Source organism: Bombina bombina, chromosome 1 (assembly GCF_027579735.1).
Source record: "Bombina bombina isolate aBomBom1 chromosome 1, aBomBom1.pri, whole genome shotgun sequence".
Taxonomy (NCBI): domain Eukaryota; kingdom Metazoa; phylum Chordata; class Amphibia; order Anura; family Bombinatoridae; genus Bombina; species Bombina bombina.
In genome coordinates, this window is record NC_069499.1 from 856745489 (window position 1) to 856889667 (window position 144179).

Sequence of the window (144179 nt, forward strand, 5' to 3'; positions counted from 1 at the left end):
CCTATCAAAATAAAAAAGCCCCCCCAAAATAAAAAAAACCCTAGCCTACAATAAACTACCAATGGCCCTTAAAAGGGCCTTTTGTGGGGCATTGCCCCAAAGATAACAGCTTTTTTACATTGCAAAAAAATACAAACACCCCCCCAACAGTTAAACTTACCACCCAACCAACCCCCCCCCAAATAAAAAAACCTATCTAAAATAACCTAAGCTCCCCATTGCCCAGTTCTTGAAGTCCTGCTTGAAGGATCCATCCAGCCAGAGAAGTCATCATCCAGGCGGCAAGAAGTCTTCATCCGGATGGCCTCTTCCATCTTCATCCAGCCAGAGAAGTCCTCATCCAGGCGGCAAGAAGTATTCATCCAGACGGCATCTTCTATCTTCATCCATCCAGCGCAGAGCAGGTCCATCCTGAAGATATCCGGCATGGAGCATCCTCTTCATACGGTCACCGCCGTAAACTGGAACTTTAATTCAAGTGACGTTATCCAAGATGGCATCCCTTGCATTCCTTTTGGCTGAAAGATTTCAATCAGCCAATAGGATTAGAGCTGCTAAAATCCTATTGGCTGTTCCAATCAGTCAATAGGATTGAGCTCTCATTCTGTTGGATGATTGGAACAGCCAATAGGATGAGAGCTCAATCCTATTGGCTGATTGGAACAGTCAATAGGATTTTAGCAGCTCTAATCCTATTGGCTGATTGAAATCTTTCAGCCAATAGGAATGCAAGGGATGCCATCTTGGATGGCGTCACTTGCATTGAAGTTCCAGTTTACAGCGGCAACTGTATGAAGAGGATGCTCCATGCCGGATGTCTTCAGGATGGACCCGCTCCGCGCCGGATGAATAGATAGAAGATGCCGTCTGGATGAAGTCTTCTTGCCGCCTGGATGAGGCCTTCTCCGGCTGGATGAAGATGGAAGAGGCTGCCCGGATGAAGACTTCTTGCCGCCTGGATAATGACTTCTCTGGCTGGATGGATCCTTCAAACGGACTTCAAGAACTGTAAGTGGATCGTCGTGGGTTAGTGTTAGGTTTTTTGGGTGGGTTTTATTTTTAGATTAGGGTCTGGGCATGTAAAAGAGCTAAATGCCCTTTTAAGGGCAATGCCCATACAAATGCCCTTTTCAGGGCAATGGTGAGCTTAGGTTATTTTAGGTGGGGTTGGTTGGTTGGATGGTGGGTTTAACTGTTGGGGGGGTGTTTGTATTTTTTTGCAATGTAAAAGAATTGTTATCTTTGGGGCAATAACCCACAAACGGCCCTTTTAAGGGCCATTGGCCATTGGTAGTTTATTGTAAGCTAGGCTTTTTTATTTTGGGGGGGGCTTTTTTATTTTGATAGGGCTATTAGATTAGGTGTAATTCTATTTTATTTTTGATCATTTGGTTTTTTATTTTTCATAATTTAGTGTTTGTTTTTTTTCTGTAATTTAGTACTTTTAATAATGTTTAATAGTATATTTAAATCATTTTAGTAGGGTTAGGTTTCTTTAATATGTAATTTATTTTATTTAATTGGTCTTTTAATTTAATTGTAGTATAATAGTTAGGGTAGGTTAATGAATAGTTTTAAAATAGTTTATTTTAATTCTACAGGTAAGTTTTAATTTATATTAAGATAGGAATGTTGTAATTTTAATTTAAAGTTAGGGGGTTGTTAGGTTTAGGGGTTAATAGCTTAATTTAGTTTTTGGTGATGTGGAGGGCTGACGGTTTAGGGGTTAATAGGTTTAGTTAGTGATGGTGATGTGGGAGGCCAGAGGTTTAGGGGTTAATAAGTTTATTTAGTGGCGGCGGTGTTGGGGAGCGGTGGAATAGGGATTAATACATTTTATGAAGGTTGCAGCGATGTCGGGCAGCAGATTAGGGGTGTTTAGACTCTGGGTTTATGTTAGGTGTAAACGTTACTTGTTTTCTACCATAGAAATAAATGGGTTATATTTCTTTGTCTTGCAGCATCGAACATAAGCGTTCACTGTTTTTAGACTCCCATTGATTTCTATGGCATCCGTGGCCTCCAGGGTGGCGGATTGAAAACTAGGTACGCTGGGTTGGAAAGATGCAAGCGTACCTGTTAAAAGTTTAATAACTGGGAAAAAGTGTCAGATAGAGCTGAATGTGTATTCAGAACATCTGTAATGACGTAAGCATCGATCTGCGTCGGATTGAGATCGCCGGTTCATATGTTACATCACGAATTTCAACATTTGCCGGTCTGTAGGCTTTGATAACTAGGTGAGATCAATCTCGCAACAATTACGATGCAGAATTCCGGCGTATTTGCGGTTGACAGCTTGATAGATAGGCCCCTATGTCACCTGGGAGTTTATTTTGGCAGAATTATGTAAACAGTATTTACAAAGTTTGTTACCAATAATATTCTATAAGGAATGTTTTTACAGCAACACTAATGGGTAGATGGGTGCGCTAGAGAAGCGGAAGGCTATGCAGGACAGCAGATGAGTGCTGGAAATACTGTAATATTACAACAAATCACTATAAGGTTTGGGCCTAACATGGTGTTTAGGAACCAGCACCAGACTGTTATCTAAAAAAGTTATAATATGGAGCAGTGGGCAGCACAGGAGCTACAGGACATGGTGTAACATACAGTGCTTTTTCACAAGTTAGAGATAAAGCAAAAAGTGGCAGGAGGGCAAGTGGGCAGTCAGGGAACACAGGGCAGCATTGGAGCTGTGGAATATTGGGTTATATAAAGTAAATGTTCACAGCTTGGAATAAGTGGACACAAGGGTGAGACAGTCAGGGCACCTACGGTAGTTTCTACTTTAGGAAAGTTCTATTCTGTGAAAAGCACAATTGGGATAAAAGAGGCTGCTCCCAGATGGTAAATTGCAATAGAACAAGCGACTGAGCTGTTGTTCATTCCTAAAAGTGCTTCTCTTTCTATATGTACACCTAGGGCAGTACAGGGATTATGACAGTTGGTGGTAGTACATTTTGACAACTTGGGACCACAGTATAAGTGGACAAAGAAGGGAAGTGGGCAGTTCATGCACCCAGGGCAGACATGGCACAGGGTGGTACAGTATATACTGCAGTGCTTTGTCATAACTTGGAGCAGTGGCACAATAGGTAGTCCAGGTACCCAAGGAAGCAATTTTTTTTTAATTAATTTATGTAAGATTAAAAAAGGTTATGACAGCTGCAGTGCTTACACTTCAACTCTAGACACACTGGACTTTTAAACTGTCACACTGCTAGGTAAGATATAGATAGGTCTGTCACACAAAGCTGTGTATAAGAAATTATTACAGCCCAGCTCTGCAGACACAGTGGGCATACTGTAGTATTATTGCTGCGATTTAGTGTAGCAGAAAAAAAAGTTTGACCATTTTAAATATACTTTGGTTATCTCTTTTCTTCTCTGTGTTCCCCAGCCCTTACCCCAAGATTCTATTTTCAATCATTTACTTCCACCCTTCTTCCCTGTATTCCTAATTATGTCTTCATCTCTCTGTAACATATATTGTCTATCTTTTTATTCTTTGGATTTCCTCTCCCGTCCCCTTTACTAAAGTAACAGTAAAATGCAGGCAGGAATGCAATTTATTAGTGACATTTGGCAAACCAAACAAGCATGAAGTGTTTTAAAACTGATTGACAGGGGCATTTTATCAGGTTTTTAAGCTGTACCCTAATGGCCAAGAACAAAATTGAAACTTACATGCTTATTAGCTGACACAGGAATCAGTCAACTGAGAGGGACATTGTTGGATCATTGTTGGATAGTATATTTCCTAGCCACACAAAAAATGTTTAATGAACGAATAAATCATTAATTAAATCAATAATTTTTGTTTTTAAAATGCAATAATCTGTGAGTTAATTTTTTTTTATTTTTGTTTTTTTGTTTTGTTTAAGGGAGCACTCATTTATTATTATTGAACTAATTTAACAAATACCAAAAATGTGTTGTTTGCAGATTAATAGTGATTAACTACCCTAATTAATTGCACGGTATAGGAATATTAAAACAAATATAAGATTAAGTAGAAGAGTAGTTGATGTAAAATTTCAACAATGTACTTGCATAATCTGGGCACTGGATACAGTGTTTGGAAAATGCTAAACACAAATTTAAGGGAAGCATTTGTAGTAATAAGGGCAGTAAGCAATAAAAGGTACGTCAGCTGGAGACTGGATAATAGCATGTTAAGCTAAAAAGATGCAGGGAAGCAGAAATAAAATTATATAGATACATGGAGTGCTGTAAGGTTGCAGAAAACTCGTAATGAACAGGGATTCAGGCAGCGTAAGGTTAAACTTGTAGAAAATAAACTCAGTCTGGTATTCAAGAAGGGTCAGACACAAGAGTATAGATAGCAAAAAAAAAGTAAAGCAGTTATCAAAAATTAGGCCATAGCAAGCAGGTCAATTGGCAACAAGTGGTTATGCACAAGCAACAACACATCAAACAGCACCTACAGTATGGTCAGTTGTGAAATCAAAGAACAATCTTAAAGGGACAGTAAAGTAAAAAAAAAATCTTTCATGATTTAAATAGGGCGTGTAATTTTAAACAACTTTCCAATTTACTTTTGTTACCAATTTTGCCTTGTTCTCTTTGTATTCTTAGTTGAAAGCTAAATATAGGAGGTTCATGCGCTAATTTCTTAGACCTTGAAGACTGCCTCTAATCTGAAAGCATTTTGACAGTTTTTCACCACTAGAGGGCGTTAGTTCATGTGTTTAATATAGATAACATTGAGCTCAGGCACGGGAAGCTCCTAGGAGTCAGCACTGATTGGCTAAAAATGCATGTCTGTCAAAAGAACTGAAATAAGGGGGAAGTTTGCAAAGGCATAGATACAAGGTAATCACAGAGGTAAAACGTATATATTATTATAACTGTGTTGGTTATGCGATATTGGGGAATGGGTAATAATGGGATTATCTACCTTTTTAAACAACAAAAATTCTGATGTTTACTGTCCATTTTAAAATCTGTTTTGAAGTTATAACCAGAGAAAGGGGCAATGAGACTTAAATGGACAGTGTGAGACTTAAATGGAAATCTCCTTTTACACTTTTTTCTTACGGATAGCAATTGAGTACACTATAGAAATGGCTTAAAAGTTTGGAGTTCCTCCATTTCTTTCTACCCCTCATAATGGATGTTTCTGATGTTGCTGTTATGAAAATACAATTGTTATCTTACTATTGACATAGAGGAGTATTTTAAGTAAAAACAACAATACTTTTTTCATCAAATAAGCATTTAGTATGACTGCATTTCTTCTCAAATAACTACTTAATGAGGAAAAGTTTGGTAAATCCTATTTTTCTAAGTGAAACACACTCTGCTTCCATGCAATACAATTCATTGTCTGATATTATTGATGTGCATAGAGGCCCTCAGATTACCTTTACAGAAAGAGCCAATTAACCCCTTCACACCGTAAGGACGTTCTATGCCATCCTAACAGCGCTGGGCTTTAACGCTGAAGGAAGGCATGGCACGTTCTACCTTAGAAGGCATTCTGGGAGGTGTGCCTAGAAAGATAGGCAGCCCCCCATGATCCTATCCCAGCCTTGAAATCATGTGATTGCATTGGCGATTGCGTGATTTCATTTTTACAGAAAGGCCTCTAGTTATCAAGCCGTCAACCGCAAATACACTGGAATTCCGCAGCCTATTTGTGGAGAGGCTGATTCGCCTTAGTTATCAACCCCTACTGCCCGGCAAAAGTAGAATCTAGTGACGTAAGCTTCGATCCGCTGGACTCAGTCCGACACAGATTGATGCTTACGTCACTACAGATGTTCCGAACGCAAGTTTGGCACAATCTGACTACTTTTGGTAGTTATCAAACTACTAGCAGGTACGCTCGCCACTATTCCGGGCCAGCGTACCTGGATTTCAATCCGCCGCCTCCAGGAGTCAATGGGAGTCTGACCATAGCGAAAGCTATTCCTATGGGAAGTGTCTGCACCTAACACCCTAACATGTACCCCGAGTCTAAACACCCCTAATCTGCCCCCCCTACACCGCCGCAACTAAATACATTTATTACACCCTAAACCGCCACTCCCGGACCCCGCCGCCACCTACATTATACATATTAACCACTAATCTGCCGCCCCCTTTACCGCCGCCACCTAGATAAACTAGATAACCTTTATCCTGCGGATCCCGGACCCCGTCGCAACTAAATAAATTGTTTAACCCCTAAACCTCCACTCCCGGACCCCGCCGCCTCCTATATTAAACTTATTAACCCCTATCCTGCCCCCCCTATACCGCCGCCACCTATATTAAAATTATTAACCCCTAAACCAAAGTCTAACACTAACCCTAACCCCCCCTAACTTAAATATTATTTTAATAAATCTAAATTAAAATTACTATTATTAACTAAATTATTCCTATTTGAAACTAAATACTAACCTATAAAATAAACCCTAAAGCCTAGATTTAGAGTTTGGCGGTAGCCGTGAAAACCAGCGTTAGAGGCTCCTAACGCTGGTTTTAGGCTACCGCCGGTATTTGGAGTCAGTCAGGAAAGGGTCTAACGCTCACTTTTCAGCCGCAACTTTTCCATACCGCAGATCCCCTTACGTCATTTGCGTATCCTATCTTTTCAATGGGATCTTTCTAACTCCGGTATTTAGAGTCGTGTCTGAAGTGAGTGTTAGAATTCTAACGACAAAACTCCAGCCGCTGAAAAAAGTCAGTAGTTAAGAGCTTTCTGGGCTAACGCAGGTTTATAAAGCTCTTAACTACTGTGCTCTAAAGTACACTAACACCCATAAACTACCTATGTACCCCTAAACCGAGGTCCCCCCACATCGCCGCCACTCGATTAATTTTTTTTAACCCCTAAACTGCTGACCGCCACCTACGTTATACTTATGTACCCCTAATCTGCTGCCCCTAACACCGCCGACCCCTATATTATATTTATTAACCCCTAACCTGCCCCCCACAACGTCGCCTCCACCTGCCTACACTTATTAACCCCTAATCTGCCGAGCTGACCGCACCGCTATTATAATAAAGTTATTAACCCCTAATCCGCCTCACTAACCCTATAATAAATAGTATTAACCCCTAATCTGCCCTCCCTAACATCGCCGACACCTAACTTCAAACATTAACTCCTAATCTGCCGACTGGAGCTCACCGCTATTCTAATAAATGTATTAACCCCTAAAGCTAAGTCTAACCCTAACACTAACACCCCCCTAAATTAAATATAATTTAAATCTAACGAAATTAATTAACTCTTATTAAATAAATTATTCCTATTTAAAGCTAAATACTTACCTGTAAAATAAATCCTAATATAGCTACAACATAAATTATAATTATATTATAGCTATTTTAGGATTTATAACAACAAACAAGACAGATGCGCCAACATGGCCCAATATTGTAGGTTCCAAAGGTAGATGATTATTGCTAAATAATTGCACTCACATGTGGTGAAGCACCTCACTTGGTGCAAGTTACACAGTCTCGGATCTATAACAGTCACCCAGCAGACCGACCTCCCGATTTGTTGCAGGGTCTGTGTAAGATAGAGAGCACAAAATAGCCTATATGGCCTAGTACTGTTTGACTGAAGTAGTATCACACCAAATAGTTGTATAAAAATTAAACTCACATTTGATGAAGCATCTCCAATGATGCTATAGAGACAGGCTGGGATCAATTCAGTCACCCAACAGACTTATTACCATGGCATACAGCATTCAAAGGTCCTCTTGGTGGTCTATAGGTCAGTCTTATCCTCAGATAATAACCAATTCAAAGGCAGCAAGTGTTTTAGTATAAGTAAAATCACTTTAATAAAATATATAAAAGAATTGCGACGCGTTTCTCCGTCTCAGACTGTTTCCTCAGGCATAATAAAATAGTTTACAAACACTTGCTATATATACCTAACCAAACCAATTAACATAATTGATAACACTTGTTGTGGGAGTAGTCTATGACATCATCAGCACCCTAGTTACTGATATATTATGTCAACAAATATGAACACAATTATATATGTTAAATCATAACTTTCAATACTTAGATTAAATCAAACCATGTACATCCAGACTTGCAGTGCATAGGTTAATCACAAAGTTGATTTAAACAGCATAAATAACATTAGATTATAACAATTATTTATAATTTTTCTTTAGATCCAATGAAGCTTATATTAAAAATCATTTAGTCAAAGGTGATTACTGTTTCTGTGCCATATCTAAACTGGGTGTATCAGACATCTTGATGAACTATGTTCTATTATTTATTTAGACAAAACGAAATGGATGGCGCTTGTCTTGCAGAATGATAAGTTTCTGATAATAGATAGAAATGGACTTGATGTGCAAGTTAAAATCTGTTGCAATAATGTGCAATATACTCACTCCTTAAGTAACGTGACTCCTGCTTCTATGGTATATCCCTCTGTAATATGTCCCTCTCCAAAGGCAACAACAAGGAGGTTTTCAACACGGGGCTGGAAAAGGATTGGAACCTCATCAGCAGTAAAGTGAAACTTTAAATTGAAGAAACAAGTAGTAACTTACTTATCCAAAATAGCAAGTCCGGCTCGTCACAGCGAAATAATTGCGAAATATGTAAGATAAAAAATGGTTTATTGTAGCTCTACGCGTTTCAACGCTTAAGCGTCTTTTTCAAGAGCAATAAAAGACGATAAAAACAAGTAACAGTTTGTATGATGCTGTGACAATGTAGCCGGCTTTTATACAAATATATCGATGTTCCAATTTCCTGTCTGTGGCAGGAAATTGGACTCACATAATAGAAACAGAAATAAAAGTACAAATTCCTACTAGATGTTTAGGCCCAACCTTATTTTTTAAAAATTGTTAAATCTTTTTATGTCGCTCATTTAACTTTGAAATATTAACTTTATATTAGGTTCGGCATAAACATGAACAATAAAAGTGACCAATCAGTGAATTACTTTGCATTTTTATCCAATGAGAAGACAGAGTTAGATTAAGTCCCCATTCGAGTATTCCTTGCGTTTCAGTTCCCTTTAAGGTCCGCTTTAAATTCACGTGATACTTTTAGCCAATCCCATGTTGTTAGAAGATTTTCCGTTGATCTATGACGTCGTGTGGGCTCGCTAGTCACGTGTTATTTCTGACCAATCTGTGAGGACGTTTTTCCTTTGTGGCTTTAACCAAATGTTCCGTTATAGGGATTTACGATCATACATTCTATGAATAGAAAATAGAATAGCGGCAGTATCCATTCTGAACACCAATACAATTGAATGTTATCTAGTTGGTTTATGACAATTTTATATATAATTTGATAACATGAGAAATATGTGCAAAGATGTTTTGCGCTGTGCGGACTTTAATGCATGTAAATGCATGTAAATGAAGATTTAATTCTAGTCACTAAATGATACTTTCCAAAGTTTTCTTTCTATAAAGAAGACCTTTGCGGTAGCCTTAAATTACATATAGCTCAGTAACATAGCCATTTATGCAATGGTATATACAATATAAATACTTTGCAAACACATTAAAGACCGTATTATCAATTTGAATCATATGAAAAAGGAATTTAAAAAGTTTCTCTTTATATTATAAAACCCTTTGAGAAAATTTAGAGAGGGCAGCATTTGTTCGTTAAACTCGTATATGGATAAGAATAGTGACTTTATATTTAACGGTTTACCATAACCTTATAGCTTAGCTACGTTAAGGGATAAATAAAAAGTGAAGTTATGTGTGCTGGTTAAAGGTATTTCATATTTTGTGTTATCTAATTTAAATATGAATACATTTGTAAAATAGTTGCAATTTTTAGGTTTACCTTAATTTTTGTGTTATCTAATTTAAATATAATGTGAAAAAATGTGCAAAATATAATTTTGTACAATACTAGTTGCAATACTAATTGCGAAAATAATTGTCTTCCTAACTTGTGTGAATTGAAAAATAGGTGAAATGAAATAAAAACAAAGGAAAGAAAATAAAAATAAAAATAATAATAAAATAAATGTGTGCACTCAATAAAGTAATATTATATGTAACAAATAAATAACTAATTAACTTAACAGTAGTAAATAATTACTTCATATATTAGAACCCTGTGTTTAAAGAATTCTCTATCACTAATGGAATTAGTTTAAATAAAAGCTGCTATTCGAATATCTTTGTTGAGCCCCCAATGATTGTAAGTTCTTAGTGTGTGAATCCACCATAGTTCCCTCCTGTTTAACTCATCTTCCAAATTCCCTCCTCTCCAGTGAGTGGTTACCTTTTCTATCCCTATCCATGAAAAATTCTTAAGATCCAATTTGGTGCAAGTGTTGCAATGTAAAGGGACACCATGATCTTCATGTCTCTTCTCTATTTTGTTAAGGTGTTCTAAGATACGGGTCTTGAGAAATCTGGTTGTTTGTCCTAAATATTGGATCTGACAGTTGCATTGTAATAAATAGATCACGTTCTGAGTCTTGCATGTAATAAAATGTTTAATTATATAGGTCTTTCCCGTTACAGAGGAAGTAAAAGTTTTGTGAGTTCTTTTTGTGTAATTGCATCCTTTACATTTTCCACATGTATAGAAACCTTGTAAGTTAGATATACTTAAAGGTGGTTTGGGGGCCATGCCTTTAATTAAAGAAGGGGCCAACTTTTGTTTAAAATTACTACCTCTTCTATATGTGATCTGGGGTTTGTTGGGTATAATATTACTTAAAAATTCGTCATTCTGTGAAATGTGCCAGTGTTTTTTGATTATTTTGTTGATTTGATGATGCCCTGAATTAAATGTTGTGACAAATCTGGGGAAAGAAGATTGTTGATTTATTGTAGTTTTATTTTTTGCCAAAATTAAATTGCGATCCTGATTTTTAATTAGTTGTCTATCTACCTCAAGACTACTTGAAGAGTAGCCTTTTTGCAAAAATCTCTTTTTAAGTAATAATGATTGTTCCTCGTAATCTTCTATTTTATCACAATTTCTCCTGATGCGTTGGAATTGTCCTCTGGGAATAGCCTTTAACCATGATGGGTGGTGTTGACTATCATGCTGAATGTATGTGTTTGCATCGCATTCCTTAAAGTGTGTTTTCGTGTGTATATGTCCATCAACCGTTGTGATGGACAAATCCAAAAAAATAGCTTTGGTGTTATTTATTTCTTTAATGTGTTTGCAAAGTATTTATATTGTATATACCATTGCATAAATGGCTATGTTACTGAGCTATATGTAATTTAAGGCTACCGCAAAGGTCTTCTTTATAGAAAGAAAACTTTGGAAAGTATCATTTAGTGACTAGAATTAAATCTTCATTTACATGCATTTACATGCATTAAAGTCCGCACAGCGCAAAACATCTTTGCACATATTTCTCATGTTATCAAATTATATATAAAATTGTCATAAACCAACTAGATAACATTCAATTGTATTGGTGTTCAGAATGGATACTGCCGCTATTCTATTTTCTATTCATAGAATGTATGATCGTAAATCCCTATAACGGAACATTTGGTTAAAGCCACAAAGGAAAAACGTCCTCACAGATTGGTCAGAAATAACACGTGACTAGCGAGCCCACACGATGTCATAGATCAACGGAAAATCTTCTAACAACATGGGATTGGCTAAAAGTATCACGTGAATTTAAAGTGGACCTTAAAGGGAACTGAAACGCAAGGAATACTCGAATGGGGACTTAATCTAACTCTGTCTTCTCATTGGATAAAACTGCAAAGTAATTCACTGATTGGTCACTTTTATTGTTCATGTTTATGCCGAACCTAATATAAAGTTAATATTTCAAAGTTAAATGAGCGACATAAAAAGATTTAACAATTTTTAAAAAATAAGGTTGGGCCTAAACATCTAGTAGGAATTTGTACTTTTATTTCTGTTTCTATTATGTGAGTCCAATTTCCTGCCACAGACAGGAAATTGGAACATCGATATATTTGTATAAAAGCCGGCTACATTGTCACAGCATCATACAAACTGTTACTTGTTTTTATCGTCTTTTATTGCTCTTGAAAAAGACGCTTAAGCGTTGAAACGCGTAGAGCTACAATAAACCATTTTTTATCTTACATATTTCGCAATTATTTCGCTGTGACGAGCCGGACTTGCTATTTTGGATAAGTAAGTTACTACTTGTTTCTTCAATTTAAAGTTTCACTTTACTGCTGATGAGGTTCCAATCCTTTTCCAGCCCGGTGTTGAAAACCTCCTTGTTGTTGCCTTTGGAGAGGGACATATTACAGAGGGATATACCATAGAAGCAGGACTCACGTTACTTAAGGAGTGAGTATATTGCACATTATTGCAACAGATTTTAACTTGCACATCAAGTCCATTTCTATCTATTATCAGAAACTTATCATTCTGCAAGACCAGCGCCATCCATTTCGTTTTGTCTATTGCTTATACAGTCCTTGGGGAGAGACTGAGGAAGGGCAGCGGTCACTTTATTTAACAAGGAGAGTATTGTTTTTAGAACATTGTGTTGAGCATATTCTTTGTTAACATCTATTTGTTTGCTACACACATCTTTGCACAGTTGTTCTATTATTTATTTGACTGTTTGTTTTTTGGTGCACCATCTCTAGCTGTCATAGCCCCAGTATGTTAACGATTTAAAAGTCAATACGTTTTTCTTAGGAATGTGTGTTATACTCTAAATTGTCCAGCTTTTCGTTATAATGTTGAGCTGGTTTGCGATCTATATTTGTTGGAAACAAAGAGGATCACTTACTTTGTTTTGTTTCTTCCGCCAACTAAAAATCCTAAGTGGCGTGTATGAAGCGCTAGTGCGCATGTCGTTGTTGTTGCCAGGGTTACCATAGCCCTATTTGGCTTTACGTAATGCATATGATAGCGCTGTAGCTGATAGGATAGTATAATCCTATCAGTGAAGTGAGTTATTAGATTGATCTGTAAGGGGGCGTCAGGGGGAGTTATCACTGTTATTACTCGATATTCCATTCATATGGTCATATTATTCTTAATGTCAGCATACAGCCATAATAGTGTCTATAATCAACGTGATATAAAATTATAGCAATCAAAGATTGAGCTACAATAAAGAGTCTACATATAAGAGTTAGACTGCTTTCAGCATATACCACCATATAAATATGGGAAACATTAGACATCAGTTAGAATATAATCCTATAGGTGTATATAGTATAGTGTATAAGTGAATGATATATATTATTATTTTTATATATATTTTTCTGTAGAGTGATCAAAAGTGCTTATTAATAGTGTAGCTATATTCTAACCTTAAATTCTTAGGGGATAATAATATTGTGACTCAAGATATGAATGTCTAATGATGTCCTTTCATATACTGAATCTATATATATATATTATGTGTTATACAAGTGACATGTATCTAATATTGTCTTTATTCTTAAAGATATATTGCATATATTATTTTCTTTAATGTTTGTGATCTTTTTAGGAATCTCAAACGTGTGTGCTGTAAGTGACAATAGTAACTTTAACATAATGTCACCAATAAAGAATGAGTGAAGTGTATAGGAATATATCCACATATATATACATATATATATATATACACATATCTAGATATACACACATATATACATGCATATATAACCTGAAATTTTATAAAATATAACCAGGTAGATTTAACTATTTGTAAAAGTGAGTGACAGAAAATTCTTGAGATGTAATTACTATGCTCCATGTGATTATTATCATGTGATGTAGATGTAAGTGTATATATTTTTATAAAGTGCTTGTTAATGGTGTAGCTGTATTCTATTCATTGATGGATCTAACATTAAATTCTTAAGGTATAATAATATTGTAATTTGGTATATGAGTGTCTAGTAAAGTCCTTCTTTGTAATAATATACTTTGTAGTGTCATTATTCTTAAAGCTATATTATATATATTATTATCTTTAATGTTTGTGATCCTTGTCGGAATCTCAAACAAGTATGCTCTAAATGACTGTAGTACCTTTAATACAATGTTGCTAATATAAAATGAGTGGAGTATATATGAATATATCTAGATGACCTAAAATATTATATAATGTAACCAGATGAATGTTAAATACATATAAAGGTGAGTGAAAGAAAAATCTTAAAATATGGTTGTTATGCTCCATGTGAATGTTATCTTGTGGTATACATATAGGTGAATATATGAAGATGTCATTTGATGTACTAAAAACTACCTAATCCGTAGAGGATTATTGTTGCCTCATTAATATAGTCTTGAGATGGGCTTAATAAATATTTATAGATCAAAAGCTGCTAGATCTACGCACTCATTCAGACCCTCTGGAACTAAAGTATGTAACTTGTGAATCCAAAATGTTTCTCTACGACGTAAGGTGAGCATAGGATTATGACTATTACGTGGTACTTGCTCTATGGGTAAAATATGGACCGATTTTGAGCCTCCTTTATGTGCATAAGCACAATGCCTTGATAGGCTATGTTTGAGGAATTTTCTTTTGATGTTATATTTGTGTTCACTCCATCTCTTCTTTATGGTTCGGGAGGTGCGTCCAACATATTGGACCCCACAAGTACAACCAATTAAGTATATTACGTATGTTGATTCACATGAGAGTCTCTTGGTGATCTTAAATTGTTCACCCGTTTGGTAGGAACAGAAAGTATTAGTTCCATTTGTCACCACTTTGCACATGTTGCATCTTGGCTTAAAACATTTGAAGACTCCATTCTTGGGCATAAATTTGCCCAAAAAAGTCCTATCAGGACCTGTGACTTGATTCTGTTGTAGTATTTTGTTTCTCACTATCTTGCTAGGGGCCAATTTGTTTTTAAGTGTAGGGGCTCTCCTATAGACTATTCTAGGTTTCACAGAGATAGAATCTTTAAGATAAGGGTCATCACATATGATCGGCCAGTGTTCATAATGATATTATTAATTTCTCTGTATTGGCTACTATAGCCTGTAATAAAAAGTGGTGTTTTACATGGATCATTATTTCCTTCTCTATTATTTTTGTCCTTCATTTTAGTTTTTGACAGATATTTATTTCTGTCATCATGGAGGGCTCTTAAGTATCCTTTCTGTACTAAATCAGAGGGATATCCCTTTTCCAAGAATCTATCTTTAAGAATCACAGACTGTTTTTTGTAACTTTCTATTGTGCTACAATTCCGTCAAATTCGTCTGAACTGCCCATAGGGGACGTTCTTTTTCCAGCAGTGGTAGTGGTTACTACCATAATTTAAGAAGCTGTTACAATCTACCTTTTTAAAAAAGGTTTCTGACATGATGTCACCAGTAACAGAGAAATATAACAGTAAGTCCAAATATTCAATCATATTAGACTGAATATTACTAGTAAATTCCAAATCAAATTCATTGGAATTTAAAGAGTTGGTATACATTAATGCCTCCTCATATGAGCCTTTAAACAAAAAGATTAAATCATCTATATAACGGCCATAGAACACCAGACTCGCACCCATAGGAGATCCATATACATGGGTCTCCTCAAATTTGCCCATATACAAATTGGCAAAAACTGGGTGCGAATCTGGTGCCCATGGCCGTCCCCTTCACTTGGAGATAATACATCCCCTGATAGAGAAAATAGTTGTGATGTAAAATAAATTGAATTAACTCAGTAATGAATTGTTGCTGTTTGATCGGCATATAGATGTCAGATGCTAGGTATGACTGGATCGCTCTTAGTCCTTTGTCATGTGGGATGTTGGAGTATAATGAGCTAACGTCGCTCGTTATCCACCAAAGGTTCTGGTCAGTCTTGAAAAAAAAATTACAAGAAGTTTAAACTAATTACACCTAATCCAAGCCCCCTTATAAAATAATAAAGCCCCCAAAATAAAAAAAATGCCCTAACCTAATTCGAGGGTGCCATCTTGGATGACGTCATTTAAAGGACTAGGCATTCGTCGTTAGTCCGTCGGCCAGGAAGGATGCTCCGCACCGGAGGTCTTGAAGATGGAGCCTCTCCTCGTCGGATGGATGAAGATAGAAGATGCCGCTTTTATGAAGATGTCTGCCGGTCCGGATGTCCTCTTCTGCCCGGATAGGATGAAGACTTCTGCCGGTCTGGATGTCCTCTTCTGCCCCATCGGATGAAGACTTCGGCCCGGCTGGGTGAACACGGCTCAAGGTAGGATGATCTTCAGGGGGTTAATGTTAGGTTTATTTAAGGAAGGTTTGGGTGGGTTAGTGTAGGGGTATGTGGGTGGTGGGTTTTAATGTTGGGGGGGGTTGTATTTTTTTTTTACAGGTAAAAGAGCTGATTACTTTGGGTCAATGCCCCGCAAAAAGCCCTTTTGAGGGCTGGTAAAAGAGCTGGTTACTTGGTAATTTAGAATAGGGTAGGGCATTTTTTTATTTTGAGGGGCTTTATTATTTTATTAGGGGGCTTAGATTAGGTGTAATTAGTTTAAACTTCTTGTAATTCTTTTTTATTTTCTGTAATTTAGTGTTTGTTTTTTTGTACTATAGTTTAGTTTATTTAATTGTATTTAATTTTAGGTCATTGTAGGTAATTTATTTAATTTATTTAATGATAGTGTAGTGTTAGGTTTAATTGTAACTTAGGTTAGGATTTATTTTACAGGTAATTTTGTAAGTATTTTAACTAGGTAGCTATTAAATAGTTATTAAAAACCAAATACAGGGTGCGCTAATGAAAGCTGCTAATATAGAGGATAAAATAAAACTAATAAATGCAGAGTTAGTGTTAAAAAACGAATGATGTTAATACCATAAAATATATTTTAATATATATAGATAAACCCTAATACATATAAACTAACATTTGAAATACATGATGTGTAAAATATAAAAAGAAAAAATGAAAATAAAACCACCGGTGGAAAAAAATCAGGGGAACGAAATGAAAGTCCGTGGTAGGCTTTAAAAATGTATCCAAATAAACAAAGTTCATTGGTTAAAAATGCAAATGAAAGATGTATAAAAATCAAATGAGAGCATGGAAAGCAGCTGAGTCAGTCTGTGTGGCTGTATCAATGTAACTTTGCATCAATGTAACATTCGAAATTAAAGTTCAGTGGGTGGCTGAAAGGACAATCTGCATCAAAATGGAAAAGTCAGTACCATAAATGATTCGTCTTACAAGTTAGACTCACCCAGAATACGAAGCTATTTTCTGTTATGCTTCTCCGTGTACAAGTGTGGTAGGTCCGATATGAACACGTTAGACCCTTGATAGATAGGAAATTACCTTTCAGGTGAACAGTATCGCTCCAGCGTGTACTGTGGTTTGCCGGATTGTGCAGCGTGTAACATAGTAGATAAGGTTGAAAAAAGACTGAAGTCCATCGAGTTCAACCTATACAAATCTAAAATACTTACAAAAAGCTCCAGTTAAGCTTAAATAACCCCATTAAAATGTGACCCATTTAATACTAGCAATCATATCCATGAATTTTGTTTATATACAGAAATTTATCCAGACTATTTTTAAATGTATCTATGGTATTGGCATTCACTACCTCCTTTGGTAATGAGTTCCACAATTTTATTGCTCTTACAGTGAAAAAACGTTTCCGTTGCAGGAGATTAAATCTCCTTTCCTCCAACCTTAAATTATGACCTCTTGTCAGAACCAATTTTCTTGGAATAAAAAGAGCTTCTGCCATCTCTGTATATGGGCCTTGAATATATTTATATAAAGTAATCATGTCACCTCTCAAGCGCCTTTTTTCTAAAGAGAACAGACCCAGTTTGGCTAGCCTCTCCTCATAGGTTAATTTCTCCAATCCCCTTATTAGCTTTGTGGCCCTTCTCTGAACTTTTTCTAGTTCTGCAATATCTTTTTTAGCAATCGGTCCCCAGAACTGCACTCCAAACTCAAGGTGAGGTCTTACCAGGGATTTATATAATGACAGAATTATGCTTTCCTCCCTTGAATCAATGCCTCTTTTAATACATGCTAGTATCTTATTAGCCTTTGAAGCCGCTGCCCTGCATTGTGCACTCATCTTTAGCTTGTTATCTATTACTACTCCCAAATCCCTTTCCTCCTGTGTTTGGCTAAGTCTTGTCCCATTTAAAAAATACATAGCCTGCTTATTTTTACTTCCAAAATGTAGAACCTTACATTTTTCCGTATTAAATCTCATTTTCCATTCACTTGCCCATAGTTCTAATTTTAGCAAATCCCTTTGCAAAGAGAGTTCATCCTGCTCTGACCTAATGACCTTACTTAACTTAGTATCATCTGCAAAAATAGAGATGTCGCTATTTAATCCTTGCTCCAAGTCATTTATAAAAATATTAAAAAGAACAGGGCCCAGTACTGATCCCTGGGGGACGCCACTGATTACCTTTGTCCAATCTGAGTATGATCCATTTACTGCTACTCGTTGCTCCCTATCTTTTATCCAGTTATTTATCCATGAGCTAACATTTTCAGCTATTCCCAGTCCCTTAATTTTGTGCATTAATCTCTCATGTGGCACTGTATCAAATGCCTTTGCAAAATCTAAGTATATCACATCAACTGATTCCCCTTTATCTATATTTTTACTTACTTCCTCGTAGAATCTAATTAGATTAGTTTGACATGATCTATTTCTCCTAAAGCCATGCTGATTAGAACTCATAATCTTGTTTACACGAATATGCTCATCAATATAATCCCTTATAATCCCTTCAAATATCTTCCCCACTATTGATGTCAGACTTACTGGTCTATAGCTTCCTGGATCATCCCTGCTTCCCTTTTTGAAGAGTGGCACCACATCAGCTTTACGCCAATCCTGGGGTACCATGCCTGAGGATAATGAGTCTTGAAAAATTAAGAGTAAAGGTTTGTCTATAACAGTGCTAAGTTCACTTAACACCCTTGGGTGTATTCCATCTGGGCCTGGAGTGCGGGGTCACGTGATGGTTTGTTCCAATCAGATGCACGGATTACCGGGTGGTCTGTAGATCAGCGTGTAAGTGTTGTCTGCAGATTCTAAGAGTCACAGTTAGCCAGGCTTGATGTTGTGAGATGGGAAACAATGTTACATTGCAGTTGGGATTGTTTTTGTGGAGTTCAAAATGGAAAACAACAGAGCGCTCTGTATGTTAAGTTAGACTTGGTAGTAAAAACAATCACAGTGTTGCGGATCAACGCGTTTCAGCTGGTGTAGCCTTTTTCAAGATGAATTCAGACTGCTTGCTGCTCTCCTTTTATTGAGGATAATTGTTTAGGACTCCTCCTTGTTAGGTGCTCAGTTTTTTTCTTAAAGGGAAGTATCCTTTCCATGATTCAAATAGTCTCTCATAAAATAGCGGACTCTCATTTTTAAAGGGAGCATAATGTGTATACACACATGTATGAATTACATGTGTAAAAATGTGAATGAAAAGGTGAATAAAAAATCACATCCTATTATGATGAATTATGTGTAAAATAAACTTAAATGTTGTTTCAAACAGTATTTGGGGGAGACCTCACGACCCCTAAAAGATAGAATTCGTGAACATCTCTTAAACATTGAACACGGATTCACAGGGCATCTACTATCTAGACATTTTAAAGAATGTCATAATCAAAACACAATGGGTCTAAAATACTGGGGTATAAGAAAAATCACTAACAATTGGAGAGGTGGTGACCTCAATAAAAAGTTGCTACGTGCCGAAGCTGAATTGATATTTCAATTCAAAACTTTAGAACCATTTGGTTTAAATGCAGAACTGGATTTAAATTCTGTAATGCATTAATAAATCGTATGCAATTAAAAATAAATAATAACTTCCTCACATATTACATTTAGTCCCAAATTAAACAATACAACTTAGGGTTCAAAATCAATATGAATTTTCACTTTTATTCTATTTATTTATTATTGATTATCTATTCATCTATCATCAACTTTATATTCTTTTAATAGACAATAAGATAATACAAATACTATATAACATCTATAAATAGTCAATAAGTCTAACTAAGTTAGGAATCTATACACTATTAAGGGCAACTATTTTCAACTATATAATTTTTCCCCAATCATAATATTTATTAAACACAAGATTAAAATGACACCACTAGTTCGTATAATACCGTATTTACACACTTTTTCACATATTGAATATAAAATAATAATTTTTCTATATATTAGATTTCTTTCACCCTTATTCATCAAATTACACTGATAAGATTCATTTTCACAATTTATCCAAACCTGACAAATTTATTAAATTTGTTAAATTTGGTATATGGACATAAATTTATGATATTATTTATCCACAACACAATTAAGACCCTTTTTCACTATATAGATCACTGTAAGATAAAACATATGTTTTTTTCCCTAGATATGAATTAGATAAGGAATTTTATTTCATTTAAGTTTATTTTACACATAATTCATCATAATAGGATGTGATTTTTTATTCACCTTTTCATTCACATTTTTACACATGTAATTCATACATGTGTGTATACACATTATGCTCCCTTTAAAAATGAGAGTCCGCTATTTTATGAGAGACTATTTGAATCATGGAAAGGATACTTCCCTTTAAGAAAAAAACTGAGCACCTAACAAGGAGGAGTCCTAAACAATTATCCTCAATAAAAGGAGAGCAGCAAGCAGTCTGAATTCATCTTGAAAAAGGCTACACCAGCTGAAACGCGTTGATCCGCAACACTGTGATTGTTTTTACTACCAAGTCTAACTTAACATACAGAGCGCTCTGTTGTTTTCCATTTTGAACTCCACAAAAACAATCCCAACTGCAATGTAACATTGTTTCCCATCTCACAACATCAAGCCTGGCTAACTGTGACTCTTAGAATCTGCAGACATCACTTACACGCTGATCTACAGACCACCCGGTAATCCGTGCATCTGATTGGAACAAACCATCACGTGACCCCGCACACGCTGCACAATCCGGCAAACCACAGTACACGCTGGAGCGATACTGTTCACCTGAAAGGTAATTTCCTATCTATCAAGGGTCTAACGTGTTCATATCGGACCTACCACACTTGTACACGGAGAAGCATAACAGAAAATAGCTTCGTATTCTGGGTGAGTCTAACTTGTAAGACGAATCATTTATGGTACTGACTTTTCCATTTTGATGCAGATTGTCCTTTCAGCCACCCACGGAACTTTAATTTCGAATGTTACATTGATGCAAAGTTACATTGATACAGCCACACAGACTGACTCAGCTGCTTTCCATGCTCTCATTTGATTTTTATACATCTTTCATTTGCATTTTTAACCAATGAACTTTGTTTATTTGGATACATTTTTAAAGCCTACCACGGACTTTCATTTCGTTCCCCTGATTTTTTTCCACCGGTGGTTTTATTTTCATTTTTTCTTTTTATATTTTACACATCATGTATTTCAAATGTTAGTTTATATGTATTAGGGTTTATCTATATATATTAAAATATATTTTATGGTATTAACATCATTCGTTTTTTAACACTAACTCTGCATTTATTAGTTTTATTTTATCCTCTATATTAGCAGCTTTCATTAGCGCACCCTGTATTTGGTTTTTAATAGTTATTGTTCAGAGGTATTTTGGAACTAACCTCTTTTTTTCAGGGTAGCCATTTTTGTGCTAATTTACAGACCTCCTTTTTTCCTCATTAGCTATTAAATAGTTAATAACTATTTAATAACTATTGTACCTAGTTAAAATAAATACAAAGTTGCCTGTAAAATAAATATAAATCCTAAAATAGCTACAATATAATTATTAGTTATATTGTAGCTATCTTAGGGTTTAATTTACAGGTAAGTATTTAGTTTTAAATAGGAATAATTTAGTTAATAATAGTAATTATTATTTAGATTTATTAAAATAATATTAAAGTTAGGGGGGTGTTAGTGTTAGTGTTAGACTTAGGTTTAGGGGTTAATAAGTTTAATATAGGTGGCGGCGGGGTCCGGGAGCAGCGGTTTAGGGGTTAATGAGTTTAATGTAGATTGCCGCGGTGTAGTGGGAGCAGGATAGGGGTTAATAACTTTAATATAGGTGGTGGTGGGCTCCGGGTGCGGCGGTTTAGGGGTTAAAAAATTATTTGCGGCGGGGTCAGGGATCCACAGGATAGGGGTTAATAACTGGAATATAGGTGGCGGCGGTGTAGTGGGGGGCAGGATAGGGGTTAATAGGTATGATGTAGGTGGCGGCAGGGTCCGGGAGCGGCGGTTTAGGGGTTAATACATTTATTATGGCTGTGGCGGGGTCCAGGAGCGGCGGTTTAGGGGGTAATAAGTTTATTTAGTTGTGGGGGGCTCCGGGAGCGGCGGTTTAGGGGGTAAAACAGTGTAGTTTAGTGTGGGTGCTTAGTGACAAGCTATCAAAAAAGCTGCGAAGAAGCCGATGAGCGGCGAGATCGATGACTGTTAGTTAACAACAGTCCGCTGCTCATCGCTCCGTACTTGGTGCGCGGCTTCTTGACAGCTTTTTTGATAACTTTGGCGAACGTATTCAGGTCCGCGGCGGCAATGGTAGGTGAGCTTAGGCGAGCGTATTGGGACGGCGAATGCAGGAAAGTAGACGGCTTCATATCTAGAGGCCAAAGTGTTGACATTGGAACCTAGTTCCGATGTTAACACTTTAGTGCCGACTCAAAGGGGTTAAAGAGATTTAAAGTACTCTTTCAGTTTAATGGACACAAATTAAAGGCTATTTTAGCCACAGTGAGACTTTATAAATATATATATATATATATATATATATATTTTTTTTTTTTTTCATCTACAAATATCTCTTTTTCTAATCTGGAAGATCAGGGGGTATAACACTTACAGACTCAACAGTACACCTCACACTAAGTTAACTTGAGAGTATAGGTAGCTAAATTAACTGTTTTTTTTAAATATTATTGCATTCTTCGGAATTAATCAATCTGCTGAAAAGTATGGATGACTTGACACCAACTGACATTTTAGTCACCATGGACGTGGTAAGTTTATATACTGTGATCCCCTATGCCCATGGTATTGACATGGTAAAACGTATTCTTATAAACAACCACATGTACACGGGCCCTCCTATTGAATTTATTGTACATCTGTTGGAGTTCTGCCTGGAGAAAAACTACTTTCGCTTTGAGGATAAATATTTCTTACAGACCATGGGCACAGCGATGTGGTCGAATATGGCCCCATCCTATGCCAATATTTACATGGCGATGTATGAGGAGGACAACGTATTCTCCAGGCAGAATCCCATCAGATTATACAGACGGTACATAGATGATGTCTTTTTGGTCTGGAGTGGCACATCAGAGAGTCTTGTTGAATGGGTTAATGGATTGAATTCCCTTGACTCAACCATCAGATTTAAAATGGAACACAGCAGGGATAAAATCCATTTTTTGGATTTGGAAATCTTTAAGGTCAAAACCACAAATGGATACAGGTTAGAAACCACTTTGTTTAAGAAACCGACCGACAAAAATTCCATTCTCCACTATCATAGCTTTCACCCCAAATTCCAAAAAGAAGGTGTCAGTTCCTCTCAACTCCTGCGGGTGGTCCGCAACAACACGGATGACTCCCGTAAGGAAAAACAGCTTGTGGAAATGTCTGAAAAATTCTTGGAGAGGGGCTATCCACCGACGCTGATAGAACAACAATGCTGCAAAGCACTGGATATAACTCAGGACTTGGCTACTACTAAAAGAATTAGGAATGAACAACCTAAACGACTGAACTTTATAACTACCTACAGCCCAGGATCTAGGCTGACGCAGGATGTGATCAACAAGAATTGGCTAATGTTGTCTAAGGACACAAGCCTTCCCTTCAAGGATATGCCGGAACCAAGGGTGGTATACAAACGGGCAAGTAATCTGAGGGACCTGCTGGTGATAAGTGATCCTACACACTACTACGAAAAACAGACGTGGCTGAACAGAGGAAAACCAGGTTGCTACAAATGTGGCACATGCAACAACCTCCTAGCAGGGACCACCTTCCAACATCCTCACCACAACAAGAGGTATAAAATTAAATACAGACTAACCTGCTCCACGGATTTTGTGATTTACGCTATCATCTGTCCATGTTCCAAATACTACATTGGTAAAACTGTGACACCGTTCAAGGAACGTCTGGCTAATCATAAGACGGCGATCCGTCAGGCCATTGACAAGGGACGGTCAGAACAGCCGGTGGCACGCCACTTTGCGGAAGCGGGCCACAGTGTTGCTTCACTACGAGCAATTCTAATTGACCATGTCCCTCGCCTTAGGCGAGGTGGGGACAGAGGACGAGCATTGCTGAAACTAGAGGCTCGGTGGATTTTCACCTTGGACACAGTAACACCCCGAGGACTGAATGCCAACATAGACTTTGGTTGTTGTTACAAGTAATTTTTTGGACACTATGGGAGTCATCCTGTTGTAACATGTTTCTACCTACTCCTCTTGAGTATGATGCCAATACAATGATAATATTTTGAGCTCCTTTGGCTTATATATACTTGCTACATCCCACATGTCCTGATACCATATTGGGAATAGAGGGCTGTGATATATGTTGAATCATTGGTTTTTGTAGCTTAATAAGCCTTTTTCTATTAATATGTGGTTAATTACCCTAGTACCAGTAAAATAGATATCTGTTTCTATTTAATAATTGTTTGCACTATTGCTCTTACAGGGCTTTTATTTATGGCCCGTATTTGTGTTCATCACTATGTCACTGTATATTTGTGCCCATCAGGTGTTTGGCGGTTGTTGCAACGTCTCGCACGCATCACCATGACAACCGGAGGTATTTGTTTACCCGGTGTTTGCCATGGATACCTGTGACACAGTCATTTCCACGCAACGCGGTATGACGTGATGACGTCATGACGCGCGTGCTGGGAATCAGCTGTTTTCGGATGTCCAGGTGAGTTTGATATGCGCGGGAGGGAGCGACACACCTCTGCATGCTGATTGGCCATCACTGTGTGTGGGGTAGGTATTTAGGGGTGGTGTTTGTAGGTTCACATTATCCGGTCTGTATACCATTGAGAAAGGCTCACGACAGAGCCGAAACGTCTGGTTTCTCTTCTGTTGAATAAATCGGATTTTTTGAAAAATTTCCTGTGTGCCGGCTGTTCTTGGATCACATTCAACAACGGAGGCCGTCCGTTGGACCCAGTTCTTTCATACTGTGTGTATTTGCCCTGCCGAGCACCTGGTTGCTGCTTATTTGGCGAGTGCCGTTTCCGACAAACGATTTGTATCTACATTTTCTGAAACGTGCACCCACTAATTCATTATCTTTACTGACATTTGCTGATTTACTTGTGAATTATACTCAGGACCCACTCAGTTACTGGTAACAGGGGACTTTCTACCTCTTTGCTGTACTGGCATGGAAACATCAGTCACTACACAGGAGGCGCTCGTGAGTGAAGACCCATATGGACACATAGAAGATTTTGCCTTCACTGAGGCTGATGCAGCTCGCATCCGCTGTGAGGCGGACCTGCAGGAGTTAGAGGAAACCAAAGGTGAGACACCTAACAATATTTACCATAAGCTTCTACACCTTGAAAAGAAAGAAATAGATTTTCACTTGCATGCAGTATACATATCAAAATACCATAAATTAAAATTTATACCTAGAGGTTTTAGGGTAAAAAATATCCCCACTTTAGGTAGAAATAATATCGATTTTTGTAGAAGATGGTGTGGCATCTTAAACAAGTGTTCCCATGACCTTATGCTGCTGGTGATAGAGGAAGTTTCTAAGCATAAATCGAATATTAGAAAAGAAATTGATACTGTAAAAGACTCTCTGCTGACCATTCTCACATCTGACACCACTACTGACTGGATTACTGAACTTAAAACCCAAATAGACAAGTACAAACAAGATCTCTTAACCTTTAAAAATAAAAAATTTGTGACAGTTGAAAACGACTATAGGGAGAAGAAAGTGTACAGTTGGTTGTTTGGGAGGGATAATTTGTGGACTGGACGTAGGAGACAGCCCTTTAACAAAAAAAGGACGAATTAACCTCACTACAGTGGACAGTAGTGGGGGGGGGGACTCATCAGAAGGTGAGAATCAGACCCCTAGTGCCAGCTCACAAAGTGGAGTAACTACACGCTCTGCCCAGAAGCCCCCTTTAGCCGTTGGCCCAGAGGTAGACACCTCAGGAGGGGGAGGGGCAAGACGAAAAAACCAACAACGTCAGAAGAAAAAAACACAATAGTTTACAATTTAAGCAAACGTCCCCTTACCCGTGACGAACTAAAAGTATTGAATAAAGGATTATCCTTTATACCTACCCCACGCTGTGATTTATTTGACCTGCTGGTCGATATGGGGAGATTTCAAAGACAATTAAAACTTAAGGATTTTTTTAAAGATTCTGAGGAATATACCCCGAAACCTTTCAAGACAAAAAGCACATTTGAACCCAGTAACACCCATTCATCAATTAAAACATTTCACCACATCTGCACCACCTCACTTATAGAATCACATAAAAACCTACCCATGTCTAGGGATAATATAACAGGTGGAGAGAGGCGGGCCATCAAATCCTTGTCTACTGACAGGGATATAGTTATGAGGCCTGCGGACAAGGGTGGTGCCACTGTGATACTTGACTACTCACAATACAGGGGCGAGGCGTACAAACAACTACAAGATACTGATACATATCGTCCACTCCAATCCAATCCAACATTACTGTTCAAAAAACAAATTGACTCATTCCTAGGACTGGCCCTTCAGGCAGGTGTCATTAATGATGATGTATTAGGATTCCTCACGGTAGAGCATCCGATTTGTCCAATCCTCTACCTATTACCGAAGATTCATAAATTGCTAGAGGATCCTCCTGGCAGACCGATTGTTTCTGCCAGGGGATCACTCATGCAACCATTGGCAGAGTTTATTGACTTTTACCTCCAACCTGTAGTACAGAATACACCAGCACATTTGAAAGATTCTTCGGAATTAATCAATCTGCTGAAAAGTATGGATGACTTGACACCAACTGACATCTTAGTCACCATGGACGTGGTATGTTTATATACTGTGATCCCCCATGCCCATGGTATTGACATGGTAAAACGTATTCTTATAAACAACCACATGTACACGGGCCCTCCTATTGAATTTATTGTACATCTGTTGGAGTTCTGCCTGGAGAAAAACTACTTTCGCTTTGAGGATAAATATTTCTTACAGACCATGGGCACAGCGATGGGGTCGAATATGGCCCCATCCTATGCCAATATTTACATGGCGATGTATGAGGAGGACAACGTATTCTCCAGGCAGAATCCCATCAGATTATACAGACGGTACATAGATGATGTCTTTTTGGTCTGGAGTGGCACATCAGAGAGTCTTGTTGAATGGGTTAATGGATTGAATTCCCTTGACTCAACCATCAGATTTAAAATGGAACACAGCAGGGATAAAATCCATTTTTTGGATTTGGAAATCTTTAAGGTCAAAACCACAAATGGATACAGGTTAGAAACCACTTTGTTTAAGAAACCGACCGACAAAAATTCCATTCTCCACTATCATAGCTTTCACCCCAAATTCCAAAAAGAAGGTGTCAGTTCCTCTCAACTCCTGCGGGTGGTCCGCAACAACACGGATGACTCCCGTAAGGAAAAACAGCTTGTGGAAATGTCTGAAAAATTCTTGGAGAGGGGCTATCCACCGACGCTGATAGAACAACAATGCTGCAAAGCACTGGATATAACTCAGGACTTGGCTACTACTAAAAGAATTAGGAATGAACAACCTAAACGACTGAACTTTATAACTACCTACACCCCAGGATCTAGGCTGACGCAGGATGTGATCAACAAGAATTAGCTAATGTTGTCTAAGGACACAAGCCTTCCCTTCAAGGATATGCAGGAACCAAGGGTGGTATACAAACGGGCAAGTAATCTGAGGGACCTGCTGGTGATAAATGACCCTACACACTGCTATGAAAAACAGACGTGGCTGAACAGAGGAAAACCAGGTTGCCACAAATGTGGCAGTTGCGTCACATGCAACAACCTCCTAGCAGGGACCACCTTCCAACATCCTCACAACAACAAGAGGTATAAAATTAAATACAGACTAACCTGCTCCACGGAATTTGTGATTTACGCTATCATCTGTCCATGTTCCAAATACTACATTGGTAAAACTGTGACACCGTTCAAGGAACATCTGGCTAATCATAAGACGGCGATCCGTCAGGCCATTGACAAGGGACAGTCAGAACAGCCGGTGGCACGCCACTTTGCGGAAGCGGGCCACAGTGTTGCTTCACTACGAGCAATTCTAATTGACCATGTCCCTCGCCTTAGGCGAGGTGGGGACAGAGGACGAGCATTGCTGAAACTAGAGGCTCGTGGATTTTCACCTTGGACACAGTAACACCCTGAGGACTGAATGCCAACATAGACTTTGGTTGTTGTTACAAGTAATTTTTTGGACACTATGGGAGTCATCCTGTTGTAACATGTTTCTACCTACTCCTCTTGAGTATGATGCCAATACAATGATAATATTTTGAGCTCCTTTGGCTTATATATACTTGCTACATCCCACATGCCCTGATACCATATTGGGTATAGAAGGCTGTGATATATGTTGAATCATTGGTTTTTGTAGCTTAATAAGCCTTTTTCTATTAATATGTGGTTAATTACCCTAGTACCAGTAAAATAGATATCTGTTTCTATTTAATAATTGTTTGCACTATTGCTCTTACAGGGCTTTTATTTATGGCCCGTATTTGTGTTCATCACTATGTCACTGTATATTTGTGCCCATCAGGTGTTTGGCGGTTGTTGCAACGTCTCGCACGCATCACCATGACAACCGGAGGTATTTGTTTACCTGGTGTTTGCCATGGATACCTGTGACACCATTTCCACGCAACGCGGTATGACGTGATGACGTGATGACGCGCGTGCTAGGAATCAGCTGTTTTCGGATGTCCAGGTGAGTTTGATATGCGCGGGAGGGAGCGACACACCTCTGCATGCTGATTGGCCATCACTGTGTGTGGGGTAGGTATTTAGGGGTGTTGTTTGTAGGTTCACATTATCCGGTCTGTATACCATTGAGAAAGGCTCACGACAGAGCCGAAACGTCTGGTTTCTCTTCTGTTGAATAAATTGGATTTTTTGAAAAATTTCCTGTGTGCCGGCTGTTCTTGGATCACATTCAACAACGGAGGCCGTCCGTTGGACCCAGTTCTTTCATACTGTATATATATATATATATATATATATATATATTTTTTTTTTTTTTTTTTTCTTCATCTACAAATATCTCTTTTTCTAATCTGGAAGATCAGGGGGTATAACACTTACAGACTCAACAGTACACCTCACACTAAGTTAACTTGAGAGTATAGGTAGCTAAATTAACTGTTTTTTTTTTATATTATTGCATTTATTTATAAAATCTAATATAACAGTTTTAAACACTTTTTAAAATAAAAATAAAAAAATATAACAGTGGTAGTGAAGACTGTTGTCTTATTTGTCCTACAACCTTTATTGATCAAATCCATTTCAAACTGCAAATGCTTTGGGACATTTTCATCTCCTGAAGAGCTTTTTATCATCATATTTCATTTTCTTCAATCACACTACACCTCAAATGCTTGAAGGAATGTTTTTTTTGTAGGCCCTATAAGGTAGAGACAAATCTTCCATAATTAAAAGTAATGACCTGAAAAATGAAAGCTATTAAATCACCCCTAAGGTGATCTAGATGATCTAGTATACACAAATTCCACATACAGTATGTAATGTCACATGAGTTTTAGACATCTCAAACTTTTTTTTCATTTTTAGTTGCATTTGTATGAAAACAAATTAAACAACTAGCAAATAAATGACAAATAAACTAAATGTTTTCATAAATTATGCAAAAAGGCGCTATATTTAGAGTAGCGAATTACAGTTTTAGGGACTTAAGTGATTGTTCCAGTGGCCTATCAGTGTCGAGCTTGGCTATATAACCTGGTCAATTAAGATTCTAAGGGGATGACTAAAAAAACATATTTGCAAGTGACACTCAGAAAGCTAGAAGTTGATTCCATATTTTGTTTTACACTAAGAGGCAAAGATTAAAAGATATAAAGACAGACAGAGATAGAGACTAAGGGCCCGATGATCGTAACCTCACTATTTGAGGGATATGAGTTCTCATTATATTGTAAATATATAATCATAACGATCGTCTGCGTTCTCTCGAAGGACAGTTTTGTGTGTGGCCCAGCAGTAAAACAGTTAACAAGAGAACCATACCTTGCAGTGAGCTTTATGTTGTTTTTTGCTAATTGAAGGGTGTGGTTACCTTATTAAGGGCTAGATTACAAGTGGAGAGGTATTTAGCATTTTCGCTACATCGTAAGCTCCGCTTGGATTTTAATTTGTGTGCTAGTTAGGTTGCGCTGGTATTACAAGAGGAAAGTAAACTTTTTTTCTCCAGTGTTTACCCGACTTGCACAAAAAGTTGTAAATCACAAATTGTGCAAACCCCATAATATATTTGCAATAGTTTACCTGACATGAAAATATTAATATTTCATATTCCAATGTTATTTATGTAATGGAATATATTCTATTTATTCATAAATAAATATTTCTACATATATCTGATGTTTATTTAAACACATATAGTATATAGTTATACCTATATAGATAATTATATATAGGTATAGATATATATACATATTCTGGAATGTGTAGAACATTGGAATGTGAAATATTTACAGTAAATACAAAGTTAAAAAGTTTATTAAATATGAATATTGCATAAATATGCTTTTACATGTTTTCATCTACTTAACGGGATAAGGCTCTAATGCATATCTATCTATCTATCTATCTATCTATCTATCTATCTATCTATCTATCTATTTATCTATATATAATATTTATGTAACAAAGTAACATAGTAGATGAGGTTGAAAAAGACTGAAGTCCATTGAGTTTAACCTATACTAATCTAATATACTTACAAAAAAAGCTCCAGTTGATCTTAAATTAATCCCACTAAAAGGTGACCCATTTAATACAAGCAATCATATCCATGAATTTTCTTCCTAGCCAGAAACGTATCCAAATAATTTTTAAATGTATATAGGGTATTGGCATTCACTACCTCCTTTAGTAATGAGTTCCACAATTTTATTGCTCTCACAGTGAAAAAATGTTTCCGTTGCAGCAGATTAAATCTGTTTTCCTCCAATCTTAAATTGTGACCTCTTGTCACAAACAATTTTCTTGGAATAAACAGAGCTTCTGCTAACTCTGTATATGGCCCTTGAATATATTTATATAAAGCAATCATGTCACCTCTCAAGCGCCATTTTTCTAAAGAAAACAGGCCCAGTTTGGCTAACTTCTCCTCATAGCTTAAAGTGAATGTGAAGTTTGATGAATCAGTGCCCGGTTTTTAAAAACCCTATTTGCAAACAGGGGCACTTTCATTTATCAAACTTTACATTACACTTGTTTTATTAAAATACTTACCTTTTAATCTTGAAAGCCACTCCAGCGCTTCCCCTGCCCGTCGCAAGCCTCTTCATATGTCAAAAATGACAAATCTGGCTTCCTCCAATCACAGCATTGCCTCAGGCTATGATTCCCCTGGGGGGGGGGGGAAGCCGTGATTGGAAGATGCCATATTCGTCATTGCTGACATATGAAGTGACGAGCGGCAGGAGGGAGAATCGCTGGAGCGGCTTTCAAGACTAAAAGGTAAGTATTTTAACTAAACAAGTGAAATGTAAAGTTTGATGAATGAAAGTGACCCTGTTTTTAATAGGATTTTTAAAAACCAGGCACCGATTCATCAAACTTGACATTCACTTTAAATTCTCTATTCCCCTTTATTAGCTTTGTGGCCTTTCTCTGAACTTTTTCTAGTTCTGCAATATCTTTTTAGGCTATTGGTCCCCAGAACTGAACTCCATATTCAAGGTGAGGTCTTACCAGGGATTTATATAGTGACAGAATTATGCTTTCCTCTCTTGAATCAATGCCTCTTTTAATACATGCTAGTATCTTATTAGCCTTTGTAGCCGCTGCCCTGCATTGTGCACCCATCTTTAGCTTGTTATCTATCACTACTCCCAAATCCCTTTCCTCCTCTCTTTGGCTAAGTCTTGTCCCATTTAAAAAATACACTGCCTCCCTATTTTTACTTCCAAAATGTAGAACCTTGCATTTTCCTGTATTAAATCAAATTTTCCATTTACCTGCCCATACTTCTAATTTTTGCAGATCCCTTTGTAACGAAAGTTCATCCTGCTCTGACCTAATGACCTTACTTAACTTAGTATCATCTGCAAAAATAGAGATGTCGCTATTTAATCCTTCCTCCAAATCATTAATAAAAATATTAAAAAGAACAGGTCCAAGTATATTAATAGAGGAAGAAAGAAAGCAGCGCGGCTCCAAAGCGGTCTCCAGGAACAGCAGCGAACCCAAACCAAACATAGGCTGAGCACAGGGACTTCGTAAGCGGCTGGAGTTGAAGAGGTGCTCACCGAAGAAAGGAAAGTCAATCCAGCGAATCACAAAGAAAGAAGGAGGCGGCACACTTGGTAAATGTAAACAAAAACTGAGCTTTATTCCATATTTTCAGTCGCTGCACACGAACTACCAACAGGAGACTGAAGAAGGGGGCGTGTCCTTACGTGTTTCGTGCTGTGCCGCACTTAGTCATAGGATAATAGAAAACACGGAAGGGAACTGCACTCTCATACTGGACCGGGTACACATCCCATGACTCTGCAACATGCTCAGCCCTGGGTGCCACTGGCACTCACAGGAAGCTGTGCTGTCCCCAGAGTCACAGGCAGTTAACCCCAGACAGGTCTGGGTGCAAGAACCATAGGGAAAATTGCAAAACAAATTAATACAACACACAGAGAAAACCCAGCACTCACTTACAAGCTCTCAGCTAAGATTTAAAAGCAAAAATGGAAAGGTTAGTTACCGCATCTGGCCAAATGGGACAAGCCCAGGTACCTCGTCAAGGTCCTTTCGAATACCTGGAACCCTAAAACAGCCACACAATGCAAGCTCTCAAATCCAAACAAACTGGGAAAAAGGGAAGGGTGCACAGGCATATGTAATCACCCTAGACATATACAAAACACGGAAGGGAACTGCACTCTCATACCGGACCGGGTACACATCCCATGAGCCTGCAACATGCTCAGCCCTGGGTGCCACTGGCACTCACAGGAAGCTGTGCTGTCCCCAGAGTCACAGGCAGTTAACCCCAGACAGGTCTGGGTGCAAGAACCATAGGGAAAATTACAAAACAAATTAATACAACACACAGAGAAAACCCAGCACTCACTTACAAGCTCTCAGCTAAGATTTAAAAGCAAAAATGGAAAGGTTAGTTACCGCATCTGGCCAAATGGGACAAGCCCAGGTACCTCGTCAAGGTCCTTTCCAATACCTGGGACCCTAAAACAGCCACACAATGCAAGCTCTCAAATCCAAACAAACTGGGAACAAGGGAAGCGTGCACAGGCATATGTAATCACCCTAGACATATACAAAATACGGAAGGGAACTGCACTCTCATACCGGACCGGGTACACATCCCATGAGCCTACAACATGCTCAGCCCTGGATGCCACTGGCACTCACAGGAAGCTGTGCTGTCCCCAGGGTCACAGGCAGTTAACCCCAGACAGGTCTGGGTGCAAGAACCATAGGGAAAATTACAAAACAAATTAATACAACACACAGAGAAAACCCAGCACTCACTAACAAGCTCTCAGCTAAGATTTAAAAGCAAAAATGGAAAGGCTAGTTACCACATCTGGCCAAATGGGACAAGCCCAGGTACCTTGTCAAGGTCCTTTCCAATACCTGGGACCCTAAAACACCCACACAATGCAATCTCTCAAATCCAAACAAACTGGGAACAAGGGAAGGGTGCACAGGCATATGTAATCACCCTAGACATATACAAAACACGGAAGGGAACTGCACTCTCATACCGGACCGGGTACACATCCCATGACCCTGCAACATGCTCAGCCCTGGGTGCCACTGGCACTCACAGGAAGCTGTGCTGTCCCCAGAGTCACAGGCAGTTAACCCCAGACAGGTCTGGGTGCAAAAACCATAGGGAAAATTACAAAACAAATTAATACAACACACAGAGAAAACCCAGCATTCACTTACAAGCTCTGAGCTAAGATTTAAAAACAAAAATGGAAAAGTTAGATACCGCATCTGGCCAAATGGGACAAGCCTTTGACAAGGTACCTGGGCTTGTCCCATTTGGCCAGATGCGGTAACTAACCTTTCCATTTTTGCTTTTAAATCTTAGCTGAGAGCTTGTGAGTGCTGGGTTTTCTCTTTGTGTTGTATTAATTTGTTTTGTAATTTTCCCTATGGTTCTTGCACCCAGACCTGTCTGGGGTTAACTGCCTGTGACTCTGGGGACAGCACAACTTCCTGTGAGTGCCAGTGGCACCCAGGGCCGAGCATATTGCAGGGTCATGGGATGTGTACCCGGTCCGGTATGAGAGTGCAGTTTCCTTCCGTGTTTTGTTTATGTCTAGGGTGATTACATATGCCTATGCACCCTTCCCTTGTTCCCAGTTTGTTTGGATTTGAGAGCTTGCATTGTGTGGCTGTTTTAGGGTCCCAGGTATTGGAAAGGACCTTGACGAGGTACCTGGACTTGTCCCATTTGGCCAGATGCGGTAACTAACCTTTCCATTTTTGCTTTTAAATCTTAGCTGAGAGCTTGTTAGTGAGTGCTGGGTTTTCTCTGTGTGTTGTATTAATTTGTTTTGTAATTTTCCCTATGGTTCTTGCACCCAGACCTGTCTGGGGTTAACTGCCTGTGACTCTGGGGACAGCACAGCTTCCTGTGAGTGCCAGTGGCACCCAAGGCTGAGCATGTTGCAGGGTCATGGGATGTGTACCCGGTCAGGTATGAGAGTGCAGTTCCCTTCCATGTTTTGTATATGTCTAGGGTTATTACATATGCCTGTGCACCCTTCCCTTGTTCCCAGTTTGTTTGAATTTGAGAGCTTGCATTGTGTGGCTGTTTTAGGGTCCCAGGTATTGGAAAGGACCTTGACGAGGTACCTGGGCTTGTCCCATTTGGCCAGATGCGGTAACTAACCTTTCCATTTTTGCTTTTAAATCTTATCTGAGAGCTTGTAAGTGAGTGCTGGGTTTTCTCTCTGTGTTGTATTAATTTGTTTTGTAATTTTCCCCATGGTTCTTGCACCCAGGCCTGTCTGGGTTTAACTGCCTGTGACTCTGGGGACAGCACAGCTTCCTGTGAGTGCCAGTGGCACCCAGGGCTGAGCATGTTGCAGGGTCATGGGATGTGTACCCGGTCCGGTATGAGAGTGCAGTTCCCTTCCGTGTTTTGTATATGTCTAGGGTGATTACATATGCCTGTGCACCCTTCCCTTGTTCCCAGTTTGTTTGAATTGGAGAGCTTGCATTGTGTGGCTGTTTTAGGGTCCCATGTATTGGAAAGGAACTTGACGAGGTACCTGGGCTTGTCCCATTTGGCCAGATGCGGTAACTAACCTTTCCATTTTTGCTTTTAAATCTTAGCTGAGAGCTTGTTAGTGAGTGCTGGGTTTTCTCTGTGTGTTGTATTAATTTGTTTTGTAATTTTCCCTATGGTTCTTGCACCCAGACCTGTCTGGGGTTAACTGCCTGTGACTCTGGGGACAGCACAGCTTCCTGTGAGTACGAGTGGCACCCAGGGCTGAGCATGTTGCAGGGTCATGAGATGTGTACCCGGTCCGGTATGAGAGTGCAGTTCCCTTCCGTGTTTTGTATATGTCTAGTGTGATTACATATGCCTGTGCACCCTTCTCTTGTTCCCAGTTTGTTTGGATTTGAGAGCTTGCATTGTGTGGCTGTTTTAGGGTCCCAGGTATTGGAAAGGACCTTGACGAGGAACCTGGGCTTGTCCCATTGGGCCAGATGCGGTAACTAACCTTTCCATTTTTGCTTTTAAATCTTATCTGAGAGCTTGTAAGTGAGTGCTGGGTTTTTTCTGTGTGTTGTATTAATTTGTTTTGTAATTTTCCCTATGGTTCTTGCACCCAGACCTTTCTGGGTTTAACTGCCTGTGACTCTGGGGACAGCACAGCTTCCTGTGAGTGCCAGTGGCACCCAGGGCTGAGCATGTTGCAGGCTCATGGGATGTGTACCCGGTCCAGTATGAGAGTACGTGTTTTCTATATGTCTAGGGTGATTACATAAGCCTGTTTGGATTTGAGAGCTTGCATTGTGTGGCTGTTTTAGGGTCCCAGGTATTGGAAAGGAACTTGACGAGGTACCTGGGCTTGTCCCATTTGGCCAGATGCGGTAATTAACCTTTCCATTTTTGCTTTTAAATCTTAGCTGAGAGCTTGTGAGTGCTAGGTTTTCTCTGTGTGTCATAGGATAATAGGTAAGTGAGAGTCAGGTAAGTCTATACCCCGTCCCACCGATCACATTACAGGAAAAAACATTGAAGCAGGTGAGTAAAGGGATACACAAATTGCATATAAAAGGATTACAAGAGGAACATTGATACACAGAAATAGTAAATGACATTTAGCAACAATAATGAGCTGACAAAAAAGCAAAGATAGCTTTTGAGAATGTCGGTATTGATAATATAAGCAGTACTAAAATGTAAAATAGTATAAAATAATATAAAAATATAAAACGGTGCTTGCAAACAAATGCCTCAGTTATCACAGTGCATTAAGATATGCTATAAGAAGTTTTTTTTTTAAATAAAAGAGGCAAAAGATAAGCAAACATCATATATAAGCTCTATATATTAATAGAGGAACTTATGTTTATATTTATATTTAAATTTAAATACCGACAGTACAATGGCAAACCTAATGACAAAGCAATTGAGAGAGGAGAACAAAACAAAAATATTCTTATGTTTGAAAAAAGTTTGAATATATTAAAGATCAATCATAAAAGAAGTTATCAATTCTTAGGCCTAGATTTAGAGTTGGGCGGTAGCCGTCAAAACCAGCGTTAGAGGCTCCTAACGCTGGTTTTTACCGCCCTCTAGTATTTGGAGCCAGTCATTAAAGGGTCTAACGCTCACTTTCCAGCCACGACTTTTCCATACCGCAGGTCCCCTTACGTCAATTGTGTATCCTATCTTTTCAATGGGATCTTTCTAACGCTGGTATTTAGAGTCGTGGCTGAAGTGAGCGTTGGAAATCTAACGACAAAACTCCAGCCGCAGAAAAAAGTCAGTAGTTAAGAGCTTTCTGGGCTAACGCCGGTTCATAAAGCTCTTAACTACTGTGCTCTAAAGTACACTAACACCCATAAACTACCTATGTACCCCTAAACCGAGGTCCCCCCACATCGCCGCCACTATATTTACATTTTTTAACCCCTAATCTGCCGCTCCGTACACCGCCGCCAACTACATTATCCATATGTACCCCTAATCTGCTGCCCCTAACACCGCCGACCCCTATATTATATTTATTAACCCCTAATCTGCCCCCCACAACGTCGCAGCCAGCTACCTACAATTATTAACCCCTAATCTGCCGACCGGAGCTCACCGCTAGTATAATAAATGTATTAACCCCTAATCCGCCTCACTCCCTCCTCAATAACCCTATAATAAATAGTATTAACACCTAATCTGCCCTCCCTAACATCGCCGACAGCTAACTTCAAGTATTAACCCCTAATCTGCCGATCGGAGCTCACCGCTACTCTAATAAATTGTTTAACCCCTTAAGCTAATTCTAACCCTAACACTAACACCCCCCTAAGTTAAATATAATTTTTATCTAAAGAAATAAATTAAGTCTTATTAAATAAATTATTCCTATTTAAATCTAAATACTTACCTGTAAAATAAATCCTAACATAGCTACAATATAATTTATAATTATATCTTAGCTATTTTAGGATTAATATTTATTTTACAGGCAACTTTGTAATTATTTTAACCAGGTACAATAGCTATTAAATAGTTAATAACTATTTAATAGCTACCTAGTTAAAATAATTACAAAATTACCTGTAAAATAAATCCTAACCTAAGTTACAATTAAACCTAACACTACACTATCAATAAGTAAATTAAATAAACTACCTACAATTATCTACAATTAACTTAACACTACACTATCAATAAATAAATTAAATACAATTCCTACAAATAAATACAATTAAATAAACTAACTAAAGTACAAAAAATAAAAAAGAACTAAGTTACAAAAAATAAAAAAATATTTACAAACATTAGAAAAAAATAACAACAATTTTAAACTAATAACACCTACTCTAAGCCCCCTAATAAAATAACAAAGACCCCCAAAATAAAAAAATGCCCTACCCTATTCTAAATTACAAAAGTTCAAAGCTCTTTTACCTTACCAGCCCTTAAAAGGACCCTTTGCGGGGCATGCCCCAAAGAATTCAGCTCTTTTGCCTGTAAAAAAAAACATACAATACCCCCCCAACATTACAACCCACCACCCACATACCCCTAATCTAACCCAAACCCCCCTTAAATAAACCTAACACTAAGCCCCTGAAGATCTTCCTACCTTGTCTTCACCATGCCAGGTATCACCGATCATTCCAGGCTCCGAAATCTTCATCTAAGCCCAAGTGGGGGCTAGACATCCATCATCCGACGGCTGAAGAAGTCCAGAAGAGGCTCCAAAGTCTTCATCCTATCCGGGAAGAAGAGTAGATCCAGACCGGCAACCATCTTCTTCCAAGCGGCATCTTCTATCTTCATCCGATGAGGACCGGCTCCATCTTGAAGACCTCCACCGCGGACCCATCTTCTTCCGACGACGACTTCCCGACGAATGACGGTTCCTTTAAGGGACGTCATCAAAATGGCATCCCTCGAATTCCGATTGGCTGATAGGATTCTATCAGCCAATCGGAATTAAGGTTGGACAATTCTGATTGGCTGATGGAATCAGCCAATCAGAATTAAGTTCAATCCGATTGGCTGATCCGATCAGCCAATCGGATTGAGCTCGCATTCTATTGACTGATCGGAACAGCCAATAGAATGCAAGCTCAATCTGATTGGCTGATTGAATCAGCCAATCGGATTGAACTTGATTCTGATTGGCTGATTCCATCAGCCAATCAGAATTTTCCTACCTTAATTCCGATTGGCTGATAGAATCCTATCAGCCAATCGGAATTTGAGGGACGCCATCTTTGATGACGTCATTTAAAGGAACCGTCCTTCAGCTAGTAGGCATCGCTTGAAGAGGTTGGATCCGTGTCGGCTGGGAAGAAGATGGCTCCGCTCCGGAACAAAGAAGATTGAAGATGCGGCTTGATAGAAGACTTCATCCCGATGATGGACTTCCGACTTCAGCCCGATGATGGATTTCTTCAGCCGCCGCTTGGATCCAGACTTCAGCGCGAGGATGGACGTCACTCTTCAGCCCCCCGCTTGGGCTTGGATCAAGACTTTGGACCCTCTTCTGGACAGATCGGGACCCGGTGAGGTGAAGACTAGTGATGTCGCGAACCTAAAATTTTCGCTTTGCGAACCGCAGACTCGAACTTCCGGTATTGTTCGCGAACGCGCGAACCGCCATTGAATTCAATAGGCAGGCGAACTTTAAAACCTACAAGGACTCTTTCTGGCCACAATAGTGATGGAAAAGTTGTTTCAAGGGTCCTAACACCTGGATTGTTGCATGCTGGAGGGGGATCCCTGGCAAAACTCCCATGGAAAATTACATAGTTGATGCAGAGTCTGCTTTTAAGCCATAATGGGTCTAAATCAACTAACATTCCCAAAGTGGCTGTCTCAAAACATCCCGGACAGAAGATAGATTGATAGTGATAGATAGGATAGATAGATATAAATAGATTGATAGTTAGATAGAATCGATAGAAGAGAAATAGATATATTTGTTAGATATATAATTACCCTAATAAATTCTAATAATCAAACATGCGTTCTTGGACCCAACTAGCTTGTGTCAATTAGTACTTTTCTTAGCACTTTAATCCCTGCCCCCCCCCTATCGTGGGAGTTCTATATGGCCTGCCAGATTACCCTGAAAAATTATAATAATAAGACATGTGGTCTGCTACCTATTTTAACGAGGTTGTGTTTTAAGTACTACCATTCTTAGCACTTTAATCTCTGTAACTCCCCCTATTTGGTGAGGTCTATACGGCCTGGATGATTACCCATACAAAATATAATAATAAGACATCTGCTCTTGGTCTGCAACCCATGGTAACTATGTTGTGTTAATTAGTAATGTCCTTCGCATTTTAATAGCTGTTACTCATACTCACCCTATCGGTGGAGGTCTATATGGCCTGCATGATTACCCTTACAAAATATAACAACCAAACATATGTTCTGGGACCCATGGTAAGTAGGTTGTGTTATGTAGTACTGTTCTTTGCATTTTCATACCTGTTACAACACCAAATGGTGGCAGGTCTATCTGTCCTTCATGATTAGCTGCACCCAAACCCAAAAAAAAAGCCGAGTGGTCTTAGACTAACACCCATGGCTAACTCTGTTGTTTCAATTAGTACTATTCTTAGCACTTTCATCCCTGTTACGGGCGGTCTACATGGCCATCATGATTAGCCGAACAAAATACTACAATCCAACCTTTGCTCAGTCTTCATAGGCCCTTCATTGTCTGTATTTTGATAGTACAGTTCTTATTATTTTTATAGCTGATACAACACCGAATGTTGTCAGCTCTATATGGCCTGCATGATTAGCTGCACCCAATACAAAAATAAATCCAAGCGGTCTTGGATTAACACCCATGGCTAACTCTGTTGTTTCAAGTAGTACTATTCTTAGCACTTTCATCTCATCATCCCTGTTACTTCCAGGACTCTCTGTGGTGGTGGTCTACATGGCCATCATGATTAGCCTAACCAAATACTACAATCCAACCTTGGCCCAGTCTTCCTAAGGCCCTTCATTGGCTGTATTTTGGTAGTACTGTTCTTATTAGTTTAATAGCTGATACGACACCGAATGTTGTCAGCTCTATATGGCCTGCATGAATAGCCGCACCCAAAGCCAAAAAAAAGCCAAGCGGTTTTGCACTAACACCCATGGCTAACTCTGTTGTTTCAAGTTCTACTATTCTTAGCTCTTTCATCTCATCATCCCTGTTACTTCCAGGTCTCTCGGTGGTGGTGGTCTACATGGCCATCATGATTAGCCTAACCAAATACTACAATCCAACCTTGGCCCAGTCTTCCTAAGGCCCTTCATTGGCTGTATTTTGGTAGTACTCTTCTTATTAGTTTAATAGCTGATACGACACCGAATGTTGTCAGCTCTATATGGCCTGCATGAATAGCCACACCCAAAGCCAAAAAAAAGCCAAGCGGTTTTGCACTAACACCCATGGCTAACTCTGTTGTTTCAAGTTCTACTATTCTTAGCTCTTTCATCTCATCATCCCTGTTACTTCCAGGACTCTCGGTGGTGGTGGTCTACATGGCCATCATGATTAGCCTAACCAAATACTACAATCCAACCTTGGCCCAGTCTTCCTAAGGCCCTTCATTGGCTGTATTTTGGTAGTACTGTTCTTATTAGTTTAATAGCTGATACGACACCGAATGTTGTCAGCTCTATATGGCCTGCATGAATAGCCGCACCCAAAGCCAAAAAAAAGCCAAGCGGTTTTGCACTAACACCCATGGCTAACTCTGTTGTTTCAAGTTCTACTATTCTTAGCTCTTTCATCTCATCATCCCTGTTACTTCCAGGACTCTCGGTGGTGGTGGTCTACATGGCCATCATGATTAGCCTAACCAAATACTACAATCCAACCTTGGCCCAGTCTTCCTAAGGCCCTTCATTGGCTGTATTTTGGTAGTACTCTTCTTATTAGTTTAATAGCTGATACGACACCGAATGTTGTCAGCTCTATATGGCCTGCATGAATAGCCGCACCCAAAGCCAAAAAAAAGCCAAGCGGTTTTGCACTAACACCCATGGCTAACTCTGTTGTTTCAAGTTCTACTATTCTTAGCTCTTTCATCTCATCATCCCTGTTACTTCCAGGACTCTCGGTGGTGGTGGTCTACATGGCCATCATGATTAGCCTAACCAAATACTACAATCCAACCTTGGCCCAGTCTTCCTAAGGCCCTTCATTGGCTGTATTTTGGTAGTACTGTTCTTATTAGTTTAATAGCTGATACGACACCGAATGTTGTCAGCTCTATAAGGCCTGCATGAATAGCCGCACCCAAAGCCAAAAAAAAGCCAAGCGGTTTTGCACTAACACCCATGGCTAACTCTGTTGTTTCAAGTTCTACTATTCTTAGCTCTTTCATCTCATCATCCCTGTTACTTCCAGGACTCTCGGTGGTGGTGGTCTACATGGCCATCATGATTAGCCTAACCAAATACTACAATCCAACCTTGGCCCAGTCTTCCTAAGGCCCTTCATTGGCTGTATTTTGGTAGTACTGTTCTTATTAGTTTAATAGCTGATACGACACCGAATGTTGTCAGCTCTATATGGCCTGCATGAATAGCCGCACCCAAAGCCAAAAAAAAGCCAAGCGGTTTTGCACTAACACCCATGGCTAACTCTGTTGTTTCAAGTTCTACTATTCTTAGCTCTTTCATCTCATCATCCCTGTTACTTCCAGGACTCTCGGTGGTGGTGGTCTACATGGCCATCATGATTAGCCTAACCAAATACTACAATCCAACCTTGGCCCAGTCTTCCTAAGGCCCTTCATTGGCTGTATTTTGGTAGTACTCTTCTTATTAGTTTAATAGCTGATACGACACCGAATGTTGTCAGCTCTATAAGGCCTGCATGAATAGCCGCACCCAAAGCCAAAAAAAAGCCAAGCGGTTTTGCACTAACACCCATGGCTAACTCTGTTGTTTCAAGTTCTACTATTCTTAGAACTTTCATCTCATCATCCCTGTTACTTCCAGGACTCTCGGTGGTGGTGGTCTACATGGCCATCATGATTAGCCTAACCAAATACTACAATCCAACCTTGGCCCAGTCTTCCTAAGGCCCTTCATTGGCTGTATTTTGGTAGTACTGTTCTTATTAGTTTAATAGCTGATACGACACCGAATGTTGTCAGCTCTATAAGGCCTGCATGAATAGCCGCACCCAAAGCCAAAAAAAAGCCAAGCGGTTTTGCACTAACACCCATGGCTAACTCTGTTGTTTCAAGTTCTACTATTCTTAGCTCTTTCATCTCATCATCCCTGTTACTTCCAGGACTCTCGGTGGTGGTGGTCTACATGGCCATCATGATTAGCCTAACCAAATACTACAATCCAACCTTGGCTCAGTCTTCCTAAGGCCCTTCATTGGTTGTATTTTGGTAGTACTGTCATCCTTTTGAATAAAAGATTACAGTAAAGGCATTGATTTTGCAACCGTGAATTTAGAAAAAAAATTGATTACACAGCCCTGACACTTATTTATGCTCAGGCCTTTTTAATACGAGGGTCCCGGAGCCTCAACCGAAACAACAGCATGAAAGAGGAGATATGTCATCCTTTTGAATAAAAGATTACAGGAAAGGCATTGATTTTAGAAAGCCACAGATCATTATTTGCAACCGTGAATTTAGAAAAAAAAATCGATTACACATCCGTCACACTTATTTATGCTCAGGCCTTTTTAATACGAGGGTCCTGGAGCCTCAACCGAAACAACAGCATGAAAGAGGAGATATGTCATCCTTTTGAATAAAAGATTACAGGAAAGGCATTGATTTTAGAAAGCCACAGATCATTATTTGCAACCGTGAATTTAGAAAAAAAAATTGATTACACAGCCGTGACACTTATTTATGCTCAGGCCTTTTTAATACGAGGGTCCCAGAGCCTCAACCGAAACAACAGCATGAAAGAGGAGATATGTCATACTTTTGAATAAAAGATTACAGGAAAGGCATTGATTTTAGAAAGCCACAGATCATTATTTGCAACCGTGAATTTAGAAAAAAAAATTGATTACACACCCGTCACACTTATTTATGCTCAGGCCTTTTTAATACGAGGGTCCCGGAGCCTCAACCGAAACAACAGCATGAAAGAGGAGATATGTCATCCTTTTGAATAAAAGATTACAGGAAAGGCATTGATTTTAGAAACCCACAGATCATTATTTGCAACCGTGAATTTAGAAAAAAAAATTGATTACACAGCCGTGACACCTATTTATGCTCAGGCCTTTTTAATACGAGGGTCCTGGAGCCTCAACCGAAACAACAGCATGAAAGAGGAGATATGTCATCCTTTTGAATAAAAGATTACAGGAAAGGCATTGATTTTAGAAACCCACAGATCATTATTTGCAACCGTGAATTTAGAAAAAAAAATTGATTACACAGCCGTGACACTTATTTATGCTCAGGCCTTTTTAATACGAGGGTCCTGGAGCCTCAACCGAAACAACAGCATGAAAGAGGATATATGTCATCCTTTTGAATAAAAGATTACAGGAAAGGCATTGATTTTAGAAACCCACAGATCATTATTTGCAACCGTGAATGTAGAAAAAAAAATTGATTACACAGCCGTGACACTTATTTATGCTCAGGCCTTTTTAATACGAGGGTCCCGGAGCCTCAACCGAAACAACAGCATGAAAGAGGAGATATGTCATCCTTTTGAATAAAAGATTACAGGAAAGGCATTGATTTTAGAAATCCACAGATCATTATTTGCAACCGTGAAATTAGACAAAAACATTGATTAGACAGCCGTGACACTTTTTTGTGCTCAGGCCTTTTTAATACAAGGGTCCCGGAGCCTCAACCGAAACAACAGCATGAAAGAGGAGATATGTCATCCTTTTGAATAAAAGATTACAGGAAAGGCATTGATTTTAGAAACCCACAGATCATTATGAATTATGAATTATGAATAGCCGCACCCAAAGCCAAAAAAAAGCCAAGCGGTTTTGCACTAACACCCATGGCTAACTCTGTTGTTTCAAGTTCTACTATTCTTAGCTCTTTCATCTCATCATCCCTGTTACTTCCAGGACTCTCGGTGGTGGTGGTCTACATGGCCATCATGATTAGCCTAACCAAATACTACAATCCAACCTTGGCTCAGTCTTCCTAAGGCCCTTCATTGGTTGTATTTTGGTAGTACTGTCATCCTTTTGAATAAAAGATTACAGTAAAGGCATTGATTTTGCAACCGTGAATTTAGAAAAAAAAATTGATTACACAGCCGTGACACTTATTTATGCTCAGGCCTTTTTAATACGAGGGTCCCGGAGCCTCAACCGAAACAACAGCATGAAAGAGGAGATATGTCATCCTTTTGAATAAAAGATTACAGGAAAGGCATTGATTTTAGAAACCCACAGATCATTATTTGCAACCGTGAATGTAGAAAAAAAAATTGATTACACAGCCGTGACACTTATTTATGCTCAGGCCTTTTTAATACGAGGGTCCCGGAGCCTCAACCGAAACAACAGCATGAAAGAGGAGATATGTCATCCTTTTGAATAAAAGATTACAGGAAAGGCATTGATTTTAGAAATCCACAGATCATTATTTGCAACATTCATTAGACACCGGTTACACTTATTTATCCTCAGGCCTTGTTAATACGAGGGTCCCGGAGCCGCAACTGAAACAACAGCATGAAAGAGGACATATGTCAATCTTTTTGAATTATAGATTACAGGAAAGGCATTGATTTTAGAAACACTGAGATAATTACTTGCAACCGGGAAATAAAAAAAAAAATTGAACAGACACCCAGTACACTTTATTATCCATAGGCCTTTTCAGCAGAGGCTCCAGGACCCTCAACAAAAACAAGAGCAGGGAGCTGGGCATAGGAGTACAATGGAGTGTGACAATAATAATCTGAAGGTGAAGATTGCATAGTTGTGGCATTTTAATTTTGTTATCGTTGGAACTTAGTACTTGCAATGACCTTGCTCTGGTGAATCCATATCGCAAATGTGTTATTTAAGGCACTGTTTGTCTATTTTTTTGAATATCAGCATTTGTTAAATGAAGCTCAACTTAGGCTGGTGAGAAACGACCTTTCTTCTGGCTGTTTGCAAATGTTGTGGCTCTGGACAAACATGTGAATAAGGGGCCATCAGCCATATTCTGCACGCAACCCCTTTGATGATTGACGATAAACATGTGTCACCTGCAAGCAGAGCTTGTTACTTCTGTCTAAATCATCTTCCTGGTATGGACAGGCCACTGTTTCCCACAGCAAGTACGAATTTTGAAATACAAGATTGTCTTGAGTATGGTAGGAAACCAAAGTTTATTTAATTCAGTACTATCCATCACCACAAAAAATGAACTTCTTGAAGCAACAAAAATGCCAGCAATTTCATGTGCTTATGGATGACAAGGACGTCATGTCCTTTGGTGCACAGAGATGGAGACGATTTTTGCCCTCCCTGTACACTACCCAGATGTCTCAAACATCACCAGAAACACAATACAGCCACTCTTGTGAAGTTCCTGGTGTTCCGGTAGCCATCTCTTTGCGCTCCTAAAGGAATACTTTATCAGTGTTTTTGTATACATCCGACAACAGCTTCGGAGACTGTGGTGACGCACATGTTATTTACTGTTGTTCCAGCTGTGGCAATATCAATTGGCATGAAAAAGTTAAGATTTGTGGGTTGGGGAGCCTATAGCTGTTAAGGTAGGACGTGTGTTTGAGGAGCTCCAGGTCTTACAAGTTACTTTGGAGTTAGTTTTCAACCTTAATTTAATTTTCTTTTTGGGATTCATAGTCACACTTTCTGGGGCTATCCAAGAGGAGCCTGGTAAAAGCAGTAGTAGTCACCCCTTATATCAACGGGTATGGAGACCTGTTTTTTGCGTTTCCAATATTGCGCCGTACCCTAAACTAATCCTGAATAAAAAAAGAAAAAATAACAATTTGAACTAGTGACGCACATTTTATGCACGCTGTGGCAATTGCAATTTGCAATAAAAATAATCTGCTAACAACAACCACTACCTACGACCACACCTGACTCCTGAAGTCATGCCTCAGTTATTATGTCAAGTTAAATTATTTTTTTTTTCTTTATTATGTGCAGCGGAGGCTCCAGGACCCTCGACAAAACCAGCAGCAGGAAAGAGGACATATGGCATCCTTTGGAAAAAATGATTATAGGAAAGGCATTGATTTCAGAAACACGGAGATCATTAGTTGCAAACGGTAAAACGAAAAAAACATTGATTAGACACCCAGTACACTTATTTTTCATTAGGCCTTTTTAATAAGAGGCTCCCGGAGCCTCAACCAAAACAACAGCATCAAAAAGTACATATGGCAGCCTTGTGAATAATAGATTACTGGAATGGCATTGATTTTAGAAACCCGTGGATAATTTTTTGCAAACATGGAATCTAAAAAAACATAGATTATACACCCAGTACACTTCTTTATCCTTAGGCCTTTTTAGCAGAGGCTCCAGGACCCTCCACAAAACCAGCAGCAGGAAAGAGGACATATGGCATCCTTTTGAAAAAAATTATTATAGGAAAGGCATTGATTTTAGAAACACAGAGATCATTAGTTGCAACCGTGAAATCTAAAAAAACATAGATTATACACCCAGTACACTTATTTATCCTTAGGCCTTTTTAGAAGAGTGTCCCGGAGCCTCAACAGAAAGAACTGCATGAAAGAGGACATATGGCATCCTTTTGAAAAATAGATTACAGTTAAGGCATTGATTTTTGAAAGACAGAAAAAATAAGATACACATGTGAAATCTAAAAAAACATTGAATAGACACCCAGTACACTTCTTTATCCTTCTGCCTTTTTAGCAGAGGCTCCAGGACACTCAACAAAACCAGCAGTAGGAAAGAGGACATATGGCATCCTTTGTGAAAAAAAGATTATAGGAAAGGCATTGATTTTAGAAAACCGGGGATAATTTGTTGCAACCATGAATTTGAATTAAAAAAAAAATGATTGGATGGACAGTCACCAGGTACAATTCTTTATCCATAATGCCTTTTTATAAGAGGGTCCAGGACCCTCAAACAAAAAAACAGCAGGAAAGAGGACATATGGCATACTTTTGAACAATAGAGTACAGGAAAGGCATAGATTTTAGAAACCCATAGAATTTTTTTTTTAAATGTAAATTTGAATAAAACAAATGATTCGATGGACAGCCAGTACACCTCTTTCTCCTTAGGCCTTTTTATAAGAGGGTCCTGGACCCTCAAAAAAAAAACAGCAGGAAAGAGGACGTATGGCATCCTTTTGAACAATAGAGTACAGGTACAGCATTGATTTTACAAACACAGAGATCATTTTGGTCAATTGTTCAATAGAAAAATAACAATGAGTGGCCAACCAGTACACCTCTTTCTCCTTAGGCCTTTTTATAAGATGGTCCTGGACACTAAAAAAAAACACCAGCAGGAAAGAGGACGTATGGCATCCTTTTAAACAATAGAGTACAGGTACGGCATTGATTTTACAAAACCAGAGATAATTTTGGTCAAATGAGAAATAGAAAATAAAAATGAGTGGACACACAGTACACCTCTTTCACCTTAGGCCTTTTTATAAGAGTGTCCAGGACCCTCAAACAAAATACCAGCAGGAAAGAGAACATATGGCATACTTTGGAACAATAGAGTACTGGTACGGCATTGATTTGTGAAAACGACAGATAATTGTTTGTAAAAGTGAAATAGCACCAAAAACCATGCTTGGACTCCCACTCCAGGTCGTTCACCTTCAGCTTTTTTATAAGAGGGTCCAGCACCCTCAACAGAAACAACTGCAGGAAACACCACCACATATGCCATCCTTTTGCACAAGCGAGTACAGGTATGGCATCCATTTTAGAAACCCAAAGATAATTGAGAGGAACCAGGAACATTTTTATAAAAACTGGATGGGGCAACCATTACTACAGGTCGTTCTCCTTCAGCCTTTTTATATCATGGGCCACGACCCGCAACAGGCACAACAGCATGAAACAAAACATATGCCACCCTTTTGCACAATAGAGTACAGGTATGTCATAGATGGAACACGGAGATAATTTAGATCAACCAAGAGACGGATAAAGATGCTTGGTCGGTCCTACTCTTTCAAATTTGTTGCATTTTGCGTTCAATTGAATGGTCCACTGAATATGAGTGGTGTGTAAAGTTGTACAATTTGTAACAGTTTAATCACTAGTGTTATGTGCCTTATTTTTTTTATTTGAGTTTTGTACCCACAGAGATGCAGCAGAGGCCAGAAAAATTAGGAATGTACAAATGACTGAAACATTGGGGTATTGTTGGAGCAACTGCTGTAGCAGCGGCCAGAAAAATCGATGTTTGTAAAACATTTATAAAGTGCCCGAAAAGCTTGTGGCTTGAACACTAGTTGTTGGCGGATAAGTCAAGCAAGTCCTCCGTCTTTATAACCAAGAAAAAAAGGCCAGCCTGTGTACCAGTTGTAGCCCAAGGCAGCTCATATCATCATCAGTAGTTTTTTATTCAAATGTATCGCCCAATGTCAGTCCCTTCGGGATCCAGCCCTCATTCATTTTTATAAAAGTGAGATAGTCAAGGCTTTTTTGACCTAGGCGACTTCTCTTCTCAGTGACAAAACCTCCTGCTGCACTAAAAGTCCTTTCGGACAGGACACTTGAAGCGGGGCAGGCCAGAAGTTCCATTGCAAATTAGGATAGCTCAGGCCACAAGTCCAGCCTGCACACCCAGTAGTCAAGGGGTCCATCGCTCCTGATAGTGTCGAGATCTGCAGTTAAAGCTAGGCAGTCTGCTACCTGTCGGTTAAGTCTTTCTCTAAGGCTGGATCCCGAAAGGCTCTGATGGTGCATGGGAGTTAAAAAGGTACGCATGTCCTCCATCAACAAGACGTCAGGAAAGTGCCCGGTCCTTGCCGCCGTGGTTGTGGGAGGAGGAAGATTAATTTCATCTCTTCCCCTGTTACATTCCCGTGGTGCTGTGACATCACCCTTATACGCTGTATAAAGCATAGTTTTTAATTTATTATGAAAATGCTCCATCCTTTCCGACTTGCGGGAATTTGGTAACATTTCAGGCACTTTATGCTTATACCGGGGGTTGAGGAGCGTGGACACCCAGTACAGGTCGTTCTCCTTCAGCTTTTTTATACGAGGGTCCCTCAACAGGCACGACAGCATGAAAGAAGCCATTTGAACAAGGTTGGATGCTGAGCTAATCATGTCGCGTTCCTCCTCCTCACTGATCTCACTGATGGCATCTTCTTCCCCCCAGCCACGTACAACACCACGGGTACCTGAGAGGTGACAACAACTAGCACCCTGGGATGACTGTTGTGCTCGGTCTTCCTCCTCCTCATCCTCCCCAAAGCCACATTCCTCCTCTGACTCCTCTTCCTCACAATCCTCTTCCTGCGTTGCCGCAGGTCCAGCAAGCAATGCTGATTCGGCTGTTTGTGGGGGTGATGGACACCACAACTCTTCCTCTTCACGCTCATCTACTGCCTGATCCAGCACTCTTCGCAGGGCACGCACCAGGAAGAAAACAAATGGTATGATGTCACTGATGGTGCCTTCGGTGCGACTGACAAGGTTTGTCACCTCCTCAAAAGGACGCATGAGCCTACAGGCATTGCTCATGAGCGTCCAGTAATTTGGCAAAAATATTCCCAGCTCCCCAGAGGCTGTCCTAGCACCCCGGTCATACAAATACTCATTAACAGCTTTTTCTTGTTGGAGCAGGCGGTCAAACATTAGGAGTGTTGAATTCCACCGTGTCGGGCTGCCGCAAATCAAGCGCCTCACTGGCAGGTTGTTTCGACGCTGGATATCAGACAAGTGCGCCATGGCCGTGTAGGAATGCCTGAAATGGCCACACACCTTCCTGGCCTGCTTCAGGATGTCCTGTAAGCCTGGGTACTTATGGACAAATCGTTGTACAATCAGATTACACACATGTGCCATGCACGGCACATGTGTCAACTTGCCCAATTTCAATGCCGCCACCAAATTACTTCCATTGTCAGAAACAACCTTGCCAATCTCCAGTTGGTGCGGAGTCAGCCACTGATCCACCTGTGCGCTCAGGGCGGTCAGGAGTGCTGGTGCGGTGTGACTCTCCGCTTTCAGGCAAGTCAACCCCAAGACGGCGTGACACTGCCGTACCCGGGATGTAGCATAGTACCTGGGGAGCTGGGGGGGTGCCATAGATGTGGAGCAAGACGCAGAAGTTGAAGAGGACTCAGCCGAGGAAGAGGTTATGGAAGAGGATGGAGTAGGAGGAGTAGAGGAGGTAGCAGCAGGCCTGCCTGCAAGTTGTGGCGGTGTCACCAACTCTTCTGCAGAGCCACGCATTCCATGCTTGTCAGAAGTCAGCAGGTTTACCCAATGCGCAGTGTAGGTGATATACCTGCCCTGACCATGCTTTGCAGACCAGCTATCCGTGGTCATATGGACCCTTGCCCCAATGCTGTGTGCCAGACATGCCATAACTTCCTTTCTCACAACAGAGTACAGGTTTGGGATTGCCTTTTGTGAAAAGAAATTTCTGCCAGGTACCTTCCACTGCGGTGTCCCAATAGATACAAATTTTTTGAAAGCATCAGACTCCACCAGCTTGTATGGTAAAAGCTGGCGGGCTAAGAGTTCATACAAGCCAGCTGTCAGACGCCGGGCAAGGGGGTGACTTTGAGAAATTGGCTTCTTACGCTCAAACATGTCCTTGACAGACACCTGACTGTGGGCAGATGACCAGGAACTGCTACGTAAGAGAGACTGAGTGGAGGATGGTTGAGAGGGGGCAAGGAGGACAGCACTGGTTGACGTGGCTGAAGATGCTGGAGCAGGAGGAGGAGGGCGGCTTTCACTTTGTGTGCTGCTTCTACTCTTGTGTTCTTCCCATCGGCCTTTGTGATGGGAGACCATGTGCCTTCGCAAAGCAGTTGTACCTAGGTGGCTGTTGGACTTCCCACGACTCAGTTTCTTTTGGCACAGGTTGCAAATGGCATCGCTGTTGTCAGAGGCAGACACACAAAAAAAATGCCACACTGCTGAGCTCTGCGATGATGGCATTCTGGTGGTGGCAACAGCATGCGTCGATGGGCGTCGGCGGGCTGTCTGGCTGACCCCTGGTGACGATGCATGCTGTCTGACTGTGCCACTAGCTCCTTGAGACGACCTCCCCGTGCTTCCAAATCGTCTCCTCCTCCTCCTCCTCTCTGTCTCCCCATCTGAACTTTCCCCCTCTTCTTCTTCTCTTCTAGCAGGCACCCACGTGACATCCACTGACACATCATCATCAACCGCTTCACTTGTATCTGAAACATCAAGAAAGGAAGCAGCAGCGGGTTCAACATCACCATCATCATCACACCGTACCTCCATGTCGGTAATGCTGCCTGACTGAGACTGATCACTATTATCTACATCCTCTGTCAATGATGGTTGCGCATCACTCATTTCTTCAAAATGATGCGTCAATAACTCCTGTGACAGATCAAGTGAAGCGGCTGTGGTGCTAGTGTTGGTGGTGGCGACAGGCGGCGGAGTGGCACTGGTCACTTGAGACCTGCCCAAAGCACAGCTGGACTTAGATGGTGCGTCAAGGTTAGGAGGACTAGCAGCGGAAGCTGAAGAAGATTGGGTTTCCTGTGTTAGCCATTCAACTAGGTCCTCCTCAGAAGTTTTTGCATCCCCCCTGGCACCCGGCGTCTGAACAATGTGCATATTTTTAGGGTCTAAAGGAATCACAGCACCACGACCACGGAACCTGCGGGGTGGCCTGCCTCTACCTGTCATTTTTTTTTAAATGGACACTAACAATACTATTACACCAATTGAGTGGTGGCACTGTGAAAGTGGGCACAGTATACGCTGTGAGACTGACAACAACAAAAAAGACAGATGTTTTAAAAATCACAAATTGTTAATTTTTTGAAATATTACTAGTACTGTGGCAACAAATATGATTGTTTGGCACTATTTGGCAAATGAGCCTGTCTGGCACACACGCTGGGAGAAAGGAAACTGCAATTCAATGGCACTAGGAGACTGAAGAATCACAGTCAAAACAGTTATGATTAACAAAAATTCCAATCCTGATACAATAAATATGAGTGGTGGCACTAATTGGCTAGTTGGGACTGGCAAAAAATCAATAGTAGTTTGGGAGCGCTAGAAGCTAAATGAGAAAATTCTGGAAACTGATATATATTTTATCAAACATATATTTATTAAAATAATATAAAACATGTATATAACATTTAGAATAGATTGTGGGACGTCTCCCTTTGTAGTTTAAGAACAAGTAAAATTTACTGCATCAAAAAAAACACTTTTGTATATTTCTCTAAAAGATTCCACCTAGGTTTTTCTTTTTCACCTTGAATCAATTATCTTTTAATTTCCACCTTAATTCTGATGCTAAGTAGTCGTAAGAAATTTCTCAGATATTATATTGTTTCCTACTTTTGTATTGTTACTTTGTATCAGATGGAAACAATTTACATTTCATAGTCCAATAGATTGTTATTTCAGTTGTTATCTTTTTGTAGCAATGTCTTTTGGTGTATAGTGTATAAACAGAGTTGTCTGTACTTAGTAAAAATTTGATATTTTTTGATGGGGCTTACCGGTTCTTCTGACACGTCTGTGTCTGATGGTATCTCGGTCTCTCTTACCGTTTTTTTTTTTTTTGTTTTTTTGTTTTTTTTTGATGCAGTAAATTTTACTTGTTCTTAAACTACAAAGGGAGACGTCCCACAATCTATTCTAAATGTTATATACATGTTTTATATTATTTTAATAAATATATTTTTGATAAAATATATATCAGTTTCCAGAATTTTCTCATTTAGCTTCTAGCGCTCCCAAACTACTATTGATTTTTTGTTATTGTGTATTATTTAACGGTAATTATAGGGAAAATTACTTGTGAGGGAGCTTTGGGGAATAATACCTGGCGCTGCTCTTTATAAACTTATATTTAGTTGGGACTGGCACACAGGCAGGCAGGCAGGAGGAAAATGCAATTCAAGGGCACTAGTAGACTGCAGATTGACAGTCAAAACAGTGTTGATTGACAAATTTTGCAATACTGTTAAAAGAAATATGATTGCTAGCACTAATTGGATAGTTGGGCCTGGCACACAGGCTGGCAGGCAGTAGAAAAGTGCAATTCAATGGCACAAGCAAAATGAGGATTAAGATCAACAATAAAGATTTTTTTTATTTAAATTAGTAACTATACTGTGACAACAATTAGGATTGGTGTAAATAGTTGGCAAGACGGCCTGGCACAAAAGGATGGCAGGCAGGAGGGAGATGCAATTCAAGGACACTAGGAGACTGATTAATGACAGTCAAAACAGTGATGATTGACAATTTTTGCAATACTGTTAAAAGAAATATGATTGCTGACAACAATTGGCTAGGTGGGCCTGGCTCACAGCAGGCTGCAAGGCAGGAGGAAAGTGCTATTCAATGTCACCAGCAAACTGAGGTTTCAAATCACAGTAACTATTACCAAAAATTTTAATTTTTAATTATTAGAATACTGTCACAACAAATATGATTGGTGTAAATATTTTTTAAGTAGGCCTGGCACACAGGCTTGGAAGGCTGTAGACAACTGAATTCAAAGGCACGAGCAAACTGAGGGTTAAGATCATCAACAATAAAGATTTTTTTTAATTATAATTAGTAACTATACTGTGACAAAAAATTAGGATTGGTGTAAATAGTTGGCAAGACGGCCTGGCACAAAAGGATGGCAGGCAGGAGGGAGATGCAATTCAAGGACACTAGGAGACTGATTACTGACAGTCTAAACAGTGATGATTGACAATTTTTGCAATACTGTTAACAGAAATATGATTGCTGACAACAATTGGCTAGGTGGGGGCCTGGCTCACAGCAGGCTGCAAGGCAGCAGGAAAGTGCGTTTCAATGGCACCAGCAAACTGACGCTTCAAATCACAGCAACTATTACCAAAAAAAATTATTTTTAATTATTAGAATACTGTCACAACAAATATGATTGGTGTAAATATTTTTTAAGTAGGTCTGGCACACAGGCTTGGAAGGCTGTAGACAACTGAATTCAAAGGCCCGAGCAAACTGAGGGTTAAGATCATCAACAATAAAGATTTTTTGAATTATAATTAGTAACTATACTGTGACAAAAAATTAAGATTGGTGTAAATAGTTGGCAAGACGGCCTGGCACAAAAGGATGGCAGGCAGGAGGGAGATGCAATTCAAGGACACTAGGAGACTGATTACTGACAGTCTAAACAGTGATGATTGACAATTTTTGCAATACTGTTAACAGAAATATGATTGCTGACAACAATTGGCTAGGTGGGGGCCTGGCTCACAGCAGGCTGCAAGGCAGGAGGAAAGTGCTATTCAATGGCACCAGCAAACTGAGGTTTCAAATCACAGCAACTATTACCAAAAATTTTAATTTTTAATTATTAGAATACTGTCACAACAAATATGATTGGTGTAAATATTTTTTAAGTAGGCCTGGCACACAGGCTTGGAAGGCTGTAGAAAACTGCAATTCAAAGGCACGAGCAAACTGAGGGTTAAGATCATCAACAATAAAGATTTTTTTAATTTTAATTAGTAACTATACTGTGACAAAAAATTAAGATTGGTGTAAATAGTTGGCAAGACGGCCTGGCACAAAAGGATGGCAGGCAGGAGGGAGATGCAATTCAAGGACACTAGGAGACTGATTACTGACAGTCTAAACAGTGATGATTGACAATTTTTGCAATACTGTTAACAGAAATATGATTGCTGACAACAATTGGCTAGGTGGGGGCCTGGCTCACAGCAGGCTGCAAGGCAGCAGGAAAGTGCGTTTCAATGGCACCAGCAAACTGACGATTCAAATCACAGCAACTATTACCAAAAATTTTAATTTTTAATTATTAGAATACTGTCACAACCAATATGATTGGTGTAAATATTTTTTAAGTAGGCCTGGCACACAGGCTTGGAAGGCTGTAGACAACTGAATTCAAAGGCACGAGCAAACTGAGGGTTAAGATCATCAACAATAAAGATTTTTTGAATTATAATTAGTAACTATACTGTGACAAAAAATTAGGATTGGTGTAAATAGTTGGCAAGACGGCCTGGCACAAAAGGCTGGCAGGCAGGAGGTAGATGCAATTAAAGGACACTAGGAGACTGATTACTGACAGTCTAAACAGTGATGATTGACAATTTTTGCAATACTGTTAACAGAAATATGATTGCTGACAACAATTGGCTAGGTGGGGGCCTGGCTCACAGCAGGCTGCAAGGCAGCAGGAAAGTGCGTTTCAATGGCACCAGCAAACTGACGATTCAAATCACAGCAACTATTACCAAAAATTTTTATTTTTAATTATTAGAATACTGTCACAACCAATATGATTGGTGTAAATATTTTTTAAGTAGGCCTGGCACACAGGCTTGGAAGGCTGTAGACAACTGAATTCAAAGGCACGAGCAAACTGAGGGTTAAGATCATCAACAATAAAGATTTTTTTAATTATAATTAGTAACTATACTGTGACAAAAAATTAGGATTGGTGTAAATAGTTGGCAAGACGGCCTGGCACAAAAGGATGGCAGGCAGGAGGGAGATGCAATTCAAGGACACTAGGAGACTGATTACTGACAGTCTAAACAGTGATGATTGATAATTTTTGCAATACTGTTAACAGAAATATGATTGCTGACAACAATTGGCTAGGTAGGGGCCTGGCTCACAGCAGGCTGCAAGGCAGGAGGAAAGTGCGTTTCAATGGCACCAGCAAACTGACGATTCAAATCACAGCAACTATTACCAAAAATTTTAATTTTTAATTATTAGAATACTGTCACAACAAATATGATTGGTGAAAATATTTTTTAAGTAGGGCTGGCACACAGGCTTGGAAGGCTGTAGAAAAGTGCAATTCAAAGGCACGAGCAAACTGAGGGTTAAGATCAACACTAAAAAAATTTTTTATTTAAATTAATAACTATACTGTCTGACTGTGACAACAATTATGATTGGTGTAAATAGTTGGCTAGACGGCCTGGCACAAAAGGCTGGCAGTGGCAGGCAGGAGGTAAATGAAATTCAATGGCCCTAGGAGACTGAATATTTGCAGTCCAAAAAATTATGATTTTTTTTATTTTTATTACTGTTACAAGAATTGTGATTGGTGCCACTAATTGGCTACTTGGGCCTGGCAGACAGGCTGGCAGATATGAGTCATGGATGGTAGGTAGGGCAGTAATTGAACACAGTATGCTGTGTAAGTGACAAAAACACAGGACTGATAGAAAATTAAGTTACATTACACTAGCAAAATATTTTAAAATTTTAGATTTTAATATTAAAATTATGTTAAGAAGTGCAATGCACATATGACTCTATGAGTGGTCGCACTGGCTGGCTGCTACATAGGGCAGCAATTATAACAACAGTATGCTGTGTAAGTCAGATAGACAGTTAGACACAGGCCTGATAGAAAATACAATTAGATTACACTAGCATAATGATTTAAAGACTTTTTTTTGGAAATTTTAAGAAAAAGGTTAAGCACATACATATGAGTCGTGGCTGATAGCCTTGGAAGGGCAGCTATTAAAAACAGTAGGCTATGTATGTCGGATACACACACGCCTGATAGAAAATACTATTAGATTACACTAGAAAAATGATTGAAATTATTTTTTTGGGGGGGAAATTAAAAAAAGGTTAAACACATATGAGTCGTGGCTCATAGACTAGGGAGGGCAGCAAGTAAACACATTAGGCTCTCTATGTCAGCAAAACACACAGGCCGGATAGAAAATTAGATTTGATTACACTAGCAAACAAATTTAAACTTTTTTTTTTTTATATTAAAATTAAGGTGAAAGAAAAATAGATATGAGTGCTGGGTGGCTGCCTGGCACAGACCAATTAACCAAAAGACTGAAAAAAAAAAGAGGTATATTAATGCTGAGTGAGCCTGACAGACACAGGCATGATAGTAAATGTAATTAGATTACACTAGAAAAATATTTTTTTGTGTTTTTTTTTTTAATTAAAAATGTTATAAACGGATATTAACACTGCTGGCTGCTGGCTGGCACAGAGCAATGAACCAGAGTATATGCTGTGTGACACTGGCCTGATAGAAAATGAAAAAAAATTACACTAGAAAAATAATTATATTTTTGGGTTAGTTAAATTTAAACTAATGTTGTTAGGGAGATATCAGTGGTGGCAGTAGTCACAGCATATGCTGTGAGCCTTAAACACACAGCTGAAAGCCAGGCAAATGCTAATAAAAAAACAAACAAACAAAAAAAAAAAAAACGGCACGAAATATAGCCCTAAAAAGGGCTTTTTGGGGTGCTGTGCTTGCAGCAGAGATGAGTGGAGTCCTTCTGGACTGTAAATACACTAGCCTAGCTATGTTTTTACTATTAATGTCAGGAGCGAAAACACAACACGTCCTCTCATTAAAAAAGCAAGGTCGTTATGAGTCTAAAATGGCGGATTCCGAGTAGCTGGGAGTGTCTGTGAGGGAGTGTCTGATGTTGATTGGCTCTAATGTGTCAGGCGGCTGTGACATAAAGGGTCAAAGTTTCCACAATGATGACACATAGGGGCGGATCGAACATCGCCATGTGTTCGCCCAAAAACGCGAACAAGCTATGTTCGCTGTGAACCGTTCGCGGGCGAACAGTTCGGGACATCACTAGTGAAGACAAGGTAGGGAGATCTTCAGGGGCTTAGTGTTAGGTTTATTTAAGGGGGGTTTGGGTTAGATTAGGGGTATGTGGGTGGTGGGTTGTAATGTGGGGGGGTATTGTATGTCTTTTTTTACAGGCAAAAGAGCTGAATTCTTTGGGGCATGCCCCGCAAATGGCCCTTTTCAGGGCTGGTAAGGTAAAAGAGCTTTGAACTTTTTAAATTTAGAATAGAGTAGGGCATTTTTTTATTTTGGGGGGCTTTGTTATTTTATTAGGGGGCTTAGAGTAGGTGTAATTAGTTTAAAATTGTTGTAATATTTTTCTAATGTTTGTAAATATTTTTTTATTTTTTGTAACTTAGTTCTTTTTTATTTTTTGTACTTTAGTTAGTTTATTTAATTGTATTTATTTGTAGGTATTTTATTTAACTAATTTATTGATAGTGTAGTGTTAGGTTTAATTGTAGATAATTGTAGGTATTTTATTTAATTAATTTATTGATAGTGTAGTGTTAGGTTTAATTGTAGATAATTGTAGGTATTGTATTTAATTAATTTATTGATAGTGTAGTGTTAGGTTTAATTGTAACTTAGGTTAGGATTTATTTTACAGGTAATTTTGTAATTATTTTAACTATTTTAGCTATTAAATAGTTCTTAACTATTTAATAGCTATTGTACCTGGTTAAAATAAATACAAAGTTGCCTGTAAAATAAATATTAATCCTAAAATAGCTATAATATAATTATAATTTATATTGTAGCTATATTAGGGTATATTTTACAGGTAAGTATTTAGCTTTAAATAGGAATAATTCATTTAATAAGAGTTAATTTATTTTGTTAGATAAAAATTATATTTAACTTATGGGGGTGTTAGTGTTAGGGTTAGACTTAGCTTTAGGGGTTAATCCATTTATTACAGTAGCGGCGAGATTCAGTCGGCAGATTAGGGGTTAATAATTGAATGTAGGTGTCGGCGATGTTAGGGAGGGCAGATTAGGGGTTAATACTATTTATTATAGGGTTATTGAGGCGGGAGTGAGGCGGATTAGGGGTTAATACATTTATTATAGTAGCGGTGCGGTCCGCTCGGCAGATTAGGGGTTAATAAGTGTAGGCAGGTGGAGGCGACGTTGTGGGGGGCAGATTAGGGGTTAATAAATATAATATAGGGGTCGGCGGTGTTAGGGGCAGCAGATTAGGGGTACATAGGGATAATGTAGGTAGCGGGGGTTTACGGAGCAGCAGATTAGGGGTTAATAATAATATGCAGGGGTCAGCGATAGTGGGGGCGGCAGATTAGGGGTTAATGAGTGTAAGGTTAGGGGTGTTTAGACTCGGGGTACATGTTAGGGTGTTAGGTGCAGACGTAGGAAGTGTTTCCCCATAGAAAACAATTGGGCTGCGTTTGGAGCTGAACGCTGCTTTTTTGCAGTTGTTAGGTTTTTTTTCAGCTCAAACGGCCCCATTGTTTTCTATAGGGATATCGTGCACGAGCACGTTTTTTAAGCTGGCCGCGTCCATAAGCACCGCTGGTATCTAGAGTTGCAGTGGCGTTAAATTATGCTCTACGCTCCCTTTTTGGAGCCTAACGCACTGAAAACCCAGCCATTCTGTGAACTTTAAATACCAGCGGTATTTAAAAGGTGGGGGGGGGGGGGGGAAAGCACGCGTAGCTAATGCACCCCTTTGGCCGCCAAACTCTAAATCTAGCCGTTAGTCTATTAAAGACACAGTTACCCTTATCCTTACAGTAATCTAGAAAAGGCAAATATACGTCTTATTTGAACAACCTGAGAAAAAGAAAAGTATATATGGGTATATAGAAGTACATCAGTTAAATCTACTTTAATTATACTCTTATAATAAAATTAAAGATTTATATGGGTACTAAAATCCACTCAGAATACATTTTATTCAATAAATAGGCTAATGTCCCATTTCTTATTTAAACCATGAGGTTCCCTAGTATTTAATGTCAGAATCCAAAATAACTCTTTTTTTCATGAGAATCTTGTTCTTGTTACCACCTCTAGGTGGTCTGGTCACTACATCAATTACTTTTACATTAAAATTAGATAGATGGTTAAAATGATAGCAGTTAAAATGTATTGCTATGGATGATTCTTTGGAGTAATTCTTGACATCCCTTTTGTGCTCCCCAACTCTTGTTCTCAGTGAACATGAGGTTTGACCCACGTATTGAACTTTACAAAGATTGCACTCTAAGAGATAAACCACAAAAGTGGTAGCATAATTGGCATAGTGATCCATTTTATATACATTCCCTGAATAAGAGCTACTAAATGTATCACCTCTTGAGACATTCTCACAAGTGCCACAATTAAAGGATACACATTGAAAAGTACCTCTCTTATTCAGTCATGTTCTAGAACTTATTTTATCAGTTGAACAAACCATACTCGGGCAAGTTTATTGCCCAACGTAGGTGCCTTCTTGGGAACAAATTTCACATGTTCTACATAGTTAGAGAGTATATCATCATTTTTTAGGTAAATAAGATTCCGCTTAATAATATTACAAATCTCTCCATATTGAGATGAATATTAAGTAGAAAAAATAACGGAATCACCAGTGAAGCTGCCTGTACTCTTAGTAGCTTTTTTCTTCATGCTATCCAAGGGTCTGTCTGTTACCTCCTTTAATGTATTCGCCAATAGGCCGGGATCATAACCCCGTGCCAATAGCCTCTCTGTAAGTAGATCTGCTTGTCTTTTAAATAAGTCATCTGTTGAAGCATTTCTTCTAAGTCTTAACTATTGGCTCTTTGGTATGGCCTTAATCAAATGTCGTGGATGACAAGATCTTGCATGCAAGACTGGATGATGCTGGGGGGAAAGAGAAGGAGAGGAGAAAGATTCTTCTGCATCACTTTCATCTGTGGTGTCTGTATTTGGTTCTGAAGTTTCTGGTTCAGTGGAGGAGAAATTAACTTTCTTATTTGTAGACTTATGCTTGAGTATTGACTTTGGTTCTGTTTTCAGCGTGGACGTATTAGACCAATGATCTTTCTTTTTTTTGCTTATTCTTGTTCTTATCCTTGTTCATGTCTTTGGTATAGCTGCCATCATTTACTGTTACTCCTTCTGTTTTTTCCCAATTTTTGTTGTTTTTTTTATTTCCTTTTGGAGTGAATCTCCTTTGTCTTGTCATAAGCCTTGACCAATCATAGACCTTGTTGTTAATATAGTCTTCTTTGTCCCTGTTAAACTTCCTCCCTTTTAAAGCAGCTAAGTCATCATCCGCTTTCTTAATTTTGGCCTTCATGGACCTTTTAAATTCAGAATATTTCTCATCTGTTTTGTGTTTCTTTAAATCAATTTTTATAGACTGAATGCGTCCCTTTAAGGCTTCACGTTTGTTGTTTTTGCTTCTAACCAATATATTCAACAAAGTTAGGGAGCAAGTGGTCAAAGCTTCCTTCCATTTAGAGGTCAGCCCATCATCATCAAATTCATATGAAGGGAATTTCCTGATTAGGAGACCCCTAGGGATTCTTTTAGAGCTGATATAGTGCTCAAAAGCAACAGCATCCCACATGAGATTTAAATCAACTAACAATAATCTTCCAAGTTGATTAAAAATACTCTTTAGATCCCTATTAACATTTTCATTGCTTGTGGAAAAAATTCTTTCAAAGTAATCCTTTCTATTATCAAGGTTAAAAATGGTTTTATTTAAACTGATAGCCCCTTCTTCCATGTTGGTATGTGTGTGTATAAATAATTTTGCAAAAAACGACAAAATACCAAGATACTCAAAAAATTCCAGCTGTAATCCTTGGGGTTCAATCCCTTGAGAGTGTATGTAATTTTTACTATAGCAATGTATATTTCTTTGAACACATAAATAACGTGTGATCTGAATAACAGCTGCTATAGATAAAATGCTTAGTGTTCAATCACTTATTCTTAAATCCAAAAGTAACCAAGAAATGGGTTGATTTCATAAATGGCAGGATGAGTCTCCCTTTAAATCCATACGCCAGTCCGGCGATTTTGAGGCATTCTTTTGTAAATGAAAAAAGACATGTATTTTTTCTCTCTGTTACTTTTAATTATTTCTGCGAGACAGGCAGTCGGATTTTAAAGCTCCATTACAAGATCGTACTAAGCAAACATTAGAGTCTTTTTTGTAATAGTCTTTACATATATGTAAGAGCCAACATATGCAAGGGCATTAACAAATGTACTGAACTATAAGTAAAATGTAAAACATTCACGCAAAGACTTGAATCAGCAGAGAAAGAAAGAAAGCATCGCGGCTCCAAAAGGGTCTCCAGGAACAGCAGCGAACCCAAACCAAACACAGGCTGAGCACAGGGACTTCGTAAGCGGCTGGAGTTGAAGAGGTGCTCACCGAAGAAAGGAAAGTCAATCCAGCGAACCACAAAGAAAGAAGGAGGCAGCACACTTGGTAAATGAAAACAAGAACTGAGCTTTATTCCATATTTTCAGTCGATGCACACAAACTACGGACAAGAGATGGAAGAAGGGGGCATGTACATATGTGTTTCGTGCCTTAGTCATAGGATAATAGGTAATTGAGAGTCAGGTACGTTTATACCCCGTCCCACCAATCACATTACAGGAAAAAACATTGAAGCAGGTGAGTAAAGGGATACAAAAATTGCATATAAAAGGATTACAAGAGGAACATTGATACACAGCAATAGTAAATGACATTTAGCAACAATAATGAGCTGACAAAAAAGCAAAGATAGCTTTAGAGAATGTCGGTATTGATAATATAAGCAGTACTAAAATGTAAAATAGTACAAAATAATATAAAAATATAAAACGGTGCTTGCAAACAAATGCCTCAGTTATCATAGTGCATTAAGATATGCTATAAGAAGTTTTTTTTTAAATAAAAGAGGCAAAACATAAGCAAACATCGTATATAAGCTCTATATATTAATAGATGAACTTATGTTTATATTTATATTTAAATTTAAATACTGACAGTACAATGGCAAACCTAATGACAAGGCAATTGAGAGAGGCAAACAAAACAAAAATATTCTTATGTTTGAATAAAGTGTTAATATATAAAAGATCAATCATAAAAGAAGTTATCAATTCTTAGTCTATTAAAGACACAGTTACCCTTATCCTTACAGTAATCTAGAAAAGGCAAATATACGTCTTATTTGAACAACCTGAGAAAATGAAAAGTATATATGGGTATATAGAAGTACATCAGTTACATCTACATAAATTATACTCTTATAATAAAATTAAAGATTTATATTTGTACTAAAATCCACTCAGAATACATTTTATTCAATAAATAGGCTAATGTCCCATTCCTTATTTAAACCATGAGGTTCCCTAGTATTTAATGTCAGAATCCAAAATAACTCTTTTTTCATGAGAATCTTGATCTTGTTACCACCTCTAGGTGGTCTGGTCACTACATCAATTACTTTTACATTAAAATTAGATAGATGGGTAAAATGATAGCAGTTAAAATGTATTGCTATAGATGATTCTTTGGAGTAATTCTTGACATCCCTTTTGTGCTCCCCAACTCTTGTTCTCAGTGAACGTGAGGTTTGACCCACGTATTGAACTTTGCAAAGATTGCACTCTAAGAGATAAACCACAAAAGTGGTAGCACAATTGCCATTTTATATACATTCCCTGAATAAGAGCTACTAAATGTGTCCCCTCTTGAGACATGCTCATAAGTGCCACAATTAAAGGATATGCATTGAAAAGTACCTCTCTTATTCAGCCATGTTCTAGAACTTATTTTATCAGTTGAACAAACCATACTCGGGGCAAGTTTATTGCCCAACGTAGGTGCTTTCTTGGGAACAAATTTCATATATTCTACATAGTTAGAGAGTATATCATCATTTTTTAGGTAAATAAGATTCCGCTTAATAATATTACAAATCTCTCCATATTGAGATGAATATTAAGTAGAAAAAATAACGGAATCACCAGTGAAGCTGCCTGTACTCTTAGTAGCTTTTTTTTAATGCTATCCAAGGGTCTGTCTGGTACCTCCTTTAATTTATTCGCCAATAGGCCGGGATCATAACCCCGTGCCAATAGCCTCTCTGTAAGTAGTATGATCTTAGCCTTAGGAAACAGCCAGTTATAGGCTGAGAAGCATGTCGCTTTCAAAATAAAATATTCTTTTTAACTAATACACTTGCTGCTGGATTTTATCTGGGAATTCATTTATACTCCTGCATCAGTTTTGGGAGCTTTCTTATTTCTGAAACCTTTGAAACAGTCAGCTAGGTGGCTGACTGTCTTTTTTCAAGTATATTAATGTGTTTATATATGTATATATGTTTGTATACACAGATAAAAACATAAATATATATCTACACATATATAGACATATTTTCAAGGTGCCAGGAATCAGACTGAGACGAGAAGTGCAAAAATAATCACACCTTTATTAATAGCAAAAAATAATAAAAAGTCCACAAGTCAAATTACAAGGCAGGAGTCAAAACTAGAGCTGGTAGTCAGACGAGACAAGTCAGGAGCCAAATCCAATAGTCAGACGAGCCGAAATCAGGAACAAGAAAAACAGCAGAGTCAGGAACAAGCCAGGGATCAGGAACCAGGAAGGACGTCAGGCAGCCAGGTAATACACAGCAACTCTCACAAACAGGTCTGAGACAACACAAAGGCAAAGAATACTGAACAGAGGCCCTTTAAATAATAAATGATGGCATCACAATTCTGAGACTGCATCCTGTCTCACATGGATGATGCACACCAGTCTGACCATAAAAGGAAGTGCAGGAAATGAGCAGCATCCCCCACAATGCACCATAGTCAGGAAGAGAGGTGAGTAAAATGGCTGCCAGCAGCACATGGCCAACACAACAGGGAGAAAACCCTTACACATATATACAGTGTATATATATATATATATATATATATATATATATATACACAGGTGGCCCTCGGTTTACATCAGTTCAATTTGCGGTGTTTCAGAATAACAACATTTTTTTTCAGTCATGTGACTGCTATTGAAAAGCATTGAAAAGCAGTGCACTAATTAAAATAGCCAGTAGGTGGAGCTGTCCACTTGTGTTGCAGCAAAAGTTATGCAACTTAGCAGACTGAAATTAATCTGTGCACAGAGAACAGACCTTAGCTATCAAGCAGCTTTCAAGCAACAAGATCTAGCAGCCACTTCCCTATTATCTTCCTGTCCAACTGCCTATTAATCACTCCAGATTGAAATGCATAGAATATGTACAGACCCAATATTATCTAACATGCTAACAATGCAGAGAACTGTTTGCAGAAAAATGCAAGTAAAAAAATGTTTTTGTTCAATAAACTTAGTTTGATGATACAGTCTGTTGTGTGATTATTTAATTAGGTTTATAATGCTGTTTAGCATTTAAGTCTTCATTTCAAAGCTTTAAAAATAATGTATTAGGTGTTACTTATGACAATTTTGAGAGGGGCCTGGAATCTAACTCCCTTACTTTCCATTGACTTACATTATAAACTGGGTTTCAATTTACAACGGTTTCGATGTAAACTGAGGGCTATATATATATATATATATATACACATAAAATCATTTGGAAATGACTCCAAAGTGTGTATGAATGAATATATACATATATATACACACAGTGCTTTTATTGTAAAAAAAAAAAAAAAAGTTGCTGTACTCATTGTTTATTGATTGATATATTGTGCTTAGTAACTTTAAGAAAAGAAAAGGGAAAAAGTTACATGGCGATTACAAATATTACCTGTTATTAAATGGCAAAGGTGGTGGTACTCAGTGCTGGTGAATACCTGCACAAAAAAAACCCTGTGTCTAAATATTTATATGTATACATGTGTATACATGTCTATATTTGTGATTTTATGTGCTTATATATGTAAATATGCATGTATGTGCACTTATATACACACCTTTGAGCCCTTCCCAGTCAAATACCATGAATAATGCAATATCATTTTTAAACAATTTTAATGTTTTCATGTTTTTTTACTAAAAATATTTTTTTATTTTCAAATATATTTATAAGAAATAAATGTGAAACCAAGTGACTCAGACGTGTAGATAATTTTCGGTCTATATCATTCTCAGAGATTCATAACATCGTATCTCGAATTTAACCCTTGGGTGAGCGTGTACCCAGAGTGAAAATCCAATAAGCCTCTCGTTTGACCAACAACTGGTCTATGTTGGTCAAACGAGCGGCTTATTGGATTTTCACTCTGGGTACACGCTCACCCAAGGGTTTAAATTTGAGATACAATGTTATGAATCTCTAGGAATGATATGTATCTTTGATATTCAATCATATTCCCAATACACACAATTTAACTTTATGCTATTTGTTGTATAGGGATCTTCCCTCTCTCCCACTCATAAAATATGCCACAAGGAATTGTGGGGGGAGAGTTTTTATGACAGGTTGTGCTTCTATATCCACTTTGAACATGTGGGTCATTATATAAATACTTGATATACTTTTATTATCTATCATTTTTTCATACTGCGTGTATTTGACCTTGTATATGGGCAATGATTATTCTTCATATCATGACCCATGTGTATATTGGAATACACAGACTACGGGAAATAGGTACACATACATATATAAATAACCTATGTAATTAACAGCAATAATAATTATTTGTATTTATTATACATTTTATGTATGGTGCTAAAATTATACTCAGTTCCCTTTAAATGTGCCCAAACAGTAGTGTCAATATTACTATCATTATATATCTCTAGCCTCCCTGATAGATATTTAAATAATGTTGAACCTTTGAATTTTTGTCAAGATTTTGTCCCGTTATATCAATGACTGATAAATTTTAAATGCAGACAATTTGACAAAATGTTGCAAATGATTTCTATCGTTGTGCAAAGAATGTATTAACTTTCTTTAAACTTGTATTGTATTTTGTAGCATTTTTTGTATCAACCTTTGCACCAAATTATGTATCAACTTGTTTCTAGCATTATATCTTTCTTGGTTACATGCTCAATCATTGATCTCTTTAGGGGGTGTGTTATTCTCTATTTCCTGATTGGTTTACAGTCAAGGGCAGGATTTATGTTTTTACCTATCACATTTGTTTATGTTCTTTTTAAACAGGTGTTCGGTTCCACACTGCAGGCTGTGACTACGGATGTATTTCCGAAACGCGTAAGCCTGTCAGTGCTGCGCCCGTGACACCATTTCAGGATTTGCTGTGTTTCCCATGTGTTATTTTACCTATATGGATTCAATAAAGACTGTTTTTACGGATTAGTCGGATTCCATCCTTTTGCTTCAAATATATTTATACACACACAATATGTCTATCTATCTATCTATCTATCTATCTATCTATCTATCTATCTATCTATCTATCAATATATATATATATATATATATATATATATATATGTATATTTTACAAAAATATACAGATACAGTATATATATATATATATATATATATATATATATATATATATCCAAAATTCATTAAAATTATGGGGGGAGATAAAAAACTGAAATTAAAATCCTCCATGTCTCAAAATTAAATCAATGTAAATATTTGCATAGGAAATTAGTACATCTAGGCAAGTATCCCCGCTTGCTTTTCCCCAGAAATTCTTAATGTACAATGTTTCCAATGCACAAGAGAATTGTGGGTAAAATATGCAAATTAGATATGCAAATTCTCCGTTTTTTTGCTTCAAAAATACTGTTTTGACACAACGATCCTTTTAAGCAGGATTATGACAGCAAACCAGAAATCACTCACTAGACAAGCCTGTTTCGTTCTTTTGGAGCTCATGGCACTTATGGCAGCAACCAGAAATCTATCTCCTACTGATGAGTTCCAAAAGGAACGAAACAGGCTTGTCTAGTGAGTGATTTCTGGTTTGCTGTCATAATCCTGTTTAAAAGGATCGCTGTGTCAAAACAGTATTTTTGAAGCAAAAAAACAGAATTTGCATATCTAATTTGCATATCTTACCCACAATTCTCTTGTACATTGGAAACATTGTATATTAAGAATTTCTGGGGAAAAGCAAGCGGGGATACTTGCCTAGATGTACTAATTTCCTATGCAAATATTTACATTGAATTTTATATATATATATATATATATATATATATATATATATATATATATATATATATATATTGAAGAAAAAAGAAGAGGGCGCCTCATAGTGTATTTCATACAAATTAATATGTAAGCATCTGGATGATATTAGGTTCACCAGATAGTGTTGCACCACACTGTGACCGGTGCTTACGAGCAGGCTAGCACTTTCCAACGGCTATTACACTGGTTGTGGATCCCAAGGCTGTAATCCGGTAGAGAGTTCAGCAATCTCCTATTGTTCTACCAGCATGGGAAAGATAGTTCGGCACAATTTGTTAAAAAACAAAGCTGAACCAGGTCAGCATATAAAACAACTTTCCAAGGATAAAATATAAAAACAATGCTCCGCGCCATCTTCACTGTGGATGAAGATGATGGACCTGCCTGGAAGAAGACCTTCTCCGCCGGACTTCTGAAACCATGATTACCTATTTGGCGCTTTAGTGTTAGTTAGTTTTTTTGTTAATTTTTGGGAGGTTTTTGGTTTTTTAGATTAGTGGTTATTGGGCAATTTTCAAAAGAGCTGAATGCCCTTTTAAGGGCAATGAAACAAGCTGAATGCCCTTTTAAGGGAAATGGCCCTTTAGGGACAATGGGTAGTTTAGGTTTATTAGTGTTAGTTTTTTTTATTTTAGGGAGTTTGGTGGGTGGGGGGACTTTGTTTATTTTTAATGTGAAAGAGCTGATTTCTTTAGGGTAAGGCTATTGGTAGTTTATTCTTAGATTAGGATTAGCACTTTTATTTTGGGTAGCATTTTTATTTTCATAGGAATTTGATAGTGTTGTTTATTATTTTTTGTAAAGTTAGCCTTTTTTATTTTCTGTAATTTTTAGATTAATGTAATATAATTTTTTTATTTTTATTTTAATTGTAATGTAGTATTTTTAAATGTAATTAAGGGGTTAATTTAGGGGTGTTAGGTTAGGGGGCTTAGTCATTAAATTAGTTTTTTGCATTGTGGGGGTTTGCAAATTAGGAGTTAATAGGTAAATTTGGTTTAATGTGTATTAGGGGTTAATAGATGTATTAGGTAGTTTGCGATGTTGCGGTTGACGGATTTAGGGCTTCATTTTATTGGGTATTTTTTTTTCTTAATACTTCTTGTGGGCAGTTAGTTTATTTTTTCTTAATAGTTCGTATGGGCAGTTTTTTTTATTGCGGACAGTTAGGTTGTTTTTTTTAAATACATATTGTGGGCGTTTTTTTTTTTTTTTTGTAATGCTCCGTTTGCATTAGCTGCATCCCAGTGGATTCTGGTGGATTCTTTCACCACCATGCTTCGCTGCATCCAGCTGCATCCAGGTGAATTATTTTTGCTGCGCGCGCAGCCAACATTCTGTTGGCTGCATCGTGCTGCCAACATTCTTTTGAGACTGCGTGCACAACTGCCGACGACGACAGATGTGTTACAAACGTGATTATAGTATAATATATATATATATATATATATATATACAGTGCTCTTTTTGTAAAAGAAAAGGTGCCAGTGCTAAAAAAAAAGGTGCCGGTACTCATTGATTATTGATTGATAAACTCTGCTCAGTAACTGTGAGAAAAGCAAAGAGACAACATTATTTACAATGTTTGATGTATTTTGCAGCCCCTCTTATGAAAACTAGAGTATTTACATGATGATTACAAATATTACCTGTTATGAGTTGGTAGAGGTGGGGGTACTCAGTACCGGTGAGTACCCCCACAAAAAAGCCCTGATATATATATATATATATATATATATAATAAAAAAAGAACATTTTTCTTTCTAAGTGAAGAACATAGGCATTTGAAGTATTCCTAAATTCCTAACACACCTTCGGCTTAGCTCACAGTTGGATTAGCGCTCAAGTGAAAAAGAAGAGGTCTATGGGGAAGGAGGGCTTAACGTGGTCACATTATTCAACCTACAGTTTTTAGAGCACCTGAGTCTTTTGATCACACAATACATTTTTACTTCTATTCTAGGCCAATATATATTTAAACAATATATATATATATATATATATATATATATATATATATATATATATATATATATACATTGAAATAGTTAGTTACTGACTACCCTTTTCTGGGTTTTATGTTTCTTTTTCAAGGCAAGATGTTCCTTGTGAAACCCCATTCAATAGGTTCAGCGCGGTTTTGTAGATTTTATTTTTATTGTATAACACCTTCAGTATTACATTTTTTTATGTCACAGAAGTGTTAGAAACAGCCAGTATCTACAAGTAATACTTTATTTCATGTCTCTTTTAATAGAAAGATTTGCCTTTCTCATTTTACATTGTTACTCTTCTATTTGAAGCTGTGATTTAAAATATCTAATTTCAGTCTTCATGAATTGTCCACTTTACACATAATAAGCCATTTTTACCTCATTGCAGAAAGCAGTGCTGCATTAATACAGTGCGTAAAATAGGCATTTTTACGACTCTCTACTTTGTTTTAAACTCAAAATAAAACAGACTATGAATAGAGTATTATTCTGTACATAAAATACTCCTTAAATTCCGTTTCATTTGTAAAATCTAGAAATACAGAAGCTTGGGCAGAGTAGCATGTTTTTGCATGAATATAGGCATCACAAATCAGAACCCTTGAGGAATGAAATTACCAGTGATTCATTTATAATTCATGACTTTTATTATCTTCCCAGTACATTTAGTATGAGGTACAATTTATAGCTTCATTTAAATTATGCTACATGAATAATGGGAAAAATATGCAAACCAATTTCTTTGTGATCTTGAAGGCCATTGAATGCCAACATAAAATAGTACATTGGAGCTGATGTGTAATACAAGTTCCAGGTGTGGTTATGCAGAAAATACAGTAGAGTCTTTAAAAGGATATAAATGGTATTTAATCATTGATGCTATGGGGAAAATAATATCTAGGCTTTAAACGTGATAAGTAAACACATTTATTCTATCTTAAACACCATTTCTGTGCAGCTTTTTATTACTAGTTTCAATAAGAAAGCTCATCGTCTTGAATGTATATATTTTTCTTTGTTTGAAATTTTGTGTGTTTGGTTATCTTCTTTGTGAATGAAGCTCATCCTCCTGCATACGATCTCTTATATCTCTTCCTTTCCTTTGCTATTTGAAGAGTCTCAATCGAATTTGTTTTTATAACCTAAATTGAAGTTACTTTAAAATTGTATATTTAAAGGGACAGTCAACACCAAAATTGCTATTGTTTAAAAAGATAGATAACCCCTTTACTACCCATTCCCCAGCTTTGCACAACCAACATTGTTATATTAATACACTTTATAACATTTAATCCCTTGAGTGCTAACGACGTCTCAGAGCCGTCGCTAGCACTAACCTACCTTGAGAGCAATCTGGGGGCTCCCATCAACTCCCACCCCGGTAATCTGGCCTGTATAGTGACAGGCATCACCAGGGCTTCCTGTTACGTGCGGTGATATCACGCGCAATGACGTGATGACGTCACTGAGCAACTTTATTTAAAAATTACAATGGGCAAGATAGGGAAAGGGGGCATGCTGCTTAGAAGCCTGTAACTCATGTATCTAAGCAGCTACAGAACCACAAGACCTACCGTTGGAAAGACAATCGCCTAACCTTTCCAGCAGTATAGGTCTTGGGGATCTGGGGTAAAATGAGAGTAAAAATAAAAAAAAAGTAAAAAAAAAATCCAGCTTAGCACTCAAAGGGTTAAACCTCTAAATGTATGCCTGTTTCTAAGCCACTAAAGTCAGCCTCTTATCACATGCATTTTTATTAGCTTTTTACAATAGGAGACTGCTAGTTCATGTGGGCCATATAGATAATTCTATATATTGTGCACAACACAGCACTAATTGGCTAAAATGCAAGTCAATAGATAATAAGTAAAATGTTATGTGCTGTCAGAAGAGGCTTAGATGTAAGGTAATCACAGAGGTTAAAAGTATATTAATATGGGGGCGAAGCCAGCTAACAGAGTGAATGGACATACTTCATCGGAGCTCCTCATCTATAATTCTTCAAAGTGAAGTTATTGCTGTAGAAAGAGTCTCTTTTCACACATCAGCTTAATCATTTATTGTACGTCCATTCCCATCCACACACTGAGAACGTTAAATCTGGACTTTGCAGATAAACAGCTCCTAGAGCCGGCGTTAACTGTTATCAGATTGAGGCGCGAATCGCCATCTTAGATCAGCATGGAATCCCTAGACAAATAGGAAGATAAAACTGAATTGCTACTTCAAACTTACTACTGGGACCTGAAATATGACCTGATCGCTATGAGAGACAGGCTGGTGGCGTTGCTCCCACACAGCTTACCAATGCAAGACGCATGTGTGCCCAAACCTTACTCTCTTATACAAAGCCCCATAGAAGCTATTTCAGATCCCACGGAGGAACCTACCTCTAAACCTGACATATCGGCACCGCGTGACAGTTCCCAGAGCCACAAACCCGACCTCAGCACGAAGGAGATATCTTCAACGGGCACACTCTTCCTGAACGATACTGGGCTGAAACCTGCTCACACAGAACGGTCCGGAAGACCCGGCCACACCACTCAACACAGGAACCATCAGCCACTTACCGGACACTCCTATGTCCCTTATTTTAAGATCCAGGATAGTTGCCAGGCATGTCACACTTACGAGTATGTGTATACTGCATGGATTGTGAATTGCCTTATCGGAGACTGCCCTAACGCTGCGCTGTGTCTGAGTGTTGAACGGGTTAACAGGGTTCTCTCAAAGGACCCAAATCAGTTTTTGAGCTGGCGGTGGGACGCAGAACAGTTGGTTTCCACTGAGTGTGACACACCGATCACTTTCCCTCTTATGTCGATCACACTGAGGTCTGCAAGCTCCGCAAAATCCTGGCACCAGAGAGAGCTCCTTTCAGATCCTAGTGACGGGTGTCAGTTGAAAACCGGTATCGGTTAAATGTAAAAGAGGTAGCGGAGAGTGCTAAGGACTGTATTCACACCGTTCTCTTCTATCTGCAGTGGAAGTTGCTGAATACTGAGAGACAGGTTTCACCAAGCTCCCTTCGCTATAGCACGTAAACTAGCATTGCTCTCTAAGGACATGTTACTTGTTTTGGGTCTTATTCCTCTGATTTTCAAACGGTTAAGTTTTGTGCGCACAAACACCCACCTATTTTATATTTTATACCATGAAGTTATACATGAGAATGTATATTATCTAAGCTAGGGTTCTCATGAGCTTACTACATATAAGCTTGTAGTACCTCATTCACGATATAGCAAGGGTACTTCTAGTAAGTTAATACTAAGAAATTGTTTTGCTCTGAGGGAATATGAACAAGTAATTGTCTTCACTTTCTATTTGTTTTCATGTTTGTTTCAGGTATTCACTCAGTTAAAATAATGTTTTCACTTTATACCACATACTTTTAGAATCAGACAGTACCTATAATAGCCAGTATACTGTGACACAGCTCTCACTATCAAAGGCAAATGTTTCTTTTTGTATTCTCTGTTCTCTGCAACTGTGAATAATGGTTTAAATTAGATAATGCATTATAATTTCGTACCTTGAATTACATGAAAAAGATTTTTATGGTTGTTTGGAATGAGAGCTTGAAAAACTCTGAGTATCAGCACCCCTAATGCTGCAAGTAGTAGCGCCCGATCACAGCACCCACTAACGAATAGCAATATATAATATGTTAGAAGACGTGGCTTATATACATTGTTTTGACTCCCATTACATCTGCTGGTTATGTTATATAAAAAAAACAAAAAAAACAAAAAAAAATCTGGATTAACCCATTATAGCCTCGACTCCCCCCCTCATACTGGGTCCTTTACCCACTTTTCTTTAATTTAAGCGGCTCTTGCCCGCTGTACCCTTTTATCTTCTTTACAGTATATGTATTAGCTATACCCCGCGTGGCCACAGATCTCATGCACAATTAAACAATCTCACAGCCTTCTGGTTCAATTTCCCCTTCCCCCAAGTGCATCTCCGGATCTCAGATTATATTATTATTGTGTAACTACTTACGTTTACAAAGAGCGGTCCGCTTAGCCTATCTTTTTATAAAACAGGGATATAGCTACCATAACTTCTGCTTCTAATACTTCTCATAACACACAAAAGAGACCCTATACCCACCTATATGTACTCCCACCTCTATACTCATTTGCAAATACAAAATTATATATGCATCTGGTAAAAGAGAATAACTATCATATCATTGTTTAAGATTTATAGTTTACTTTTGAATCTGTAACTTATATTCGCATACCCATGTGGGCTTGTACTGTACTGTATTGTTCTGTATCGTACTGCACTGTTTATACATTTTGTTTGTCTCAATAAAAAACTTTAAAAAACTTTTAAAAAAAAAAAGTATATTAATATAACCATGTTGGTTATGCAAAACTGGGGAATGGGTAATAAAGGGATTATGTATCTTTTTAAACAATAAACATGTTGATATTGACTGTCCCTTTAATGTTTTGTCTTTCATTATTTTTGAAAATCTAATGTGCATAACTTGTGTTTGCTGCACATCAATGCAAATCTTGAAAACAAGATACTGCACTTCTTGGGCGCGATCCGATATACGGCGTAGTTTGCTGCGCAAGCGAGGGAACCCGCGTCGCCAGCAGTTTCAGCTCGCAACTCGAGCTATCCAATATCCAGCGCCGTCAGATGCTAAACTGGCGTAAGTAGGAAAAACCGGCGATCAGCTAAAATGTGCGCAAATACACATTTTAGTCATCGCAAGTACTTGCGCCAGTATTTTGTTCACGTAAACTCTCAATAAAGTGTAGTTTTATGCAAATTAGCCTACTACTCATAAAAAATTACACCAGTTCTAAGAGATGCGCCACGTAATGACGAGATTCAAAATTCATACTTAAACCCCTGCGCAGCCGCCATTTTCTTTAGTGTGTTTGGTCGGTTCTTGGAGCTACAGCACACTACAGTGAGTAGGAGAAAGTCGTTAGAGTAGAGAGAGAGGCGCATTGCATAATATTTAGTTAGGTCGGATTTGGTGGATTTGTTAAGCTTGTATATTACTGTCACTTTTTTGCATATTGCACACATTTTGCATACACACATATACAAAATACACCACACTTTTTTTTTATAACACCTTACACATTTTATTTATCTTTTACAGTGTGAAAGGCTGAGTGTTTGGTTGTGATTCTGTGTGATTGAAGTGTGAGTGAGTGTGAGTGTGTGAGTGTGTGTAGTGTGAGGATGTCAGGGAGAGCTAGGGCGGGGGGAGGAGGGAAGGGGAGTTGCAGGGAGAGGATTATGGACAGGAAGAGCAGCAGGGTCCCCATCAGGGAGTGAGCGGAGTGGGGAGAGGGAGAGCCAGAAGGGAGGATGGGAGTGGGGTTGCCCCAAGGCCAGGCACACTCAGAAGAGGGATAGAGGGTGCACATGGGGATAGAAGGGGGGAGGAGGGAGAGGATAGGGAGGAACCCACACCAGGGACATCCCAGGGAGGGAGCCAGGCGGCCCAGGACGATGAGCGTATGAGGTGCCCTAACTTCACATTCGCTGAAAACCTCGCACTAGTCCAGGCTGTCCTGGAGAACCATACCGCCCTCTTTGGCCAAGAGAACGGCAAAGGAGTCGCCCGTAGGCGTAAAGATGCCTGGCAGAAGGTGGTGGAGGCCGTTAATGGTGTGTCCCAGCAGAGGAGGAATGTGGATGGCCTAAAGAAGAGGTGGAATGACTGTAAGAGGAGAGTTAAGGAGAAGATGGGCCAAGAAGCAATGTCCCAGAGGGCAACAGGAGGTGGGCCTCACTATGAGGCGGAATACAACGAGTGGCAGGAGCTGATTCGTAGGTCCCTGAGCGTCACAGCAGTGCGTGGACTTCCAGGGGCTCGTGACTCAGGGATTGCAACATCAGCACAGCATGCTGGTGAGTAACATCCCACACACCAGTATTATATATTGTCACACATTCATGTACACAATGAAGAGCATGGTATTTGCCCTACTAACAAAAACATCTACAATGAGATTTAACATTAAAAAGACATTAACCCAAATCTTTTTATTTCATTATTCAGATAGAGAATACAGTTTTCAACAACATCCCAATTTACTTCTATTATCTATTTTGCTTCATTATTTTCTTAATCTTTGTTTATTAAATATCAATGCACATGGGTGAGGCAATCACACGAGGCATTGATGTGCAGCCACCAATCAGCAGCTTCTGAGCCTATCTAGATATGCTTTTCAGCTAAGAATATCAAGAGAATGAAGCAAATTAGGTAATGGAAGTAAATTACAAAGTTGTTTACAATTGCATGCTCTAGCTGAATCATGAAAGAATCAAAATGGGTTTAATGTCCATTTAATGCTACTTAACACATTGAAATTCATGATATTAGGTGGAATAGTGAAATACTAACATATCTCAGAGTAACACAGGCCACAAGCCACATGTAGAGTTTTCAGTAAATGGACACTATAGTCATCACAACCATAGTGTCACTTAAAGAACACATTTTCTCCATCATTGACATGTACACAGAACTATTGTATGAAGCACATACATGTATACTTTGCATATTAAAAACCCTCATATCACAAATCGCAATGTGCACATGCATGTTATAGAGTTTGACATGAGAATGTGTATAGGCCCTAGCATGTACATTGTATGCCCACATGGATATATATCTGACTGTACTAATCCCTCTCATCATTTGACTCCTCCACAGAACCTCCAGTCACCAGGGTGCCAACGCCCATGCATCCCCCTCCACCACCGGAACAAAGTATTTCTCCACCTCGACCACCGGTCCGGAGAGTCCAGCAGGAGTATGCCAGGCATGACCTGGGTTGGACTGCCTCAATTGACAATCCGAATGTTATGCCGCCAGCATTACATGAGGATACCTGGCAGGAGCCCTGGCCAGAGGACTATTCCTTTGGCTTGGAGGGGGAGCCAAGCCAGCCCCGAAGGGTAGATGTCTTTACCCCCCACCAACAATATCATGCCACTCCGGGATTCTACCAGCAGGCTGAGTGGGTGCACACCAGCAGGCAATGGGACTATCAGTCCACCATCTGCTGCACTTGGAAGAGCTCCACCAGCTGAGATTCCACAGCCTGCACCCCCAGCTGAGATTCCACAGCCTGCACCCCCAGCTGAGATTCCACAGCCTGCACCCCCAGTTGAGATTCCACAGCCTGCATCACCAGCTGAGGATATAGAAGTGGAACCGGTGCCTAGAGTCCCTGCTGGGGAAGAGCCTATGGATCCACTGACTTCCTCCATGGGCGATGAATACATTGCCCTACAAAGGAGGCAAACAGTAACCTGCGAGAGTCTCACATCAACCTGCGAGAGAATGCAGAGGGACCAACGCAGGTTTTACAGGAGCTAACAGACATTACAACAGCGTTCCATTGAGCTGCAACGGGACATGGCAGCATCTATAACTGCTATGGTCCAAAATCAATCTCAAATGCTGAGAGTAATTTCTGACATGCAAAGCCAGAGTGACAACAGATGGAGGAAACAGAACCAACTGTTGGGTGTGTTGGTGGAACATTTCACCCACCAGCAGGACATTGCCTCCAGCATCTCATCTGTGGCCAGCACTCCTGCAGGATCCTCAGAATCAACACAACCCAGGAGAGGCAGGAGACCCACTCCAGGCCCCTCAGCCCCCTCATCTAAGAAGCTGAAAAGAAAATAAATCTTGTTATATTTAATCCTAAATCTTGTCCTCTGTTATTTACCATATAATTGTCATCCACATAAATATGAGGGGTGTTTTAGTACACTAATATCTTTGAAAAATATAATAAGGCCTCTGTGGAAATGGCCCAGAAAAGGTAATATCATCATGTTTATGACATATTCATGTTCTCTAAACCACATCACATAGTTGTGTATGAAGGGTACATATAGTGATATTCACTTTTAAGATGTAAATCAAGGTTTCTCACATCCAATAGAAATTGACCCATTTGCAGGGATAGGCACAAGCTAAGGCTATTGCTGACATTTTCTAAGGTAAAGAGTTTTAGTGAAGGACACCTTGCCTATCCCTGTACATGGGTATATATATATATATATATATATATATATATATATATATATATATATATATATATATATCTAAATAATAATCTTTTTACAGAAGGTGTGAACATAAGGTATAAACATCCATTTTCATTCCTCAAAATGATAGTCAATAAATCATAGTGACCAAAACATGAATTGAACTAATTATATATTTTCAGTAATTAGGGTGGTTAAGGGAATGGGGGTGGGATGTAGTAGTTTCACTTACATGCAGTGGAACTCCGCAGTATGTAATTCGATGACCAGCTGCAGCAGGGGCAGCACCATCACCATGGACCTCAGCAACAACTATAGATTCAGCATGTGTAGACAGAACAACAGGGGATTGTAGGGCTTCCAGCACCCCCTGGGCCCCATGATGTCTCCCTGGGCCCCATGATGTCTCCCTGGGCCCCATGATGTCTCCCTGGGCCCCATGATGCACCCCTTTGTGATTGGTTTGACAAACTAATAGGAATATTAAATGCTTTTAAGAGGTTAACTATTGTGATCAAGCTGCTGATATGTATGTTGTTAAGCATGCACTTGTTAGGCCTTCCAAGAGTTACGTTGGTTTCTAAGTCAGTGCAAGGGTTCCTGCGGCTGAAATTTGTGGTGAGATGAGATTGGAGTAGATTTTCTGAAATCTGCGCTCGTAAGTACTTACGCCGTATATTGGATACCAAACTGCGCGTGTTTTCTATGTCAGTCTATGGCCCAAAAAACTACAGGCGACGACAGAAATCTACGCGCGTAACTTCTAAGTTACGTCGTATATAGGATACCAAACCAGCGCAAATATTGGCGTCGCCAGCTTTTGCGGGCGACGATTTTTATCGGATAGGGCCCCTGTTTGATCTTATCATATGCTTATTTGAGTTAAACAACAAGTTCTTCTTCTCACAGACAGCCCAGTCTTAATGGGACATTAAGCACTAAATTAATTTAATGCACCTCCCTCTAATTGTGAGTGCTGCCATTTTGAAACCTAGGTTACACTGCAGACATATAAAGCAATATTCAACTCAGTGGCACCTATGACTAGAGGGAGGTGGGTAATAGCCGCATTACTATAATTAATAAAATATATTTCGATTTTAATATCTATTTAGGTTTTATGAATTTGAAGAATTGTAGAACACAATTTTGAGAAGATACCAACTGTAGATATCTAGGATCAGCATTCACTATAAACCTATTAACAACAAGGGCACTTTAATTAATCAAAATTGACATTTCACTGTTTTCTTCAAAAACGTACCTTTTAATCCTGAATGCCGCTCCAGCGATTCCCCCGGCTGTCGGAAGCCTCTGTAGACATCAGAAATGATGAATCAGACTTCCTCTAATCACAGCTCCCCCCCCCCCGGGGGAATCTTGGCCTGATGCAACGCCGTGATTGGAGGAAGCCAGATTCTTCATTTTGGACCCGCAAAGATGGCTTGTGATGGGCGGAGGAAGCGATGGAGCGGCTGCCAGGATTAAAAGGTAAGTTTTTGAAGAAAACAGTGAAATGTCAATTTTGATGAATTAAAGTGCCCTTGTTTTTAATAAGATTATTAAAAACGGGCACTAATTCATCAAAATGGACCTTCACTTTAAGTAACATAGTAACATAGTAACATAGTAGAAAAGGTTGAAAAAAGACTGAAGTCCATCGAGTTCAACCTATACAAATCTAAAATACTTACAAAAAGCTCCAGTTAAGTTTAAATAACCCCACTAAAAGGTGACCTATTTACTAGCCTGCTACTCCTTAGTTAAACACATCCTTTCCTGTTAAAGGAACATTAAACCCAATTTTTTTCTTTCGTGATTCAGATAGAGAATACAATTTTAAACAACATTCCAATTTACTTCTATTATCTAATTTGCTTATTTCTTTAGATATCCTTTGTTGAAGAACTTGCAATGCACACAAGGCGTCTATGTGCAGCCACCAACCAGCAGCTACTGAGCCTATCAAGATATGCTTTTCAGCAAAGAATATCAAGAGAATTAAGCAAATTAGATAATAGAAGTAAATTAGAAAGTTGTTTAAAAATGCATGCTCTTTCTAAATCATGAAAGAAAAAATTGGGTTTCATGACCCTTTAAGACTAGAATGTTTCATAAACCATGTATTCTCATAAGACTTGCTGTTGCTTTGCTGAGGCAAAATTACCAAATTATCTAGATACATTAATAACTAGCTTCCCTTTTGAACTGAACAACTAAGCAACAAAAAAACTCTACCCCCTTCCATAAATGTATATACCCTCGAGATATAAACATAGTCATTCATTGGAAGGTAGTTTTGACGCAATTCTTAATTGCTAAGTTGATACTCATTACCAAAGTCTTACAAGAACACAGATATAAAAACAATCAAATAAAATACATGTTTTTCAATCAGTTTGGTTTCTGAGAGCTTATCAATAAGAAATGTTATACATTTTCAGACATATTTTCAATTTAGAATGATTATACGGTCAAAATTCAACTCATGTTTATACTTTATCTTGGCTTAAACACTTAATTTATCAAGAAGATGATATTAGTTTTTACTGATTCAAGTTTAAACGCCACACATGTATTCTTAGATTTTACATACTGTGATGGTAACTGAAAAGGATCTGTATAATATAGAATGTAGGTGACAACTCTACATGCTAGGAATGTGTTGTGTATAAAAAATGGTGATGACTCTCAAGACACCTTAACAGTCTCTTTGACTCTGGCCTCAATTCAGTAAACCATTTTAAGATTAGATGGACTAGATTTACAGATGCTTGTGAGCTTTCGAAAAATTCTCGCTGCGGAGATAAGGTCATGTCCGTATTTATTTAGCGTATAATCAGCTATATTCCCCACAAATTTGTTAGTGGGTATTTCTGACATTGTTATTTATAGTTGCTTGAGGTGCACCAATACATGAAATCTTGCATATTAAATCAGAACCTCTTGCATAGTGGACCTCCCCCCCCAAAAAAAAATGTGATGATTAAATATTCACATCTATTTTGTTATAGAAAATTAGTCTCTGTGAGGATATGGGTATATGTGGAATGCATGAACGTATACACAGAGCAAATGAAAGTCTTTCTTGAAAGCTTTAATAATTTATAAATAAATGAATAGTAGGTAGTGCAGACTGAAGATCACAGAAGAGGCCTCATGCAAATCACTAAAGTCTTTTAGCAGAAACAAAGTCCATATGACTCTGGTGTTTGATTAGAGCAGTAAAAGGTGAGAGTAACACAGAATACCTATTAGGTACAGCAGGAACACCTGATCTGAAGAAGGCTGACACTGGTATGGTAGACACAGGTTCCTCAGCAGGCACAGGATACCCAGCGGGTACTGTTGCTGAAATTATCACTGGATACCGGGTGGGTACAGCAGGCACAGAGGGTTTGAAGAAGGCTGTCACTTGTATGGTAGACACAGGTTTCTCAGCAGGCACAGGGTTCCCAGCAGGTACTGTTGATGAGACTGTCACAGGATGCCAGATAGGTACAGCTGGTTGGAGAAGGCTGTCACTGGTATGGTAGACACAGGTTTATTAGTACAGCTAAGAGAAGCTGGAAATGGATACACTTTAGCACTCTGACACAGGTTTCTCAGCAGGGAGAGAATTCCCAGTGGGTACTGTTGGTGAAACTGTCATGGAATACCAGATAGGTACAGCAGAAACAGCTGGTTTGGAGAAGGCTGTCACTGGTATGGTAGACACAGGTTTCTCAGCAGGGAGAGAATTCCCAGCGGGTACTGTTGGTGAAACTGTCATTGAATATCAGATAGGTATAGCAGGTACAGCTGGTATGTACAAGGCTGTCACTGGTGTGGTAGACACAGATTTCTCAGCAGGCAGATAATTCCTAGTGGGTACTGTTGGTGAAACTGTCATGGAATACCAGATAGGTACAGCAGAAACAGCTGGTTTGGAGAAGGCTGTCACTGGTATGGTAGACACAGGTTTCTCAGCAGGGAGAGAATTCCCAGCGGGTACTGTTGGTGAAACAGTCATGGAATACCAGATAGGTACAGCAGGTACAGCTGGTATGGAGAAGGCTGTCACTGGTATGGTAGGCACAGGCTTCTCAGCAGGCACAGAATACCCAGCGGGTACTGTTGGTGAGACTGTCACAGAATACCAGATAGGTACAACAGGTACAGCTTCAGGAGCAAGGTGAGCATACACCAGTATAAAGTTATTCTGCTTGACTTTCAGGATCCAGGTAAGCATACATTGGAGCAAGGTAAGTATGCTAGGTTTCAGAAGCAAGGGGAGCATACACAGGTATCAAGGTAAGTATGCTTGGTCTCAGGAGCAAGGTGAGCTTACACAGGTAAAAAGGTAAGTATAATTGGTGACAGGAGCAAGGTGAGAATACACAGGTTTCAAGGTAAGTATGCTTGGTCTCAGGAGCAAGGTAAGCATACACAGGTATCAAGGTAAGTATGCTTGGTCTCAGGAGCAAGGCAAACATAAACGGGTATCAAGGTAGGTATGCTTGGTCTCAGGAGCATGGTGAGCTTACACAGGTATCAAAGTAAGTATACTTGGTCTCAGGAGCAAGGCAAATATAAATGGGTATCAAGGTAAGTATGCTTGGTCTCAGGGGACAGGTGAGCATATGCAGGTATCAAGGTAAGTATGCTTGGTCTCAGGAGCAAGGTAAGCATGCACAGGTATCAAGGTAAGTATGCATAGTTTTAGGAGCAAGGTGAGCATACACAGGAGCCAGGAGTAAGTATGCTTGGTCTCAGGGGACAGGTGAGCATATGCAGGTATCAAGGTAAGTATGCTTGGTCTCAGGAGCAAGGTAAGCATGCACAGGTATCAAGGTAAATATGCTTGGGCTCAGGAGTAAGGTGAGCATACACAGGAGCCAGGAGTAAGTATGCTTGTAGTCAGGAACAGGGAAAATTGAGCAATAACCCAGCCCAGCCTGATGGGCTGGGTAAGCTTTTATAGGAATTGCAACACCTGAGTCCTCCAGTTGGGAGTTCCTATAATTAGGAGGATGGCTATTTAAATATAGGCAGCTCATGGCCGCACACCTAGAGAGCTGCAGCCGCAGCTGTTTCAAAGATGGATCTCGGAAGAGGATTGCGATACCCTTGGCATTTGGCGAGACCGGGTCCTCCTGACCCGGCACAGGTAAGGAACCTGACAGTCTAGGTGTCTTGGAGACCTCATATACACTATAAGGCCCTGGTCATGGGCATCCTATGGCATGAACTAGATTTCTCATCTACACTTATGCTAATCATATTCAATCCATACAAACTATTGACCTTGTGAAGGATCTCGGCTCACTGTTGTGTCTTGCTATTTTTAAAACTGATAAAGTTGCCTTAATTTTTTTGTTCTTTTCCTTTTTTCACTTTTTATTTTTTAAAATCCGACGCGCTCTAACTTGAGGACTTTGCATTTGCTCCTTTGACTTCAAGGGAGAGCGTAGAAGGAAAAAATCTATTACTTATAGCTCGCGCTATAACCCAACAGGAGTTATTAATATTTCAATTTCCAATGTTTTTCACAATGTTATATTTATTGTGAATACGTATTTCTAGATACATTTGTATATACCTATACCTTTATAACTATTCCTTAGATATATAGGTATAAATATATATTTTACATTAACGTTATCAGATATATAGAAATACATATTTAATAATAAAAATTACATTTTTTTTCCATGTGAAGAACATAGGAATGTAAAATATAGGTAATGTGCTTCGAGTTTCATGCTTTAGGTCTAACACAGTGTCGGTTGGTAAACATGAAAAATTAGTTATCTTAAGACAAGTTATTGAAATATTAAATATTTAAAAATATTAATAATTATAAAAAATGATTATAGATACCATTAAAATGTTCTAGATCCATAGAATATATATGAATAATATATATATATATATATATATATATATTTACAGTATCTATAATATATAATATAATAATTATCACTTTTAAATATTTCAATAACGCGCTTTAAGATAACTAAGCTTTCATGTGCGCTAAACCAACACCGTGTTATACCTAAAGCGCAAAACTTGGTGTGTCACACATATTTTACATTCCTATGTTTTTACTTTTCTTTTAATATGAAATATATATATTTCTACATCTGATAATATTAATGTAAATATATATCCCTAAATATCTATATGAATAGATATAAAGGTATAGGTTAATATACATATATATATATATATATATATACATACATACATACATACATACATAGAAAGATAGATAGATAGATAGATAGATAGATAGATAGATAGATAAAATAGATATGTATTTACACTAAAAATAACATTTCTGTATGTGAAAAACTTAGCATGTGAAATATTCACATTAAATACACAGTAAAACACATTAAATATAATTATGGAATACACACACACACATATATATATATATATATATATATATATATATATATATATATATATATATATACACACATTCATATATAATATCCCTTTGCAGTCAAATACATGGACATATACCTTTGAATCCTTATAAATGTAAACTATTTTATTGTAATATAAGTTAATGATAAAGTCAAAACATTCCCCTTGCTGTGCACCTAACAGTGGTTTCACAAATATATGTCAGCTTAACTTCATCCTATGATTCTACAACCAACAATATGATAATGCGAGTAAACTATAGCATGTTATAGTTACTAAAACAAAATAAATCAGTTAAATGGACCTCATCATTTGGATAAGAATTTGTGTCTCCTCAGTCGGTTTAATGAAGCGATCTTTCCAAGTCAGTTTAATGAAAAAAATATAATTTATGAATATATCATTATAAGAGCAGTGGGTCTGTCATAAATAACACGATTTAAATTAATTAAAGGCAAGATGCCTTTTAGTGCATACTAACTGGGGTATTTCATAGCTTTATCTTACTGACACTTGATTAACTAATGGCTAATAGTTATAAGAGATGAACTGCCAGAATTATAGTTTTCAAACATCAGTAAGTTCATCTGCTGGCAAAACTTGAATTGCATTGTAAAATCTGCTGTTATATTATACTTAAGCCACCGTTTCTATTATCTCTGAAAATGAAAATTCCTCAGCAAGTAAAGGCAGAATATATAGGTTCAGTATATGGGGCAGATTTGTCAAGCCCCGTATGGGCCCCAATGCATCTGTTTCTGCGCGAGCTTTCAGGCTCGCCGGAAACAGGAGTTAAGATGCAGCGGTCTTAAGACCGCTGCTCCTTAACTTGTCCGCCACCTCTGAGGCAGCGGACAGCAATCAGTCCGATTGGATACGAACTGGGTTGATTGACAACCCCTGCTTGTGAAATGCTTGTGCAATGATAAATGCCGACAGCGTATCATGTCCGCTCGCACTATAATAAATTGGCCCCTATGAGTTCAAATGTAATAGTGGTTCATGTAGATGTTATTTTAGTTAATGGAGTATATGTAGCATTATATTTTTTTTGTTTCTGTTGTGAACTGTGAAGATTTCCATGAGTAGTTTGAAACTTTTATAGATGTTGAATATTGGATGAACCTGTTGACTATTAATCATCTCTGTTTCCTTAAATGTTTATTAAATAAATTAGCATATTTGGTGAAATATGGGAATATAGAGATTTGTTCTATATAATAAAAACAAATTATATTGGACTGCATGAATGTTGCTGCTAATTTTTATTGGAACATCCCATGTAGTCTTCATTGCCAGGTCATCACCAGCCAGGGAAGAGTGCTAACCAAGAAACTAATATGTGAAAGTATGGGAACATTCAGCAGATACAGACTATATATTTTCCTATTTAATTCAGGAATTATACAATTAATTTATCACTCCTTACCCAGGACTTCAACATTGCTGATTGCCCTATTCATTATAATACTATGTTAAACCCATTATCTCTTGACGCTCTTAATAAACCATTCACTGAGCAATTAAACACTATGGCCTAGATAACTAGTAAAATACTATTTATAGCACATAGAACTAATACTGTGGGACTGAGCTATAAATGGCGCACAATCTATTATTACAAGTCCATGGTAAAACAAAATTACCAGAAAATGTTAACCACCTTGTAATATACCATATCTCTTTAAAATAATGTTAACACTGTTGATACCATTTTATTGTTTTTAAATGAAATACTTGAAATAACGTTGTTAAGACACATGCGCACACACACAAACATGTGTATAGATAGATAGATATTTACTGGTATCAGAGGTAGTTGAAGAAGGCAGCACTCCAGAGATCCTTAGTTAAAACAAAGTCCTTTATTAATCCAAAAATAAAAGCAAACTCACACACAGTGATATCATGGTAGGAGGAGGCGGGGTCCTGACATTTTTTGATCCTATGATTAAGTGCTGCCCGGCACGAAACATGTCAGGACCCCGCCTCCTCCTACCATGATATCACTGTGTGTGAGTTTGCTTTTATTTTTGGATTAATAAAGGACTTTGTTTTAACTAAAGATCGCTGGAGTGCTGTCTTCTTCAACTACCTCTGATACCTTGAGCTTGCTCGGCTTTGTCTAGGCTTGCACACTTCAACAAGTGCATATCCAGTACACATGCCGTTATTGAGATATTTACTGGTCCTTGATGTATCTCTCTTCTATCAAATTACTTATGTACTGTTAAATTTCTTAATATGTACGGATTGCATGCGTTCCCTGGTGTCCCATCCTAAGGTCTGGTGATTGCAGAAAATCTCTTTGGACATTAGGGGAAGGGGCAATGCTAACGGGTAAAACAATGTGGCTACAGTAAATCCTAAAGCTTTAAATGAAAGTAAGAGTTTTATACTTATCAATTATGTTTCCTGTAATCTATGATATTATGAGCTTAAAATGCTATTTTCTCACTGGGAGACATAATTCCTTTGATATAATATTTCCTTTTGTTGGGAATACTAACAATTTTAACATTCTTACAGCAACTGTAAGATTATTAGTACTGATGACTACATTTATTCTTTTAGTAATACAGTATATTTGATATAACTGATAGTTATGGCTGAGAAACATTTAATAATTTTTTATTCTTTTTTAAATTTTATTTTACGGACCTTATGATTGTGATTTTGCAGGTGGAAATATATAATTTCCCTGTGATATTCATTGTCTTAGTGAGGATAAATAACGCTTTTTAACTGTCTATACTATTTTCTATTGGTTCAGTACATATTTCTTGTTCAAATCATGGAAGGAGACTGCACTGGGTACACATCCCATGACCCTGCAACATGCTCAGCCCTGGGTGCTATAGCACTCTCATGAAGCTGTGCTGTCTCCAGAGTCACAGGCAGTTAACCCCAGACCAGCCTGGGTGCAAGGTCTATAGAGAAAATTACAAAATAAATTAATACAACACACAGAGAAAGTCCAGCACTCACTTACAAGCTCTCAGCTAAGATTAAAAACACAACTGGCTGATCTGGGGTTAACTGCCTGTGACTCTGGAGACAGCACAGCTTCCTGAGAGTGCTATAGCACCCAGGGCTGAGCATGTTGCAGGGTCATAGGTTGTGTACCCAGTCCAGTCTGAGAGGCCGAATTATCAAATTATCATATTTCTGCCGGACCTGATCCGACAGTTCAGATCAGGTCCGACAGACATCGCTGAATGTGGAGAGCAATATGCTCTCTGTATTCAGTATTTCACCAGCAGCTCACAAGAGCTGCTGGTGCAACGCCGCTCCCTACAGACTCGCGGCCAATGGCCGCCAGCAGGGAGGTGTCAATCAACCCGATCGTACTCAATCGGGTTGAATTGTGGTGATTCCTGTCCACCTCATCAGAGCAGGCGGACAGGTCTATGGAGCAGCGGTTTTTAGACCCACCAGAAACAAGGGCCATCAAGCTCCATTTGGAGCTTGATAAATGGGCCTCTAAGAGTGCAGTCACCTTCCATGTTTTGTATATGTCTAGGGTGATTACATAAGTCTGTGAACCCTGACCAGTTCCCAGTTTGTTTGATTAAGAGCTTGCATTTGTATGGCTGTATTAGGGACCCAGGTTTTGGAAGAGACCTTGACGTGGTACCTGGGCTTGTCCCATTTGTTTTTACCTATTATTATAGTACATTCTCAGTATAAGGTAGCATAATTCATAATTGGGCCATGACAGTATATTTATTCTATCATTGTACAATAATATATAATATGATGCAATATAGGCACTATATACATTTTCTCATCTGCTCACATACTATAATATATAACATTTAATATTAACTTATGTTAATGTTCATATAAGAAGTGTACACACATTCACCTAGATTACGAGTTTTGCGTTAGAGGCTGTGCGGTGCTAACGAGCAGTTTTCTCTCACGGCTCACTTACCTACAGCGCTGGTATTACAGGTTTTTACAAACCCGTCGTTAAAAGACAAGAAGTGAGCGGTGAGCAAAATTTTGCTCATTACCGCACTCCAATACCAGCGCTGCTTAAGTCAGCGGTGAGCTGGTGTAACGTGCTCGTGCACGATTTCCCCATGGAAATCAACGGTGAGAGACGGCTGAAAAAAAGTCTAACACCTGCCAAAAAGCAGCGTGAAACTCCCTAACGCAGCACCATTGATTCCTATGGGGAAATACAATTTATGTCTACACCTAACACCCTAACATGAACCCCGAGTCTAAGCACCCCTAAACTTACACTGATTAACCCCTAATCTGCTGCCCCTGACATTGCCAACACCTGTATTATATTATTAACCCCTAATCTGCCATTCCGGACACCGCCGCCACCTACATTATACTTATTAACCCCTAATCTGCTGCCCCCAACATCGCCACCACCTACATTATATTTATTAACCCCTAATCTGCCGCCCCCAATGTCGCCGCCACCTACCTACATTTATTAACCCCTAATCTGCCACCCCCAACGTCGCCGCCACTATACTAAATGTATTAACCCCTAAACCTATGTCTAACCCTAAACCTAACACCCCCTAACTTAAATAGAATTACAATAAATTTAAATAAAATTACTATAATTAACTACATTATTCCTATTTAAAACTAAATACTTACCTATAAAATAAACCCTAAGATAGCTACAATATAACTTATAGTTACATTGTAGCTATCTTATGGTTTATTTTTATTTTACAGGCAAGTTTGTATTAATTTTAACTAGGTAGAATAGTTACTAAATAGTTATTAACTATTTAATAACTACCTAAAAAAATAAATACAAAAGTACCTGTAAAATTAAACCTAACCCAAGTTACACTACCATCTAACACTACACTACAATTAAATAAATTACCTACATTAAATACAATTAAATAAATTAACTAAATTAAATACAATTACCTAAAATAAATTAAATTAGCTAAAGTACAACCCCCCCCTCTAAATTACAGAAAATAAAAAAAAAATTACAGAAATTTAAACTAATTACACCTAATCTAATAGCCCTATTAAAATAAAAAAAGACCCCCAAAAATAAAAAAAAACCCTAGCCTAAACTAAACTACCAATAGCCCTTAAAAGGGCCTTTTGCGGGGCATTGTACCAAAGTAATCAGCTCTTTTACATGTAAAAAAAAATACAAACAACACCCCAACAGTAAAACCCACCACCCACACAATGGGCATTGCTCTTAAAAGGGCAGTTAGCTCTTTTGCCGCTCAAAGTCCCTAACCTAAAAATAAAACCCACCCAATACACCCTTAAAAAAATTAACACTAACCCCCTGAAGATTGACTACGGGAGACGTCTTCATCCAAGTTGGGCGAAGTGGTCCTCCAGACGGGCAGAAGTGGTCCTCCAGACGGGCAGAAGTCTTCATCCAGACAGCATCTTCTATCTTCATCCATCCGGCGCGGAGCGAATCCATCTTCAAGACATCCAACGCGGAGCATCCTCTTCATCCGACGACTAACACAGAATGAATGTACCTTTAAGTGACGTCATTGAAGATGGCGTCCCTTAGATTCCAATTGGCTGATAGAATTCTATCAGCCAATCGGAATTAAGGACGAAAAAAATCCTATTGGCTGATGCAATCAGCCAAAAGGATTGAGCACGCATTCTATTGGCTTTTCCAATCAGCCAATAGAATGCAAGCTCAATCCTATTGGCTGATTGCATCAGCCAATAGGATTTTTTCTACCTTAATTCCGATTGGCTGATATAATTCTATCAGCCAATCAGAATCTTAGATGACGTCACTTAAAGGTACCTTCATTCTGTGTTAGTCATCGGATGAAGAGGATGCTCCACGTCAGATGTCTTGAAGATGGACCCGCTCCACGCCGGATGGATGAAGATAGAGGATGCCGTCTGGATGAAGACTTCTGCCCGTCTGGAGGACCACTTCTGCCCGGTTTGGATGAAGACTTCTGCCCATCTGGAGGACCACTTCGCCCGGCTTGAATGAAAACGTCTCCTGGTATGTCGATCTTCAGGGGGTTAGTGTTAGGTTTTTTAAGGGTGTATTGGGTGGGTTTTATTTTTAGGTTAGGGACTTTGGGCAGCAAAAGAGCTAACTGCCCTTTTAAGGGCAATGCCCGTCCAAATGCCCTTTTAATAGGGCAATGGGGAGCTTAGGTTTTTTTTAAGATAGTTTTTTATTTGGGGGGTTGGTTGTGTGGGTGGTGGGTTTTACTGTTGGGGGGGTTGTTTGTATATTTTTTTTTCAGGTAAAAGAGCTTATTACTTTGGGGCAATGCCCCGCAAAAGGCCCTTTAAGGGCTATTGGTAGTTTAGTTTAGGCTAGGGTTTTTTTTATTTTGGGGGGCTTTTTTATTTTAATAGGGCTATTAGATTAGGTGTAATTAGGTTAAATTTCTGTAATTTGTTTTTTATTTTCTGTAATTTAGTGTTTGTTTGTTTTTTGTACTTTAGCTAATTTAATTTAGGTAATTGTATTTAATTTAGTTAATTTATTTAATTGTATTTAATGTAGGTAATTTATTTAATTGTAGTGTAGTGTTAGTTTAACTTAGGTTAGTTTTTATTTTACAAATACTTTTGTATTTATTTTAGCTAGGTAGTTAATAAATAGTTAATAACTATTTACTAACTATTCTACCTTGTTAAAATAAATACAAACTTTCCTGTAAAATAAAAATAAACCCTAAGCTAGCTACAATGTAACTATTAGTTATATTGTAGCTATCTTAGGGTTTATTTTACAGGTAAGTATTAATTTTTAAATAGGAATAATTTAGATAATGATAGGAATTTTTATTTATATTTCTTTTAATTATATTTAAGTTAGGGTGTGTTAGGGTTAGGGTTAGATTTAGATTTAGGGGTTAATAACTTTAATATAGTGGCGGCGACGTTGGGGGCGGCAGATTAGGGGTTAATAAATGTAGGTAGGTGGCGGAGATGTTAGGGACAGATGATTAGGGGTTAATAATATTTAACTAGTGTTTGCGACGCAGGAGTGTGGCGGTTTAGGGGTTAATATATTTATTATAGTGGCGGCGATGTCTGGTTAGGCAGATTAGGGGTTAAAATTTTTCTTTTAGTGTTTGCGATGTGGGAGGGCCTTGGTTTAGGGGTTAATATGTAGTTTATGGGTGTTAGTGTACTTTTTAGCACTTTAGTTAAGAGTTTTATGCTACGGCTTTGTAGTGTAAAACTCTTAACTACTGAGTTTAAAATGCGGTACCAGTCTTGACAGGAGAGGGTCTACCGCTCACTTTTTGGCAGACTTGTAATACCGGCGCTATGAAAATCCCATTGAAAAAAGAGTATACGCAATTTACGTAAGTGGATTTGTGGTATTTCCAAGTCTGGCCAAAAAGATGAGCGGTACACTTGTACCTGCAAGACTCGTAATACCATCGGGCACTAAAAAGCAGCAGGATCGGCTAACGCTGCTTTTTAAGCCTAATGCAAAACTCGTAATCTAGCCGATTGATTTTTAAAATGATATAATATTTCAAACTATGGGTAACAAGTATCCCATAACTGATACCCCTATAAAGTGCTAAAAAGTACACTAACACCCATAAACTACCTGTTAACCCCTAAACCGAGGCCCTCCCGCATCGCAAACACTAAAATAAATTTTTTAACTCCTAATCTGCCGCTCCGGACATCGCCGCCACTAGAATAAACATATTAACATGTAAACAGCAGCACTCCCGCATCGCAAACACTAGTTAAATAATATTAACCCCTAATCTTCTGCCCCTAACATCGCTGCCACCTACATTATATTTATTAACTCCTAATCTGCCACCCCCAACGTCGCAGACACTATATTAAATTTATTAACCCCTAAACCTAAGTCTAACCCTAACATCCCCCAACTTAAATATAATTTAAATAAATCTAAATAAAATTACTATCATTAACTACATTATTCCTATTTAAAACTAAATACTTACCTATAAAATAAAGCCTAAACTAGCTACAATATAACTAATAGTTACATTGTAGCTATCTTAGGGTTTATATTTATTTTACAGTCAAGTTTGTATTTATTTTAACTAGGTAGAATAGTTATTAAATAGTTATTAACTATTTAATAACTACCTAGCTAAAATAAATACAAATTTACCTGTAAAATAAAACCTAAGTTACACTAAAACCTAACATTACACTACAATTAAATAAATTACCTACATTAAATACAATTAAATAAATTAAATTAGCTAAATCACAAAAAAAAACACATTAAATTACAGAAAATAAAAGACAAATGACAGATCTTTAAACTAATTACACCTAATCTAATAGCCCTATCAAAATAACCCCCCCCCCCAAATAAAACTCTAGCCTAAACTAAACTACCAATAGCCCTTAAAAGGGCCTTTTGTGGGGCATTGCCCCAAAGAAATCAGCTCTTTTTCTTGTAAAAAAATACAAACACCCCCCAACATTAAAACCCACCACCCACACAACCAACCCCCCAAATAAAATGCTAACTAAAAAAACCTAAGCTCCCCATTGCCCTGAAAAGGGCATTTGGATGGGCATTGCCCTTAAAAGGGCATTTAGCTCTATTGCAGGCCCAAAGCCCTTACCTAAAAAAATAAACCCACCCAATACACCCTTAAAAAAATCCTAACACTAACCCCTGAAGATTCACTTACCGGGAGAAGTCTTCATCCAAGCGGCAAGATGTCCTCAATGAAGCCGGCAGAAGTGGTCCTCCAGATGGGCAGAAGTCTTCATCCAGACGGCGTCTTCTATCTTCATCCTTGTGGCGCGGAGCGGGTCCATCTTCAAGACATCCGAAGCGGAGCATCCTCTTCCAATGAAGTCTTCTTGCTGAATGAATATCTCTTTAAGTGATGTCATGCAAGATGGCGTCCCTTAGATTCCGATTGGCTGATAGAATTCTATCAGCCAATCGGAATTAAGGTAGAAAAAATACTAATGGCTGATTGTATCAGCCAATAGAATGAGAGCTCAATCCTACTGGCTGATTGGAATTCTATCAGCCAATCGGAATATAAGGGATTTCATCTTGGATGACATCTCTTAAAGAGATATTCATTCAGCAAGAAGACTTCGTTGGAAGAGGATGCTCTGCGTCGGATGTCTTGAAGATGGACCCGCTCCGTGCCGGAAGGATGAAAATAGAAGATGCCGTCTGGATGAAGACTTCTGCCCGTCTGGAGGACCACTTCTGCTGGCTTCGTTGAGGACATCTTGCCGCTTGGATGAAGACTTCTCCCAGTAAGTGAATCTTCAGGGGTTAGTGTTAGGATTTTTTTAAGGGTGTATTGGGTTGGTTTATTTTTTAGGTTAGGGCTTTGGGCCTGCAATAGTGCTAAATGTCCTTTTAAGGGCAATGCCCATCCAAATGCCCTTTGGTTTTTTTAGTTAGTATTTTATTTGGGGGGTTGGTTGTGTGGGTGGTGGGTTTTAATGTTGGGGGGTGTTTGTATTTTTTTTTACAGGAAAAAGAGCTGATTTCTTTGGTGCAATGCCCAGCAAAAGGCCCTTTTAAGGGCTATTGGTAGTTTAGTTTAGGCTAGGGTTTTTTTTTTTATTTTGGGGGCTTTTTTATTTTGTTAGGGCTATTAGATTAGGTGTAATTAGTTTAAAGATCTGTAATATGTTTTTTATTTTCTTTAATTTAGTGGGTTTTTTTGTGATTTAGCTAATTTAATTCTATTTATGCCATAGAACTCGATCGGAGTCTGAAAACACAGAAAGCTTATGTTCGATGCTGCAAGAGAATGAAGTATATTACGTAATAAAAGTAAATTAGAAACTCTATTAAAATTGTATAACCTTTCTAAATCAAACACTATTATTGCTCCACATTTGATGCACCAGTAGATATAGGGATACAAATTTAAAATACATTACTACTTATGGATAATGCTACAAATTCATCTCTCATTACAAAGCAAGGGGAGAATATTATTTCTACAAATTTGTTGAAAGGTTTTGCCCCAACCTTGCCGCATATAATAGATATAGAGATAAAAATGAAATAAATACACAACATAATACCTAACTTCCTTTTTATTTTTTGTGAAAAATCTATTTGCACCATGTTTAAGCCATGTAATACAAGTTACACTCTTCACTTCGCACCAATTTTGATGCAACACTTTATGACGCAAACTCCTAAACAACCCACACACTAGTGAATTTTTCAACCACTTTTGATTGGAATATACATAATCACATTATTTATGACATCAGCCAATCTGATTCAAATATACATTTTATACTATCACTAACAAATAAAATTGCTTGATACTTGCCATTTGTTACATTGTGTATTATACTTTGAAAGTATGTATATGTGAAATTAGAATTAAAGATAAACATTGATGCTGACATTAGGACACACATGGCTCCATGTACGAAGCAGCGAAAGCTGCTCCGGAGCCTTTGCGGGGCAGGTTCGCATATGCGAGCCTGCTTCCCGCAATGTAAGAAGCAGCGGTCATTAGACCGCTGCTTCCTACACCCTACGCCACCTCTTAGGTGGCGAAGCAAAATCACCGAGAGCTCGCTCGCTCTCGGTGATTGACAGCCCCTTCAGTCGCGTGATTGGTCGCGCGACTGAAGGGGCGGGCATTACACACTCCGCTGAGTGTGTAATGGTACATACGGGCAAGCGGATCAATAGATCCGCTGCCCGTGTGTAGCGGAGGCGGGCGGACAGCTTCGCGAGTTAAGAAGCTGTCCGCCCGCCTCTTAGTACATGGAGCCCACAGTGTAATATTTTAGACAAGGATTTTGAAATTCGAATTGATGTTTGATTCAATATAATCTTAAAGTGATAGCTCAAAGGGATAGCCCACCTAACATTAAACTGTCATGATTCAGATACAGCAGAAATTAAAATCACCTCTTTATTGTCATGCTATTTTCAGTGTATGTCTTCCTTCTCTTGAATTTGTTTTTCAGTACAAAATGTCATCTTATATGCCAGCCAATTTTAAAGCACCTGTGAAGGGGTGGTTTTTAAAACTAGATTGCAATCAGGAGGGGTTACACAGGTAAAGAGAGAAAACTGGCCGATCTCTTAAAATATCCATTGATTGCAAATAAATACATATAAAACCCTGATTACATGTTATATCCTGCTCATAATAATAATACATTTACACTATATACATATTGGGGTATAAATAAACACAGAAATATGAAAGACAATATTGTTTAGAACAAAAAAAGGAATTTAGGGACATGTAAATATGTTTGAAAAAGATTTCTGACATAACACACACACACACACACACATATATATATATATATATATATATATACATATATATATATATACAAAACACGGAAGGGAAGCTGTACTGTCCCCAGAGTCACAGGCAGTTAACCCCAGACAGGGCTGGGTGCAAGAGCCATAGGGAAAATTACAAAACAAATTAATACAACGCATAGAGAAAACCCAGCACTCACTTACAAGCTCTCGGCTAAGATTTAAAAGCAAAAATGGAAAGGTTAGTTACCACATCTGGCCAAATGGGACAAGCCCAGGTACCTCGTCAAGGTCCTTTCCAATACCTGGGACCCTAAAACAGCCACACAATGCAAGCTTTCAAATCCAAACAAACTGGGAACAAGGGAAGGGTGCACAGGCATATGTAATCACCCTAGACATATACAAAACACGGAAGGGAACTGCACTCTCATACTGGACCGGGTACACATCCCACGACCCTGCAACATGCTCATCCCTGGGTGCCACTGGCACTCACAGGAAGCTGTGCTGTCCCCAGAGTCACCTGCAGTTAACCTCAGACAGGGCTGGGTGCAAGAAGCATAGGGAAAATTACAAAACAAATTAATACAACACACAAAGAAAACCCAGCACTCACTTACAAGCTCTCAGCTAAGATTTAAAAGCAAAAATGGAAAGGTTAGTTACTGCATTGGACCAAATGGGAAAAGCCCAGGTACCTCGTCAAGGTCCTTTCCAATACCTGGGACCCTAAAACAGCCATACAATGCAAGCTTTCAAATACAAACAAACTGGGAACAAGGGACGGGTGCACAGGCATCTGTAATCACCCTAGACATATACAAAACACGGAAGGGAACTGCACTCTCATACCGGACCGGGTACACATCCCATGACCCTGCAACATGCTCAGCCCTGGGTGCCACTGGCACTCACAGGAAGTTGTGCTGTCTCCAGAGTCACAGGCAGTTCACCCCAGACAGGGCTGGGTGCAAGAACCATAGGGAAAATTACAAAACAAATTAATACAACACACAGAGAAAACCCAGCCCTCACAAGCTCTCAGCTAAGATTTAAAAGCAAAAATGGAAAGGTTAGTTACCACATCTGGCCAAATGGGACAAGCCCAGGTACCTCGTCAAGGCTTGTCCCATTTGGCCAGATGCGGTAACTAACCTTTCCATTTTTGCTTTTAAATCTTAGCTGAGAGCTTGTAAGTGAATGCTGGGTTTTCTCTGTGTGTTGTATTAATTTGTTTTGTAACGTTTTGTGCGTTTCAGCACTTTAGTTTGACGTTGTGAGACAGGTTTGGAATTTGATTATTCCAATCAGCCAATAGAATGCAAGCTCAATCCTATTGGCTGATTGGATCAGCCAATAGGATGAAAGCTCAATCCTATTGGCTGATTGCAACAGCCAATAGGATTTTTTCCACCTTAATTCTGATTGGCTGATAGAATTCTATCATCCAATCGGAATGTAAGGGACGCCATCTTGGATGACGTCATTTAAAGGGAAACTTCATTGTTCGTCGTCAGAAGAGGATGCTCCGTACCGGATGTCTTGAAGATGGAGCCACTCTGCGCCGGAGGGATGAAGATAGAAGATGCCATCTGGATAAAGACTACTGCCGGCTTGGATGAAGACTTCGGCCCGCTTGGATTCAGACTTCTGCCGGCTTCACTGAGTACTTCTGCCGCTTCTTGGGGATGGATGTCAGGTCTTCAAAAACTGTAAGTGAATCTTCAGGGCTTAGTGTTAGGTTTTTTTAAGGGTTTATTGGGTGGGTTTCAATTTAAGATTAGGGACTTTGTGCGGTAAAAGAGCGAAATGCCCTTTTCAAGGAAATGGAAAGCTTAGGTTTTTTTGGATAGGATTTTTTTGGAGGGTTTGTTGTGTGAGTGGTGGGTTTTACTGTTGGGGGGGTCTTTGTATTTTTTTTACCGGTAAAAGAGCTGATTTCTTTGGGGCAATGCCCCGCAAAAGGCCCTTTTAAGGGCCATTGGTAGTTTATTGTATGCTAAGGGAGGGGCGGTTATTTTGGGGGGGCTTTTTATTTTCACAGGGCTCTTATATTAGTTTAAATATTTGATAATTTATTTTTTATTTTGTGTAACAGTGTTTATTTCTTTTTGTAACTTAGTGTTTTTTTTATTTTGTGTAACTTAGTTGTTATTTTTTTGTAACTTAGTAATATTTAATAGTAGATTTAAATAATTTGAGTAGGGTTAGGTTTTTAAATATTTAATATAGTTAATTAAATTTTTAGTTTAATGTAATTTTAGTATAATAGGGTAGATTAATTAATAGTTTAATATAGTTTAATGTAATTTTAGTATAATAGTTAGGGTAGGTTCATTAATAGTTTAATATAGTTTATCTTAATTCTAAAGGTAAGTTTAAATTTATTATAAGATAGGGATGAGTTAATATTTAATGTACAGTTAGCGGGTTGTTAGGTTTAGGGGTTAATAGGTTTAGTAAGTGTTAGTGATGTGGGAGGCCAGGGGTTAAGAGTTTAATACATTTATTTAGTAGCAGTGGGCTCCGGGAGCGGTGGGATAAGGGTTAATAACTTTATTAGAGTTGCAGTGGGCTCCGGTAGCAGAGGGATAGGGGTTTATAACTTTATTTAGTTGCGATGGGCTCCGGTAAAGGTGGGATAGGGGTTAATAACTTTATTAGAGTTGCGGTGGGCTCCGGGAGTGGCGGGATAGGGGTTAAAACTTTTATTTAGTTGCGGCTGTGTCCGGGAGCAGCGGGATAGGGGTTAAACATTTAAGTATAGTGGCAGTGTTTAGTGACAGGATATAAATAAAGTTGGGAAAAAGCCGAATAGCAGCTAGATCGATGACTGTTAGTTAACAACAGTCCGCTGCTCATTGCCCCATACTTGGTGAACGGCTTTTTTACAGCTTTTTTGTTAAATATGAAGACTGTATTCCGGTCCGAGGCCGCGATGTTAGGCGATGTCAGGCGAGCGTATTGGTGCCGTCAAATGCAGCACAGTTGACCGCTTGATAAGTAGGCCTCTAAGTGTATTATTACTAAGTCCTATTAAGACCTGTAGTGCTGCCTTAATAACCTGACAGAGTATTCTTGGCGGCCCCCGCCGCCAAAACTACAGAGTCTGTAAGCTAAAATTAATTAAAAGATTGGTTATGGGCGCAAGAACAGGGCTTAAAACTGAAAGTTATTCAGTTTGTATTAACAATACAATACAATGAAAATTAAAAAATGCAATAAAATATTATATAATAAACTCTTAAAATATTTGTATACATGCATACAAGTTGATACAATAACAAGTACAGTGATAATAGCCCCAGAAACAATCTAGAAAAGTTACCACGTGAAAGAAATTCATCTAAAATACAAGCTCCAGGTAAGTTGGTGTGCCCAAAATGACCAATAAGGATAGATGAACTTCCTACTTACAAAAATCTACCTCAATCCAAATGAGGTAAGTGCCGCACAGATTCTCAAGTAGTTGGCTCTCTAGTCATTGGCTCCTCCCCACAGGTAGATCTGCTTTCTTCAATGCCCCTTGTATAAGGATTTTCTCTTTGTTTATTCTCTCAGAGTAGTCACAATCCCATTCAGAATTGATATGGAGAGAGAAATAAATACAAAAACAAAACAAATTTTATTTCTATAAAGCACATTCAGTATTTTATTAGATTAAAAAACAAAGGTAAAACTTGCTTACACTATTTGACCTCAATATACATATGAGGTATGAATATCGTTTGTTATAACTGTTATTCCAAGTAACAACAAGTGCAGAAATCCTTTCTTGCTTAAACAATGGTTCACACACAATAAAAAGGCTGTTTAGCCAGGGGAACATAGATCTCATCAAGATAAATTGTCCTTACGCGTTTTAAAGGTGACTTATGGATGATACCTGCCTTCTTCGTCAGAGGATAAAGTTAAAGTGTGAAAGCTGATCGTTTAAATGTGTTCAGAATTAGAGGCGGTGCGGCCCGCCCCTTCATTAGCTATTGTCCTATTTGATAAATTACATGATGCACAGAGGGTGTGTGTACTAAAACCTCCCTCTTATTACGAATAGTGTTAGTTTCTGTGACGTATTGAGGGTGTGCATGTCACATGTTTTAAATGTATATTCTCATTGGTCTATTGTCGATCTGTCATTTATACTGATTTAACATTATTCATAGACATACTCAGTAATGCGATGATCAAAATTATATTACATTACAAGGGGAGATGGATTTATACCATTATTACTTTATATACAAATCCAAAGAATAGACCGTATTAAAAATAATAACTGGCCCTTTCGTTTATCTGTGTATATGGATACCGGTATTTCAATATTTACCAATTTCACATTATACAGCTCAGTCATATATGCAAGGAGAAAGGTGTATTCTATAAGTTAAAAACAAATATTAATTTCATTTTTGAGTTAAACAAAACAAAGATTCTCTAAAAATATGTATATATGGAAATTGACATTACTTATCAAAGGAGTGTTGTATATCATTGATATGGACATTATATATTTGAACTCCATATTGTGGGAACTATTAATTGGTTATACAGATATTAATTGATATTGCTAGTTTCAATTCATAAATAAATAAATATTTTTAAAAGCTAAAATAAAAATAAATATAAAATTGCAAATATAAATAGCGCAAATTATTTAAAATTGATACTTTCGTATATAATATAAAGTCATCTGTACTTGTAGACATATTTATCTACATTTGTGGACATACTTCCATGTACATGTTAATATATGAATCTCTGTCCCTAACAAGCATGAAATGTTTAAAAACAAACAAACTTAAACATTTTTAAGATTATTCTAGATGTTTTTCTATAAATTCCAAAACCTTTAAACTTTTGTCAAAATTTTTTTAGGTTGAAAGGTGGGAGCTAGAGAATCAAATTATGGTAGAGGTAGGAGGTAAGTAAAGTATTCCCCAGAAGATAACATTTGTATTATACTTCAAATTATAGATATTGGGAACCCAATTGTTATTATATTGTAGTTGCATCATTCTGTTAGGAAGGCTGCTAGGTCTATATCTTTATTGAGACCATGAGAAACCTGAGTATGAAGGGTGTGGATCCAATATGTTTCTCTCCTTCTCAGGAATAATTACCTATATCCTCTTCGTTCTTTCATTGGAATATACTATAGGATAGAAGCTTTTAGGCCTAAAGGATTCATATTATGAGCAACTCTAAAGTGTTCCGATACACCATGTTTTTTAAAACTTGCTTCTATGTTAGTAAGATGTTCAGCCAGGCGTTTCTTAAAGGTTCTTACAGTACGTCATATGTATCTATGTATTGAAGTCCACATAAACACTCTAATAAATAAACCACATGGTCAGTTTGCAATTACAGGCTGCATTTATCCTGCAGCTCTTCCCATTGGTATTTTATTTTATTTCCTTAGTAGATTTGGACCCATTGTAGTGGTGGACACAAGCAACCCAATTGAGGCGGTTACACATAAAAAAAAACTATTGAGAGTTTTCCAAGCCAATTTTGTCCTTTTGTTACTCTCAATTGGCTTGGAGCCAAAGTATTCTTTAGATTTTTATTTTTCCTAACGATAATTTTAGGTTCTTTGGGTATGGATTTCTTTAGTAATTCATCCTTTAGTAGCAGATGCCAATGTTTTTTCTTAATTGTCCTAATTTCCTTGGCACCTTCATTATAGGTCGTAATAAAATGTATGGATTTCTCTTTCAGTCTAGGAATCTTTTTACTTTCAGTATTTAATAGTGATTGCCTATCAAGTTTTCTTGCTCTCTCACAAGCTCTCTCCAGTTCCTCCCTTTGGTATCCCCTTTCTAGGAACTTTTCTTTTAGAATCTCAGATTCTTCCTCAAAGTCCTTTGATTTGGAACAATTCCTTTTTGTTCTTTGCAATTGCCCGTATGGGATATTCCTAATCCGGCTCAGATTGTGATTGCTGGTGCCATATTAATATCCATTGCTGTCAGGTTCTTTTTTTATGCAGTTTTGTTTGGATCTCATTGTTCTCATGGAAGAGACTTATATCCAAAAACTCTATTTGTTCCCTATTCCTTTTCTCCGTGAAGGATACATTAAACTAATTCAAATTTAAACTTTCGATAAACATATCTAAACTTTCCTCAGGGCCTTCCCAAACCATGATGATGTCATCTTTAAATCTCGCCCACTTTTTTATATATGGTAAGAATGGGTTATTGTTACAAATTGTTACTTCCTCCCAAAGCCCCATATATAAATTAGCAAAGCTTGGGCAAAATGAGTCCCCATAGATATTCTGTGGAGCTGTAGATAAAAAAACTTTTCAAATAAAAAAATAGGTTCTTTCCAGAATAAAAGTAATTGATTTCAAAATGATTTTTTGAGTGTTTATTGGTAAATCTGTCAAACTATTTAACCAGTATTTTACTGCTTCCACTCCCTTCTTATGGGGAATGTTTGAATACAGGGCACTGACATCAAGTGTTACCCAAATAGTGTCCGTGCTCCATTTAATTTGTTAGAGTTTTTTTATGGTATCCGGCGTATCTCTTAAATGGGATTTTAGCATTGGCACTAATGGTTGAAGAAAGAAATCAATGTACTCCGAAAGTTTGGAAGTAAGAGAATTAATACCAGAAACAATAGGTCTACCCGGTGGCCTTTTGAGATCTTTATGTACCTTTGGGAGGTGGTAAAAGATTGCGACTACCGGGGGATCATTCCTTAGAAAGGCACATTCATCCTCCTTTATGATTTTTGCTTCTTTTGCATCATCCAACAGATGTCTATATTCTTCTAAAAATGTAGTCGTTGGATCACTTGGGAGTTTTCTGTAATATTTGTCATCATGCAGTAAATTGTAAGCTTCTTGTAGATAATCACATCTATCCTGGATTATGATTCCTCCTCCTTTATCTGCTTCCTGAATCACTATCTCTGAATCTTCTTCCAGTTTTTTAATGATCTTCTCTTTAACGGTTAAATTAAGTTTTTTAATTTTGTATTTGTAACACATTTCTGTGAATTATTCTTGTACAAGATTTGAAAGACTGTGATTAGGTTTCCCTTTGAATGAATGGGATAATATGTAGAAGGAAGTTTAAAAGATGTATGTGCTGATGTACTCTTAATAAATTCTTCATGATTGCTTTCTCCCTCTAGTTCTTCCAAGATGTCTATAAATAATTGTTCTGTTTCTTCTTCCTTATTTTCATTTTCAGATGTTTTTGAGTTTTTTCAAAATGTCTCTTTAGAGTGAGTGGAAGGAATTTGGACCTTTAGTAGGAGCAAATAAAAGTCCCTTTTGTAGGGTTTTAATTTCATCTTCTCCTAGTGTCTTCATTGAAAGATTAAAGACTTTCATTTTTACATTTTTATTTCCCAAGTTAGGGATGATTTTTGTCTTTTCTTTCCTCCGTTTCCGACCTCCTCGGCATCCTCTGTATTTTGTCTTTTTTGTCCTCTTGTTTTCCATTGGGGTTCTAGTCTGGGGGTATGTCGATTTCCCCTTCTATATGATTTGATCCTCCTTGTTTCCTCTGATCTTCTAAAAAAGGATGATAATTATTTATCTTTTTTTGTTGTCCTATTGTTTCTTGGTTAAAATGGGTCCTCCTGAGTGGTGTTTTAATTCCCATATATCTTCCCCCATTTTGGGGTTATTTTCTTCTCCATATCCATTGGAACTATCTCTCCTCCAATTGGAATGTCTGATTTCTCCTCTTCTATAATCTTTCTTTGAATGATAATTTCTGTTTTCATAGTAGTTTTTATTATCATATTGAGGCCAAAAATGTGCTCTATGACCATAAGAATTATTGGACGTATTGTCATGTCCATCTAGATATGTATTATTAGTATTATTCTTTTTATTGTATATATTATATGGTCTGTAGTTCTGTCTATAGTTTCCAACTTCATCTCCAGTGCGATAGTTAGAATTATTTGTTTCTCTATTGATAGAGAATTTTCTTAGTTTATTATTGGATTTTCTATAATCAATGTTGATCATGTTTTCCTTGATTCCATTTCCATGGGACACATGTGTTGAGAAATCAGGAGAGTTGATATATAGCCAATCCGTATTCTCCTGATGTATCCCTGGTGTATCTGGGGTAGGTAAAAGAAAGGATTATTCTTCCATTTGGTTAACCTTATTAGTGTGATAGTCCCTTAGAAATTTAAATTTTTTCTTTTCCACTATTTTGTCAAATCTCTTCAATTTTGTTTTATTTTCTTTATCAAGTTTCTCCACGGAAATTGTTAAATTGATCTCTAATGCTTTTAATTTAATCTCCCAGAAATTTTACTTTTTTTATTTCTATATTTAATTAAAATGTTCATAAATTTAATAGAACATTCTTCTAGTGCTGTGCCCCACTCTGTTAGGAGTTCTAACTCAGTGTTATCCATTATTGGTACTTTTTCTAGTCTGAGACCTTTAGGGATTAAGCCTAATCACAGTCCTTTCAAATCTTGAACAAGAAGAATTCACAGAAATGTGTCACAAATACAAAATTAAAAAAGATAATTTAACCGTTAAAGAGAAGAAGATCATTAAAAAACTGGAAGAAGATTCAGAGATAGTGATTCAGGAAGCAGATAAAGGAGGAGGAATTGTAATCCAGGATAGATGTGATTATCTACAAGAAGCTTACAATTAACTGCATGATGACAAAATATTACAGAAAACTCCCAAGTTATCCAACGACTATATTTTTAGAAGAATATAGACATCTGTTGGATGATGCAAAAGAAGCAAAAATCCTAAAGGAGGATGAGTGTGCCTTTCTAAGGAATGATACCCCGGTAGTCCAAATATTTTACCACCTCCCAAAGGTACATAAAGATCTCAAAAGGTAACCGGGTAGACCTATTGTTTCTGGTATTAATTCTCTTACTTTCAAACTTTCGGAGTACATTGATTTCTTTCTTCAACCATTAGTGCCAATGCTAAAATGCCATTTAAGAGATATGCCTGATACCATAAAAAACTCTCACAAATTAAATGGAGCACGGACACTATTTGGGTAACACTTGATGCCAGTGCCCTGTATTCAAACATTCCCCATAAGAAGGGAGTGGAAGCAGTAAAATACTGGTTAAATACTTTGACAGAATTACCAATAAACACTCAAAAATTTATTTTGAAATCAATTACTTTTATTTTGGAAAGAAACTATTTCTTATTTGAAAAGTTTTTTTTATCTATAACTCCACGCAACAGCTATGGGGACTCATTTTGCCCTGAGCTTTGCTAATTTATATATGGGGCTTTGGGAGAAAGTGACAATTTGTAACAATAACCTATTCTTACCATATATAAAAAAAAGTAGGCGAGATTTATAGATGACATCATCATGGTTTTGGAAAGCCCTGAGGAAAGTTTAGATATGTTTATCCAAAGTTTAAATTTAAATTAGTTTAATTTATTCATCACGGAGAAAAGGAATAGGGAACAAATAGAGTTTTTGGATATAAGCCTATTCCATGAGAACAATGAGATCCAAACAAAGCTGCATAAAAAAGAAACTGACAGCAATGGATATTTATATGCGACCATCAATCACAATCGGAGCTGGATTTGGAATATCGCATATGGGCAATTCCAAAGAATAAAAAGGAATTGTTCCAAATCAAAGGACTTCGAGGAAGAATCCGAGATTCTTAAAGAAAAGTTCCTAGAAAGGGGATACCAAAGGGAGGAACTGGAGAGACCTTGTGATAGGAAAACTTGATAGACAATCACTATTAAATACTGAAAGTAAAAAAATTCCTAAACTGAAAGAGAATTCCATAAATTTTATTATGACCTATAATGAAGGTGCCAATGAATAGAATATGATTATAGAATACACCTTTCTCCTTGCATATATGATTGAGCTGTATAATGTGAAATGGGTAAATATTGAAATACGGGTATCCATTTACACAGATAAACGAAAGGGCCAGTTATTATTTTTGAATCCGGTCTATTTTTTGGATTTGTATATAAAGTAATAATGGTATAAATCCATCTCCCTTTGTAATGTAATATAATTTTGCTCATCGCTTTACTGAGTATGTCTATGAATAATGTTAAATCAGTATAGATGACAGATCGACAATAGACCAATGAGAATATACATTTAAAACATGTGACATGCACACCCTCAATACGTCACAGAAACTAACACTATACGTAATAAGAGGGAGGTTTTAGTACACACACCCTCTGTGCATCATGTAATTTATCAAATAGGACAATAGCTAATAAAGGCGGGGCCCCACCGCCTCTAATTCTGAACACATTTAAACGATCAGCTTTCACACTTTAACTTTATCCTCTGACGAAGAAGGCAGGTATCATCCATAAGTCACCTTTGAAATGTGTAAGGACAATTTATCTTGATGAGATCTATGTTCCCCTGGCTAAACAGCTGATTTTATATGTGAACCGTTGTTTAAGCAAGAAAGGATTTCCGCACTTGTTGTTACTTGGAATAACAGTCATAACAAACGATATTGATACCTCATATGTATATTGAGGTCAAATAGTGTAAGCAAGTTTTTACCTTTGTTTTTTTAATCTAATAAAATGCTGAGTGTGCTTTATAAAAACAATATTGCACTATCTTTGTATTTATTTTTCTCTCCATATCAATTCTGAATGGGATTGCAACTGCTCTGAGAGAATAAACAAAGAGGAAATCTTTCTACAAGGGGCATTGAAGAAAGCAGATCTACCTGTGGGGAGGAGCCAATGACTAGAGAGCCAACTACTTGACAATCTGTGCGGCACTTACCTCATTTTGATTGAGGTAGTTTTTTGTTAGTAGGAAGTTCATCTATCCTTATTGGTCATTTTGGGCACACCAACTTACCTGGAGCTTGTTTTTTAAAAGAATTTCTTTCACTTGGGAACTTTTCTGGATTTTTTCTGGGACTATTATCACTGGACTTGTTGTTGTATCAACTTTTATGCATATATACACATATTTTAAGAGTTTATTATATAATACTTTATTGCATTTTATCATTTTTTTTGTATTGTATTGTTGATACAAACTGATTAACTTTCTGTTTTAAGCAATGTTCTTGTGCCCATAACCAATCTTTTAGTTTTATATATATATATATATATATATATATATATATATATATATATATATATATATATATATATATATATATATATATATATATATATATATACTGTATATGGACTAACTCTCTATTAGATCTTTTCAGGGTTAACTGCCTGAGTCCATGGGCACCCATAGCTGTGATTTTGCCAGTGGCATAATATGTGTACCTACTCAGATCTGATGCAGTACAGTCTATTGCTGTGTTTTTTACATATATATATATATATATATATAGTTCAGTACTATTCATGGGTATTGTTTTGATATAGATACAACCAGTGTATGAACTGTTTTACAACTATACTACGTATACAAAGTATATATTAAATTCAAAACTACATACATTTGAAATGTCCACAACAATAAAGATGCTACAATTCTCAAAGAGAGATTTATGTTCTTTTGATTCAAATTTGTGGGGGGTGGGGGGAAGGGTTATACAATGGTGTTTTACAGGGAAATGTGTTCCTTGGTTTTGACATATAATATACAAAACTGTTACATCTTACAAACTACTCTGATAATTAAATATTAAAGAGACAATTAGCTAGATTACGAGTTGTGCGTTATGAGTGAAAAAGCATCGTTATGGCTCTTTTTCACTACCTCTGGTACTACAGGTGTTGTAGGTATAGCTGTACCGCACACCTTTTTTGTCGTAACGCAACGTAAGTACCGCACTTTTTAAAAAGTCCTTTTTTAATGGGACTTCCACAGTGCCGGTATTACAAGTTTGCCTGGCAGGCCAAAAAGTGAGCGGTACAGCCTATAACTACAAGATCTGTACTGCCACCTGAAAGTCAGTAGTTATGAGTTTTACGTTACAAAGCTGTACCATAAAATTCATAACTAAAGTGTTACAAAGTACACTAACACCCATAAACTACCTATAAACCCCTAAACCGAGGCCCTCCCGCATCGCAAGCACTAAAATAAAATTATTAACCCCTAATCTGCCGCTCCGGACATCGCTGCCACTATAATAAACACATTAACCCCTAAACCACTGCACCCCGCATATCAAACACTAGTTAATATTATTAACCCCTAATCTGCTGTCCCTAACATCGCCGCAACCTACATTACAGGTATTAACCCCTAATCTTCTTCCCCCAAAATCACTTCCACCAAACTATACTTATTAACCCCTAATCTGCTGCCCCCAATGTCGCCGCCACTATACTAAAGTAATTAACCCCTAAACCTAACCTTAAGTCTAACCCCAACGTAACCCTAACCCTAACACCCACTAACTAACATAATTAAAATAATTCCAAAACAAAATTACAATTGATACCTAAATAATTCCTATTTAAAACTAAATAAATACTTACCTGTAAAGTTATATTGTATTGTAGGCAGTGAACAAGTGAGCATGCTCACGAAACATGTCTGCGTGACTATCTGACACACCTGTGTTGTGTTTTTACCTGTGAGCCTGCTGGGCCTGTGCGCCCTGTTATATGCTTTTAACGATGTGTCGCAATAAACTAACTATTACTTTTACCTTGGATTGACTGTCTCTGTGGTGCGCCTCTCTACTGGATTAAAAAGTTATATTGTAGTTAGCTTAGGATTTATTTTTATTTCACAGGTAAGTTTGCATTTATTTTAACTAGGTAGATTAGTTATTAAATAGTTATTAACTATTTACTAACTACCTAGTTAAAATAAATACAAATGTACCTGTAAAATAAAACTTAATCTGCCTTACAGTAAAACCTAAGATTACACTAAAATTAATTAAATTACATTAATCAAATACAATTAACTACAAAAAAAAAATAAACACTAAATTATACAAAATAAAAAATAAATTATCAAATATTTAAACTAATTACTCCTAATCTAATAGACCTATCAAAATAAAAAAGTCCCCCAAAATAATAAAACCCCTAGCCTAAACTAAACTGCCAATAGCCCTTAAAAGGGCCTTTTGCAGGGCATTGCCCCCAAAAAATCAGCTCTTTTACCTGGCAAATAAAAATACAAACATCCCCCCAACAGTAAAATCCACCACCCACACAACCAACCCCCCCAAATAAAATTCTATCTAAAAATCCTAAGCTACCCATTGCCCTGAAAAGGGCATTAGGATGGGCATTGCCCTTAAAAGGGCATTCAGCTCTTTTACATTGCCCAAACCCTAAGCTAAAAATAAAACCCACCCAATAAACCCTTAATAAAACCTAACACTAACCCCCCGAAGATCCACTTACAGTTTTGGAAGACCGGACATCCATCCTCATCCAGTCAGAGAAGTCTTCATCCATGCAGCAAGAAGTTCTCAACGAAGCTGGGAGAAGTCTTCATCCAAGCGGCAAGAAGTCATCATTCAATCAGCCAATGGGATTGAGCTCACATTCTATTGGCTGTTCCAATCAGCCAATAGAATGTGAGATCAATCCTATTGGCTGATTGGATCAGCCAATAGGATTAAAAGATCAATCCTATTGGCTGATTGCATCAGCCAATATGATTTTTTACCCTTTAATTCCTATTGGCTGATAGAATTCTCTCAGCCAATTGTAATTCAAGGGACACCATCTTGGATGACGTCCCTTAAAGGGAACCTTCAGTGTATGTCTGGGACCGTATGAAGAAGATGCTCCATGCCGGATGTCTTGAAGATGGACCCGCTCTGCAAGGATGAAGATAAAAGATACCGTCTGGATGAAGACTTCTGCCCGCCTGGATGATGACTTCTTGCCTCTTGGATGAAGACTTCTCCCAGCTTCGTTGAGGACTTCTTGCCGCGTGGATGCAGACTTCGCTGGCTGGATGAGGATAGATGTCCGGTCTTCCAAAACTGTAAGTGGATCTTCGGGGTTAGTGTTAGGTTTTATTAAGGTTTTATTGGGTTGGTTTTATTTTTAGCTTAGGGTTTGGGCAATGTAAAAGAGCTGAATGCCCTTTTAAGGGCAATGCCCATTCAAATGCCCTTTTCAGGGCAATGGTTAGATTAGGTTTTTTGGGGGATGTTTGTATTTTTATTTGCCAGGTAAAAGAGCTGATTTCTTTGGGGCAATGCCCCGCAAAAGGCCCTTTTAAGGGCTATTGGCAGTTTAGTTTAGGCTAGGGGTTTTATTATTTTTTTTTTTGGGGGGGGGGGGGCTTTTTTATTTTGATAGGGCTATTAGATTAGGAGTAATTAGTTTAAATATTTTATAATTTCTTTTTTATTTTGTGTAATTTAGTGTTTATTTTTTTTGTAATTTAGTTATTTGTATTTGATTAATGCTTTTTTTTAATTTTAGTGTAATGTTAGGTTTTACTGTAAAACAGGTTAGGTGTTATTTTACAGGTAAATTTGTATTTATTTTAACTAGGTTGTTAGTAAATAGTTAATAACTATTTAATAACTAATCTACCTAGTTAAAAGAAATAGAAATTTAGCTGTGAAATAAAAATAAAACCTAAAATAGCTACAATATAACTATTAGTTATATTGTAGCTAGCTTAGGTTTTATTTTACAGGTGAGTATTTATTTAGTTTTAAATCTGAATTATTTAGGTATTAATTGTAATTTTAGTGTTAGGGTTAGGGTTACATTAGGGTTAGACTTAGGGTTAGGTTTAGGGGTTAATAACTTTAGTATAGTGTTGCCGACATTGGGGGCAGCAGATTAGGGGTTAATAACTGTAATTAGGTTGTGGCAATTTTGGGGGCAGCAGATTAGGGGTTAATAACAGTAATGTAGTTTGCGGTGATGTTGGGGGTGGCAGATTAGGGGTTAATAAGTGTAGGTAGGTGGCAGGGACGTTGGGGGCGGCAGATTAGGGGTTAATAAATTTATGTAGGTGTCGGCGATGTCGGGGGCGGCAGATTAGGGATGTTTAGACTCTGAGTTTATGTTAGGGTGTTAGGTTTAAACATTAAAAAAACATCAAGCTGATCAGCCAATAGAATGCGAGCTCAATCTGATTGGCTGATCGGATCAGCCAATCGGATTGAACTTGATTCTGATTGGCTGATTCCATCAGCCAATCAGAATTTTCCTACCTTAATTCCGATTGGCTGATAGAATCCTATCAGCCAATCGGAATTCGAGGGACGCCATCTTGGATGACGTCCCTTAAAGAAGCCATCATTCTTCAGTTGGACGTCGCCGGAAGAAGATGGGTCCGCGCTGGAGGTCTTCACGATGGAGCCGGTCCTCATCGGATGAAGATAGAAGATGCCGCTTGGAAGAAGATGGTTGCCGGTCCGGATCTACTCTTCTTCCCGGATAGGATGAAGACTTTGGACCCTCTTCTGGACTTCTTCAGCCATCGGATGATGGATGTCTAGCCCCCGCTTGGGCTTGGATGAAGATTTTGGAGCCAGGACGGATCGGTGTACCCGGTGAGGTGAAGATAAGGTAGGAACATCTTCAGGGGCTTAGTGTTAGGTTTATTTAAGGGGGGTTTGGGTTAGATTAGGGGTATGTGGGTGGTGGGTTGTAATGTTGGGGGGGTATTGTATGTGTTTTTTTACAGGCAAAAGAGTTGAATTCTTTGGGGCATGCCCCGCAAAGGGCCCTGTTCAGGGCTGGTAAGGTAAAAGAGCTTTGAACTTTTGTAATTTAGAATATGGTAGGGCATTTTTTTATTTTGGGGGGCTTTGTTATTTTATTAGGGGGCTTAGAGTAGGTGTAATTAGTTTAAAATTGTTGTAATATTTTTCTAATGTTTGTAAATATTTTTTTATTTTTTGTAACTTAGTTCTTTTTTATTTTTTGTACTTTAGTTAGTTTATTTAATTGTATTTATTTGTAAATATTGTATTTAATTAATTTATTGATAGTCTAGTGTTAGTTTAAACTATTTTAGCTATTAAATAGTTCTTAACTATTTAATAGCTATTGTACCTGGTTAAAATAAATACAAAGTTACCTGTAAAATAAATATAAATCCTAAAATAGCTATAATATAATTATAATTTATATTGTAGCTATATTAGGGTTTATTTTACAGGTAAGTATTTAGCTTTAAATAGGAATAATTTATTTAATAAGAGTTAATTAATTTCGTTAGATTTAAATTATATTTAACTTAGGGGGGTGTTAGGGTTAGAATTAACTTTAGGGGTTAATCCATTTATTACAGTAGCGGCGAGATTCGGTCGGCAGATTAGGGGTTAATAATTGAAGTTAGGTGTCGGCGATGTTAGGGAGGGCAGATTAGGGGTTAATACTATTTATTATAGGGTTATTGAGGCGGGAGTGAGGCGGATTAGGGGTTAATAACTTTATTATAGTAGCGGTGCGGTCCGCTCGGCAGATTAGGGGTTAATAAGTGTAGGCAGGTGGAGGCAACATTGAGGGGGGCAGATTAGGGGTTAATAAATATAATATAGGGGTCGGCAGTGTTAGGGGCAGCAGATTAGGGGTACATAAGTATAACGTAGGTGGCGGTCAGCAGATTAGGGGTTAAAAAAATTTAATCGAGTGGCGGCGATGTGGGGGGACCTCGGTTTAGGGGTACATAGGTAGTTTATGGGTGTTGGTGTACTTTAGAGCACAGTAGTTAAGAGCTTTATGAACCGGCGTTAGCCCAGAAAGCTCTTAACTACTGACTTTTTTCTGCGGCTGTAGTTTTGTTGTTAGAATTCTAACGCTCACTTCAGACACGACTCTAAATACCGGAGTTAGGAAGATCCCATTGAAAAGATAGGATATGCAATTGACGTAAGTGGATCTGCGGTATGGAAAAGTCACGGCTGAAAAGTGAGCGTTAGACCCTTTCCTGACTGACTCCAAATACCGGCGGTAGCCTAAAACCAGCGTTAGGAGCCTCTAACGCTGGTTTTCACGGCTACCACCAAACTCCAAATCTAGGCCTTAATCTGGCTGAATATATTTTATAATATATATATATATATATATATATATATATAAACACACACATTTATTGATTTTGGAAATGATTGCTAAGCTTTGTACGAACACAATATAAATTGATTGTAGTGGGAGTCTGTAATAGCTTTCCAGATTTGAAATAAATATAGCTTTGCTGAGTTACAGATGCTCATTTTATGAGCCATAAAACATGAAATTGATTGATGATTCATGAAACACTGTGGAAGAATTAATATAATTTTCATTTAGATTTAGTGTTTAGAAAATAACTCAATCTCAGAATTGATAACTAAAACTGCTAACATGATACACACAAAAGACATAGGAGTATATTCTAAACTTGCCGGTCACAAAGGTTGAACATTTTTGATAAGCCATTACCATTACTATTTTAATTTTTTTTTTTTTATGATTTATTTAATACTACATTAAAAGGACACTGTACTATAAAATGTGTTTCCCCTTGTACTTGAAATATCTGGTTTTGTTCATTAAAAGTATCACTTGTTCTTCTTAAGGACATGTCCATAAAAATGGGCTGAGCACCTCAGGTAAAGCAGACCTGCTAATATTATCTATGTCTAATCATGGTTAGGTATTGGAATGCTAATTATGGCTAGGCATGTGCAGCTATTTTAGATATAAAAAATCTCTATCTCTTTCCTACCCCCCTCCTGGAAGATAAATTAGTGCTATTGTCTTCTGTTTGCATACTTTTTGATGGATAATATATTTGTTTCTTATATTTTGAGCGTAGGTGGTGCTTTCTACAGGCAAAAACAGTTATTTCAAATAACAAAATAAAGGTAAATGACATTCCTGCAAATAACTAAATACATTAAAGCAGGTAAAATGGACCATTGGGAGCACATTAAAGTGGAGAAACATTTACAGTACTATGTCCCTTTAACATCTTAACTTGTGGTTACAGTCCTGCATGAGCAAGCTGGCTACACAAGGGCTCAGAAGCTACATATATATATATATATATATATATATATATATATATATAGCCCTGAATAGCTTGTGAAGTAGTTTAATTACAATGTATGAACATCCCCTGAGAAATCATCTGTACAGGAATAGAAGCCGAGTTGGGGGGATATAACCAACCAGCTGACATACTTTGGGAACTTCCAAGGCCTTCTAGCAAAAAGACTCACAACCCACCTATTACTTCAGGTATGATACATACACGGACAACCTTGTCCAAATCCCTACACCTGATCCCACTAAAATCTATAGCTAGGCGAATTAAAAGCCTTCTCCCATCAGAGTTTCCTAAACAATTAGGGAAATGGGAAAATAAAGGTTTATACAGAGCTTTAGACTTCTTAGACAAAGGGAATATTGTCCCATTCAACTAGATACAAGATAAACTTATGCCTGATAAGTTACATTGGTCTCTGTATCTCCAAGTAGCCTCAGCAATCTCTAAGTATAGCCCCCACCCAATACTCCAGAAATTTACTACACTGGAATACCTTTGCAGCAGAGATAATAGAAATAAAAAAATGATCTCTCAAATATACTTAGCCATACAAAAAGCAGAATATGATACCAAAATCAACATTGCTGGAGAGAAAGATATTGGAAAGGAGTACCCAAAGGGCGAATGGGATATCATTTTCCAAATCTCAAGTAAGGGCCTACTCAGTGCAGACTTTAAATGAAATTGTATAAAAACTACTTTCAGATGATACTTAACTCCCACTAAAATGTCACATTTCTCCCTGCAAAATAATAATCAATGTTATAGAGGATGCTCAGAACTAGAGACGTATGCCCCCAGTTACAACACAGCTGGTCTAAGCTATCAGCCCTACTTAGTACAGTGTTACCTGAACGCATTACCCTGACAATATCCCAAGCCCTATTGAATGAATATATAAAACCATACAATTCTGCAGTAAACACATTCATCCAAACCCTCTGTATGGCCACTAGAATCTGTATTGCTAGAAAACAGGAAAACAGGAGTTCCTTCATGGGCAGAAGTATTAGAAAAAATCAACACCACATACACCATGTCAGAACACTCCTCATGGATCCAAGGTTCCAACAACTACTTCCTTAAAATATGGTTTTATTGAATCATGAAGGGAGATAAATGAGCAGAGGCTTAAGGAGGGGGCACTCTTTATCATCTATAGAATGGGGTTAAGGGGGAGGGTATTTCTTGAATGCTTCATTGCCTCCATACCCATCTCAATGTCACATGAAGCCAATCATTTAAGATCACACCTAACCACAATTTACTCCCAAGACCAAGTGGACAATTATAATTGAAACTAGCATTTTCTTCCTTATCTTTTGTATTTTATGAATCTTTTATTGTATTTTCATTGCTTTTTCATAATCTATGACGTAGTGTACAGGATTTAACAATAATAACGCACAACAACATAAGTTTTCTGTCTACCTCAGAGACATTTCATGATGGATCAACAAACTTTGCTTCCTCGACTGAGGAGCATCCGAAGACCTCAGTGGCTTGATCAATACATCTCATATAAATCTGCCCTACCACTTTCTCCCTGGTGCTATGTTTTATTTACAAGACAAATGTAAGACAATACTTACAATGTATTTAATGTTGTTGTTACGTTACTCTGAATATAACAACAATAAAAATTATTTCAACTAAAATGTATGAACATGCAGAAAATAAACTTGTTTTATCTTGTTGCTGCCATAACATCTAATCATTTTTTGAATGTTGTTGTGATGTTTACCTTAGTTTGCAATTGAATAACTTTAAATTCTCAAATATTTGTCTTTTTAGCCAATGCAGGGTATGTGTGCTAATCTTGGTTTCTTGCACCTACTACATATCATCCTGGCCAAGAAAAGTATAATTACAACCTGGCCCATAGGAGAGCAAGATACAATACTGACTGAACCATTGGTGTGACACAAAAACAATTATTTGAAATGAAGGCATGTCAATTTTTGGATATGGTTGTTCTGCTTGTGAACAGCTGTAGGAATTCTAATCATGCAGTGTGAAACCAGCCATTAATGCTAAGCCATACACTAGGGATGGGCGAATGTTTCTAAAAATTCTAAATTTAAAACGAATTTTGATACATTCGTTCATTCGAATCTCGATTGTTTATATAACATTCTAACATTCTATTTTCGAATTTTCGTTTTCGAATTTTTCAATAAAATTCAAAAATATTCGTTCGAATAATAGAATGTTTAGCTATGTATTCATTCAATTTCAAAATGTAATATTCGAATTCGAATGTGACATTCGAATTCGAATGTGATATTCAAATTTGAAATAGTATTTCTAGTCTACAACTGTGTTTAATAAATGTAATATTCGAATTCGAATGCTACATTCGAATTCGAATGTCACATTCAAATTTGAAATAGTATTTCTAGTCTAATACTCTGTTTTAAATGTGATATTCGATTTGAATGCGACATTTGAATTCAAAATAGTATTTCTAGTCTAATACTGTGTTTTATAAATGTAATATTCGAATTCGAATGTGACATTCGATTCGAATGTTATATTCGATTCGAATGTGACATTCGAAATAGTGTTTCTAGTCTACAATTGTGTTTTATAAATGTAATATTCAAATTCGAATGTGATATTTGAATGTGACATTCGAATTCGAATGTGACATTCGAAAACTGTAAATAACATTCGAAAATCGAATTTTTAAGAATATTCGTTCTTATCAACATTCTATTATGTAAATCGAATTTCTACTATAACATTCGTTCTAACATTCGAATTTGGATATAAACACATTCGCCCATCCCTACTATACACAGACCTGCACTTCCTGCTTCAAAATTAAAATAAATAATACGTTTAAATAGTTAAATTTTGTCTCATATAGTGGAGAGATTTTTTTTTTGAGTGGGGGATCAATTTCAATACCTGATTATTCAAGTAAACTTTCAAGATAAATTACAACATTCATTTTATTAATTGAAAACAAGATGGAATAGCAGTGGTCTAATTGTAGTAGTTAAAAGCACACTATTTTAATGATCATCAAGAGATACACTCACACAATATAACCTCAAACTAATATGAGTTCTGAAAACAGCACTAGGTACTATTAGCCCTTTAAATATAGATATTGGGTTGGATTACAAGTGGAGCACTAATTTATTTGCCCGTTTAAGGGTGCACGATAAATAACCAGCCATTACAAGTGACTGGTTATTGCTACCACGAGCTTGCTGTAGCAATTAGCGCTCAGAAACCAGATATCTGGTTAATTTTTTAAATGTTCACCAATTGCCCCCAAATTTAAGAGTCTTGTAATTTTAAAAAATAAACATTTTTTGAAAGTAAAAACAAATGCACAAAGCAGTTTTTAGGGGTTAAAAGTGGCGGGTGTTAAAAACCCCCAGTAAAACAGGGCTATTGGCCCTTGTTAAATCGGACCCTATATACAAACAAATATTGCTAGAAAAGATTCCGTTGTTCACATACTAAATAGACTCAGAACACTTGTTAATAGAATACTTGTCAATAGATAAAACCCAAGTTATGAAGAAATTGAACTTTTTAAAAAAATCTGAACAATGACATGATTTGAATAAAATTAAATCCACAAATATTTCTAATGCTTTTCACAATTGTGGCTTTTTCAAAGGGCCTATTCATTTCATAATCATGGCATTCTTAGATATAGTGGTATTATTTTACAAACCACACCTTCTTGTGGGCTCTAGCCAAAGGGTTATTTTCTAGGATTTAACGGCTTTTAGGCATAGGAACACACTTTACACACTCATTGGGCAAGAGTACGAATAGAATGCTAACATTTGCAAGCAAGCCATATCAGGTTTTAGTGTTTATTTATGTGAAAGTTATTGTTTTCAAATTACAAGTTGAAAGTAAATGCGAACGTGTGAGCGCAATCGCGATTTAAGCTAGAATGATTTTACAAAATGAAAAAGTGTCACAAAAACACATAAAAAATACATTACAAAGTACAACTACAGTCATAATAACACAATCTAATAAAAAAATATGTAACAAAAAATATAGCACACAAATGTTATATATATAATAAAGTTTTGATTCTGAAGTCTCAGCTATTGAATAGCCTAAGTGTGCTCTGTGTGGTGAGAGCTATAATGGTGTCTTTGTTTGCTTTCAGCAGTTTACAATAAAGATGAACTTTTAACTACATTTGTACTGGGTGCCTCTTCTTCTACTCTCCACATTGTTGCTGTATCTTTTAATGCAGTTGCTTCTTCCATTTTGTGTTCAAGTACTTCTAAATTGCAAACTTACAACTTTTTCACAATGTGGAAAACCACACACCTTTCTCCAGTTGGGCACGTAATCATACTGCCAGATCCTCCACAGATATACACATGAATTCCAGCCTCTTGTTAAAAATAAATTTATTCATTCATCACAGGGTCCATAGGAACAAGCAGCTACAATGTTTCTGGACTACTCTAGGCCCTTAGTCATGTATGTTATTTACACACAGGTTTGTGCCTTTATAAGTTTACCTGTTACAGGATAAATCAACCTGCAATACTATAATCTCCTCTTGTGGTCAAAATCTTTTATGGCATATATATATATATATATATATATATATATATATAAAACCTATATGTACAAAAAATAAAAAAGAAGATTTAGCACAAATCTATCAATCCTGTCAATATATCAGATCTACTACATAAACAAAGTTCAATCAAAGTCCCTGTTCAGACCTCTAGGGGTTAATAATCCCAATGTATAGATCAAGAACATCTCCCAAGTTTTTAATTTATTATTCCTATCACCACATCTCCTCAGGTAACATAATCTTTCAATGACTTGGAATCTTAACTGAGGAAACTGGGGCCTCTGTATCCTTCCTTCTAATATTCGATTTCTGATCTGTTATATTTTCTATTAACTCCATAGAGGTTTCACCTATGTAAATTAACCCACATGGACACTTAATTAAATCAATAACATATGTGGATCTACAAGTTGGATTTCTCCTGATTGCCTGTGGCCAGATATTGGAGACTCTCGTTTTTAAGGAGGAATTCCCCTGGAGGTTTTTGCCGGGAGCATCAGCCAGCTGATGTCTGTGACATCCAGCATGCCTATTTGCACTATTCATCTATATAGTGCCAGCTCACTTGTGAGTGCACCCATTTGGGATTTTTTTTTATCTGTTTCATAAATAACATAGTCTACACCACGAAGCACCGTTTTGTTTTTACCTTAATGATAAAAAGTCTCACTATTATCACAGTATGGTTTCACACAAGGTTTTTCAAAAAGTAAATAAATTACTAAAATATTATACTCACATAATGAATTGATAAAATCAAATTGTATCAGAGTAATTTAGTCTCCTAATAAAATAAAACACAGAGATAACTCACTTCACATAATTAAGATTTAAAAATATATATGGAAAAATGCCTAATGCCTAGCAAGAATAGATATCCAGCAATGTCAGCGAGAAATAAATCCTATGAAAAGAAAGCTGGTGCGAGTAGTAAGATTTAGTTTGAAATTAATGATAACATAGAAGAAAATGTAAGTGCTCTGTCTCCTGAGTTACTGCAGTGAGATATCTATCTGAAATCTTTAATAATAAAATGGACAAGCTACAAGGCAGCCTGGAAAGTATCTCCTCAGATATAAAACAAATAAATGAAAGAATTAAGATAGCGGAACAGAGAATATCAGATTTTGAAGACAAGTAAAATAAAGATTATGCCTTAATTAATAAACATGAAAAATATATACAGGATATACATAATAAAGTAATTGACTTAGAGAATAGATCTAGAAGGAATAACATCCAAATTAATATGGTTAAAAGAATCTTCGGAAACTACAAATCTCATAGATTTTTTGGCTAATAAATTACCTCAGATCCTTAAATGGATTCTAACTACATTCCTCTAAAAGTAGAAAGGGCACATAGGGAGAAAGTAGAAAGGTAAAGAACAGATGGCTCAACACCTAGGACAGTAATAGTTAAGTTACTTAGTTATCAAGATAAAATAGCAATATTTAGAGCACCAAAATTGATGTGAGAGATACAGGTAGAAGGAATTACATTTTTTATCTTTCAAGATTTCTCCTCAGAAACTATTAGACAAAGAAAAGTGATGGCTCCCTTTTGTTCTTAACTAATTAAAGAAGGTTTGAATGCCTTTATGGTGTACCCAGCTAAAGTCATACTTAGAACAACTTCAGGTCTTTAATAATGTTAAAGAAATTCAGCAGTATGTAGAGTCTATCAGGAAATAACTATGTTGAATCAATTCATGAGAATTTATTTTAAATTAATCCTTCTGAGTAAGATATTGATCTTATAATATTAATAATGCAGGAAAATAGAATCAGAATTGTGCAAAAGCTAGAATATTGTTATCTTTTTTCTTCTTTTTTTTAACGGTTTTAATTTCCTCTCTTCCAGTATACAGAATACAAATAATTTTGTTTATCAGGAACAATAGTTTAAATGCAAGAGGTAACAGGGAAAGTTGGATTGTGAAATGTTGGGGGCTTTTCATCCTCAATCAAAAAGAAAAATGTTTTCCGGCATTTCAATAAATTATGATCTGATATTTATTTTCTTCAAGAAACACACTTTAATGAAATTTATGTCCACCATTTTAAACTTAATTGCTTTGGACACTGAGTTAATTATTTTTTAATTAAAAAGCTAGAGCTGTGTATATATTAATCTGAAAAAATATAAATTTTAAGATAAAACCTCAAAAAATGGATAAGGAGGGCAGACTCAAAGTAGTTTCTATGATAATATAAGGTTTGGATCTAACTTTTTGTAACATATATGGTCCAAATAATATAGATAATGAATTTTGATATAAGTTGATTTCTAAATTGTTAAAATATGAGCAAGAAGATCTGATAATGATAGGGGATTTTAATATGGCCCCTAAAATGGTCATAGATAGATTTTGAGATCCAAGCTTTTTTACAAGGCAAGATGAATAAGCAAAAACACACAAAAAATTTAACAAAACTGTTTGGTAAAATTATAAAAGAATTAGGAGTATGTGATATATGGAGATTGAGAAACCCTCTGACAACACCTAGGACAGTAATAGTTAAGTTACTCACCAGAAACACGGCCTATACGGAGCTTGATAAATGGGCCTCCATGTTTTTATTTTTTACCTGTAGAAGAGACAAATTTTGGAATTATTTTGAAACCTAAATAATCCAGTATTAGAGAGGCTACGTGAAAATGTATGTATGCCACAACATTGTATTGCCATGTCTTAGGTGGAGGAGAAGTAGATCTTGAATCTTTAATATTAAAAACATGGTTGACATGTCACTGTTAAGTCATTTTGAACAGGGAAGATTATGAAATTAAATGACAGTTGGCAGATAAACTAATATTCAAGGAGTTAGCAAGAGATCATTACTAACCAAATTAACAAAAAATTAAACATATTACTACAAAAGTGGTAAGGATGGGCATAATAATTGAAGAATTAAAAAATTCCTTTATGGCTAAGAATAGAATTAGGCCAGTACTATATATATTGCCAAAAATACACAAATACAAATTTAAAACCCTTTTGGCAGACCCATAGTGGAAGTTATGGGCCCCAAGTTATGAAGGTCTGTCGGACCTGATCTGACAGTGCGGATCAGGTCTGACAGACCTCGCTGAATACGGCGAGCAATACGCTCGCCATATTCAGCATTGCACCAGTAGCTCACAAGAGCTGCTGGTGCAACGCCGCCCCCTGCAGACTTGCAGCCAATGGGCCGCCAGCAGAGGGTGTCAATCAACCCGATCATACTCGATCGGGTTGTAATTGTGGCAATGTTTGTCCGCCTGCTCAGAGCAGGCGGACAGGTTATGGAGCAGCGGTCTTTGTGACCGCTGCTTCATAACTGCTGTTTCTGGCGAGTCTGAAGACTCGCCAGAAACAAGGGCCATCAAGCTCCCTTCGGAGCTTGATAAATATACCCCATGGAATCAGTATTGTTTCAGATAGCTATATTTCTAGTGAAAATTCTGCAGTCATTAATAATGAGAACATTATATCTAAAAAACACCAATTACCTTTTAGTCAAATTAAATAATCTGAATTATATTAATGAAAAATGTATTTTATTTTCCTTGGATGTATCCAGTTTATACACATCCATAAAACACCCAGGGGGGTTAAGCATGTGGAAAACATGCTTAATATTAATAGTATATATATATATATATATATATATATATATATATATATATATATATATATATATGTGTGTATATCCTATAAAGGACAACACAATATTATATAAAATAGGGGCGCTATCTAAATATAATGATGCTGGAAAAAATGATTGTAATCTATACTAAACAGGTTTCAAAACACATATATTCAATGTTCACAATAAATCAGTTCCAGAAATAGTAGTACTTATGCCATCACAAATTAGCTCATACTATACAAACTGTAATACAGAATGTCCAAAATAGACAAAAGATAAAAAATAAAAAATGTAAAAAATGTCCAAAATAAAGTCCAAAGAATCCCTTTAAGGTTATAAAGGTGTAAGGCAGCTCTCCTCGATGTATAAGGCCATCCACAACAGGTTAATCTATAATGAAATAGAGAAGGCGCCACATAGCATAATTCTGTATATTAAATCAGATTTTAAGATAGTAGTTTAGAACCACTCACGTGTATAAAAGCACCAAGATGTAGTGCTAGCTAGGCAGACCGGAACCTCAGAGTTGTCCGGTAAACTCTCCTCCTGGGCAAAGATTCCTGCAAGCCAAGAAAGGTGTTCACCAAATGGGCTATCAGTCAGGAAGGCACCGTCCCGCCTCTAGCAGAGGTATAATATAACTCCAAAAGGATGTCCACAAAAAGACAACGTAGCAAGTTGTATATATTTAAAAGTGTTTATTACAACAAATTAAAAACACAGCTTTTAAATATATATAACTTGCTACGTTGTCTTTTTGTGGACATCCTTTTGGAGTTATATTATACCTCTGCTGGAGGCGGGACGGTGCCTTCCTGACTGATAGCCCATTAGGTGAACACCTTTCTTGGCTTGCAGGAATCTTTGCCCAGGAGGAGAGTTTACCGGACAACTCTGAGGTTCCGGTCTGCCTAGCTAGCACTACATCTTGGTGCTTTTATACACGTGAGTGGTTCTAAACTACTATCTTAAAATCTGATTTAATATACGGAATTATGCTATGTGGCGCCTTCTCTATTTCATCATAGATTAATATTAATAGTGACTATAATGCTGCAGAGATAGTTTATTTTCTATTTATTGTGAGTAATTTTGTATCATAATTATTTCTTATTTATGGATACATATTATCTACAGAAACAAGGAACAACCATTAGCTCTAATATTATCCCCCACATATGCAAACATTTTTATGAACAATTTTGAGGAGCATTTTGTTTATCCTCATAGATTTATTCCAACTCTATGACGCCTCCTGGTGGAAGTTCATAGACAATGTGTTTGGTGTGTTTGGGTGACATTGGGAGCTTTATGTCATGAAGCTTTAAGAGGTGTGCATTTTATTTTGACTACAAGTAAAAGGCAATATACTATTGCAGGTTGATTTTTTTCTGCAACAGGTAAAGGTATAAAAGGTGCAAACCTGTGTGAAGAACAAACATGACTAAGGGCCTATAGTAGGCCTGAGACATTGTAGCTGCTTGTTACTTTTTAACAAGAGGCTGGGATCCATGTATATATTTGCATCTGTGGAAGATCTGGCAGTATGATTCCATGCCCAATTGCAAAATGGTGTGCTGTTTTCCACATTATTGAAAAGCTGTAAGTTAAACAAAGCACCAGTAGTCTTTATGGCAGTCAACCCAGTGCTGAGGATGACAGCAAATTCATTAATTTCTGCCCCTCATAGTGGCGATCACTCTCAAGTGGGGCACACTCGGACCATAAAGTAAGAGTACTTTCAAACAGAGCAGGGTTAATACAACAGCAGAAAGTGTTGCACAGCAGAGAAGTGGCCAATGAGCAATAAACCCAATGGGGCATCTTCTGGGCCATGATTCAAATCTCCTTTTATAACCTCATAGATCTTTCTATGCTCTTGGAGATACACTCCCTCCCCCATCAATGAGGCCTCCAACATTTTTGCGGTTTGTAATAATGGGGCAACATTTGTTTTTTAACTTTCGGGGGCAATGCTTTTCTATATGTTTCAAAAAGAACTCTACTTTGTGTGATGTAACATTGTATTGTTATATTTTGCGGTTTGTAATAATGGGGCAATATTTGTTTTTTAACTTTCAGGTGCTTTTATATATGTCTCAAAAAGAACTCTACTCTGTGTGATCTAACATTGTACTGTTATATAAGTAGTGGTTCTAAAACATCCTTTTTAACAACAAGAGACTGTATCAAAGGATACACATATGTTCAATCAGAACTACCATAGTCATTTTAAAGACCTTACTGATGCTGTTTGGGCTTCTGGTCTGATCAGTGGTCAGATGCTATAGTCAGAAAGTGTGAAAAAAAGATCAGCTATTTGTTTCTTATATCTAACAGATTATAGCAGGAGGAGAAACCTTTTTGGGTTCATTGTGACATGGCAAGTTCCAGTACTTTAAAATTCCATAGTAATATTGTTTGGCTAGATATTTTCTGGCGAGTCTGAAGACTCGCCAGAAACACGGCCCATACGGAGCTTGATAAATGGGCCTCCATGTGTTTATTTTTTACCTGTAGAAAGACAGAGACAAATTTTGGAATTATTTCAAAACCTAAATAATGGGGCAACATTTGTTTTTTAACTTTATGGAGCAATGCTTTTCTATATGTTTCAAAAAGAACTCTACTTTGTGTGATGTAACATTGTATTGTTATATAAGTAGTGGTTCTAAAACATAATTTTTCACAAGAACAGACTGTATTAAAGGATATCAATAAGAAAAACAGTTCTGGAGCCGCAATAAAATGAATCTTCAGCTTTATTCCATAAAACAGATAGGGTACAAAAAGACAAAAGACATGTCCTTTAGTGTTTAGATCAGCTTATGCGTTTCAGCATATTTGCCGTTTCAGCATATTTGCCATACTTATAGGAAAGCTATGATTACGGAAAATATTCTGAAACGCGTAAGCTGATCTAAACACTAAAGGGCATGTCTTTTGTCTTTTTGTACCCTATCTGTTTTATGGAATAAAGCTGAAGATTCATTTTATTGCGGCTCCAGAACTTTTTTTCTTATTGATTCAATTGGGCCATTATATGGAGCCAGCATTTGCATCCCAGCAACAGTGAACTCACTTTTTGGATACTGTTCTACGAGGTGGAAGAGCCAAGACCAGTGATTTGTTCTCGGACAACTGGGAACTCCTTACCCCCCATGAGTCGGCAACCAGCGGTGACGTCATACCTGTGAGCCAGGGAGAGCGAGAGGCAGGCGGCATGTGACGCGACAGCCTGTTTGAGCGTGGAGGCTCCAAGCTTGGTGCACGGCACAGCAATCGCCCAGGAAGCAGGTCACTCCTTCAGCAGCTCTTGAACAGGTAACCGCTCCAGAAGGTACAGCCATGAAGACGGGGGTAAGTAGATGCACTAGCACAATACTGAAGTATCCACACAGCTGACGAGTCACTGAAGGTTTTTGCTCCTTCGGGAGCATTTGTTGTTTGTATTAAAGGATACACATATGTTCAATCAGAACTACCATAGTCATTTTTTTTTTTTTTTTTTTTTTTTTAAAGCAGTTTTATTGAAAAAGAAAAGGGTATGATACAATTTGTTCAATGCCAAAAATACAAGTATATGTCTTTTCCATAATACATCTTATGTGCTCTTAATATACTGCTATTTAACATGAATATATCTGAACATGAAAACTAATATAACTTATACAAATTATACAAACTAGAATAATGGTTTCAAATGACATGCTTACAGTAATTGGATGTGCAGCGGTATAGACCCTATGATTTTAGCAGATGGGAATGTGACTTCCTGAGGTGAAATGTTGTTTTTAAACACTAAGTCATCCCTAATTGAGTGGGTGTATGGTCTTTGGTCTTTATGTGTTCTTCCCATTGTACCTTCATTTGGGTATAAGTATCTAATCTCTTATTGACTAAGTAAGTGTATTCTTCAAGGTCTAGAATTTGTTTAAATGAGTGTAGCCATTGTGCTATACTAGGTATGTTTCTGCTCTTCCAATTCTTGGCCACCCATTGTTTTATGCAATTACTACCTATGAAGATTAGATTCCTCTTATCCTTTGGGGTCTTATTTGGGATAATATTGAATAACCAGATTCGTGGATCCGGGGGTAAAGCGATTCCCAACATCCCTGACATCTCTTTTGCTATGTCTTCCCATAATTTTGCTATTGGAGGACATGTCCACCAGATATGTGACATTGTCCCTGGGTGTTCCCCACATCTCCAGCAGAGTACACTACACGAAGGAAATAACTTGCTTATTCTAACAGGTGTGAGATACCACCTCTGGATTATTTTGAGGTTCAATTCGATTAGTTTGCTAGAGGCGGATACCTTAGTTACTGCTGAGAAAATTTGTTGTCTGTCTCTGTGTGTAAATTCTATTGCTAATTCTTTCTCCCAGCTATCAATGTAGTGGGGAATACTGCATGATGCTTGCAATATGGAGTATGTAAGGGACAGGGTTCTTTTAATGGGAGTGGTTGAGTTGCACAATACCTCAAAGGGGGTTAAGGAGCGTAATAAGTTGTTCCTCTCTTTATGTTTGTAAAGGTATGAATGACACTGTCTTAGGAAATACCAGTTATGAAATATGAGGAGCCCCTCCTCTATCAGTTCTTCACTTGTTCTCAAATGTTGTTCGTTCCCTAAGTGTAACATCATGATGGGTCTCGGATTTTGTGACCTGTTGTGCGACTGTATTAAACCTATTCCTGGCTCAAAGTCTATATTGTCTAAAAGAGGAGTTAGTGGGGAGGCCCTGGATGATATGTGTGGATATTCTACTAGTATCCTGTCCCATACTTTAATAGTTTCCAGGATAGGTGCGTTTTGACTGATTTTATTTGACAGTGTTGTGCGTCTCTGCCAGCACAATGTGCTTAGGTGTCTTTGCTCTGTGAGGTCATGCTCTAATCTTACCCACGCTTTGTATTCATAATTCGTGGACCAGTCTACTACTCTTTGCAGAAAGACTGCTTGTCTATATTTTTTAAGATTAGGAACCCCCAACCCCCCTTCTTTAATACGAACACACATTAATTTTCTGTTTATCCTTGCTTTTTTTTTTTTCCCAAATGAAGTCGAACATGTTGTTCTGCAGATTAGTCAAAAAGTTTAGGGGTAAGGGGATAGGTAGGGTCTGTAAAAGATATAGAATACGGGGTAGGACATTCATTTTTATAGTATTGATTCTGCCTAACCATGTGATATGTTGGGAACGCCACGATGACATGTCAGCTATCAGTGACTTCTGTAGGGTTTTATAATTAAGCTCAAACATCTCCTGAACGGATGGCGCTAGCATAATCCCCAAATATTTTAGACTGTTTTTTTGTATACGAAATGTGCAAATATCTTGTGTTTGTTCAACTAGGGCCTTATCACATTGTAATGGGAGTAGCTCTGATTTGTTTTTATTAATTAGGAAATTAGATGCCACATGGAATTTGTCAAAATCTTCTAACAATCTGGGAACCGATTCTAAGGGGGATGTTAAAAAGAACAAGATATCGTCTGCATACAATAGGGCCTTATGCTCTGTCTCTGCTATGTGGAGGCCTCTTATCCTATTGTTTGATCTTATTTTAGTCGCTAGGGTCTCCACCACGCATGCGAACAACAGGGGTGACAGCGGGCAACCCTGTCTGGTCCCATTTGATATATGAAAGGCCCTAGAGAAGATCCCATTCACTCTGACCTTGGCCGTGGGAAGCGTGTATAGAGCCATGATTTTTGAAATAAATGTTTCGCATATCCCAAATTTCCCTAGAACCCTGCGTAAGAAAAGCCAACTGACACGGTCGAAGGCTTTCTCCGCGTCAGTGGAGATCACTGCCGTTTGTATTTTCTTGTTTTGCAAATAGTTGATGAGATGTATAGCCCTGACTGTATTATCTTTTGCTTCACGTGCTTGAATAAAGCCCACTTGATCACTACTGATGATGGATGGTAAAATCATGCCCAGTCTGTTAGCAAGAATTTTTGAGTATATTTTTAGGTCTGAATTCAATAAAGAAATTGGCCGGAAGTTCTCAGGTCTATCTGGGGGTTTACCTGGTTTTGGGAGCACTGTTATATAAGCCTCTAGGTTATGTGTCGTGAATGGTGACTTCTCTGTAATGTCATTAAAAAGTGTCAACATATGGGGGATCAATGTGTTTTTGAATTTTTTGAAATAACCATTGGAGAAGCCATCCGGTCCCGGCGCTTTGTTCGCTGGAAGTTGGGCTATTACGTCTTTTATCTCTTTGTGTGTTATCGGGGCTTTCAAAGTGTTGTTTTGATCTATTGTTAGTTGGGGCAGAGTTACATCACTCAAGTATTCCTGAATATACCCATTTTGATCTATGGGGTTTTCTATTTCACCCTTCAGATTGTACAATTGTTCGTAATACGCCCTAAAGGATTCTGCTATTTGGTCTGAGGTGTGTACTTCCTTATTTTGTCTATTACGAAGAGTGAGAATGTAGTTCCTATTTATTTTGCGTTTTAATTTCCTTGCTAGGATTGGGCCACATTTGTTGTCTCCCTCAAAGTACTTCTGTCTCAATTTAAAGGCACTAATTTTGCATTCTCTTCCCAACATGGAGTTGATCGAAGTCCTACAGTCAGCTATTTTCTGTTGAATTATAGGGTCTGTGGGAGTCACTTCCCTTTGTTTCTCTAGTGTCTCCAGTAAAAGTAGTGCATCATTTAGTGTTCTGCTGGCTTGTTTGGCCTGGTATGATTGTATGCTGATTATTTCCCCCCTTAACACAGATTTATGTGCTTCCCATATGGATCTAATATCTAGTGTGGGGTTTGTGTTCGTGTTGATGTCAAAGTATTCTTCTAATAACTTTTCTAACTTCTGGAAATAGACCGGGTCCTCTAGTAGGCTCTCGTCCAGTCTCCATGTATATTGTTTGCAGGGGATGTGTGGCCAATTTAGATCGCAACTGACTATTGAATGGTCAGACCATGAATTCGGAAGGATCTTCAGTCGTGTTACCCTGGAAAGGTTTGTGACATCTACCATGAAGTAGTCAATACGTGAGTGTCTATGGTGGGGATTAGAATAGAAGGTATACTCTATCCTGTCGGGGTATGTCACTCTCCAGGCGTCATGTAAGGCAAGATCTCTCAAGTGTGACTTAACCATATTGATCACTCGATGTGGTGTGGAGGAGGAGTGATTGGAGTTATCTAAAGTAGGGTTCAGGGTTAGGTTAAAGTCCCCTCCCATTATCACTGCTCCCCTAGCTATCTCTAAGAGTAAGTTAGAGAGTCTTTTGAAGAATATATCTTGCTTTATATTAGGGGCATAAACATTCACTAGGGTGACCATTGAGTTATACAATTTACCAATTAGAATTAGGTACCGCCCTGATTTATCTGCGTGTTTTTTAATTAGGGTAAAAGGGATACCTCTCTTTATGAGGATACCTACTCCGTTTGTTTTAATGGAATTTGATGCATAATATGAGTTCCCAAATTTAAACGCAAAAGTTTTAGGTTCTCTCCCCTTGAGAAAATGTGTCTCCTGTAAATATATCACGTCACCTTTCTTCTGTTTAAGATCCCTTAATGCTACGTTCCTCTTGTATTGGCTATTAAGTCCCTTGGCATTAGCTGTGAGAAGATGAATGCTATTCACTGTGTTTGCCATCTTAGATAATAGTTATCTCTCCCTCCCAGATTAGGATTAATGTTTTGGGTAAACTAAGTTGAATCGCCTTAGTGTGGGGTGAGTCATTTCTGTGCGATATTGCCATGCTAATATACTGTGCGGCTTCTGGGCCGGGTCTATTTTTGGTCCTAAAATCAGCGCCTATGTGTGTGCATCTCCAGCAAGTCACCATGTCAATACTAGAGTGGTCATTTGAATTAAGTTGAAAACATAAACGATTACATAAACATAAAAGAAAAACAATAACAATAAACAAAAACAATAACAAATAACATTGCTCTTTGGAAGGAACTATCCTTCCGAGCCTAAACAACGTTAGGGAGTGTGTCCAGAGTTGCTCCCTTGTTGACATATTATCATCATTTTTTACTTTTCTTGAGGGGTTAGTGCAAACATACATTTGGAAATAACTTGACAATATAACAGTGTGGGCTATTGCCCTAAGTAAACTTCATACTAGGATCCCTGCAAATAAAAGTCCCGAACCTAGTTCATGTTTGTGCTCCAACATTTTTTTTTTTTTTTTTTTTTTTTTTTTTTTTTTTAGACAGTCTGAGTCCAACTGGAGCAAAATTTGAAAGGTGATAAGTATGATTCTGGTTTTATAGCGTTTAACAAAATCTTACTGAATAGCAAAAGTTCCTATCTCATAAAAATAAACAAAGTAAACAGGAAAGATCTCACCCAGTGCTGGAGTCGTGTCTGTCTGATGTTAAATCAGGTCTCTGCTTCAGTTTCGGGCATGGCTTCACTACCCGACTCTTTCGTCTTCTTTCTTTTGGACGTAACTTTTGTCCATTTCTGAATGGATTCCTGCACGTTTTGACTGTGTTTGATGTTTCTTCTGTCCTCCAATCTCACATCAGATGGATGTGGTTGACGAAAAGCCAGATTCAATTCTTCTGTCAAGGAAGGTAAATCTTGTTCCGTTTTGTAGGTGATTGTGCGCCCTTCGTGTGACACAATTAGGCTAAAGGGGAAGCCCCATCTGTATTTTATTCGGTGTTCCTGTAGTACTTTAGTTATGTATCTAACCTCTTTTCTTCTTTGTATTGTGGCGGGACTAAGATCTAGGTAGATCTGAATGTTGTGGTCGACATATTGTATGGTGGGAGTAGAGCGTGCTGCTTGCCAAATTTTTTCTTTCTCTGTGTAGCGTAGGAACCGAATGATTATGTCCCTAGGCGGTGCATTTGGAGGGGGTGGAGGTCTTAGGGCTCTGTGTGCTCTGTCTAGTTCAATGTCAGGTATAGCCTGATCCTTAGCTATGAATTTAAATAGGCCTTGAAGATAGTTATGTATGTCTGGTTGTGCTATTGATTCGGGTATACCCCTTATCCTCAGATTATTGCGTCGCCCTCTGTTATCTAAATCCACAATTTTGTCTTGTAGAGATTCCAGCTGGGCTTGATGTACATTAGTCTGTGTTGTTACTTCATCAAATAAGGTGTTCATGGTCTCTTGTGTCTCTTCTACATATTCAATCCTCTGCCCCATCTCGTTTAAATTTCTTTTCATATTTGCTATATCTGTGGTTATGAGAGCTTTGAGGGCATCAAAATCCGCCTTAGTGGGTAGATTAGCTAAGTCAGCTTTTATCTGGGATGCGCAGGCTTCAGAAATAGCCATGGATAGAGCATTTGGGGCATCTAAACTTATTGAGCCTTGGGATGGAGTTTCTGCTTCAGATTGAGAATTTGCAGCGCTCTGAAAAAAGGTGCACACTGAAGCAGGTAGTTGGTTTTGGCTTTTAGGTGCCTTGTCTCCCTTGTTCTTAGCTTTGGAAGTCATCTCTGCAGTACTGTTAGACCAGAGCAAAGTATAGGGCTATAATGGCAGCGTGTTTTGGTATAGATTTTTGTGCTTTTAGTGTCTTTTGCCTCCACACCCTGTTAGTTAACTGATATGTCTCCAAACTAATGATCTTCCCGCCAGGCCGTTATAGCCATAAAAAACTGCCCTTTATTTTCTTAACTCCATGCGTGTGTTTTATTTCCTTGTCTTTAGCATATATAGTTCAGCATTTTAATAATATGTAGAGTAGGTACCTCTGGGTTTATGTTCGCACGCTATAGCCATCTGCCTGGATTCAAGTTTATCCTTTCTCATATGTGTCCCGGTTCACCTGCGGTCTAGGCCCTAATGGCGTCATACAAAATTTACATCTCCTCTCTGTTTGCGGTTAGAGTCGTGTAAGGGAGCGTCTGACTTAGCGACTGTAGTGAGCCACCTAATAACGCTTCAGCCTCATTTGTAGGCTATTATGTTAGAAAGTCGGGTCTTACCCCTGATATGGTCCCTGAGGCCATATGTCCCAGCCGGTATCTTGCGATAGTTCTGTTGCGGTTCCCGCTCTGATTTTCACATTGTCCGGTGTCTGGGAGATGTGTATGGGATTAGCACCTCTTGACTGTATTGGGGATCCAAAATTTTTAAATAATACCCTCTATTATGGGCTATCAGGAGCAACTCTGGTGCCGGAGCTTCACACAGCAGCGGCCATTCACCCGCACGGCCAGGCTCCGCCCCCGAACTACCATAGTCATTTTAAAGACCTTACTGATGCTGTTTGGGCTTCTGATCTGATCACTGGTCAGATGCTATAGTCAGAAAGTGTGAATAAAAGTTCAGCTATTTGTTTCTTATATCTAACAGATTATAGCAGCTGGAGAAACCTTTTTGGGTTATTTGGTAGTGATTGCCTCTTTGCATCTGACAGGTGTTCATTGTGGCATGGCAAGTTCCAGTACTTTAAAATTCCACAGTAATATTGTTTGGCTAGATAGTTTATCACAGAGTGACACCTCCTTTTTAGGATAAAGTTTAATTTCTTAAAATCTGATTGGAACATTATTGATCAAGCAAATGTTTTATGAATAGAAGAAAATCAGAAACATACCATCAGCTTAGCTATGAACCTATCACATGGCAGTATTTCTATTGCTCCTGAAAACATATGTTGCTTTATGGGTGTTTAAATTTATAATGAGGGTTGGATAAGATTAAGCTAGATAGAGTAAAAATATATCTATAATAAGTTGGTCTGTATGAACCATGTGGTATACATACATTGTACTAGATTACGAGTGGAGTGCAAACATTTGACCTGAGTGATAAAGGGTTTATTGCAAGGTTTTTCTCTCTTCAGGCATACCACTGGTATTGTGAGTTGAAAGTAAACGCGACCGCTTGGGTGCATTCAAAATTTACACTAAAAGTATAGTAAAACTCATAATAACAATAATAAAAATTATTTTAAAAAAAATGATTCACACAAATGTTATAAAGGCTCACAGATATGAGGCCTCAGGTGTTATGGAACTAAAAATGACGCCAAAGGTCTTTACCATAGACATACATACATATACATGTCTAAAGATGTATATCTATGTATTTATATGTGCATATATGTACTTACAGACATATATACACATATAAACACATAAATACATATGTACACATATATAGACAAATATATAAAAAGTCCTTAGGAGCCCTTTGCACTTAAAGGAATAGTCTAGTCAAAATTAAACTTTCATGATTCAGGTAGAGCAGGCAATTTTAAGCAACTTTCTAATTTACTCCTATTATCAAATTTTCTCTTGGTATTTTTATTTGAAAAAGCAAGACTGTAAGCATAGGAGCCAGCCTATTTTTGGTTCAGAACCTGGGTATCACTTCTGAATGGTGTCTAAATCAAACCCTCAATCAGCAAGAGCTACCCAGGTGCTGAACCAAAAATGGACCGTCTCCTAAGCTTAAAGTCAAATAAAGATACCAAGAGAACAAAGAAAATTTGATAATAGGGGGCCCATTTATCAAGCTCCATATGGACCGCTACTCCATAACCTGTCTGCCTACTCTGAGAAGGCTGACAGACATCGCGGTTCGAATACGATCGGGTTGATTGACACCCCCTGCTAGCAGCTGATTAGCCGCGAATCTGCAGGGGGCTGCGTTGCACCAGCAGTTCACAAGAGCTGCTGGTGCAATGCTGAATGCGGAGAGCGTATTGCTCTCCGCATTCAGCGATGTCTGTCGGACATGATCCGCTGATCGGATCATGTCCAACAGAGGGTTGATAAATCGGCCCCTAGGAGTAAATTAGAAAGTTGCTTAAATTGTCATGCTCTATCTGAATCATGCAAGTTTAATTTTGACTAAACTATTCCTTTAAGTAGATGAAAACATGTAAAAGCATATTTATGCAATGTTCACGTTTAATAAAGTGTTATACTGTGTATTTACTGTAAATATTTTACATTCCAATGTTCTGCGCATAGCAGAATATGTTCTATGTATTTATAAATAGTGATGTCCCGAATTGTTCGCCCGCGAACGGTTCACAGCGAACATAGCTTGTTTGCGTTCGCGTTTGTGGGCGAACACATGGCGATGTTCGATCCGCCCCTATGTGTCATCATTGTGGAAACTTTGACCCTTTATGTCACAGCCGCCTGACACATTAGAGCCAATCAACATCAGACACTCCCTCACAGACACTCCCAGCTACTCGGAATCCGCCATTTTAGACTCATAACGACCTTGCTTTCTTAATGAGAGGACGTGTTGTGTTTTTGCTCCTGACATTAATAGTAAAAACATAGCTAGGCTAGTGTATTTACAGTCCAGAAGGACTCCACTCATCTCTGCTGCAAGCACAGCACCCCAAAAAGCCCTTTTTAGGGCTATATTTCGTGCCGTTTTTTTTTTTTGTCGTTTTTTTTTTATTAGCATTTGCCTGGCTTTCAGCTGTGTGTTTAAGGCTCACAGCATATGCTGTGACTACTGCCACCACTGATATCTCCCTAACAACATTAGTTTAAATTTAACTAACCCAAAAATATAATTATTTTTCTAGTGTAATTTTTTTTCATTTTCTATCAGGCCAGTGTCACACAGCATATACTCTGGTTCATTGCTCTGTGCCAGCCAGCAGCCAGCAGTGTTAATATCCGTTTATAACATTATTTTTAATTTAAAAAAAAACACAAAAAAATATTTTTCTAGTGTAATCTAATTACATTTACTATCATGCCTGTGTCTGTCAGGCTCACTCAGCATTAATATACCTCTTTTTTTCAGTCTTTTGGTTAATTGGTCTGTGCCAGGCAGCCACCCAGCACTCATATCTATTTTTCTTTCACCTTAATTTTAATATAAAAAAAACAAAGTTTAAATTTGTTTGCTAGTGTAATCTAATATAATTTTCTATCCAGCCTGTGTGTTTTGCTGACATAGAGAGCCTACTGTGTTTACTTGCTGCCCTTCCTAGTCTATGAGCCACAACTCATATGTGTTTAACCTTTTTTTAATTCCCCCCCCCAAAAAATAATTTCAATCATTTTTCTAGTGTAATCTAATAGTATTTTCTATCAGGCGTGTGTGTATCCGACATACAGAGCCTACTGTTTTTAATAGCTGCCCTTCCAAGGCTATCAGCCACGACTCATATGTATGTGCTTAACCTTTTTCTTAAAATTTCCAAAAAAAAGTTTTTAAATCATTATGCTAGTGTAATCTAATTGTATTTTCTATCAGGCCTGTGTCTAACTGTCTATCTGACTTACACAGCATACTGTTGTTATAATTGCTGCCCTACGTAGCAGCCAGCCAGTGCGACCACTCATAGAGTCATATGTGCATTGCACTTCTTAACATAATTTTAATATTAAAATCTAAAATTTTAAAATATTTTGCTAGTGTAATGTAACTTAATTTTCTATCAGTCCTGTGTTTTTGTCACTTACACAGCATACTGTGTTAAATTACTGCCCTACCTACCATCCACGACTCATATCTGCCAGCCTGTCTGCCAGGCCCAAGTAGCCAATTAGTGGCACCAATCACAATTCTTGTAACAGTAATAAAAAAAAATAAAAAAACATAATTTTTGGACTGCAAATATTCAGTCTCCTAGGGCCATTGAATTTCATTTACCTCCTGCCTGCCACTGCCAGCCTTTTGTGCCAGGCCGTCTAGCCAAATATTTACACCAATCATAATTGTTGTCGCAGTCAGACAGTATAGTTATTAATTTAAATAAAAAAATTTTTTAGTGTTGATCTTAACCCTCAGTTTGCTCGTGCCTTTGAATTGCACTTTTCTACAGCCTTCCAAGCCTGTGTGTCAGGCCTACTTAAAAAATATTTACACCAATCATATTTGTTGTGACAGTATTCTAATAATTAAAAATTAAAATTTTTGGTAATAGTTGCTGTGATTTGAATCGTCAGTTTGCTGGTGCCATTGAATAGCACTTTCCTCCTGCCTTGCAGCCTGCTGTGAGCCAGGCCTACCTAGCCAATTGTTGTCAGCAATCATATTTCTGTTAACAGTGTTGCAAAAATTGTCAATCATCACTGTTTAGACTGTCAGTAATCAGTCTCCTAGTTTCCTTGAATTGCATCTCCCTCCTGCCTGCCATCCTTTTGTGCCAGGACGTCTTGCCAACTATTTACACCAATCCAAATTTTTTTTCACAGTATAGTTACTAATTAAAATTTAAAAAATCTTTATTGTTGATGATCTTAATACTCTGTTTGCTCGTGCTTTTGAATTTCACTTTTCTACAGCCTTCCAAGCCTGTGTGCCAGGCCTACTTAAAAAATATTTACACCAATCATATTTGTTGGGACAGTATTCTAATAATTAAAAATTAAAATTTTTGGTAATAGTTGCTGTGATTTAAATCCTCAGTTTGCTGGTGCCATTAAATAGCACTTTCCTCCTGCCTTGCAGCCTGCTGTGAGCCAGGCCCCCACCTAGCCAATTGTTGTCAGCAATCATATTTCTTTTAACAGTATTTCAAAAATTGTCAATCATCACTGTTTAGACTGTCAGTAATCAGTCTCCTAGTGTCCTTGAATTGCATCTCCCTCCTGCCTGCCATCCTTTTGTGCCAGGCCGTCTTGCCAACTATTTACACCAATCCAAATTTTTTGTCACAGTATAGTTACTAATTACAATTAAAAAAATCTTTATTGTTGATGATCTTAACCCTCAGTTTGCTCGTGCCTTTGAATTGCACTTTTCTACAGCCTTCCAAGCCTGTGTGCCAGGCCTACTTAAAAAATATTTACACCAATCATATTTGTTGTGACAGTATTCTAATAATTAAAAATAAAAATTTTTGGTAATAGTTGCTGTGATTTGAATCATCAGTTTGCTGGTGCCATTGAATAGCACTTTCCTCCTGCCTTGCAGCCTGCTGTGAGCCAGGCCCACCTAGCCAATTGTTGTCAGTAATCATATTTCTGTTAACAGTATTGCAAAAATTGTCAATCATCACTGTTTAGACTGCCAGTAATCAGTCTCCTAGTTTCCTTGAATTGCATCTCCCTCCTGCCTGCCATCCTTTTGTGCCAGGCCGTCTTGCCAACTATTTACACCAATCCAAATATTTTGTCACAGTATAGTTACTAATTACAATTAAAAAAATCTTTATTGTTGATGATCTTAATCCTCAGTTTGCTCGTGCCTTTGAATTTCACTTTTCTACAGCCTTCCAAGCCTGTGTGCCAGGCCTACTTAAAAAATATTTACACCAATCATATTTGTTGTGACAGTATTCTAATAATTAAAAATTAAAATTTTTGGTAATAGTTGCTGTGATTTGAATCGTCAGTTTGCTGGTGCCATTGAATAGCACTTTCCTCCTGCCTTGCAGCCTGCTGTGAGCCAGGCCCACCTAGCCAATTGTTGTCAGCAATCATATTTCTGTTAACAGTATTGCAAAAATTGTCAATCATCACTGTTTAGACTGTCAGTAATCAGTCTCCTAGTGTCCTTGAATTGCATCTCCCTCCTGCCTGCCATCCTTTTGTGCCAGGCCGTCTTGCCAACTATTTACACCAATCCAAATATTTTGTCACAATATAGTTACTAATTACAATTATCTTTATTGTTGATGATCTTAACCCTCAGTTTGCTCGTGCCTTTGAATTGCACTTTTCTACAGCCTTCCAAGCCTGTGTGCCAGGCCTACTTAAAAAATATTTACACCAATCATATTTGTTGTGACAGTATTCTAATAATTAAAAATTTAAATTTTTGGTAATAGTTGATGTGATTTGAATCGTCAGTTTGCTGGTGCCATTGAATAGCACTTTCCTCCCGCCTTGCAGCCTGCTGTGAGCCAGGCCCACCTAGCCAATTGTTGTCAGCAATCATATTTCTGTTAACATTATTGCAAAAATTGTCAATCATCACTGTTTAGACTGTCAGTAATCAGTCTCCTAGTGTCCTTGAATTGCATCTCCCTCCTGCCTGCCATCCTTTTTTGCCAGGCCGTCTTGCCAACTATTTACACCAATCCAAATATTTTGTCACAGTATAGTTACTAATTACAAAAAAAAAATCTTTATTGTTGATGATCTTAACCCTCAGTTTGCTCGTGCCTTTGAATTGCAATTTTCTACAGCCTTCCAAGCCTGTGTGCCAGGCCTACTTAAAAAATATTTACACCAATCATATTTGTTGTGACAGTATTCTAATAATTAAATATTAAAAATTTTGGTAATAGTTGCTGTGATTTGAATCGTCAGTTTGCTGGTGCCATTGAATAGCACTTTCCTCCTGCCTTGCAGCCTGCTGTGAGCCAGACCCACCTAGCCAATTGTTGTCAGCAATCATATTTCTGTTAACAGTATTGCAAAAATTGTCAATCATCACTGTTTAGACTGTCAGTAATCAGTCTCCTAGTGTCCTTGAATTGCATCTCCCTCCTGCCTGCCTGCCTGTGTGCCAGTCCCAACTAGCCAATTAGTGCCACCACTCATATTTATTGTAACAGGATTGGAATTTTTGTTAATCATAACTGTTTTGACTGTGATTCTTCAGTCTCCTAGTGCCATTGAATTGCAGTTTCCTTTCTCCCAGCGTGTGTGCCAGACAGGCTCATTTGCCAAATAGTGCCAAACAATCATATTTGTTGCCACAGTACTAGTAATATTTCAAAAAGTAACAATTTGTGATTTTTAAAACATCTGTCTTTTTTGTTGTTGTCAGTCTCACAGCGTATACTGTGCCCACTTTCACAGTGCCACCACTCAATTGGTGTAATAGTATTGTTAGTGTCCATTTAAAAAAAAAATGACAGGCAGAGGCAGGCCACCCCGCAGGTTCCGTGGTCGTGGTCGTGGTGCTGTGATTCCTTTAGACCCTACAAATATGCACATAGTTCAGACGCCGGGTGCCAGGGGGGATGCAAAAACTTCTGAGGAGGACCTAGTTGAATGGCTAACACAGGAAACCCAATCTTCTTCAGCTTCCGCTGCTAGTCCTCCTAACCTTGACGCACCATCTAAGTCCAGCTGTGCTTTGGGCAGGTCTCAAGTGACCAGTGACACTCCGCCGCCTGTCGCCACCACCAACACTAGCACCACAGCCGCTTCACTTGATCTGTCACAGGAGTTATTGACACATCATTTTGAAGAAATGAGTGATGCGCAACCATCATTGACAGAGGATGTAGATAATAGTGATCAGTCTCAGTCAGGCAGCATTACCGACATGGAGGTACGGTGTGATGATGATGGTGATGTTGTACCCGCTGCTGCTTCCTTTCTTGATGTTTCAGATACAAGTGAAGCGGTTGATGATGATGTGTCGGTGGATGTCACGTGGGTGCCTGCTAGAAGAGAAGAAGAAGAGGGGGAAAGTTCAGATGGGGAGACAGAGAGGGGGAGGAGACAATTTGGAAGCACGGGGAGGTCGTCTCAAGGAGCTAGTGGCACAGTCAGACAGCATGCATCGTCACCAGGGGTCAGCCAGACAGCCCGTCGACGCCCATCAACGCATGCTGTTGCCATCACCAGAATGCCGTCATCGCAGAGCTCAGCAGTGTGGCATTTTTTTTTGTGTGTCTGCCTCGGACAACAGCGATGCCATTTGCAACCTGTGCCAAAAGAAACTGAGTTGTGGGAAGTCCAACAGCCACCTAGGTACAACTGCTTTGCGAAGGCACATGGTCTCCCATCACAAAGGCCGATGGGAAGAACACATGAGTAGAAGCAGCACACAAAGTGAAAGCCGCCCTCCTCCTCCTGCTCCAGCATCTTCAGCCACGTCAACCAGTGCTGTCCTCCTTGCCCCCTCTCAACCATCCTCCACTCAGTCTCTCTTACGGAGCAGTTCCTGGTCATCTGCCCACAGTCAGGTGTCTGTCAAGGACATGTTTGAGCGTAAGAAGCCAATTTCTCAAAGTCACCCCCTTGCCCGGCGTCTGACAGCTGGCTTGTCTGAACTCTTAGCCTGCCAGCTTTTACCATACAAGCTGGTGGAGTCTGATGCTTTCAAAAAATTTGTATCTATTGGGACACCGCAGTGGAAGGTACCTGGCAGAAATTTCTTTTCACAAAAGGCAATCCCAAACCTGTACTCTGTTGTGAGAAAGGAAGTTATAGCATGTCTGGCACACAGCGTTGGGGCAAGGGTCCATATGACCACGGATAGCTGGTCTGCAAAGCATGGTCAGGGCAGGTATATCACCTACACTGCACATTGGGTAGACCTGCTGACTTCTGACAAGCATGGAATGCGTGGCTCTGCAGAAGAGTTGGTGACACCGCCACGACTTGCAGGCAGGCCTGCTGCTACCTCCTCTACTCCTCCTACTCCATCCTCTTCCATAACCTCTTCCTCGGCTGAGTCCTCTTCAACTTCTGCGTCTTGCTCCACATCTATGGCACCCCCCCAGCTCCCCAGGTACTATGCTACATCCCGGGTACGGCAGTGTCACGCCGTCTTGGGGTTGACTTGCCTGAAAGCGGAGAGTCACACCGCACCAGCACTCCTGAACGCCCTGAGCGCACAGGTGGATCAGTGGCTGACTCCGCACCAACTGGAGATTGGCAAGGTTGTTTCTGACAATGGAAGTAATTTGGTGGCGGCTTTGAAATTGGGCAAGTTGACACATGTGCCGTGCATGGCACATGTGTGTAATCTGATTGTACAACGATTCGTCCATAAGTAATTTGGTGGCGGCTTACAGGACGTCCTGAAGCAGGCCAGGAAGGTGTGTGGCCATTTCAGGCATTCCTACACAGCCATGGCGCACTTGTCTGATATCCAGCGTCGAAACAACCTGCCAGTGAGGCGCTTGATTTGCGACAGCCCGACACGGTGGAATTCAACACTCCTAATGTTTGACCGCCTGCTCCAACAAGAAAAAGCTGTTAATGAGTATTTGTATGACCGGGGTGCTAGGACAGCCTCTGGGGAGCTGGGGATATTTTTGCCAAATTACTGGACGCTCATGAGCAATGCCTGTAGGCTCATGCGTCCTTCTGAGGAGGTGACAAACCTTGTCAGTCGCACCGAAGGCACCATACCATTTGTTTTCTTCCTGGAGCGTGCCCTGCGAAGAGTGCTGGATCAGGCAGTAGATGAGCGTGAAGAGGAAGAGGAAGAGTTGTGGTGTCCATCACCCCCACAAACAGCCGTATCAGCATCACTTGCTGGACCTGTGGCAACGCAGGAAGAGGATTGTGAGGAAGAGGAGTCAGAGGAGGAATGTGGCTTTGAGGAGGAGGAGGAGGAGGAAGACCGAGCACAACAGGCATCCCAGGGTGCTCATTGTTGTCACCTCTCTGGTACCCGTGGTGTTGTACATGGCTGGGGGGAAGAAGATACCATCAGTGAGATCAGTGAGGAGGAGGAACACGACATGATTAGCTCAGCATCCAACCTTGTTCAAATGGGTTCTTTCATGCTGTCGTGCCTGTTGAGGGACCCTCGTATAAAAAAGCTGAAGGAGAACGACCTGTACTGGGTGTCCACGCTCCTCGACCCCCGGTATAAGCATAAAGTGCCTGAAATGTTACCAAATTCCCGCAAGTCGGAAAGGATGGAGCATTTTCATAATAAATTAAAAACTATGCTTTACACAGCATATAAAGGTGATGTCACAGCACCACGGGAATGTAACAGGGGAAGAGATGAAATTAATCCTCCTCCTCCCACGACCACGGCGGCAAGGACCGGGCGCTTTCCTGACGTCTTGTTGATGGAGGACATGCGTACCTTTTTAACTCCCATGCACCATCAGAGCCTTTCGGGATCCAGCCTTAGAGAAAGACTCAACCGACAGGTAGCAGACTACGTAGCTTTAACTGCGGATCTCGACACTCTCAGGAGCGATGGACCCCTTGACTACTGGGTGTGCAGGCTGGACTTGTGGCCTGAGCTATCCCAATTTGCAATGGAACTTCTGGCCTGCCCCGCTTCAAGTGTCCTGTCCGAAAGGACTTTTAGTGAATCAGGAGGTTTTGTCACTGAGAAGAGAAGTCGCCTAGGTCAAAAAAGCCTTGACTATCTCACTTTTATAAAAATGAATGAGGGCTGGATCCCGAAGGGACTGACATTGGGCGATACATTTGAATAAAAAACTACTGATGATGATATGAGCTGCCTTGGGCTACAACTGGTACACAGGCTGGCCTTTTTTTTTTGGTTATAAAGACGGAGCACTTGCTTGACTTATCCGCCAACAACTAGTGTTCAAGCCACAAGCTTTTAGAGCACTTTATAAATGTTTTACAAACATCGATTTTTCTGGCCGCTGCTACAGCAGTTGCTCCAACAATACCCCAATGTTTCAGTCATTTGTACATTCCTAATTTTTCTGGCCTCTGCTGCATCTCTGTGGGTACAAAACTCAAATAAAAAAAATAAGGCACATAACACTAGTGATTAAACTGTTATGAATTGTACAACTTTACACACCACTCATATCCAGTGGACCATTCAATTGAACGCAAAATGCAACAAATTTGAAAGAGTAGGACCGACCAAGCATCTTTATCCGTCTCTTGGTTGCTCTAAATTATCTCCGTGTTCCATCTATGACATACCTGCACTCTATTGTGCAAAAGGGTGGCATATGTTTTGTTGCATGCTGTTGTGCCTGTTGCGGGTCCTGGCCCATGATATAAAAAGGCTGAAGGAGAACGACCTGTAGTAATGGTTGCCCCATCCAGTTTTTATAAAAATGTTCCTGGTTCCTCTCAATTATCTTTGGGTTTCTAAAATGGATGCCATACCTGTACTCGCTTGTGCAAAAGGATGGCATATGTGGTGGTGTTTCCTGCAGTTGTTTCTGTTGAGGGTGCTGGACCCTCTTATAAAAAAGCTGAAGGAGAACGACCTGGAGTGGGAGTCCAAGCATGGTTTTTGGTGCTATTTCACTTTTACAAACAATTATCTGTGGGTTTCACAAATCAATGCCGTACCAGTACTCTATTGTTCCAAAGTATGCCATATGTTCTCTTTCCTGCTGGTATTTTGTTTGAGGGTCCTGGACACTTTTATAAAAAGGCCTAAGGTGAAAGAGGTGTACTGGGTGTCCACTCATTTTTATTTTCTATTTCTCATTTGACCAAAATTATCTCTGGTTTTGTAAAATCAATGCCGTACCTGTACTCTATTGTTCAAAAGGATGCCATACGTCCTCTTTCCTGCTGGTGTTTTTTTGGAGTGTCCAGGACCATCTTATAAAAAGGCATAAGGAGAAAGAGGTGTACTGGTTGGCCACTCATTTTTATTTTTCTATTTAACATTTGACCAAAATGATCTCTGGGTTTGTAAAATCAATGCTGTACCTGTACTCTATTGTTCAAAAGGATGCCATACGTCCTCTTTCCTGCTGGTGTTTTTTTTGAGGGTCCAGGACCCTCTTATAAAAAGGCCTAAGGAGAAAGAGGTGTACTGGCTGTCCATCGAATCATTTTTTTATTCAAATTTC